This window comes from Carcharhinus amblyrhynchos, unplaced genomic scaffold (assembly GCF_965287045.1).
Source record: "Carcharhinus amblyrhynchos unplaced genomic scaffold, sCarAmb.v2.hapA scaffold_51, whole genome shotgun sequence".
In the NCBI taxonomy this organism is placed as follows: domain Eukaryota; kingdom Metazoa; phylum Chordata; class Chondrichthyes; order Carcharhiniformes; family Carcharhinidae; genus Carcharhinus; species Carcharhinus amblyrhynchos.
This window is the reverse complement of record NW_027649792.1, coordinates 331,849-471,954: the sequence shown is the minus strand read 5'-3', so window position 1 is coordinate 471,954 and position 140,106 is coordinate 331,849. Positions and strand designations below refer to the sequence as shown.

At 45.9% G+C, this 140,106-nt stretch overlaps 2 protein-coding genes across 2 annotated transcripts; both read left to right on the top strand.

The window, feature by feature from the left end:
- The first annotated feature begins 18,831 nt into the window (after positions 1-18,831).
- On the top strand, positions 18,832-72,377 carry LOC145337491 (putative G-protein coupled receptor 139). The gene is made up of 5 exons (XM_080182280.1): positions 18,832-19,012; positions 23,885-24,789; positions 32,845-32,895; positions 63,257-63,500; positions 72,262-72,377. Exons 1-5 carry the CDS (start codon positions 18,832-18,834, stop codon positions 72,375-72,377), a joined length of 1,497 nt encoding a protein of 498 aa, XP_080038406.1.
- A 29,029-nt stretch (positions 72,378-101,406) lies between these two features.
- Positions 101,407-121,294, top strand: LOC145337489 (uncharacterized). The gene is made up of 6 exons (XM_080182279.1): positions 101,407-101,530; positions 105,651-105,800; positions 108,337-108,432; positions 112,692-113,596; positions 120,161-120,211; positions 120,974-121,294. The coding sequence occupies exons 1-6, from the start codon at positions 101,407-101,409 to the stop codon at positions 121,292-121,294; spliced, it is 1,647 nt and encodes a 548-aa protein (XP_080038405.1).
- Positions 121,295-140,106: the final 18,812 nt, after the last annotated feature.

Below are 140,106 nucleotides of genomic sequence, written 5' to 3'. Positions count from 1 at the left end.
GCATGGACTATGCATGGATTATGCAAAGGATGAAACTGCCGAGGCAGCAATAACTACAGGATGGGTAGGAAACATGACAGACAGCTTGGAGAGCTGCAGACGTTGTTAAGGGCGGGACCTGGGATGTATAAAACTCTATTCTTACTTGTATTCGGTGAGAAGTCTGGTGACCGCTTTCGAAACCAGGCGTCTCCCAAAAGCTTTTGAAATAAACCTGCTTTACTTGGACTCATGACTAGTCTGAGATGTATTATTTACCTACAACAAATTGGTGCCAAAACCCAGGATCTGTTTATGGGTCTGGTTGAATGGCCATGACCAGAGAGCCGGGATAGATTACTGAACTTAATAGGATGGGTCAAATTACAGCCGCTGTTCATCTGTGATGAGAGAGTGAAAGACGCCTGGAGACATACGGAAAATGAGGCATCTGGATGGGAAAGGTAGGATTAGGGAACCGTGGATTACTAGAGATATAGAAGACCTGGTTAGGAAGAAACGAGAGGCGTATGTCAGGTCTAAGCAGCTGGGAACGGAGAGAGCGTTGGAGGAATACAGAGAGAGAAGGAGGGATCTCAAATGGGGAGTTAGGAGAGCAAAGAGAGGGCATGAGATGGCTTTGGCAGGTAGGGTTAAGGAGAATCCAAAGGCGTTTTACTCTTATCTTAAGAACAAAAGGGTGGTTAGGGGTAAAATCGGTCCTCTCAGGGACAAACATGGGGAATTGTGCTTAGAGGCAGAGGGAATGGGGGAGATCCTGAATGAATACTTTGCGTCAGTATTCACGAAGGAGAGGGGCTTGATGTCTAGTACGGTCATTGAGGGAGCGGTAGACCAATTGAAAGATCTATTGATTACGAGGGAAGAAGTGTTGGGGCTCTTAGAGGGCATTAAAACCGATAAATCTCCGGGGCCTGATTGCATTTATCCTCGGCTGCTAAGAGAGGCGAGGGATGAGATTGCTGGGCTTCTGACGTACATCTTTGTCTCTTCTTTGGACACAGGTGAGGTCCCAGAGGACTGGAGGATAGTGAACGTGGTACCGTTGTTTAAAAAAAGGAAGGAGGGATAGCCCGGGTGACTATAGACCGGTGAGCTTAACGTCAGTGGTAGGTAAGTTGATGGAGAGGATTCTTAGGGATAGGACATATGCGCACTTGGAGCGTTGCAATCTGATTAAGGATATGCAGCATGGCTTTGTCAAGGGGAAGTCTTGCCTTACGAATCTGGTAGAATTCTTTGAGGAGGTGACAAAAACGGTTGACGAAGGACGAGCCGTTGATGTTGTCTATATGGATTTCAGGAAGGCGTTTGATAAAGTCCCTCATGGTAGGTTGATACAGAAGATTAAAGCTCATGGGATATGTGGTCAGGTATCTAGATGGGTAGAGAACTGGCTTGCAAAGAGGCGTCAGACAGTAGTTGTGGAGGGGTCTTTTTCTCGCTGGAGGTCTGTCACTAGTGGTGTGCCGCAGGGCTCAGTACTGGGACCTCTTCTCTTTGTAGTGTATATAAATGATTTGGAAGAGGGAGTAGGTGGTGTGATCAGCAAATTTGCTGATGACACCAAGATGGCTGGATTGGCTGGCAGTGAGGACCAGTGCCTGGCAATACAGTGGGATATTGATAGGCTGTTTGATTGGGCAGATACGTGGCAAATGGAGTTTAATCCGGATAAATGTGAAGTGATGCATTTTGGCCAGAATAATGTAAGGGGAAGTTATATGATAAAGAGTAAGCCCGTAAGGAGTATAGAGTCGCAGCGAGACCTGGGGGTGAAAGTGCACAAGTCCTTGAAGGTGGCAGTGCAAGTGGAGAGTGTGGTGAAGAAAGCCGATGGTATGTTAGCCTTTATAGGAAGGAGTATAGAAAAGAAGAGCTGGAGTCTAATGTTGCAGTTGTACAGAACGTTGGTTCGGCCGCATTTGGAGCACTGCGTACAGTTCTGGTCGCCTTACTCTCGGAAGGACGTGGAGAGTCTGGAGAGAGTGCAGAGGAGGTTTACCAGGATATTGCCTGGTATGGAAGGACTAGGGTATGAGGAAAGATTGAAGAAATTGGGGCTCTTTTCCCTTGAAAGACGTCGACTGAGGGGGGATCTAATAGAGATATATAAGATTATGAAGGGTATAGATAGAGTAAACAGAGGAAAGCTATTTCCTATAATAGAGACATGTAGGACAAAGGGCCACGGACTGAAGGTGAGGGGGGAGAGGTGCAACACAGATATCAGAGAGAGGTTTTTCACACGGAGGGTAGTGGGGGTATGGAATGCTCTGCCAAGTAAGGTGGTGGAGGCAAACATGCTAGAGTCCTTCAAGAGTAACTTGGACAGGCACATGACTGAGTTGGAGATGGGTGGATATAGGAGAACCTTTTAAATAAGGGCCATTAGCATTGGGGCATCCCTGGTAATGTAAATGGGTATAGTATGATAATAATGTTTTTTTTTCTCTTTCATTCACAGGTTTTAAGTCAGTCCACATCGTGTCCAATGAGGGGCATAAAGGCGATGGGTCGTACTGAGGCTGCTCTTGGTTGTTCGAGATTGGCCTAGTGCTTCGTGTTGTTAGTGTGTGCCTAAACTGGACCAGATACTGGGCAAGATGACAGCTCAGTGACTATCGCTGATTGCTGTGCAGACACGTGGATTTGGGCAGTGTCTGTGGGAGTTTGCACATTCTCCCCGTGCTTGCGTGGGTTTTCTCCGGGTGCTCCGGTTTCCTCCCACACCCCAAAGATGTGCTGTTAGGCTGATTGGCAGGAACAAATTGTCCCTAAATCAGTTTCCCTCAATCTGGATGGCCATAAAACATTAGATAGGGGTCATGGGTAGAGAGGTGGACTGGTGGTGCTGAGATGGCGGCGCGGGCTCGTTGGGCCGAAGGGCCTGTTTCCCGGGCTGATTTCGTTCTTTTTTTTAGATAAAATACAGAGGCAGGTCCAGGTAACGTGTTGTACTTGCATGATGTGGGAGCTTGCGGTCCCATTTGTGTTTGCTTGTGTACACATCTGTAGGAAATGTTGGTTGCTCGAGGAAGACCAATTCAGATTTGATGAGGTGGAGTCTGAGCTTTGAACGCTGTGGCACACTAGGGAGCGGAGAGTTAGCGAGACATTGTGTTTCAGGAGGTGCTCACATCCCAAAGAATAACTACATCACATTTGGTGAGTGATCAGGGACAGGAGAGTGTGACTCCAAGCAAGTCTTGGTGACGAACCCAGGAGGTAGTGTTGAAGGAGCCTCAGCCCAGATGATGAACGAATGGTATTGTCACTCGACTATTAATCCAGAAAACTGTTTGGTTCACTAATGTCCTTTTAAGGAATGAGAGCTGGCGACCTTACCTGGTCTGGCCTACATGTGACACCAGAGCCACATCAATGTTGTTGACTCTCAATGCTCTCAAAGGGCAACTAGGGACATGCAATAAATGCTGGCCAGCCAGGGACACCCATGTCCTTCAAATGATGAAAGAAACAGATGTGTGACCTTTGCGGACGTGGATGAGGGCTGCAAGGAGGATGAGCAACTTAACCATAGCACTGTGGTTCAGGGAGCCATTCAAGAGGGAGGAGGAAAGGGAAAGGTTGTTGTAAATGGGGATAGTTCGACAGGAGGAATAGACACTTTCCTCTGTGGCCAGCGTGGAGAGTCCCCAAGGCTGTGTTGCCTGACTGGTGCCCCGGTTCAGGACATCGTCTCTGGGTTGCATGGAAAAATGGAGCTGGAGGGGATAGATTCAGTTGTTGTGGTGCACGTTTCTGAATCCTTAACAGATTAAATCTGAAATTGGAGTCACAATTATCGGACTTGGATGGATTGCGTGGATTTCCAGACATTCCTCTTTACTTCTTCCTCTTTATCCTGTGTCGGCACCACTGTACCGTGGGCAGTTTGCTCGTCAACCTTACAGCCCTCATTCTTGTCCGCACCGGGAGCAAGAACCTCAAACCTGTTGTGCAGTTTGAGAGGCCAAGGCCTTTGGGTACCCCCCTCCTTCCTCCCGACACCCCCTCCTTCCTATCACCCTTCCTCCCCACTCCCCCTCCTCCCTCCCCACTCCCCCTCCTTCCTCCCCACTTCCCGCTCCTTCCTCTCACCTTTCCTCCCCTCAGCAGCACCCTCTTGTTCCTGACCCTCAGAGTTAGCCAGTCTAGGGGGTGTGAGTCTGTCTTGTACCCCATTATCCAGGTTACACTCCCTCTCCCTGATGAGCCTCAGTGTCTGAAGCTCAGAGTTCAGATCGTCTACTTTGAGCTGGAGCTCTTCAAGCAACCAGCACTTACTGCAGACACGGTCACTGGGAAGGACCTTGGGGTCCACCAGCTCCCACATCATACAGAAACAGCACATCGCATGTCCCTCCATCACAGTCTCCCAGTGATTTCTAAACACAGTTCAGAATTAAGACTTACCTTGCCCGTTTCTCCCAAGTCCTGTGATCCAAAGCCCTTACAGCTCACTCTGCTGCCCGCTCCCGACGCTGCCCGCTGTCTACAGCAATGCTCCTTTTATACTTTGTGCGGTAAAAGAAATCCCTTCCCACAAAGCCCCGAGGCCCACTTCCTGTCTAACTTTTAAAGCAGAAATACAGTTAAAAAGCCCCCAAAAATCTTTACAAAGGTAATCGCTTACCTTTACTCTGTGCAACCTTCACTCCGCTCGCTCCAACGAATGAGTGGACAATTGATGTTTCCTCTGAGGTTGGGCCCTCGGGCCCGAGTCTCTCCTACTATTGGAAACATCTTCCCCACATCCACTCTATCCAGGCCTTTCGTTATTCTGTAAGTTTCATTGAAATCCCCCTCCTCATCCTTTCAAACTCCATCGAGTACAGACCCAAAGTCCTCAGACACTCCTCGTGCGTCAAGTCTTTTATTCACCAGGCCATTCTTGTGAACCTCCTCTGGACCCTCTCCAAGGCCAGCACATCCTTCCTTATATATGGGGCCGAAAAGGACCAAAAAAGAAAATTACAGCATAGGAACAGGCCCTTCGGCCCTCCAACCATTCACCTACTGTGCTACCCGACTTCACTAAAACCCCCCGCCGAACCAAAAGTACTGACAATATTCGGAATGTGGTCTGAGCAAAGATTTACAAAAACTCAGCAGTACACCCCTGCTGTTGTATTCTATCTCTCTCGGAATGAAGCCGAGCAGAGGGACTTTGTTATATCGAATGAATATTGAGAGAGTTATGGTTTGACCCTCCATTGTTTCCAAATTTCCCTGACCATCAACACCCCATCTCGGCTGTAAATATTCTACTTTGGGTATAAAAAGTGTTGGATTGAATGGGGTAAAGTGAAGCTGTTTGTTTCGTGACTGTAATTGATGTGAGTCTCCATGGAGCCGATTAGTCTGCCTGGAGGGTTTTCCCTCTTCTATTAATAAGGGATTCTGTTCAATGTGTTGTCTCATTGAGTCAGCGGGAGCGACAACTTCAAACTAACAGAGATCAGCGGCTGTGGAGAAAGGGAGAGGGAGAGGAGAGATCAGAATCTGGGAGCAGTGGATTGGAATCTCCCAGCGATGCATCTGAATCTGGGAACAATCAATTGGAATGTTACAACAATGGATCTGAATCTGGGAACAATCAATTGGAATGTTTCCACAATGGATCAGAATCTGGGAACAATGGATTTTGATGTTCCAACCAAGGACAGGAGTTTCTCATACTGGATTTCTTGGTTTACTGAAGATGGCTCATGGATATCATTATTTGTTCGGATTCGATATCTACTGCACGTGATTCAATGCTTTTACTATCCCCTCCTGGCTATTGTTGGTGTTCCGGGTAAGTCCCTGGCTGGAATTTTACCGGCCTGACTGCCAGGGATTCGGAGCAGGCGAGGGCCGGAGCGTGGGAGGGTCTGTTAAACACGGGAGGGATTTTGCAGCTTCAGGGAGAGTGAGGCTGTAAAGTCCGCTCCCCTGTGTCCAGTTTCTCTTGCTAGAAAGGCTGTTTAACTGTGTTGATTTCCCTGTCATTTACTGTACTCGGTTTTCTGCTCTTGTTTCTGTTGAATCTCTGTGTCCAGTTATTATTTCTTTCAGCCACTGACAATTGTCTCAGGGCCCATGGGCTGGGATGTCTTCTGTTTGCTGGGACTTTTCATTGACTATTTTCAGGCACTATTCCTTCATGAGTAAAAGATTGAGACAGAATCCATTTTACCTTCGACATATAACATATAGCAGTTCACTGCTTATCACCCACCCAGTCAGCAGGCTGCAGAATCCATTTTTATTGTTTACAGCAAGATCTCACTTGTGTATCTGAGTGGTGTATTTGCAACCACATAGGTTTGGTACATGGTTGGGAACACAGCTGCAAGTCATAGAAATCATAGAAACCCTACAGTACACAAAGAAGCCATTCGGCCAATCAAGTCTGCACCGACCACAATCCCACCCAGGCCCTACCCCCAAATCCCTCCATATTTTACCCACTAATCCTCTAACCTATGGTTCTATGGTCAATTTAGCATGGCCAATCAACCTAACCCGCACACCTTTGGACTGTGGGAGGAAACCGGAGCACCGGAAGCAACCCACGCAGACACTAGGAGAATGTGCAAACTCCACACAGACAGTGACCCGAGCCGGGAATCGAACCCAGGACCCTGGAGCTGTGAAGCAGCAATGCCAACCACTGTGCTACCGTGCCGCCCCAATCTGTCTGTCGAAATGAAGATTTTTATGGGGAACGGGCCGGGTGGGATTGTGGTTGGTGCCTGTGAAAGTTCTGCTCATACTTCACGCATTCATGTCTAGACCACCATGTACTCTACAAACAGCAAGGGACCCAGCATCGATCCATGTGTAATCCCACTGGACACAGGCTTGCAGTCACAAAAGCAACATTCAACCATCACCCTCTGCCTCCTGCCACTCAGCCGATATTGAATGTAATTTACCAAATTGCCCTCGATCCAATCGGCTGTTACTTTCCTGTTCAGTCTCCCATGAGGGAATTCTTCTCTGAAGTCCATTTAGACTACATCGATTGCACTTCCCTCATCTACTTTAGCAATCACCTCCTAAATATATTCAAGCAAATTGTAGACATGATCTCTACTTGACAAAGCCATGCTGACTATTATTCATCAACTCTTACCTCTCAAAGTGGAGATTAATTCTATCCCTCAGATTCATTTCCAATCATCATGATTTCCAATCATGGACATAGTGATGATGCCGTCTTGGGCGTGATCTTGGATGTCTCCAGGACACCTTGTAGGATGGCAGTAGAGCACAATGGTTAGCACAGCTGCCTCACAGCATCAGGGATCCCGGGATTCCATCATCACCAGTGATGATTTTTTGTTTACTTTGAAACCAGCTCCATTCTCACACATTGCCTGTTAGGATTTCTCCTGTTCCAAGAACGTGTCGTGTTTCTCTGGAAAGCATTCTTCACATTGAGGAGGTCCAGTTTCTCGCAGCTCCCCAGTGTCACATTGACCCTTGTAAATTTATCTCGATCACAGCAATCCTGTGCACGTCATCAATCTGCGTAAGTTCATTGGTAAGGCCAGGGCACATCGTGCTGATGTTCCAGCTTGAGATGTGAAAGACTGATTTGGTTTGGTTTGATTTGAATTGATTTGTCTTATTGTTGTCATATATATTAGTATACGGTGAAAAGGGTTGTTTGTTGAGTGTTCTACAGACAAAGGATAGAGAATAAGAGATTGTAGAATGTAATGCAGTTATAGCTAGGGTGGAGGAAAAGATCAACTTAATGCCATATTGGTCCATTCAAACGCCCGCTGGCAGCAAGAAGAAGCTGTTGTTGAGTCATCAGCATGGTGGCACCATGGTTAGCACTCCTGTTTCATGTCTCCAGGGACCTGAGTTTGATTCCTAGCTTGGATCAATGTCTGTGTGGAATTCTCTGTGTGAGTTTCCTCCGGATGCTCCGATTTCCACCCAGAGTCCAACATTTGGTTGATTGGCCATGCTAAATTACCAATTAGCGTCCCGTGATATGTATGTTACGGGGATTAGCAGGGTACATATGTGGGAGTTCGGGGATAGGGCCTGGCTAGGATTGTCGATGGATCAATGAACCCCTTCTGCATTGTAGTTTTTCTATGAGTTGGTTGGCATCCTTTTTTTAATCTCTAATGGAACTAGTGGGATGAGTATATATCCATGGTGCATTATTCCCTAACTATGTTTTTTTTTGTGCGGCAGCGAGAAACGTAGACAGAGTTGATGAGTGGGAGGTTGATTTGAGTGATGGACTGGTCTGCATTCACCAAGTTTGAAGTTTGTTGCAGTCTGGGACAGAGCATGAGCCACACCAAGCTACAATATTATCTATGATGCATCTGTAAAAGTGGGTGAGAGTCGTAGCTGACCTGCCAAATGTCCTTAGACCTCTGATAAAATAGAGGCGTTCATTGGCTTTCTTAACTATAGTGTCATCATGGAAGGGCACAAAAAGTTACTGGTGATCTGAACCCTAAAACCTGAAGCTCTAGACCATTTCAGCTTCAACCCATTGATGTAGATAGGGGCATGTACTCCATGATACCTCCTGAAGTCGATTTGCTTTGTTGACATTGAGGAAAAGATGATTGTGGTCGCAACAGTTCACCTGATTCTCCAACTCTTCCCTGTTCTCAGTCTCATCATTGTTTCGGATCCGACCCACTACGTTGGGGTCATCAGAAAACGTGCAAATTGCGTTAGAGTGGATCTTGGCCACACAGTCATCGGTGTGTAAAGAATACAGTAAGGGGCTGAGGACACAGTCTTGCGGGGCACCGCTGTTGAGGATGATTGTGGAAGAGGTGTTGTTGCCTCTCCTTATTTATTGCTGTTTGTGGGTTAGATGTTCAGGATCCAACTGCAGAGGGAGAAGCCGAGCCCCAGGCCATGGATTTGGACGTGAGTTTAGTGGGAAGAATGGTGTTGAACGTTGAGCTGCACTCGATAAACATGAGTCTGTGTTAGAGGGTTGACTGTTGGGCCAGGGAGATGGTGTGTGTGGACCTGTTGAGGAGGTAGATGAACTGTAGTGGATCAAGGCAATCTGGGAGGCTGGAATTGATTCGTGCCATGACGAACCTTTTGCTGTCTTTCATATTATTGGATATCATTCTCACTGGATGATTGTCATTGTGGCAGGCTGCTTGGTTTTTCTTTGGTAATGGCCTTTGTTGAGTTTTTATTACCAGGTGCACAGATTGTCAACCTTCCTGCCAAGAGAGGACTCACTGACCTTCACTGGTCCAGTAGACCACAGTGGGGCAGCAGCAAACCCACTGGGAATTATGGACGGTCACTATTCACTGAACACTGAACTTTTCTCAAACACTTGAAAGCAAACCCTGGCAGTTGTGTCCTGTGCCAACCGAGTGTGAAATTACCATTTCTTCCTGTGTTGTACTAATTTGGCAACAATGCTGTGGTCTCCTCTCCAGGGTACAGCCCAGGGTAAATACAATAGAGATTCTGTGCTGTCAAGGCATCGGGATCTCCCTCTGTAAACTGTTAGTATCAGTCAGAGGCAAGGGTGAACCAGCACTGTTTGGTACCAGTTCTGCTGCAGGTGTTGTCAGTAAGCTGTCTGACTGATTATCATCTACAGGGATTTCTGTCAGGGTTTACTCCCTCAGCCTTCTTACCCTCCAAATCCCCCACAAGGTAGAAGGGCTACTTACGTGTAGCTGAGTGAGGATCAGTGTTGTGAACTCCTCTGAAAACTGTCTCCCAAATGTATACCATTGTGTTGTCGCCATGGTGTAGCATGGCGACACTGTGGTTAGCGCTGCTGACTCACGGCATCCGGGACCTGGGTTCAATTCCTGGTTTGGGTCATTTATTGTGCAGAGTTTGGAGCTCCTCCCCGTGTCCGTATGGGTTTCTCCTGGATGCTCCTCTTTCCCCTTACACTCCAAAAGACGAGCTGGATTTTTAAAACAAAGTTATTTTGTATGTGAGGACATTGTTTTTATTTTCACCTACCCTCAGTCTAAATGGTCACATTCTCCCCTGAATGATGTCTAATTTTAATCTTAATCTTCCTTCCTAACAGTGAACATAATCACAATTGTGACACTGACAAACAGAAACTGTGGTCTGTCCAAATGTGTTACTAGTTACCTGGTGGCCATGTCGGTGGGGGATCTGCTGGTCGTTATCCTCGATATGACATTGAGACACATTCCCATTGTTTATTGGGAACAGTTTTATTTCCTGCTGTCGGTTCCTGTGTGTAACATCCACGCTGCCCTGCTTTACGCAGCCACTGACTGTTCTGTCTGGTTCACCGTCACTTTCACCTTTGATCGATTTGTGGCCATTTGCTGCCCCAAGCTGAAAAGTAAATATTGCAGCGAGAAATCGGCGGCTGTGGTTCTGGGAACAGTGACGGCGCTGAGCTGTTTAAAGAACATTTTCTGGTATTTTATGTTTTTAAATGGATATCAGCTGGTGAACGATCCCCGGTTTTGTGATGTCGCATGGGATGTTATGAAATCTGTGATCTGGAGTACAATCGAATTCCTTCACTTCATTTTAACCCCGTGTGTCCCATTCGTCCTGATTCTGCTGCTCAATGCTTTCACTGTCAGACACATTTTAGTGAGCAGCAGAGCCCGCAGGAGACTCCGGTGTCACAACAGTGGGGAGAATTCCAGAGACCCTGAGATGGAGAGTCGAAGGAAATCTATCATCTTACTGTTTGTTATCTCAGCCAATTTCATCCTGTTATGGTCAATATTATTGGTTTATTCAATATGGAATCGGATGGATTATTTGGGATATAAGTCGGTATTGTTAGATAATTTTGTTATGGAATTGGGTTTCATGCTACAACTCTTGAGTTGCTGTACAAACACTGCCTGCTGCAGTTGTAAATGCGTCTAGTTTGGGGGCGTTTAAGAGATCTCTGGATAGGTTTATGGACGAAAAGGGATTGGTATAGGCTAGTGGGTCATTGTTTTTGTAACTGGTCGGCGCAACATCGTGGGCCGAAGGGCCTGTTCTGCGCTGTAATGTTCTATGTTCTATGTTCTATTTATGCTGTGACACAGACTCATTTCAGACAGCAGCTAATAATTCTGCTCAAATATCCCTTTACTGCAATTACTCATCTCATGACAGCCTCAGAAGTAACTGCAACCACAAGATCCCTGACTCTTCCTATTGGACATTCAAACTCTAAACAACAAACAGCCTCACAAAGACAGAAAGAGTAACAGACAGAGAGAGAATGAGAGATAGAGGGCAGTGTAAGCAACAGTGAGAGTGATAGAGAGACACAGATAGGTAGAGGGAGGAAACGGCACAAAGACATGAAGAGAGACAGCATTTGAAATATTTTTGAACAGGTAGAGGGAAAGAAACAGACAGACAGAGAGAGGCAAACAGAGATAAAGGACAGAGACAGTGAGAGGTTCTCTCAGACCGAAAGAAACAGGGATAGAGGGGGAAATGGCAAGGGTGATTGACAGGGAATGAGAAAGTGAGACAGGACATACATGGGAAGATGTAATAAGGAAGGAAAAGGGCAACTAAGAGGTAACGGGAGACAGAAAGGAGGGCAGAGATAAATAGTCAGAGGAAGAGAGAAATAGAGAGCACGGGAACAAATGGAAAAGAATGAGACTGAAGACATACAATGGACATAACAAGAGCAAATGGCAGTGAAAGGCATAGAGAGAGAGAGAGATAAGAAAAGTGGGGCAGAGACAGAGAAGGAGAGGGACATGGAGACAGAGCGGGACAAGGAGAGTGAGATTAAAAGGAAGCAGGAGAGACAGAGGAAGAGGGTATAGAGGGAGAGAAAGAGGGAGAAGCAGAGAGACAATAAGAGACACAGAACAACATATATAGAGAGACAGAGAGATGCACAGGAAGACAGAAAGCGACAGAGAGATTTATTTAATGACTTTTATGATAACCATCAGTTGGACCCATTAGAACATAGAACAGAGGGATAGAACATAGAACAGTGCAGAACAGTCCCTACGGCCCACGATGTTGCGCCGACCAGTTAAAAAACAATGACCCTCTAACAAAAACCAAACCCTTTCCATCCATAAACCTATCCACGGATCTCTTAAACGCCCCCAAACTAGGCGCATTCACAACTGCAGCAGGCAGGGCATTCCAATCCCTCACCACCCTCTAAGTAAAGAACCTACCCCTGACATCCGTCCTATAACTACCACCCCTTAATTTAAAGCTATGCCCCCTCGTGCTAGCTTTCTCCATCCGAGGAAAAAGGCTATCACTGTCCACCCTATCCAAACCTCTGATCATCTTATCTGTTTCAATAAGGTCCCCTCTTAGCCGCCTTCTTTCTAACGAAAACAACCTCAAATCCCCCAGTCTCTCCTCATAGGACCTCCCTTCCATACCAGGCAACATCCTGGTAAACCTCCTCTGCACCCTCTCCAAAGCCTCCACATCCTTCCTATAATGTGGGGACCAGAACAGCACACAATACTCCAAGTGCGGACGCACCAGAGTTTTGTACAGTTGCAACATGACGCTGCGGCTCTTAAATTCAATCCCCCTACCAATAAACGCCAAGACACCGTATGCCTTCCTAACAACCCTATCTTCTTGATTCCCAACTTTCAGGGATCTATCTACACATACATCTAGATCCCTCTGTTCATCCACACTATTCAGAGTCCTACCGTTAGCCCTATACTCTACACATCCATTATTCCTGCCAAAGTGAATTACCTCACGCTTTTCCGCATTAAACTCCATCCTCCACCTCTCGGCCCAGCTCTGCAACTTGTCCAAGTCTCCCTGTAGACTAAGACACCCTTCCTCACTATCTACCACACCTCCGACTTTGGTGTCATCAGCAAATTTACTAATCCACCCAGCTGCACCCTCATCCAGATCATTTATAAAAATTACAAACAGCAGTGGCCCCAAAACAGATCCCTGAGGCACACCACTCGTAACGGAACTCCATGTTGAATACTTACCATCAACCACTACCCTCTGTCTCCTATCCGCCAGCCAATTCCTAATCCAATTTCCTAAATCACCCTCAATCCCATACATCTGCAATTTCTGCAGAAGGCTTCCATGGTGAACCTTATCAAACGCCTTACTAAAGTCCATATATACCACGTCAACTGCCTTACCCCCATCCACCTCTTTGGTCACTTTCTCAAAAAACTCAATAAGGTTCGTAAGGCACGACCTACCCTCCACAAAACCATGCTGACTATCTTTAATCATTTCATTACTCTCCAAATAACTATAAATCCTATCCCTAATAATTTTTTCTAAAACCTTGCCCACAACAGAAGTAAGACTGACCGGTCCATAATTCCCGGGGAAGTCTCTGTTCCCCTTCTTAAACAATGGGACAACATTCGCTAACCTCCAATCTTCTGGCACTATACCGGTGACCAACGAATATTGGAATATGAATTCCCTGATTGAGCCAGTTAATGATATCCAATCAGGGAGGTCTGCAGACTAATGGTGTATCTAGGTTACTGGAACTCAAGGTCTGTATACTCAGGATGTGGGTATGATGGACTGATAGTTTTATCACTCGACTATTAATACAGAAACTCAGCTAATGTTTTGGGCACACGGGTTCCAATCCCATCACGGCAGATGGTGGGATTAAAATAATTATATCTGGAATTCAGAATCCACTGGTGACCATAAAACTATTGTTGATTTTTGGGGAAAAAGAACACCTGGTTCACCAATGTCCCATGGAAGGAAATCTGTCACCCTTACATGATCAGGACACTTAACTGCCCTCTCAGCAAGGGCAACTGGGGATGAGCCCTCGGCAGTTACTCAGAGCTAGATGGGAAGGGGTTCAATGGCTTCAAACAGGTTCATGAGGACATGCACAAATATAAACTTCCGAACTGGGCCTGTTAAATCGGCCCACAGACTGCAAGCTACAAAGAGTGAAACTCTGAGAGTTGGGGTAAGTGTGGGAGTTTAGGGAAGTGGCTGGAGATGTATTGCTGATGTCATAGCGTCAGGAAAGATCCCGATATTTTTAATGCTCTGGGAACCTGGGCTCGAATCCCAACATGGCAGCTGGTTAGATTCGAACTCAATAAAAAATATCTGGAATTAAAAATCTGCTGATGACCATAAAATTATTGTTGATTGTTGAGAAAACTCACCTGGTTCACTCATATCATTTAGGGAAGGAAATCTGCCGTCCTTGCCTGGTCTGGCCTACATGTGGCTCCACAGTCACAGCAATGTGTTTAACTCCCAACCGCTCTCCAACATCAACTCGGGATGGGCAATAAATGCTGGCTATCCTGAGAACTCTGTTTCCCAAAAATGAATGAAAGAAATGCCCTTTTCCCATCCTTACAGATTCAAGCAGATTTAGATTTTTGCTGGTGAGATACTTTCTGTGACGTTTATTGAGAACATAGCTTAAAGTAGAAAATTACAACAAGATTAAAAACATATAAAAAGTAGATAAAATACAGAGGCAGGTCCAGGTAATGTGTTGTACTTGCATGATGTGGGAGCTTGCGGTCCCATTTGTGTTTGCTTGTGTGCACATCTGTAGGAAATGTTGGTTGCTCGAGGAAGACCAATTCAGATTTGATGAGGTGGAGTCTGAGCTTTGAACGCTGTGGCACACTAGGGAGCGGAGAGTTAGCGAGACACATCCCAAAGAATAACTACATCACATTTGGTGAGTGGTCAGGGACAGGAGAGTGTGACACCAAGCAAGTCTTGGTGACGAAGCCAGGAGGTAGTGTTGAAGGAGCCTCAGCCCTTGGGCTTGTCTCAGTGTAGATGATGAACGAATGGTATTGTCACTCGGCTATTAATCCAGAAAACTGTTTGGTTCACTAATGTCCTTTTAAGGAATGAGACCTGCCGACCTTACCTGGTCTGGCCTACATGTGACACCAGAGCCACATCAATGTTGTTGACTCTCAATGCCCTCAAAGGGCAACTAGGGACATGCAATAAATGCTGGCCAGCCAGGGACACCCATGTCCTTCAAATGATGAAAGAAACAGATGTGTGACTTTTGCGGACGTGGATGAGGGCTGCAAGGAGGATGAGCAACTTAACCATAGCACTGTGGTTCAAGGAGCCATTCAAGAGGGAGGAGGAAAGGGAAATGTTGTTGTAAATGGGGATAGTTCGACAGGAGGAATAGACACTTTCCTCTGTGGCCAGCATGGAGAGTCCCCAAGGCTGTGTTGCCTGACTGGTGCCCCGGTTCAGGACATCTTCTCTGTGTTGCTGGGAAAAATGGAGCTGGAGGGGATAGATTCAGTTGTTGTGGTGCACGTTTCTGAATCCTTAACAGATTAAATCTGAAATTGGAGTCACAATTATCGGACTTGGATGGATTCCGTGGATTTCCAGACATTCCTGTTTACTTCTTCCTCTTTGTCCTGTGTCTGCACCACTGTACCTTGGGCAGTTTGCTCGTCAACCTTACAGCCCTCGTTCTTGTCCACACTGGGAGCAAGAACCTCAAACCTGTTGTGCAGATTGAGAGGCCGAGGCCTTTGGGTACCCCCTCCTTCCTCCCCACTCCCCCCTCCTGTCTCTCACCCTTCCTCCACACTCCCCCCTCCTTTCTCTCCACTCCCCCCTCCTTCCTCTCAGCCTCCCTCTCCACCCCCCCTTTCTTCCTACCCACTCCCCCCTCCTTCCTACCCACTCCCCCCTCCTTCCTACCCACTCCCCCCTCCTTCCTCCCCACTCCCCCATCCTTCCTCTCCACTCCCCCTTCCTTCCTCTCACCCTTCCTCCCCATTCCCCCCTCCTTCCTACCCATTCCCCCCTCCTTCCTCCCCACTCCCCCCTCCTTCCTCCCCACTCCCCCCTCCTTCATCCCCATTCCCCCCTCCTTCCTCCCACCCTTCCTCCCCTCACCAGCACCCTCTTGTTCCTGACCCTCAGAGTTAGCCAGTCTAGGGGGTGTGAATCTCTCTTCTACCCCATTATCCAGGTTACACTCCCTCTCCCTGATGAGCCTCAGTGTCTGAAGCTCAGAGTTCAGCTGGTCTACTTTGAGCTGGAGATCTTCAAGCAACCAGCACTTACTGCAGACACGGTCACTGGGAAGGACCTTGGGGTCCACCAGCTCCCACATCACACAGAAACAACACATCACATATCCCTCCATCACAGTCTCCCAGTGATTTCTAAACACAGTTAAGAATTTAGACTAACCTTGCCCTTTTCTCCCAAGTCCTGTGATCCAAAGCCCTTACAGCTCACTCTGCTGCCCGCTCCCGACGCTGCCCGTTGTCTACAGCAATCCTCCTTTTACACTTTGCACGGTAAAAAAAATCCCTTCCCACAAAGCCCTGCGGCCCACTTCCTGCCTAACTTTTAACATGGTGTACATGGACTTCAGCAAGGCGTTTGATAAGGTCCCCCATGCAAGACTTCTTGAGAAGGTGAGAGGGCATGGGATCCAAGGGCCTTTGGCCTTGTGGATCCAGAACTGGCTTGCCTGCAGAAGGCAGAGAGTGGTTGTGGATGGGTCTTTTTCTGAATGGAGGTCAGTCACCAGTGGAGTGCCCCAGGGATCTGTTCTAGGACCCTTGCTGTTTGTCATTTTCATAAATGACCGAGATGAGGAAGTGGAGGGATGGGTAAGTAAGTTCACTGATGACACGAAGGTCGGTGGTGTTATGGATGGTCTGGACCGATGTCAAAAGTTGCAGCAGGACATAAATAGGATGCAGGACTGGGCGGAGAAGTGGCAGCTGGACTTCAATGCGGATAAATGCGTAGTCGCTCATTTTGGCAGAACCAACGGGATGAACGAGTACACTATCAAGGGCAGGAGTCTTAGTAGTGTTGAAGAGCAGAAGGATCTTGGGGTCCGGGTCCACAGGACTCTTAAATCGGCCTCGCAGGTGGGGGATGTGGTCAAGAAGGCGTATGGTGTACTGGCCTTCATTAATCGAGGGATTGAGTTTAGGAATCGGGAGGTAATGCTGCAACTTTATAAGACCCTTGTCAGACCTCACTTGGAGTACTGTGCGCAGTTCTGGTCGCCTCATTACAGGAAGGACGTTGAAGCTATTGAAAGGGTACAGAGGAGATTTACAAGGATGTTGCCTGGACTGGGAGGCATGCCTTATGAAGATAGGTTGAGGGAGCTGGGACTCTTTTCCCTGGAGAGACGAAGGTTGAGAGGCAACCTGATAGAAGTATATAAAATGTTGAGAGGAGTAGATAGGGTGGATTCTCAGAGGCTATTTCCCCGGGTTGAAATGGTCGCTACGAGAGGACACAGATTGAAGGTGCGGGGAGGCAAGTACAGAAGTGATGTTAGGGGTAAGGTTTTCACTCAGAGGGTGGTGAGTGAATGGAATCGGCTGCCGTCAGTGGTGGTGGAGACGAACTGGGGTCTTTTAAAAGACTTCTGGATGGGTATATGGGATTTAATGGGATTGGGGGTTATAGATAGGTCTATAGATTGGTAGGTGTTGATGTGATCGGCGCAACTCATGGGCCGAAGGGCCTGTTTGTGCTGTAGTGTTCTATGTTCTATGTTCTATGTAAAGCAGAATTACAGTTAAAAAGCCCGCAAAAATCTTTACAAAGGTGATCGCTTACCTTTACTCTGTGCAACCTTCACTCCGCTCGCTCCAACGAATGAGTGGACTATTGATGTTTCCTCTGAGGTTGGGCCCTCGGGCCCGAGTCTCTCCTACTATTGGAAACATCTTCCCCACATCCACTCTATCCAGGCCTTTCGTTATTCTGTAAGTTTCATTGATATCCCCCTCCTCATCCTTTCAAACTCCACCGAGTACAGACCCAAAGTCCTCAGACACTCCTCGTGTGTCAAGTCTTTTATTCACCAGACCATTCTTGTGAACCTCTTCTGGACCCTCTCCAAGGCCAGCACATCCTTCCTTAGATATGGGGCCGAAAAGGACCAAGAAAGAAAATTACAGCGTAGGAACAGGCCCGTCAGCCCTCCAACCTTGCACCTACCGTGCTACCCGACTTCACTAAAACCACCCCCCCGAACCAAAGTTGCTGACAATATTCGGAATGTGGTCTGAACAAAGATTTACAAAACCTCAGCAGTACACCCCTGCTGTTGTATTCTATCTCTCTCGAAATGAAGCCGAGCAGAGGGACTCTGTTATATCGAATGAATATTGAGAGAGTTATGGTTTGACCCTCCATTGTTTCCAAATTTCCCTGACCATCAACACCCCATCTCGGCTGTAAATATTCTACTTTGGGTATAAAAAGTGTTGGATTGAACGGGGTGAAGTGAAGCTGTTTGTTTAGTGACTGTAATTGATGTGAGTCTCCATGGATCCGATTAGTCTGCCTGGAGGGTTTCCCCCTTCTATTAATAAGGGATTCTGTTCAATGTGTTGTCTCATTGAGACAGCGGGAGCGACAACTCCAAACTAACAGAGATCAGCGGCTGTGGAGAGAGAGGGAGGGAGGGAGAGGAGAGATCAGAATCTGGGAGCAGTGGATTGGAATCTCCCAGCGATGCATCTGAATCTGGGAACAATCAATTGGAATGTTTCCACAATGGATCAGAATCTGGGAACAATCAATTGGAATGTTACAACAATGGATCAGAATCTGGGAACAATCAATTGGAATGTTACAACAATAGATCAGAATCTGGGAACGTTCAATTGGAATGTTACAACAATGGATCAGAATCTGGGAACGTTCAATTGGAATGTTACAACAATGGATCAGAATCTGGGAACAATCAATTGGAATGTTACAACAATGGATCAGAATCTGGGAACGTTCAATTGGAATGTTACAACAATGGATCAGAATCTGGGAACAATCAATTGGAATGTTTCCACAATGGATCAGAATCTGGGAACAATGGATTTTGATGTTCCAACCAAGGACAGGAGTTTATCATACTGGATTTCTTGGTTTACTGAAGATGGCTCATGGATAACATTATTTGGTCGGATTCGATATCTACTGTACGTGATTCAATGCTTTTACTATCCCCTCCTGGCTATTGTTGGTGTTCCGGGTAAGTCCCTGGCTGGAATTTTACCGGCCTGACCGCCAGGGATTCGGAGCAGGCGAGGGGCAGAGCGTGGGAGGGTCTCTTAAACACGGGAGGGATTTTGCAGCTTCGGGAAGAGTGAGGCTGTAAAGTCCTGTCCCCTGTGTCCAGTTTCTCTTGCTAGAAAGGCTGTTTAACTGTGTTGATTTCCCTGTCATTTACTGTACTCGGTTTTCTGCTCTTGTTTCTGTTGAATCTCTGTGTCCAGTTATTATTTCTTTCAGCCACTGACAATTGTCTCAGGGCCCATGGGCTGGGATGTCTTCTGTGTGCTGGGACTTTTCATAGACATGTGACATCAAACACTATTCCTTCATGAGTAAAAGATTGAGACAGAATCCATTTTACCTTCGACATATAACATATAGCAGTTCACTGCTTATCACCCACCCAGTCAGCAGGCTGAAGAATCCATTTTTATTGTTTATAGCAAGATCTCACTTGTGTATCTGAATTGTGTATTTGCAACCACATAGGTTTGGTACATGGTTGGGAACACAGCTGCAAGTCATAGAAATCATAGAAACCCTACAGTACACAAAGAAGCCATTCGGCCCATCAAGTCTGCACCGACCACAATCCTACCCAGGCCCTACCCCCATATCCCTCCATATTTTACCCACTAATCCTCTAACCTATGGTTCTACGGTCAATTTAGCATGGCCAATCAACCTAACCCGCACACCTTTGGACTGTGGGAGGAAACCGGAGCACCCAGAGGAAACTCACGCAGACACTAGGAGACACATGACGCTGCAGCTCCTAAATTCAATCCCCCTACCAATAAACGCCAAGACACCGTATGCCTTCTTAACAACCCTATCTACTTGATTCCCAACTTTCAGGGATCTATGTACACATACACCAAGATCCCTCTTTTCATCCACACTACTCTACTAGGCTTGTACTTGTTAGAGTTTAGAAGAATGAGGGGAGATCTCATTGAGGCATATAAGATGATGAATGGGATGGATAGGATAGAGGTGGAGAGACTCTTCCCACTCAGAAAGGACAGTAGGACTAGGGGGCACAGCCTCAAGATAAAGGGGGGGGGCGCGGTTTAGAACGGAGTTGAGGAGGAACTTCTTCACTCAAAGGGTGGTGAATCCCTGGAATTCTCTGCCCATTGAGGTGGTGGGGGCTGCCTCGCTAAATATTTTTAAGACGCGGGTTGATGGGTTTCTGATAAGCGAGGGGATTAAGGGTTATGGGGAGAGGGCGGGAATGTGGAACTGAGCCACGACAGATCAGCCATGATCTTATTGAATGGCGGGGCAGGCTCGAGGGGCTAGATGGCCTACTCCTGCTCCTGTTTCTTATGTTCTTATGAATGTGCAAACTCCACACAGACAGTGACCTGAGCCGGGAATCGAACCCAGGACCATGGAGCTATGAAGCAGCAATGCTGACCACTGTGCTACCGAGCCACACCCCCCCCACCCCGAAACCTGCCTGTCAAAATGAAGATTTCTATGGGGATCGGGCCGGGTGGGATTGTGGTCGGTGCCTGTGAAAGTTCTGCTCATACCTCACGCATTCATGCCTAGACCACCATGTACTCTACAAACAGCAAGGGACCCAGCATCAATCCATGTGTAATCCCACTGGACACAGGCTTGCAGTCACAAAAGCAACATTCAACCATCACCCTCTGCCTCCTGCTACTCAGCTGATTTTGAATGTAATTTACCAAATTGCCCTCGATCCAATCGGCTATTACTTTCCTGTTCAGTCTCCCATGAGGGAATTCTTCTCTGCAGTCCATTTAGACTACATCGACTGCACTTCCCTCATCTACTTATGCAATCACCTCCTAAATATATTCAAGCAAATTGTAGACATGATCTCTACTTGACAAAGCCATGCTGACTATTATTCATCAACCCTTACCTCTCAAAGTGGAGATTAATTCTATCCCTCAGATTCATTTCCAATCATCATGATTTCCAATCATGGACATAGTGATGATGCCGTCTTGGGCGTGATCTTGGATGTCTCCAGGACACCTTGTAGGATGGCAGTAGAGCACAATGGTTAGCACAGCTGCCTCACAGCATCAGGGATCCCGGGATTCCATCATCACCAGTGATGATTTTTTGTTTACTTTGAAACCAGCTCCATTCTCACACATTGCCTGTTGGGATTTCTCCTGTTCCAAGAACGTGTCGTGTTTCTCTGGAAAGCATTCACATTGAGGAGGTCCAGTTTCTCGCAGCTCCCCAGTGTCACATTGACCCTTGTAAATTTATCTCGATCACAGCAATCCTGTGCACGTCATCAATCTGCGTAAGTTCATTGGTAAGGCCAGGACACATCGTGCTGATGTTCCAGCTTGAGATGTGAAAGACTGATTTGGTTAGGTTTGATTTAAATTGATTTGTCTTATTGTTGTCATATATATTCGTATACGGTGAAAAGGATTGTTTGTTGAGTGTTCTACAGACAAAGGATAGAGAATAAGAGATTGCAGAATGTAATGCAGTTATAGCTAGGGTGGATGAAAAGATCAACTTAATGCCATATAGGTCCATTCAAACGCCTGCTGGCGGCAAGAAGAAGCTGTTGTTGAGTCATCAGCATGGTGGCACCATGGTTAGCACTCCTGTTTCATGTCTCCAGAGACCTGAGTTCGATTCCTACCTTGGATCAACATCTGTGTGGAATTTGCACATTCTCTGTGTGAGTTTCCTCCGGATGCTCCAATTTCCACCCATAGTCCGACATTTGGTTGATTGGCCATGCTAAATTACCAATTAGCATCCCGTGATACGTATGTTAGGGGGATTTGCAGGGGACACATGTGGGACTTCGGGGATTGGGCCTGACTAGGATTGTCGATGGATCAATTGCCCCCTTCTGCATTGTAGTTTTTCTCTGGATTGGTTGGCACATATCTTCACGCTTTTTTTTCTCAAATGGAACTAGTGGGACGAGTATGTATCAATGGTGCATTATTCCTTAATTATGCTGGCTATTTTTGCAAGGGAGCGAGAAGCTTAGACAGAGTTAATAAGTGGGAGGTTGATTTGAGTGATGGACTGGTCTGCATTCACCAAGTTTGAAGTTTGTTGCAGTCTGGGACAGAGCATGAGCCAAACCAAGCTACAATATTATCAATGATGCATCTGTAAAAGTGGGTGAGAGTCGTAGCTGACCTGCCAAATGTCCTTAGACCTCTGGGAAGATAGAGGCGTTTGTGGGCTTTCTTAACTGTAGTGTCATCATGGAAGGACACAAAAAGTTACTGATGTTCTGAACCCTAAAACCTGAAGCTCTAGACCATTTAAACTACAAACCATTGATGTAGATAGTGGCATGTACTCCATGATACCTCCTGAAGTCGATTTGCTTTGTTGACATTGAGGAAAAGATGATTGTGGTCGCAACAGTTCACCAGATTCCCCAAATCTTCCCTGTTCTCAGTCTCATCATTGTTTGGGATCCGACCCACTATGTTGGGGTCATCAGAAAAGGTGTAAATTGAGTTGGAGTGAAATTTGGCCACACAATCATCGGCGTATAAGGAATACAGTAAGGGGCTGAGGACACAGTCTTGCCGGGCACCGCTGTTGAGGATGATTGTGGAAGAGGTGTTGTTGCCTCTCCTTATTTCTTGCTGTTTGTGAGTTAGAAGTTCAGGATCCAACTGCAGAGGCAGAAGCCGAGTCCCAGGCCATGGATTTGGACGTGAGTTTAGTCGGAATAATGGTGTTGAACGTTGAGCTGTAGTCGATAAACATGAGTCTGTGTTACAGGGTTGACTGTCGGGACAGGGAGATGGCGTGTGTGGACCTGTTGAGGAGGTAGATGAACTGTAGTGGATCAAGGCAATCTAGGAGGCTGGAACTGATTCGTGCCATGACTAATCTATTGATGTCTTTCATATTATTGGATATCATTCCCACTGGATGATTGTCATTATGGCAGGCTTCGTGGTTTTTCTTTGGTAACGGCCTTTGTTGAGTTTTTCTTACCAGGTGCACAGATTGTCAACCCTCCTGCCAAGAGAGGACTCACTGACCTTCACTGGTCCAGTAGACCACAGTGGGGCAGCAGCAAACCCACTGGGACTTATGGACGGTCACTCTTCACTGAACACTGAAGTTTTCTCAAACACTTGAAAGCAAACCCTGGCAGTTGTGCCCTGTGCCAACCGGGTGTGAAATTACCATTTCTTCCTGTGTTGTACTAATTTGGCAACAATGCTGTGGTCTCCTCTCCAGGGTACAGCCCAGGGTAAATATAATAGAGATTCTGTGCTGTCAAGGCATCGGGATCTCCCCCTGTCAACTGTTAGTATGAGTCAGAGGCAAGGGTGAACCAGCACTGTTTGGTACCAGTTCTGCTGCAGGGGTTGTCAGTAAGCTGTCTGACTGATTACCATCTACAGGGATTTCTGTCAGGGTTTACTCCCTCAGCCTTCTTACCCTCCAAATACCCGACAAGGTAGAAGGGCTATTTATGTGTAGCTGAGTGAGGATCAGTGTTGTGAACTCCTCTGAAAACTCCCTCCCAAATGTATACCATTGTGTTGTCGCCATGGTGCAGCATGGTGACACTGTGGTTAGCACTGCTGACTCACAGCGTCCGGGACCTGGGTTCAATTCCTGGTTTGGGTCATTTATTGTGTGGAGTTTGGAGATTCTCCCTGTGTCTGTGTGGGTTTCTTCTGGATGCTCCTCTTTCCCCTTACACTCCAAAAGATGAGCTGGATTTTTAAAAAAAGTTATTTTGTATGTGTGGACATTGTTTTTATTTTCACCTATCCTCAGTCTAAATGGTCACATCTTCCCCTGAATGATGTCTAATTTTAATCTTAATCTTCCTTCCTAACAGTGAACATAATCACAATTGTGACACTGACAAACAGAAACTGTGGTCTGTCCAAATGTGTTACTAGTTACCTGGTGGCCATGTCGGTGGGGGATCTGCTGGTCGTTATCCTTGACCTTACATTGAGACACATTCCCATAGTTTATTGGGAACAGTTTTATTTCCTGGTGTCGGTTCCTGTGTGTAACATCCACGCCGTCCTGCTTTATGCAGCCACTGACTGTTCTGTCTGGTTCACCGTCACTTTCACCTTTGATCGATTTGTGGCCATTTGCTGCCCCAAACTGAAAAGTAAATATTGCACTGAGAAATCGGCGACTGTGGTTCTGGGAACAGTGACGGTGCTGAGCTGTTTAAAAAACATTTTCTGGTATTTTATGTTTTTAAATGGATATCGGATGGTGAACAATCCCTGGTTTTGTGATGTCTCATGGGATGTTGTGAAATCTCCGGTCTGGGGAATAATTGAGTTCCTCCACTTCATTTTAACACCGTGTGTCCCATTCGTCCTGATTCTGCTGCTGAATGCTTTCACTGTCAGACACATTTTAGTGAGCAGCAGAGCCCGCAGGAGACTCCGGTGTCACAACAGTGGGGAGAATTCCAGAGACCCAGAGATGGAGAGTCGAAGGAAATCCATCATTTTACTGTTTGTTATCTCAGCCAATTTCATGCTGTTATGGTCAATGTTAATGGTTTATTCAATATGGAGCCGGATGGAGTATTTGGGCTATAAGTCGGTATGGTTAGAAAGTTTTGTTCTGGAATTGGGTTTCATGCTGCAACTCTTGAGTTGTTGTACAAACACTGTCATTTACGCTGTGACACAGACTCTCTTCAGACAGCAGCTAATAATTCTGCTCAAATATCCCTTTACTGCAATTATTCATCTCATTACAGCCTCAGAAGTAAATGCAACTACAAGATCCCTGACTCTTCCTATTGGACATTCAAACTCTAAACAACAAACAGCCTCACAAAGACAGAAAGAGTAACAGATAGAGAGAGAGAGGGGCGGCAGTGAAAGCAAAAGTGAGAGCGATAGAGAGACAAAGATAGAGAGAGGGAGTAAAGGGCACAAAGCCATGAAGAGAGACAGCATTTGAAATAGTTTTGAACAGATAGAGGGAAAGAAACAGACAGACGGAGAGAGGCAAACAGAGATAAAGGACAGAGCGAGATAGATTCTCTCAGAGTGAAAGAAATAGGGATAGAGGGGGAAATGGCAAGGCTGATGGACAGGGAATGAGAAAAGGGGACAGGACATACATGGGAAGATGTAATATGGAAGGAAAATTGTTCTCTGGAGCAGTGTGCTGGTGGCTGGAGAGTGTAAACTGCGAGTGTTCTGTGTTTATTTTTAAATTACATTGCTGGGTTGTGGGTTTTTTCCCTTTGTGCTTTCCATAGAGGGTCCGAGGCGCAAGGGCTGTTGGGAAGGGAGTGAGGGAGTATAAAAACAAGGCCACAGTAGATAGCGGGCAGCGTTGGGAGTGGGCATCAGAGTGAGGTAGGTGCTGAGTGAGTACTGCAAGGGCTTTGGCTCACAGGGCTTAGGCGAGACAGGGTTAGGCAAGGTGAGTTACTGGTCAAGTTTTTCAAAGTGTGTCCACAGGTCTGAGGGTAGTCAAATAAATGGCAGGGACCATGGGGAGACGTGTCAGCTGTGTAAGGTGCAAGATGTGGGACTTCCTGGAGACACAGCATCTCCGGCGAGTCCACATCTGCACCAAATGTCTGGAGTTGCAGCGTTTGAGGGCCCGGGTTAGGCAACTGGAGCTGAGGCTGGAGGATTTATTTTTAGTGAGGGAGAATGAGGCATGAATGAATAGGAACCAGATTCAAGAGGGGATCTCAGAGTCAAGGAGGGGGGATGGGTGGGTTACAGTTAGGAAGGGGAAAAAGAAGAGGAGTAATGTTCCAAAGGCTACGCCAGGGGTAGTCTCTCAAGGTAGCAGGGGTAAGGCACCAACTGAGGTGGAAAGGGCACGAGGGGAAGGGGAAAATGCCTCAGAGGGAAGGAAGGGGGCTGGATGTGAGATAGTGGTGGGGGACGGGAGGGTTAGAGGAATTGATAGGCGGTTCTGTGGGCAAAAGTGGGACTCCAGGATGGCGGTCTGCCTCCCTGGAGCTGGGGTACAGGATGTGTCAGAGAGGGTAGAGGAGGTCTTGAAGGGCAAAGGGACCCAGGCGGATGTAATTATACATGTAGGAGAGAGGGACATAGGAAGGAAGAGTAGGGGGGAAATACGTAGGCAGTTCAGGGAGTTGGGGGCCAGGCTGAAGTGCAGGGCCTCCAGGGTGGCGATCTCTGGGCTGCTGCCAGTGCCCAGCAATAGCAGGGATAAAAATAATGAGATCCTGCAGCTGAATGTGTGGCTGAGGGATTGGTGCAGGACAGAGGGTTTTAGTTTTATTGACCATTGGGAAGTCTTTGCAAAGGAAGGGCACTTGTATAAGAGGGATAGGGAACACTTAAATGGGAAGGGGACACATATTTTAGCTGGGAGGTTGGCTGGAGTGTTTAGGCCGGGTTTAAACTAGTATGGAGGGGGGTGGGGAGGAGAGAGACAGCTCAGGCACTGGGAGTGAGTTGGATGTCATAGAACGTAGAACATAGAACATTACAGCGCAGAACAGGCCCATCGGCCCACGATGTTGCGCCGACCAGTTAAAAAACAATGACCCACTAACCTAAACCAATCCCTTTTTGTCCATAAACCTATCCACGGATCTCTTAAACGCCCCCAAACTAGGCGCATTTACAACCGCAGCAGGCAGGGCATTCCAATCCCTCACCACCCTCTGGGTAAAGAACCTACCCCTGACATCCATCCTATAACTACCCCCCCTTAATTTAAAGCCATGCCCCCTCGTGCTAGCTTTCTCCATCCGAGGAAAAAGGCTATCACTGTCCACCCTATCTAAACCTCTAATCATCTTATATGTTTCAATAAGATCCCCTCTTAGCCGCCATCTTTCCAGCGAAAACAACCCCAAATCCCTCAGTCTCTCCTCATAGGACCTCCCCTCCATACCAGGCAACATCCTGGTAAACCTCCTCTGCACCCTCTCCAAAGCCTCCACATCCTTCCTGTAATGTGGGGACCAGAACTGCACACAGTACTCCAAGTGCGGCCGCACCAGAGTTGTGTACAGTTGCAACATGATGCTGCGACTCGTAAATTCAATCCCCCTACCAATAAACGCCAAGACACCGTATGCCTTCTTAACAACCCTATCCACTTGATTCCCAACCTTCAGGGATCTATGTACACATACACCTAGATCCCTCTGTTCATCCACACTATTCAAAGTCCTCCCGTTAGCCCTATACTCGACACATCTGTTATTCCTACCAAAGTGAATTACCTCACACTTCTCCGCATTAAACTCCATCCGCCACCTCTCAGCCCAGCTCTGCAGCCTGTCCAAGTCTTCCTGCAAACTATGACATCCTTCCTCATAATCTACCACACCTCCGACTTTGGTGTCATCAGCAAATTTACTAATCCACTCAACTATACCCTCATCCAGATCATTAATAAAAACTACAAACAGCAGTGGCCCCAAAACAGATCCCTGAGGCGCACCACTCGTAACCGAACTCCATGACGAATATTTACCATCAACCACCACCCTCTGTCTCCTATCTGCTAGCCAATTCCTGATCCAATTTCCTAGATTACCCTCAATCCCATACATCTGCATTTTCTGCAGAAGCCTACCATGGTGAACCTTATCAAAAGCCTGACTAAAATCCATATATACCACATCAACTGCCTTACCCCCATCCACCTCTTTGGTCACTTTCTCAAAAAACTCAATAAGGTTACGAAGGCACGACCTACCCGCTACAAAACCATGCTGACTATCTCCAATCAATTCATTACTCTCCAAATAACTATAAATCCTATCCCTAAAAATTTTTTCTAAAACCTTGCCCACAACAGAAGTGAGACTCACCGGCCTATTAATCCCGGGGAAGTCTCTGTTCCCCTTCTTAAACAATGGGACAACATTCGCTAACCTCCAATCTTCCGGTACTATACCAGAGGCCAACGACGACCTGAAGATCAGAGCCAGAGGCTCTGCAATCACTTCTCTTGCCTCCCAGAGGATCCTAGGGTAGATCCCATCCGGACCAGGGGACTTATCTATTTTCAATCCCTCAAGAATATCCAGCACTTCCTCCTTATCAACTGTAATACTGTCTATTCTACTCCCCTGCAAACCAGTGTCCTCCTCAGCTATATTCTTGTCCCCCTGCGTGAACACCGAAGAGAAATATTGGTTCAATGCCTCTCCAATCTCTTCCGGTTCCACACATAACTTCCTCTGCTGTCTATAACTGGCCCTAATCTTGCCCTAACCAACCTTCTGTTCTTGACATACCTATAGAACGCCTTAGGATTCTCCTTAATCCTATCAGCCAAAGTCTTCTCATGTCCTCTTTTAGCCCTTCTTAACTCACTCTTCAACTCCCTCCTAGCCAATCTAAAGTTTTCTAGTGCACTACCCGAGCCCTCAAGTCTCATACGAACATAAGCCTCCTTTTTCTTTTTAACCAACGAATCAACTATTTTAGTGCACCATGGTTCCCTAGCCCTATCAATTCCTCCTTGCCTGACAGGGACATACCTATCACGGTAAGGGTAAGTCTAGTTGATAGGGAAATCCCCCAGGAGAAGGAGGATCCGAGAGGGACTGAGGGTCTTTGGTGCATCTGTTTTAATGAGAGGAGTGTAACGGGAAAGTCGGATGAACTTAGAGCCTTGATGTTCGCGAGGAATTTAGATGTGGTGGCAGTGACAGAGACGTGGTTAAAGGAGGGACATGACTGGCAGATAAATATTGCAGGGTATAAGTGCTTTAGGCGTGATAGGGGAGGGTTGAAAAGAGGAGGGGGAGTGGCACTCTTAGGGAATGGATCACAGCGGTGCAGAGGGAGGATAACATGGAGGGGTTGGAAATTGAGTCTTTGTGGGTGGAGTTGAGGAACAGGAAGGGGGCCATTACTATGCTAGGAGTGTACTATAGGCTGCCCGATCGCCCACGGGCAGTGGAAGAGGGTATATGTAGGGACATTTTGGATAAGTGTAGGAAGAATAGGGTTGTTGTAGTGGGAGATTTTAATCTCCCTGGGGTGGATTGGAAGGTGCCGAGAGCTGGGGGGGTCTGATGGGGAGGAATTTGTAAGGTGTGTATTGGAAGGATCCTTCCAACAGTATGTAGATAGCCCGACTAGAGAGGGGGCGATACTAGATTTAGTTCTGGGAAATGAGCCGGGTCAGGTGGTTGAGGTTGCGGTGGGTAAACATGTGGCTAATAGTGACCACAACTCCATCTACTTTAGGATATGAATGGAAAAAGATGAGAGCTGTCCTAAGGGGAGGGTGCTAAATTGGGGGAAGGCTAGATACAGCCGGATTAGGCAGGAGCTTAGGGATACAGACTGGGATAGGCTGTAGGAAGGCAAGACCACGTTAGGCATGTGGGAGTCTTTCAAGGGAAAACTGCAAAAGGTGCAGGAGAGACATGTGCCTGTTAGGAGAAAGGATGGGAAAGGTAGGATTAGGGGACCGTGGATTACTAGAGATATAGAAGACCTGGTTAGGAAGAAACGAGAGGCGTATGTCAGGTCTAAGCAGCAGGGAACGGAGAGAGCGTTGGAGGAATACAGAGAGAGTAGAAGGGATCTCAAACGCGGAGTTAGGAGAGCAAAGAGGGGGCATGAGATGGCTTTGGCAGGGAGGGTTAAGGAGAATCCAAAGGCGTTTTACTGTTATCTTAAGAACAAAAGGGTGGTTAGGGGTAAAATAGGTCCTCTCAGGGACAAACGTGGGGAATTGTGCTGAGAGGCAGAGGGAATAGGGGAGATCCTGAATGAATACTTTGCGTCGGTATTCATGAAGGAGAGGGGCTTGATGTCTAGTACGGGCAGTGAGGGAGCGGTAGACCAATTGAAAGATCTATTGATTACGAGGGAAGAAGTGTTAGGGCTTTTAGAGGGCATTAAAACTGATAAATCTCTGGTGCCTGATTGCATCTATCCTTGGCTGCTTAGAGAGGCGAGGGATGAGATTGCTGGGCCTCTGACGCAAATCTTTGTCTCTTCTTTGGACACAGGTGAGGTCCCAGAGGACTGGAGGATAGCAAACGTGGTACCGTTGTTTAAAAAGGGTAGGAGGGATAGCCCGGGTAACTATAGACCGGTGAGCTTAACATCAGTGGTAGGTAAGTTGATGGAGAGGATTCTTAGGGATAGGATGTATGCGCACCTGGAGCGTTGCGATCTGATTAACGATATGCAGCATGGCTTTGTCAAGGGGAAGTCTTGCCTTACGAATCTGGTAGAATTCTTTGAGGAGATGACAAAAACGGTTGACGAAGGATGAGCCGTTGATGTCGTCTATATGGATTTCAGTAAGGCGTTTGACAAAGTCCCTCATGGTAGGTTGATACAGAAGATTAAAGCTCATGGGATATGTAGTCAGGTATCTAGATGGGTAGAGAACTGGCTTGCAAAGAGGAGTCAGAGAGTAATTGTGGAGGGGTCTTTTTCTAGCTGGAGGTCTGTCACTAGTGGTGTGCCGCAGGGCTCGGTAATGGGACCTCTTCTCTTTGTAGTGCATATAAATGATTTGGAAGAGGGAGTAGGTGGTGTGATCAGCAAATTTGCTGATGACACCAAGATGGCTGGATTGGCGGGCAGTGAGGAGCAGTGTCTGGCAAGACAGCGGGGTATTGATAGGCTGGTTGATTGGGCCGATACGTGGCAAATGGAGTTTAATCTGGATAAATGTGAGGTGATGCATTTTGGCCGCAATAATGTAGGGGGGAGTTATATGATAAAGGGTAAGCCCGTAAGGAGCATAGAGTCACAGCGAGATCTGGGGGTGCAAGTGCACAAGTCTTTGAAGGTGGCAGTGCAAGTGGAGAGTGTGGTGAAGAAAGCCTATGGTATGTTAGCCTTTGTAGGAAGGGTTATAGAATGTAAGAGCTGGAGTCTAATGTTGCAGTTGTACAGAACATTGGTTCGGCCACATTTGGAGTACTGCGTACAGTTCTGGTTGTCTTACTACCGGAAGGACGTGGAGACTCTGGAGAGAGTACAGAGGAGGTTTACCAGGATGTTGCCTGGTATGGAAGGACTAGGGTATGAGGAAAGATTGAAGAAATTGTGGCTCTTTTCCCTTGAAAGACGCTGACTGAGGGGGGATCTAATAGAGGTATATAAGATTATGAAGGGTATAGATAGAGTAAACAGAGGTAAGCTATTTCCTATAATAGAGACACGTAGGACAAAGGGCCATGGACTTAAGGTGAGGGGGGAGCGGTACAACACAGATATTAGAGGGACGTTATTCACACAGAGGGTAGTGGGGGTATGGAATGCTCTGCCAAGTAAGGTGGTGGAGGCAAACATGCTAGAGTCCTCGAAGAGTAACTTAGACAGGCACATGACTGAGTTGGAGATGGGTGGATATAGGAGAACTTTTTAAATAAGGGTCATTAGCACTGGGGCGTCCCTGGCAATGTAAATGGGTATATTATGATAATAATGTTTTTTTTCTCTTTCATTCACAGATTTTAAGTTGGTCCACCTCGTGTCCATAGAGGGGCATACAGGCGATGGGTCGTACTGGGGCTGCTCTTGGTTGTTCAAGATTGGCCTAGTGCTTCATGTCGTTAGTGTGTGCCTAAACTGGACAAGATACTGGGCAAGACGACAGCTCAGTGACTATCACTGATTGCTGTGCAGACACATGGATTTGGGCCAGTGTCTGTGGGAGTTTGCGCATTCTCCCCGTGCTTGCGTGGGTTTGCTCGGGGTGCTCTGGTTTCCTCCCACACCCCATAGATGTGCTGTTAGGCTGATTGGCAGGAATAAATTGTCCCTAAATCAGTTTCCCTCAATCTGGATGGCCATAAAACGTTAGATAGGGGTCGTGGGTAGAGAGGGGGACTGGTGGTGTTGAGATGGCGGTGCGGGCTTGTTGGGCCGAAGGGCCTGTTTCCCGGGCTGATTTTGTTCTTTGTTCTTTCTTTCTTTAAAAGGGCAAGTAAGAGGGAACGGGAGACAGAAAGGAGGGCAGAGATAAATAGTCAGAGGAAGAGAGAAACAGACAGAGAGAGAGCACGGGAACAAATGGAAAAGAATGAGACTGAACACATACAATGGACACAACAAGAGCAAAAGGCAGAGCAAGGCATAGAGAGAGAGAGAGATCAGAAAAGTGGGACAGAGACAGAGAGGGAGAGCGACATGGAGACAGAGCGGGACAAGGAGAGTGAGATTAAAAGGGAGCAGGAGAGACAGAAGAAGAGGGTATAGAGGGAGAGAAAGAGGGAGAAGCAGAGAGACAATAAGAGGCACAGAACAACATATATAGAGAGACAGAGACAGAGAGATGCACAGGAAGACAGAAAGCGACAGAGAGATTTATTTAATGACTTTTATGATAACCATCAGTTGGACATATTGGAATATGAATTCCCTGACTGAGCCAATTAATGCTATCCAATCCGGGAGGTCTGCAGACGAATGGTGTATCTAGGTTACTGGAAATCAGGGTCTGTATACTCAGGATGTGGGTATGATGGACTGATGGTTTTATCACTAGACTATTAATACAGAAACTCAGCTAATGTTTTGGGCACACGGGTTCCAATCTCATCATGGCAGATGGTGGGATTAAAATAATTATATCTGGAATTCAGAATCTGCTGGTGACCAGAAAACTATTGTCGATTTTTGGGAAAAAAAAAACTGGTTCACCAATGTCCCAGGGAAGGAAATCTGTCGCCCTTACATGATCAGGACACTTCATTGCCCTCTCAGCAAGGGCAACTGGGGATGGGCAATAAATGCTGGCTGGCCAGAACACCCAAGTCTCAAGAATGAATAAACAATACTTTGACTGGGAAATTTTAAATAAGCTGTAAACTGTTTCTCGCAGCTGGATAAATACCCAATCCCACAGATTGAGGACGACAATTCAAAGCTGGCAGTAGGATTCTTGTTTCCAATTGTGAACTTATTGACCTGCACCTAAATTAACAGCTAGCTGAGGATTCCCAGCAATATTCAACAGCTCACACTCAGAAGGAGTTTAACATTTATGAAGTGTCAAATGTAGGTTTACACTAACACTGCAATTAAATTACTGTAAACATTGTCTAGTCATCACACTCTGATGCTTTTTTGGGTAAACTGAGGGAGAACTGAGCATGGGCAATGCACCTAAACAAGCAAGTCTCCCAGACTGTGGGAGGAAACTGCAGCAACCAGAGGAAACCCATGCTGATACAGCGAGAATGTGCAGACTCCGCAAAGACAATGACCCAAGCCAGGAATTGAACCCAGGTCTCTGGCGTTGTGAGGCAGCCGTGCTAACCACTGTGACGCCTTATCTATGGTGATAGTTTGGACAAGGAAATTCCAGAAGTACCTGCGTGATGGTGCAGCCCATAACATTGGCCCAAATCCAGCTGTGGGTTTTATGAGTGTCTGCCAACTAGTATCAGTTGGAACACCCTCCAGGAGGCCGAAACATTCAGGCAGATGCCTTGAGTTGACTACGATTAACAGACAGTTGTACCCCCGATGGAAGAGATGGTAACCGTGACCCTTTTTTTGAAATTCTCTGAATGGCTGCCAATTATATTTGGCTGTGGATGCAAAATTGCCCAGTCCTCAATAATTGGAAGCAGCTAGTGCTGATGTGGGTGTCCAAACGGCCGTTCCAGACTGAATTGTACACATATTGTAGTGGCAGAGAGCAGCTAACTGCGGAAGGTGGCACACTGCCATGGATTTCAAGAGTGTCGTCCTGAGCCAGGTTCACTATCCCATCCTGGCTGAAACTTACCATGGCCACCCAGGAGTGACAAACTTAAAATCCTCTCAGTTGCCGTGTCTGGTGGCCAGGTATGGATACAGATATTTGCAGAGGTGGGTCAGTATTGGTGATATCAACAAGGGGAACGATAACCAGTCACTACTCTTTGCACTTGCAAATAGCCAGGACGGCCACAGACGCGGCTGTACGTGGAAAGTGCCAGTCCGTTCATGGAGTCAACGTTCCTGCTAATGGGAGGTGCAGATTCAGAAAGGGTCCCGGAACTGGATGAGTTAATCAAAGAAGAAAGAAGTCTCACAACGCCAGCTTATAGTCCAACAAGTTTATTTGTAGCAAACACCACAAGCTTTTGGAACAGGCTGTCCATTCGTCAAGTGAGTGGGAGTTCTGAGCAGGAGGAACCGAATGGAGAATTGAAACTTCAGAAAAGGTTTCCAAGGTAGTCAGCCCTCGGCGGTTACTCAGACCTAGATGGGAAGGGGTTCAATGGCTTCAAACAGGTTCATGCAGGAATATAAACTTCCAAACTGGGCCTGTTAAATCTGCCCACAGAGTGCAAGCTACAAAGAGTGAAACTCTGAGAGTTGGGGTAAGTATGGGAGTTTAGGGAAGTGGCTGGAGATGTATTGCTCTGTCTTGTGTCGCATACTGCCTTACCATCAGGTCCAGTGTGAGCAGGTGTCGGCCAGACATTAAATGTTCAGAAAATGTTGTGGGACCAATGGAAGCAGCTGATTGGTGAGTCAGTCCTCGGAAGGAACACTGAGGGAATTTTCTGAGCAGCTCCCTGCTGATGTCATAGCATCAGGAAAGATCCCGATATTTTTAATGCATTGGGAACCTAGGCTTGAATGTCAACATGGTAGCTGGTGGAATTCATACTCAATAAAAAATATCTGGAATGAAAAATCTGCTGATGAACATAAAATTATTGCTGATTGTTGCGAAAACTCACCTGGTTCACTCATATCATTTAGGGAAGGAAATCTGCCGTCCTTGCCTGGTCTGGCCTACATGTGGCTCCACAGTCACAGCAATGTGTTTAACTCCCAACCGCTCTCCAACATCAACTCGGGATGGGCAATAAATGCTGGCTATCCTGAGAACTCTGTTTCCCAAAAATGAATGAAAGAAATGTCCTTTTCCCATCCTTACAGATTCAAGCAGATTTTGATTTTTGCTGGTGGGATACTTTCTGTGACGTTTATTGAGAACATAGCTTAAAGTAGAAAATTACAACAAGATTAAAAACATATAAAAAGTAGATAAAATACAGAGGCAGGTCCAGGTAATGTGCTGTACTTGCATGATGTGGGAGCTCGCGGTCCCATTTGTGTTTGCTTGTGTACACATCTGTAGGAAATGTTGGTTGCTCGAGGAAGACCAATTCAGATTTGATGAGGTGGAGTCTGAGCTTTGAACGCTGTGGCACACTAGGGAGCAGAGAGTTAGCGAGACACTGTGTTTCAGGCGGTGCTCACATCCCAAAGAATAACTACATCACATTTGGTGAGTGATCAGGGACAGAGAGTGTGACTCCAAGCAAGTCTTGGTGACGAACCCAGGACGTTGTGTTGAAGGACCCTTGGGCTTGTCTCAGTGTAGATGATGAACGAATGGTATTGTCACTCGACTATTAATCCAGAAAACTGTTTGGATCACTAATGTCCTTTTAAGGAATGAGACCTGCCGACCTTATCTGGTCTGGCCTACATGTGACACCAGAGCCACATCAATGGTGTTGACTCTCAATGCCCTCAAAGGGCAACTAGGGACATGCAATAAATGCTGGCCAGCCAGGGACACCAATGTCCTTCAAATGATGAAAGAAATGGATGTGTGACCTTTGCGGACGTGGATGAGGGCTGCAAGGAGGATGAGCAACTTAACCATAGCACTGTGGTTCAGGGAGCCATTCAAGAGGGAGGAGGAAAGGGAAATGTTGTTGTAAATGGGGATAGTTTGACAGGAGGAATAGACACTTTCCCCTGTGGCCAGCATGGAGAGTCCCCAAGGCTGTGTTGCCTGACTGGTGCCCCGGTTCAGGACATCTTCTCTGGGTTGCTGGGAAAAATGGAGCTGGAGGGGATAGATTCAGTTGTTGTGGTGCACGTTTCTGAATCCTTAACAGATTAAATCTGAAATTGGAGTCACAATTATCGGACTTGGATGGATTCTGTGGATTTCCAGAGTTAAGGATGGTAACTACATCCCGGGATAGAGTGGAACAGCCCGGAGAGACCCTCTAACATTTGGAATTGGATGATTGGAAGGTCACAGACAGGTGAAACTCAACACTGAGCCGTGGGATTTTGAGAATTGTGTTTTAGATGTCAGTAACTTTGGTGTGTAACACAGCCTCTAATATTACAAATTAATAAATGTAATCAGCATTATCCATTCTTTGAAAGACAGCAACTCAATCTCAGTAATAAATATGTTCCACAACCTCAATCAAAGTTGCCACGAGTTTGCTGATTTGAAGAAACTCAAAGATGAGCGATTTTGCAAAGGCAGTACCCCAGAGGGGATTCCACAGGGTAGATGTGAAAGTCTTTGGGAATGTATCACCATGCAGATAAAACAGAGAGTACCTGCAGAGTGAAGGAGCACATTACTTCACGCTGAAAATGTATCTGGAATTTCAAATGGTGAAGAAAATATACCACCTGGAGTTATTGGGATTCATGGGAAGTGTAGTTGTCAAAATCTATGTGTCAGCTGCTCTATGCTGTTACTCAGTGACTGATCTACATGTCACGATTTTGCAGAGATACGTTCAGTAATATGATATACTGTTCCCTGTGAACATAACATCAGTATTGGTGAAGTTGCTAGAGCCTGTTTTCAAGGATATCATAACTCAGCACTTGGTAGGCAGCGGTAAAGTCAGACAAAGTCAGCATGGATATACAGAGGTGAAATCTTGTTTGAAGAATCTATTGGAATTCTTGGAGGATGTGACTAGTAGAGTTCAGTGAGGAGAACCAGTGCTTTATTTAGACATTCAGGAGTCTTTCAGTAAGGTCTGATGTAACAGACTGCGATGTTGAGTATGCGTTGCAGACAATGCCTTGATTTGGATAGAGAGCTGGCTAACAGAGAGGAAACAACGTGTTGGTAGAAATGAGTCTTTGTCTGACTGGTAGACAGTGTGGTACTGCAGGGATCTGTGCTAGAACCCAAACTGTTCACATTATATATGAATGTTTTGGCATAGGGAATTAAATGTATTGTGTCCAAATTCACAGATGATGCAAAGTCAGGTGGGAGGGTAAGCTGTGAGAACCATGCAGGCATGTTTCAATATAACAGGCTGTGTGTGTGGGCATATGCATGGCAGTTGCCGTTTAATGTGGATAAATGTGAGGTTTTCCACTTTGTTAGCAATAATAAGAAGACATAAATGTAGCTGTGGAGAACACTGGGTTACAGGGTTGTAAACGGGATAGTATTGCAGTTGATAAGGAGGATGTGCTAGATATTCTTGAGGGCTTGAAAATAGATAAGTCCCCTGGGCCGGACGGGATTTACCCTAGAATTCTCTGGGAGGCAAGAGAGGCGATTGCAGAGCCTCTGGCTCTGATCTTCAGGTGGCCATTGGTCACATGTGTCCCCCTCTCACACTCTCCCCAAGGTGCTGCCTCTCTGTCCCGGTGTCCCAGTGTCCCCCTCTCACACTCTCCCCAGGGTGCTGCTTCTCTATCCCACTGTCCCCCTCTCACGTCTCCTCAAGGTGCTGCCTTCTCTGTCCCGGTGTCTCAGTGCCCCCCTTTCACACTCTCCTCAAGGGGCTGACTGCCAGTCCCAGTTTCCCAGTGGCCCAGTGCCCCCATCTCACACTCTCCTAAGGTGCTGCTGACTCTGTTTAGGTGTCCCGGTGACTTTCTCCCACTGTCTCCCCAACTCACTCTTGCCTCCCAACAACCTCTCAGTCGAAAATGCTGAGAAAGCTGCACGTGAAGCCTCTTGATAAAATTGTTCTGCGCATAACACTGAAAGAATGATTTGTGTAAAGCCTCATGCTCAGATTGTTCTAAAAATAACACTGAGAGATAGATCTATCCGAAGCCTCAGATTGTACTGTGCATAACACTAAGAGTTAGTTCTATCTGAAGCCTCTTGTTCAGACTGTGCAGTACATAACACTGAGAGATGGATCTATCTGAATTCTCTTGCTCGGATTGATCTGCACTGAGAGATTGATTTATGTGATTTTGATTTACAAATGTTATTTCATACATAAGCTGTACACAAGATCGACAACAGCCTGGGTTTAGCAGTCTATATCAGACCTGAGTAATGTTAACATCATCCAGAACTAACAACCATGATGACAATAAGCTACAGGAGCAGAATGATGCTATTCAGCCCATTGAGTTCCTCATCACAGTTTTGAAATAGGAAGTCTCATGCCACCAGGTTAAGGTCCAAGACGTTCATTTGGAATCTCGTGCTTTTAGAACAATGCTTCTTCATCAGGGCAATTGGCGTTGTGAGATGTCCTACCATGTCCACCACAGTCCAATGCTGGCATCTCCACATCACAGTTCTAAAGGGCTGTCAATTTCCTCTGAGGATGTTCCCTTGGCCCTCATCTCTCGTAGTAATGGAAACATCTTTCTCATGTCCACTCTATTCAGGCCTTTAATTATTCTGCCTGTTTCAATGAGCTCCCCCTCCTCGCCCTTCTAATCTCCATTGAGTACAGACCCAGAGTCCTCAGACGCTCCTCAAGCGTTAAGTCTTTCATTCCCCAGATCATTCTCGAGAACCTCCTCTGGATCAGCCGAAGGCCAGCACATCCTTCCTTAGATGTGAAGTCCAAAATGACTCATAATAACCTAAATGTGGTCTGACCAGTGTCGTATAAAACCTCAGTAGTACACCCCTGCTTTTCTATTCTAGTCCTCTGGAAATGAATGGCAGCAGAGGGACCCCTGTTATATCGAATGAATATTGGAAGATTTACAGTCTGACCCTCCATTATTTCCAACTTTCCATTCCTCCCTGACCCTCAACACCCCACCTAGGCTGCAAAGTTTCTACTTTGGGTGTTAAAAACTGTTGGTTTGAAAGGGGTTAAGTGAAGCTGTTTGTTTAGTGACTGTAATTAAAGTGAGTCTCCCTGGATTGGATTAGTGTGCCTGGCGGTTTTCCCTCCCCTATTAATAAGGGATTCCGTTCAATGCGTTGTCCCACTGAGCCAGCAGGGAGCGGCAACTCCGACACAAACAGAGATCAGCGGCTGTAGAGAAACAGAGGGAGGGCGAGGAGATCAGAATCTGGGAGGAATGGATTGGAGCCTTCCAATAGTGGAAGAGAATATGGGAACAATGGATTGGAATCTTCCAACAATGGATCAGAATGTGGAAACACTCGACTGGAATGTTACAACAATGGATCAGAATGTGAGGACAATGGATTGGAATGTTCCAACCAAGGACAGGAGTTTATTCACTTGGATTTCTCTGTTGACTGCAGATGATTGGAAGTTAAGTTTGGCTATTTGGATTCAGTATCTACTGTATGCAATTCAATGCATTTACTATCCCCTTCTGGCGATTGTTGGTGCTCCGGGTAAGTCCTTGGCTTGAATTGTATCGACCCGGTCACCACGGGGATCGGAGCAGGCGAGGGGCGGAACATGGGGTGTTCTGTTGACGTCGGTTGGGATTTTGCAGCTTCGGGAAGAGTGAGGCTGTAAAGTCCCGCTCTCTATGTCCAGTTCCTAATTCCAGAAAGGCTGTTTTGATATTCTCATCATTTACTGTACTCGGTTTGCTGCTCTTGCTGTTTTTGTTGAATCTCTGTATCCAGTTATCATTTCTTTCAGCCACTGACAATTGTCTCAGGACCCATGGGCTGGGATGTCTTCTGTGTGTTGTGACTTTCCACAGACATGTGACACACAACATGATTCCATTGTGAACAAAAGGTTGAGGCAGAATCTGTTTTAGCCTCTGTATGTAACAGCAGTTCACTGCTAATCATCCACCCAGTTACAATGTTGTAGACTCCATTTTAATGATGATATGTGCAAAGCATGAACTCACAGAGAAACCACATGTTTTGTAAAGTTTAATGTATATTCAGCAGTGACACGAGCAGGTTTACATTAACCTTGTGGTGAAGTTATTGTGAAATTCCCCCAGTCCCCACACTCCAGCATCTGTACCGGTGCACTGAAGGGAAAATTAGCATGGCCAATGCACAATCCAGAACAGTTTTCAGAGTTTGGGAGGAAACTGAAGATCCCAGAGGAAACCAATGCAGACACAGGGAACATATGCTTTATCCGCACAGATAGTGGCCAAGCTGGCAACCAAACCCGAGTCTCATGGCACTGTGAGGCAGCAGTGCTAACCACTGTGCCACCACAAACTCTCTTACAGTCAGAGGAACACAAACACACAGACACACCCAAGAGCAGATATATAAATACACACACGTGCTGATGGAAGCAATCAGATTTAAGCACTTACTCCCACTCACACACAAATTCAAGAATAACCAAAATTGCTGTAACATCCAGAGCAACGGGCACTAAGGAACATTCATACAATACTCTCTTGCTCACACATACACACACACACACACACACGCACATTGGTACAGACAATATAGACACACACACACACACATGCACATTGGTACAGGCAATATAGACACACACACACACACACACACACACACACAGGATTGGGGAGGAGGGGTGGTTTCCAACTACTCCCTGCCCATTAATGGTGGAGTGAGCAAGTAAAACTTTGTAGCAGCCGAGAACTCAGGTCCACACCGAATTTCTAGCTTCTTGCGACCTCACCGGCAATGGATCTGCGGCGGATTCCGTCTCCCACCCATTTCTGGCAAGAGGCTGAATAAATTATTGAATTTTTTTTTGAAACAAACTTAAATAAAATTAGCAAGCCCGGGATGCAAGTGTGCGGCACACTTGCCTTTGCAGCCTCACCAGGAGAGGGTGCGTCTGGTGAGGAAAACAGCTGGCCCACATGTAAAAGCACAAGTGGTGATGATCTCGTTGGTAGAACCAAACGCCATTCAGGACAGCGTCGAGGGCAAAGGTAGGTGCCCCTTGCACAGTGCCCATCTGGCACTACCCACCAAGAGGGCGGGGCCTAAGATGGTGAGGTCTACAAGGACGGGACCGAAAGATAGTGGGGCCATGGCTGGCAGGGGTGGAACCAGAGGGAGGGGCGGGGCCTGAAGGCGGTTGGACCTTTGGGGGCGGTGGGGGGCGGGACGATCCAGTAGGGAGGGTGGCCCAATCCCACTGTGCATGCGATTGGTGATGTAGGGACCGTAGCCCTTTTGCCACTGAGCACGTGATTCTTGGGGTGTAGTGGGTCCTGCTGACACACTGCACGCGGTTGGTGAGGTAGGTCAGTCTTTGTGGCCACGCGGCACAGAGCTTTTGGGGGTAGGATGTCCACTCTGCATGTGATCTTTGGCTGAGGGGGGATGGGGGGGAGGGAACTGCTGCCTCTTTGCATGCAATTGGTGTGGGGGCAGAGGGATGATTGGTCCGAGTGGTGGTGGCAGGATGGGTGTTAGATTTGTTCGGGGGCTGCTCACGTAGAGCTATGGGCCTCGGATTATCTGGGGGTAGCTACTGTGTTGAAATTGGCTGCAGCAGCAGAGGGCTGACACATGTCTCTCTCAGACCAGGCAGCTCACTGCTGGCTGCAAATTACGCATGTGCAACCATGTAGATTTGGTGTGTGTTCGGTATCCCACCAAGATCTGTGAGAGCTCCAACTGATGGGGCCACTGCTTAGAGGGTTGTCCAACAGTCATCGAGTTTTAACAGCGCAAAATGAGGCCCTTCAGCCCCTTATTTCTGCACTGGTCATCAAACACCTATCCAACCGATCCCCATTTTCCAGCACTCGATCCACACCCTTGAGTGCTATGGTGTTTGAATTGTTGGTCTAAATGCCTCTTGTGGTTGTTCCCGCTTCTATCACCCTTTCAATCCGTGAGCTGCAGATACCAGCACCCTGTGGATGGAAACATTTTTCCTCCAATCCACACAGAAATCTGCCCTTTAACTTGAATCCACACTCCTCTGGTTAGTGACACCTCGAGGAAAGTGAATAAGTTTCTTCCTATTTCTGTCCACCTGATTTTGTACATATCACTCAAGCACTCCCACGATCAGGCACTACACCCCCACTGGGAAGCAGTCCCACAGTCAGGCCACTCCCCCTCCAGCCTTCTTTGCTCTGAGATATAAAAGAACCCAGACTCACCAGCCTCTCTGCATAGCTGAAACTCTCCAGACCAGGCAGCATCCTGGTGAATGTCCTCTCCACCGTCTCCAGTGCAATTACATCCTTCCTGTAGTGTGATGACCAGAGCAGCACACAGTACTCTTGCTCTGGTCTAACCAGCATTTTATACACTTTCATCATAACCTCCCAGCTCTTATATTCCATACTGTGGCTGCTGAAGACAAGTATGCTACATGTCATCTTAACTAGCTCATCTATCTGTCTTGCTGCCTTCAGGGATTCAGGTATGTGCACCCCACATTCATTCTGGTTCTCCGCACTTCCTCACACTCTACCGTTCATTGTCCAATTCCTTGCCCTGTTAATCCTCCCAAAAACATCATCTCACATTTTTCAGGTTTAAATTCCATTTGCCCACCTGACCAGCCTGTCCTTTTCCTTGGCACAATGGGAGGCGCTGCGGAATTTTTCAAAAGCTTTTCTGAAGTCCATGTCCATCGATCACACTTCTCTCATCTACTCATTCAGTCATCTCCTCAATCCATTCAAGCAAATTGTTAGACATGATCTCCCCCTGACAAAGCCATGCTGACTATTGTTCGTCAATCCTTATATCTCGAAGTGGAGATTAATTCTGTCCCTCAGATTTTTTTCCAATCATTTCCCAACCAAGGATATGGTGATGCCGGTGTCCTGGGCGTGATCTTGGATATCTTCAGGGCACCTTGTATAAATGGTAGCATGGCACAATGGTTAGCACTGCTACCTCACAGCATCAGGGAGCCAGTTCAATATCTGGGATTCCACCATCACTAGTGAATTCTTTTTAACATTGAAACCCACTCCATTCTCACATATGGAGTTTAAAAACAGCGAGGTTATGTTGCAGCTGTATAAGGTGCTGGTGGGGTCACGCCTGGAATATTGTATACAGTTTTGATCTCCTTTCTTGAGAAAGGATATGCTGGCACTGAAGGAGGAGGTTCACTAGGTTGATTCCGAAGTTGAGGGGGTTGGCATATGGGGAGAATCTGAGTCGACTGGAGAAATATTATTGGAATTCAGAAGAAAGAGCAGAGATTATAGAAACATGTAAGATTATGAAGGGAATAGATAAGATAGAAGCAGGGAAGTTGTTTCCACTGACAGGTGAAACCAGAACTCAGGAGAATGGCCTCAAAATAAGGGGAGCAGATTTAGGATTGAGTTGAGGAGGAATGTCTTCACACAAAGAATCTGTGGAACTTACTGCCCAGTGAAGCAGTTGAGGCTACCTCATTGAATGTTTTAAAGACAAGGATAGATACATTTTTGAAGAGTAAGGGGATTAAGGTTATGGTGAGCGGAGTCCACAAAGAGATCAGCCATGATCTTATTGAATGGTGGAGCAGGCTTGAGGAGTCAATGGCCTACTCCTGCTCCTGGTTCTCATGTTCTTATGTTGCCTGTTGAGATTTCTCCTATTACAAGGACGTATTGCGTTTCTCTGGAGAGGACCCACATTGAGCGAGTCCAGTTTCTCACGGCTCCCCAAAATCCACATTAAGCGTGTAAATTCATTCCCGATCACAGCAATCCTGTGCACATTACCAACATGCATAAATTAATTGGTAAAGCCAGGGCACATTGTGCTGATGTTCCAGCTTGAGATGTGGAAGACTGATTTGATTTGATTTGATTTATTTCTTTCACATACACCCCCACATCCCCACACATTTTACCCACTAATCCCTCTAACCTAAGCATCCCAGGACACTAAGGGACAATTTTAGCACGGCCAATCAACCTAACCCGCACATGTTTGGAGGGAAACCGGAGCACCCGGAGGAAACCCATGCTGACATGAGGAGAATGTGCAAAATCCACACAGACAGTATACAGTGAAAAGTATTACATGAGTGCCATACAAAAAAAAGAATATTGAACATAGAGAAGGAGAGAGTGCAAAGTCATGTTGCAGTCACAGCTAGTGCATAGAAATAGATGATCTTAATGCGATGTAAGTCCATTCAAATATCTGATGGCAACAGAGAAGAAGCTGTTCTTGAGTCGGCAGCACAATGACACAATGATTAGCATTGTTGTCTCATAGGGACCTGAGTTTAATTCCCAGCTTGGATCACTGCCTGTATGGAATTTGCACATTTTCTGTGTCTGCGTGGGATGCTCCGGTTTCCACGCGCAGTCCAGCAATGTGCAGGTTAGGTTGATTGGCCATGTTAAATTGCCCAATAGGGTCCCAGGGTATGTAGGTTAGAGGTATTAGCAGGGTACATGTGTGGGACTTCGGGGATAGGACCTGGCTTGGATTGTTGTCGGTGCAGACTCAATGGGCTGAATGGCCTCCTTCTGCACTGTTGCATTTCCATGATTCGATGAGTCTGTTGTTTTATGTGTTTTTTTATCTTTTTTTCTGCTAGAGCAATGTGGAAGAGTTTATGTCCTTAATTAAGCTGGCTCCTCTCCCGAGCTGTAATCCATAACATGAGTCTGTGTTCTAGGGTTGACTGCAGGGCCAGGGAGATGGCGTCTGTGGACCTGTTGTGGAGGTGGACGAACTGGAGCAGTTCCAGGCAATCTGGGAGGCCAGAATTGATTCAAGGCATAACTATCCTTTTGATGCATTTCATAGTATTGGATATCAGTGTCACCAGACGATAGTCATTAGGACAGGTCACTTGACTTTTCTTTGGTACTGGCCTTTATCACAGAATCATAGAACCCTACAGTGCAGAAAGAGGCCCTTCGGCCCATCGAGTCTGCACCGACCACAATCCCACCCAGACCCCAACCGCACATCCCCACACATTTTATCCGCTAATCCCTCTAACCTAAGCATCCCAGGACACTAAGGGACAATTTAGCACGGCCAATCAACCTAACCCGCACATCTTTGGACTGTGGGAGGAAACCGGAGCACCTGGGGGAAATCCATGCTGATATGAGGAGAATGTGCAAACTCCACATAGACAGTGACCCAAGCCGGGAATCGAACCCAGGACCCTGGAGCTGTGAAGCAGCAGTGCTAACCACTGTGCTACCATGTCTGCCCTTTATTTGAGTATTTTCTTACCTGGTACATAGATGAGAAACTTTCCTGCCGAGAGAGCACTCACTGAGCTTCACTGTTCCAGTAGACCAAGGTGGGACAGCAGCAAATGCACTGGGCACTGTTCACTGAACCCTGGAGGTTTGAAAGCAATCCCTTGTAGTTGCGTTCTGTGCCATTCTAGTGTGAGATTAAAGTTTCTCCCAGTGTTAGGCGAATGGTGGCCACAATGCTGTAGTCTCCTCTTCTGGGTACAGCTCTGTGTATCAATGAGATTCTGATCTGTTGAGGTATCCGGATCTCTCTCTGTCCATTATTAGTATTGCCCAGAGGAAAGGGTGAAACCAGCACTGTTTGATACCAGCTCTGCTGTAGGGGTTAAGCTGTCTGAGAGATGACAGATTGCAATCTATCGGACTCCACTCCAGATTTTCTGTCATGTTAACCTCCTCATTCTCCTTATCTCCAAATCTCCCATATGACATGATAGGGTGGATTCTCGGAGGCTATTTCCCAGGGCTGAAATGGTCACTACAAGAGGACACAGATTTAAGGTGCAGGGAAGCAAGTACAGAGGAGATGTTAGGGGTAAGTTTTTCACTCAGAGGGTGGTGAGTGAGTGGAATCGGCTGCCGTTGGTGGTGGTGGAGGCGAACTCACTGGGGCCTTTTAAAAGACTTCTGGATGAGGATATGGGACCTAATGGGATTGGGGGTTATAGATAGGTCTATGGCTTAGTAGGTATACAAGTGATCGGCACAACTAGTGGGCTGAAGGGCCTGTTTGTGCTGTAGTGTTCTATGTTCTATATCTATTTACCTGCAGCTGAGGGAGTGTCAATGTTGAGGACTCCCCGGAAAGTTCTCCCAAATGTATACCATTGTGTGACCACCATGGTGGGACAGTGGTTAAGGACTGCTGACTCACAGTGTCAGGAACCTGGGTTCAGTTCCAGATTGGGCCACTATCTGTGCAGAGTTTGGACCTGCTCCCCATGTCTGTGTGGGTTTCTGCCGGATTCTCCTTTTTCCCTCTCACATTCCAAAAGATGCACTGGATTAAAAAAAAGATTTAAATGATTCTGTGCATGTGTACATTTTTTTTTATTTTAACCCAACCTCAGTCTAAATGGTAACTTCTTCCCCTGAATCATGTCTAATTTTATTCTTTATTTCCCTTCCTGACAGTGAACATAATCACAATTGTGACACTGACAAGCAGAAACTGTGGTCTGTCCAAATGTGTCACTCGTTACCTGGTGGCCATGTCAGTGGGGGATCTGCTGGTCGTTATCCTCGACCTGATATTGAGACACATTCCCATTGTTTATCCGGAACAGTTTGATTTCCTGCTGTCACTCCCCGTGTGTAACATCCACGCCGTCCTGCTTTACGCAGCCACTGATTGTTCTGTCTGGTTCACCGTCACTTTCACCTTTGATCGATTTGTGGCCATTTGCTGCCCCAAGCTGAAAAGTAAATATTGTAGTGAGAAAACGGCAGCTGTAGTTCTGGGAACGGTGACAGTGCTGAGCTGTTTAAAGAACATTTTCTGGTATTTTATGTTATTGAATAGATATCAGGGGGTGAACGACGCTTGGTTTTGTAAATCCTCATGGAGTGTCGTGAAATCTCTAATCTGGGGGGCAATCGAGTTCCTCCACCATGTCCTAAACCCGTGTGTCCCATTTGTCGCAATCCTGCTGCTTAACGTTCTTACCATTAGACATATTTTGGTGAGCAGCAGAGCCCGCAGGAGACTCTGGGCTCACAACAATGGGGAAAAGGCCAGAGACCCAGAGATGGAGAGTCGAAGGAAATCCATCATTTTATTGTTTGTTATCTCAGCCAATTTCATCCTCTTGTGGTCAATAGTAATGCTTTATTCAATATGGATTCGGATGTATATATGGGCTTTGTATTGGTATGGTTAGATTATAATGTTATGGAAATGGGCTTCATGCTGCAGCTCCTGAGTTGCTGTACAAACACTGTCATCTATGCCATTACACAGACTCACTTCAGACAGCAGCTGAAAAATGTGCTGAAATCTCCACTTACTAGAATTCTTCAGTTCATTGCACCCTGATGAAAGAACACTTACGACAATCGCCAAGTAAGGATGTTCCCTTCTTGTCGGGGAACTTTTTGGCAGTCAAGGTCATCAGCCTCCGATGTTTGGATAAGCATTTTCCAAGGTGAACTTCAAGACATGCGACAATGCAGAATTTCCAAGCAGAAACTGATAGCAAAATTCCACGAGCATGAGGACAGCCTCAACCAGGGTCTTAAGTTCATGTCACATTGCATGTAACTCCCATGATTGGGCCTGGGCTTGCAAAATCCTTACTGCCCTGGTTTGTGACAATTCACACCTCTTTATCCTGTGGCTATCCCTCTCTTCACTCGCATTGTTGATACTGTATATGCTTGATTAGCTAAAAGTGTTGCATTCCAACCATTATCTTGTTTTTGGGTCTTTGGCTATCAAGGGCACATTGGTGAAACCGACCCATCCACTCACCTGATGAAGGGGAAGTGCTCAGAAAGCTTGTGATTCCAAATGGATCTGTTGTATTTTAACCTGGTTTTGTGAGACTTCTTATTGTGCCGACCCCGGTCCAACACCGGCATCTCAACATCATTGAGGCTCATATCATGGAGACAGGCTCTTTGGCCCAACGTGTCCCTGTCACCATTTTTTTGTTGAAGGAAAGGCAGAGGAAGAATACAATGGAAAAGGAGACAGAGAGATAGAGTCAGAAGCAGAGAGAAGCAGAGATACAGAGCGGGTGTGAATGGCAGAAATTGAGATAGAACGAGCACAGTGGTCACAGCAAGAGCGAAAGATAGAATGGGGCAGAGAAAGGGATAGAGGCATTCAGATAAAGAAATAAAGTGTGACAGAGAGAGGGAGAGGGAAATGGAGACAGAGTGGGAGAAGGAGCTTGAGACTGAGACGGGGTAGGAGAGAGAGAGAGAGAGGGGGGAAAAGGGGAGATCAAGGGAGTCAGAGGAAAAGACAGAAAGAGACTGAGACAGACATAGAGTGGGAGACAGAGAGAGAAATGCAGAGAAAGACAGAGAAAGAAAGGAAATGATTTAATGAATTTTACAAGGTCCATGTGATAGACCTATTAAAATGAGTTTGTTGATTGGGGCAGTTAACTCTGTCAAATCCAGGAGCCCTACAGATGTGAAGAATGTGGAATGTCTGGGTTACTGGGACTCAGAATGTGTAGACTCAGGGTGTAGATGCGATTGACTGGTGGATTTATCACCAGACTATTAATCCAGAAACTCAGAGATTAATAAATAAATGAATTAATAATATTAATATTATTTATTAGTAAATGAACTTTGGAGACCCGGGTTCAAATGTTATCACGGCAGATGATGGTACTTGAATAAAGAAAATCTGGAATCCAGAATCCGCTGTTGACAATGAAACCATTGTCAATTTTCAGAGAAACCCATCCGGTTCACTCATGTCCCAGGGAAGGAAATCAGTCATCCTGATATCGTCTGGCCGAAATATGACTCCAGGGCCAAGGAAATGTGGTTGACTCTTAACCACCACATGCCCCCTGTCCCCCAAGCCACTTTGTTCAAGGGCAACTAATGATGAGCAATAAATGCTGGCCAGCCAGTGATACCCATGTCCCAAGTATGAATAAAAAATAATTTGTACTGGGAAATTTTAATCCTACAAATGGTAATCTATTTCTCACAGTTGGATAAATACCCAATCTCTTGGATCGAGGATTTACACACAACATTGTCAGGAAATTCTTGTTTCCAATTAGGGATTGGTTCATGTGTACTTACACTTACAGCTGGGTGAGGATTCCCAGAGATATTCAGCATGTCATATTAAGGATGGCCTTCACCAATGCACTAAATAGCAACTTGGGGAAATGTCAGCCTGCTCAAACTTCTAACGAATGATGGAGAACTATGAGGTCCACCTCAGGTTGCTATTTATCTGGATGGCATGCTCGTAACAGAAAAATGAAAGAAACACCGGAAAAACATTGCACAAGTTCTAAGCCGATTTTCCAAGCTCGAAGAAACCCAAAGAAGTCAAACTTGAATATTGCAGACCACAAAGTGACTTGTCTCTTCAGACTGTGGGGCAAGTTGGGAGTGATCCATGTCCATCCAACTGCTAAGATCATTTCAGGGGTTGGTCGGCCACCATGGGAAGTTTATACCCAACCTTGCCTCCAACCTGGCTCCATTACACCAGCTACTCAAAAAAAGGATCAGCCTTAGGGGAGGGCATCCAGTCAATTCTTGGCTTTCGATAGAATGAAGCAACAGCTTTACTCATCAAAAGCTGTAGTCTGTTATGATCCCAGGAAGGAACGACTGAGATGCATCGGTGTATGGAATTGAGTGTTATTGACCTCATGGTGGCTAGAAATGTATGGCCAATTCCAAATGTTTTCATGATCTTGGCTATCATGGAACTCAAATACAAACATTGGGAAAAAATAATGTTGAAGTTAATTTATTAGTGGCACATTTGGCTAACATTAACACAGCAATGAAGTTAGTATGAAAATCCCCCACGCCTGTTTGGGTACACTAAGAGAGAATTTAGCATGGACAATGCACCTAACCCAGCATGCCTGTGGGAGGAACCTGGAGCACCCCGAGGAAATCTATGCAGACACGAGGAGAATTTGCAGACTCCACGCAGACAGTGACCCAAGATGGGAATCGAACCTGGGTCACAGGCGCTGGGGCAGATAAATGCCACAGCAATGAGGTTGACTCTCAACTGGTGAATAGGGATGGAGGTAAGTGAGGCCCAATTCCCACAAATTCATGAAAAATCCTTTCCCATCATTACACATTCAAAACTGATTGAGATTTTTCACGGTGGAATATTATCTGTGAGGTTTCAAGAGAGATTTTCTTGAAGAAGAAAATTAGCAAATGAAAAAAAATGACATAACATCGACTCCACAGTCAGGTGTCAGAGAACAGAACACTTTATTCCAACTGTTCACACAACACTCCAAATATTGGCCATTCTGGGAGGATCCCAACAGCTCAGCACACACTTGAGCTCACGTGGTCCATTCCCTTAAAGGAATGTCCGAACATATATAATACTCTCCCAGTAAGTAACAGCAACTCCCATCCCCAACCTCCGTATAGTAACAGCATTTGAAACCATTTATGAACACTTTTACATGTTTCTCCATTTACTTCATACAGATGGGGCAGAATCCACAGCATATTTACAATATAATACAGCTCATAGTTCACTCCTCATGCTTACGTCCATCTTACCAGGGCTTAGGGGGGATGACAATCCCTTGGGGGTTGATACCTGGGGACTGTCATTCATCAGCGCACTGGCCCAATAGACCAATATCCCATTTCAATCCCAGATAGCCTCTTTCACTATCCATATGCCACCAATTTTGGTGTCATCCCCAAACTTCCTAATGATGCCTCCTAACTTCCCATCCTAATCATTCGTATCAATAAGAAATTGTCAACATTGATCCTTGAGGCACACCATTCGTTACAGGCCAACAGATTGGAAAACAATCCACTACAACCACCCGCTGTCATCAAGCCAAATTGGTATCCATGAGCTAGCTCACCCTGGATCCCGTGAAATTTAACCTTATGCAACAACTTACCACATGGTTCCTTTTCAAAGGCCTCGCTAAAGTCCAACGTCGGCTGCACTGCCCTCATCTACTTGGTCGGTTACTCTGCTCTGGGAGCAGAGTTTGAATGTTTTTAAGAAGGGGGTTTAAATATTATACAGTGTTGGTAAGAATGTGGGATTGACTTTACAATCAGATCTTGAGCGTTTTGAGTAGCACAGCAGGCTTGAGAGGCTGAATGGCCGATTCCAGCTTGTAAGATGTATGTTTGTACACGGTACAAGGGACCCTCAATTTTCCAGGTGTCCAGATCACCAACAACCTGTCCTGAACTCTCCACACCGACACTGTTTTTAAGAAATTCACCAATGCCTCAACTTCCTCAGGAGATTAAGGAAATCTATCATGATCGCTATGACTCTCGCCAACTTTTACAGATTCAAAATAAAAAATCATCCTTTCTGGTTGTATCACAACTTGGTATGGCTCCTGCGCTGTCCAAGACTGCAATTCACAGCAAAAGGTGGTGAATGCATCCCAGTCCATCGCACAATCCAACCTCCCATCCATTGATTCTGTCTATAGTTCCCGCTGTTTTGGAAAAACAGTCAGCATAATCAAGGACCGCAACTACATCGGACATTCTCTCTTCCAACTGCTTCCATTGGGAAAAAGATACAAAAGTCTGGGGCTATGTACCAAATGACTCAAGAACATCATCCAAAGATGTGCGGGTTAGGTTGATTGGCCATGCTCAGAAATGGTCCCTTAGTGTCCTGGGATGCGAAGGTTAGAGGGATTAGTGTGTATAATATGTAGGGATATGGGGGTAGGGCCTGGGTGGGATTGTGTTCGGTGTGGGCTCGATGGGCCGAAGAGCCTCTTTCTGCACTGTAGTGTTCTATGATTCTATGATTCTATGATCGTGGATCCATGATGTTCTTGAGTTGGTTGGTACATGTCCCTACCATATATTGTATTGATCTTTCTCTCCATCGTAGCTATGACTAGAATGCTACATTCTGCACTTCCCAACCCTCATATAAAAATAAATTACTGTGGATTCTGGAATCTGAAATCAATCAACTTTGACAGAGGATCATCTGGACTTGAAATGTCAGCTTTTTTCTCTCTGCACAGATACTTTTGAATTCTACACCCTGTCCTTTCCTTCCCTCTGAATGGCATGCCTAGGATTGTGTTCGGTGCAGACTCGATGGGCTGAAGGGCCTCTTTCTGCACTGTAGGGTTCTATGATCTATGAAAATGCCTCATCACAGAATCCTAACAGTGCATAAAGAACCAGTGAGAGCGGAAATGTTCAAAGGCGACTTGAGATGTAAGATCTTTTACGATGTGGAGATGCTGGCGTTGGACTGAGTAATCACAATAAGAAGTCTCTCAACACCAGGTTAAAGTCCGACAGGTTTATTTGGTAGCACAAGCCACAAGCATTTGTAGCACTGCCCCTTCATCAGGTGAGTGGGAGTTCTGTTCACAAACAGGGCACATACAGACACAAACTCAATTTACAAGGTAATAGTTGGAATGCGAGTCTTTACAGGTAATCAAGTCTTAAATGTACAGACAATGTGAGTGGAAAGGGAACTAAGCACAGGTTAAAGAGTTGTATATTGCCTCCAGCCAGGACAGTTCATGAGATTTTACAAGACAAGGCAAGATAATGTGAAATGAACCTAAGGTCCCGATTGAGGCTGTCCTCGTGTGCGGAACTTGGCTATCAGTTTCTGCTCAGTGACTGCATTGTCGTGTGTTGTGAAGGCTGCCTTGGAGAACGTTTACCCAAGATCAGAGGCGGAATGCCCGTGACTGCTGAAGTGTTTCCGAACAGGAAGAGAACATTCCTGCCTGGTGATTGTCGAGCGGTGTTCACTCATTCGTTGTCGTAGCTTGTGCATGGTCTCCCCAATGTATCATGCCTCAGGACATCCTTTCCTGCAGCATATCAGGTAGACAACATTGGCCGAGTTGCAAAAGTATGTACTGTGTATCTGATGGATGGTGTTCTCACGTGAGATGATCTGGCACGTCTTGTAAAGGTTGATGTGGCAGGTTGTGTTGTGTCATGGTCACTGTTCTTCTGAAGGCTCGGTCGTTTGCTGTGGGCAATAGTCTGTTTGAAGTTGTGCTATTGTTTGAAGGCAAGAAGTAGGGGTGTGGGGACGGCCTTGGTGAGATGTTCATTGATAACATGTTGAAGGCTCTGGAGCAGATGTTGTATCTTCTCCACTCTGGGGAAGTAATGGACGAAGAAGAGTACCCTGTCTGCCGTGTCCCATGTTTGTCTTCTTAGGAGGTCGGAGGTCAAATCAACAGACTGATCAAGACCTTTGATCCGGACCTTTAAAGCATCCTCCTTGCTCTCGTCCCACGTACTCCCCGTGTTGGAGATCTCTACTGCCTACCGAAGATACACAAGGCCAACACACCCGGCCTTCTCATCATATCGGGTAATGGGACCCTTTGTAAGAACCTCTCTGGCTACATTGCGGGCATCCTGAAACCCATTGTGCAAATAACCCCCAGCTTTTGTCATGATACTACAGACTTCCAACAGAAACTAGCACACATGGAGCAGTTGAACAAGGAGCACTCCTCGTCACAATGGGTGTCTCGGTCCTGTAGACCAGCATCCCCCACGATGATGGCATTGCTGCAACTGCCTCAAAACTCGAACACAGAAAACTACTCATCTCCAGATGCAATTTTACAACTCATCCGCTTCATCCTGGACCACAACATCTTCATCTTCAACAACCAGTTCTTCATCCAGACATACGGAACAGCCATGGGGACCAAATTCGCACCTCAATATGCCAACATCTTAATGCACAGGTTCGAACAAAACCTCTTCACTGCACAGGAACCTTCAATCAGTGCTATACACTATATATTGATATCATTTTCCTTCTTTGGACTCATGGCGAACAATCACTGAAACAACTATATGACGACATCAACAAGTGGACAGAGTACCCTTCGTCGTCCAGTACTTTCCCGGAGGGGAGAGGCTACAACATCTTCTCCGGAGCCTTCAACATGTCATCGATGAAGACGAACATCTCGCCAAGGCCATCCCCACATCCCCACTTCTTGCCTTTAAACAACCGCACAACCTCAAACAGACCACTGTCCGCAACAAACTACCCAGCCTTCAGGAGAACAGTGACCACAACACCACACAACCCTGCCACAACAACTTCTGTGAGACATGACAGATCATCAACACGGATGCCATCATCGCACGTGAGAACACCATCCATCAGGTACACGGTACATAGTCTTGCGACTTGGCCAATGTTGCCTACCTGATACGCTGCAGATGCGGTGAATGAATGAACAGCGCACGACGATCACCAGGCAGAAGTGTCCTTTTCCTGTTGTGGAACGCTTCAGCAGTCATGGGCATTCGGCCTCTGACCTTCGGGTAAGCATTCTCCAAGGCAGCCTTCATCACACATGACAATGCAGAACCGCTCAGCACAAACTGATAGTTCTGCACACATGAGGACAGCCTCAACCAGGTTCGTGTGATCGTGTCACAGTATCTGTAACCCCCACGACTTGTCCGGGCTTGAAAAAATCTCAGTAACTGCCCTGGCTGGAGACAATACACATCTCTTTATCTGTGCTTAACCCTCTCTCCACTCACATTGTCTGTACCTTTAAGACTTGATTACCTGTAAAGACTCGCCTTCCAAACTTCATTTTGTAAATTGAGTTTGTGAACAGGACTCCCACTCACCTGATGAAGGGGCAGTGCTCCGAAAGCTTAGGGCTTGTGCTACCAAGTAAACTTGTTGGACTTTAATCTGGTGTTGTGAGACTTCTTACTAAGATCTTTTACACAGAGAGTGGTAGGGGTCTGGAACGTCCTGCCAGGGGTGGTTGTGGAGGCTGAAAAGATAGGGGCGTTTAAGGGGTTTTGACATAAGCACATGAATATTCAAGGACCAAAGGGATATGAGACCAGGAGAGGCAGAAGGGATTTGTTTAATTTGGCATCACATTCGTCCCAACATCGCTGACGAGAGGACCTGTTCCTATGCTGTACTGTTCTATGTTCTATGGCAGCCGAGATTACATCAAGAAACTCAGTAGTACTCAGTGAGTGGTTTGGATTTGGGATGTACCTCCAATTGTATGGAGGATAGAAATTCTGTAATATCCTTTGAGAGGGTATAATGTTTTACCCTTGGGCTCAATGCCTCACATGGAATGTATATTGTAAAATCAAGAATACTCCAATTGCACTGAGGGAACTCAAAGTGGGACATACAGTTTGGGAAGAGTGAATTTTACCCTAATCGTTGTATCCAATGTGAATAGTGAAGACAGTGAAGAATGCAGTATTTTCCCTATTTTACCATGTTCTACATGCTATGTTCTAGTAGGAATATGTGCTACTTCAATGGCTAAGGATTTCCCTGATGTAGAACGAGTCACTGGGCATGGTTTACAACAGGTGGTTAAAGCATAACTATTGGAATTGGCAAAAACACTGCAGCTGAGGTAACCTGAAGGGGTGAGGAGTGCGGAGATAATTACAGTGATGCATGAGCATTTAAATTGGCCAGAAACACATTTGCGATCATTTTAAATGCCTGGAATTCAATTACAAATGAAAAGGTTTGAACTGCAAGGAGAAAAGACAGGGAATGAACAAACAGCAAGAGAAAGGGAAAGAAGAGAGAGTATTTAAACTTTGGAAACTGGAACTGAAAAGTGAATGTCTGCTATAGTGGTGGAGGTCAAGGTAAAAGTTGGGATCAGCGATGAGGACAGTGAGGAAGGGCAAACCCATCATATATATAATCCTTGTGGGGATCTGATCAAATCTGATCAAGCATTGTCAAGATCTGATGAGAAGGATGCAGAAGCCTTTTTCCATTTCATTTGAGAAAGTAGCTAAACAAATAAAATGGCCACATTCTGTGTGCTTATTGTTGATTCAAAAGAATAACTATAAGGTTCGTGGTGGGAGATACAGGAGGGATGTCCGAGGTAGATTCTTTACTAAAGAGTGGTTGGGGCGTGGAATAGACTGCCTGCTGTGATAGTGGAGTCAGACACTTTAGGAACTTTCAAGCAGTTATTGGATAGGCACATGGAGCGCTCCAGAATGATAGGGAGTGGGATAGCTTGATCTTGGGATTGGACATAGCTCGGCACAACACTGAGGGCTGAAGGGCCTGTACTGCGCTGTAATGTTCTATGCCTCTATGTTCTGAGAAGTGAGTCAGAGAGATAGTGAGGGTTGTTGTGATACAATCAGAGGAGATAAATGGGGGTTATGATGAGGTGGAAATGCCATCATAAGTGCACATGAAATGGCATCAGATGCCGATAGAAAACAGTTTAGAAATCTGAGGAAGGAACCTGGCCAAACATGCACAGAAGTTGAAAGGATCAAACAAGGTACATTTGACAGTTGAAATAGACCAGACATATGAAGCTCTTAGTGAAATGGTTACCTTGCTGGAGTTTAGAAATTCACTTCCCCAGGAATGCGAACTCCTGCGGGAGAGCTGAAGCTTCAAACTGTGAGATTAGCAGCAGAAAAGGCAAATGATTCTGAGCTATTTCATCAATCAAAGTTTGGCTTCCAATTATCAATCTCAGTCTGAGAGGGATAGAAACTAGGGAAAAGAGAGATTCTCAGGCAGTAAGGGCAATGAAGATCTGATTGAAGGTGATTAAAAATAATTTCCCACTGATTAAATTGGAAAGCCATGAGGGTAACAGAGAAATAAAATGGCCTCAGATGATTTGGCAGCAATAAAGTTGGATCCATCAATTCGCAGTGTTGGTCGCTTAAGGGAAGCACGAGGAAGACAGACACAGTCAAACACAAGAATCCACTGAGGTTTGTTGAGCTGACAGAGGAAACCACAACTGAAGCTGAAAAGATGCAAATGAATGATCAGCGTGTCAGAGGTTGTAGAGAAATTACTTAAATATTTTACTTGATGCGGACTACCCTCAGATTTAGAGTCAGATCAAGGATCAAATTTTACTTCAAGGTTATTCAGGGAAGTTCTTGATCGTTCAGGAGTAAAGCAATTTTACTCGACTGTGTACCATCACAGGACAGCGGCAGGGAACTTTAAAGACCGTATTGAGGGCCGATAGTCAGGATTATCTGGATGTCTGGGATAAAGGAAATCCATTTGTAATCTTTTGCAATGAGGTTTGCACCTAACTGGGAGGGAGAGGAGAGATCAGAATCAGGGAACAATTGATTGGAACAATGCAACAATGGATCCCCTTACTTGAGAAAGATATTCTGGCACTGGAGGGGGTGCAGAGGAGATTCATGAGTTTAATTTCAGAGTTGAGAGTGTTGAGTTATGAGGAGAGAATTGAGTAGCCTGGAATTATACTCAATAGATTTCAGAAGAATGAACGGAGGCCTAATAGAAGCATATAAGACTATGAAGGGAATAGATACAATAGAAGAGGGAAGTTGTTTCACTGGCAGGTGAAACGAGAACTAGAGGACATGGCCTCAGCATAACGGGGAGCAGATTGATGACTGAGTTGAGGAGGAACTTCTTCACCCAAAATGTTGTGAATCTGGAGAATTTCCTGCCCAGGGAAGCAGTTGGGGCTATCTCATTGGAAGTTTTTATGGTATGGATAGATGCATTTTTGGACAACAGATGGATTGAGTATGATGGGAAGCATGTGGGTTAAGTGGAGGTCAGTCCATGAAAAGATCAGCCATGATCTTATTGAATGTCAGAGCAGGTTTGAGGAGCCAGATGGCCTACTCCTGCTCCTAGTTCTTTGTTCTTATGTTCATATCAGAATTTGGGGACAATAAGTTGGAATGTTACAATGATGAATCAGAATCTTGGATAAATGGATTGGGATGTTACATTAATGGATCAGCATCAACAGACAATCAATTGGAATATTCCAACAATGGAACAGAATCTGGGCACGATGGATTGGAAAGTTCCAGCACAAATGCCAGGCAGTGACCATCATCAATATGAAACACGTGAACAGCCGCTCCTTGACATTCAATGGTGTTACCATCACTCAATCCACCACCGTCAATATTCTGGGAGTTTCCACTGAACATAAACTGAACTGGAATCATCCTATAAACACAATGGCTACACGGGCAGAGTAGATGCTAGGAATACTTCGGCAAGTAGCTTAACTCCTGATTCCTCAAAGCCTGTCCACCATTTACAATCACAAGTTGTGTGTGTGATGGAATACTCCGTAACTTGCATGGATGGGTGCAGCTCAAGAACAAAAGACCATAAGAAATAGGAGCAGGAGTGGGCCATCTCGCCCTTCGAGCCTGCCCCACCATTCAATAAGATCATGGCAGATCTGAAGTGGATCAGTTCCACTTTCCTGCTTTCTCCCCATAACCCTTAAATCCCTTGCCTACCAAAAACCTGTCTATCCGTGTCTGAAATATGTTTAGCGAGGTAGCCTCCACCACTTCAACAGGCAGAGAATTCCAGAGATTCACCACCCTTTCGGTGAAGAAGTTCCTCCTCAGCTCCGTTCTAAACTGCGCCGCCCCCCCCCCCCCCCAGCTTATCTTGAGGCTGTGCCCTCTAGTCCTGCTGTCCTTTCTGAGCGGGAAGAATCTCTCTACCTCTACCCTATCCATCCCCTTCATTATCTTATACGTCTCTATAAGATCTCTCTTCATATTCTAACCCCCTCATCTCCGGTATCAGCCTAGTGAACCTCCTCTGTACTCCCTCCAAGGCCAAAATATCCTTGTGCAAGTGCGGTGACCAAAACTGCCCACAGAACTCCAGCTGCGGCCTCACCAGTGCCCTGTACAGTTGCAGCAAGACCTCCCTGCTTTTATATTCTATCCCCCTCGCTATAAAGGCCTGCATCCCATTCGCCTTCTTGATCACCTGCTGCACCTGCAAACTGAGTTTTTGCGACTCTGCCCCTAAGGGGACCGAGTTTTCCTCTAACCACCCTTTTGTTCCTGACATAGGAGTAAAATGCCTTTGGATTTTCCTTAATCCTGTCTACCAAGACCATTTCATGCCCCCTTTTCGCCCTTCTAACTCCCCGTTTGAGTTCCCTCCTACTCTCTCTGTATTCCTCCAATGCTCTCTCCGTTGCCAGTTGTTTGGACCTAACATACGCCTCTCTTTTCTCTTTTCTGCTACGCTTATCTGCTATGATAAACCTCAGATTAAACTAAGTCTGCAAACTGTGAGAGGAATAACCATCCACTTTTCTTCACTTATTACTGCATTCGCTACAAGTGGGCAGCACTGTGGCACAGTGGTCGGTGCTGCTGCCTCACAGTGCCATGGGCCTGGGTTTGATTCTGGCCTTGGTTGCACGTCTGTGGAGTCTGCACATCCTCCTTATGTCTTCATGGGTTTCCTTTGGATGCTCCAGTTTCCTCCCACATTCCAAAGATTTGCAGGTTATGTGGATTAGCCAGGCGAAATTGGCCCTTAGTGTCCCAAATTTTCCAATTTCCTGAGCAAACATGCACCTTTACCTTGTTGCTTCTTATTTTCGATGCTCCAATCTCTTCCCCTCTAACCGTGTACCACGATTCCCAATGTCCTGGAAAGTTTTTTTTTCATTATCGCCAGGGTAATAAATCAAGGCTGACTCAGAACAAAAAGGCTTTATTGTCAATAAACAACTAACTACTAATCAAATGGTCAGACAGAGTGGCTCTGCAACTGTACACTACTGAACTGTATACTACTGAACTGTACACTACTAAACTTACACTACTGTACTGTACACTACTCCTTCCCGGCTTCAACTGCCAATCCTCACCCGGCTCACCATATTTGCCCTCACATTCTATTAGCTCAGCTTTCTACTTTGACACTCCATTGGGCCAGGCCTGAACATGTGGCCTCTAGAAAATGACCCTTAAATGGGCCACATTACCACTGTTGGCAAGTCACGCGCCACCTTGACTTGGAAATATATCGGCTGTTCCTTCTCTGTCACTGGTTCCAAATCCCAGGACTCCTTCCTTAACAGTGCTGTGGTTGCACTTACACTGAACAGCAGTGGTGGTTCAAGAGGGGAGCTCATCACTCCCTTCTTAAGGGCAGCTATGGATCCACAATAAATGCTGGGATGAGCCACCGATACGCACATCCCGTGAAATTATTGTTGAAAGAAGTGGGAAGATTAAAAGTTTATGACCAGTGCCTCCACCAGTTCCTGTTCTCAATGAACCTCCACCATTATCCAGAGTGGGTACATGTTCTATTCCATTGTGATATGAAAGGTGTTGGTTTGAACGGGGTTAACTGATGCTGTTTGTTTAGTGACTGTAATTAATGTGAGCCTCTGTGGGTCTGTTCAGCGTCACTGGGGAGTTTTTCCTCTTTTATTAATAAGGGATTCCGTTCAATGTGCTGTCTTGTTGAGACAGCGAGAGCGACAACTCCGACACGAACAGAGATCGGCGGCTGTGGAGAGGCAGGCGGAGGGAGAGGAGAGATCAGAATCTGGGAGCAATGGATTGGGAAGCTCCAACAATGGATGTGAATCTGGGAACAATAAACTGCAATGTTCCAATAATGGATCCGAATCTGAGAACAATAGACCGGGATGTTCCAATAATGTATCGGAATCTGGGGACAATAGACTGTAAAGTTCCAATAACGGATCAGAGTTTGGGAACAACAGATTGGAATGTTCCAACACTGGACAGGAATTTTGCTGAGGGCCTGTTTCTTCTTTCTGAAGATTGGATTGTTTGGTCACCATTAGCAATTCGCATCCAATTTGTTCTCTGGGTAATTCAGGGGGTTTACTATCCAATCCTGGCTATTGTTGGTGTCCCTGGTAAGTTTCTGCGTCCACTTATTCTATATGTCATCTATTACTCTCCTTCTTATTTCAGTTTTGGGAGCATGGAATCCATTGAATTCAGTTTCACACTTAATCTCTGCTCCCTGTCTATTTAGTCCATTCCTGTACCTGAGGCTGGTCCACACTGATTACACCCTCCACTGTTCTCGGTGCAGACTTGATTGGCTGACGAGCCTCTTTCTCCACTGTAGGGGTTCTGTATAGACAGTTCAACCCTGGGAAAGCAATTCTAACTGTCAACCCTATCTATGCCTCTCATCAGTTGATAGACTTCTATCAGGCCTCCCCTCAGCCTCCACCACGCCAGAGAAATCAACCCTAGTTTGTCCAGCCTCTCCTTATAGCTCAGACCCTCTAATCCAGACAGCATCCTGGTAAACCTCTCCTGCACCTCTCCAAAGCCCCCACACCCTTCCTGTAAAGTGGCGACCAGAATTGAAGGCTTTTCTTAACCAATCCGTCTCTAATGGTTCTCGACCCGTCTGATAGTGGAAATATTCTGGGTGGGTTTTTCTGGCTTACCCCAAGACTGGAAAATCCCAACTGAGATCAACGGACCTTTGCATGGTCTGTGTCCAGTCCACTTACGATTCCCATGATGGACGGGACGGGAAAATCCACCCCCCCCACCCCCATGTCACTATTTAATTTATTTAAACCCTTTAAAATATCTGAGACCTACATCAAACCTCCTTATATCCTTCTCTGCTCTATGGAGAACGAAACCAGATTCTCTAGTCTAACCAGGTCACTGTATAATCCGTTCTCCTTGAACAATTGTAGGAAAACTCTTTTGTACCCTCCCTAAAGTCTCTCCATCCTTCTCAAAGTGTGCAGCTCAGTATCGGACACAGTATTCCATGTGGGATCAAAGTCGACTTTTACTGATGTTTACCACAACTTTCTTTTGAATAGATCGATTGCCGTCACGTATATTAGTATACGGTGAAAGGTATTGTTTCTTGCACCAGACAGACACAGCTTATCGTTCACGGATAAGTAAAGTGTGGAATGCGGAATCGAGAAGTGTCTGTACGGAGAGAAAAGTGCTGACGTTTTGAGATCAGATGATCCTTTGTCAAAGCTGATTGGTTTCAGATTCCAGCATCACAGTAATTTGCTTTTATAAAGGGAGTGCAGAATGTAGTGTTTGGACAAAGGTCAACTTAATACATGGTAGACTCTTGAGTCGATTGGTATGTGACCCCAGAATGTTGATTTTTTTTCCTGATGGAAAAAAAGTGCAAGAGTGTATGTCCGGGGTGCATGAGGTCCTTGATTACGCTGGCTGCTTTTCTGAGGCAACAGGAAGTGCAGTAGAGTCAATAGACAGAAAGCTAATTTGTGTGATGGACTCGGCTACATTCATCAATTTTGTGTTTACTTGCAATCTTGGATACACCAAGAGCCATGCCAAGCTGTGATACCATCAGAAAGGGTGCTTTCTATGCTGCAAAAGTAGGTGAGAGTGGTACGTGCCCAATTTCATTAACTTCCTGAGAAAGCATGGAATTTTTGAGCTTTCTGAACGAAAGCGTAGGTGTGGAGGGACCAGGAAATGCTGTTGGTGATCTGGACACCTAGAAACTTGAAGATTTCTTGTACTGTGTACACACATTCATATTACAAGCAGGGGTTGGCCATTCAGCACATCGTGCCTCTCTGCTATTGAAAAGATTCATGACTGATCTGATTGTAAAGTCAACACCACATTTCTGCCAACCCCTGGGAATCTTTCAACCCCATCCTTCAAAATATTCAGAGACTCTGTTCCCACCATTTTGAAGGTGTAACCAAGAAAATTGATGAGGATACTGCAGTTGACGTTGGATCTTTGCAACGCCTTTGACAGGATACCAAAAGATAGTTCATTGAATAAGGTTAAACCTCATGGAATCAAGGGTGAGGTAGCCAGTTGGATGCAAAATTGTCTTGATGACAGAAAAGAGAGAGTGGTTGTATACAGTTCTATGAAGTAAATGGCAGAACCCTTAAGAGTATTGATAGGCAAAGGGACTTGGATACACAGGTCACTGGAGGTGGAGAAGGTAGTCAAGAAGACATTCGGCATGCTTGCTTTCATCAGCTGGGGTATTGAGTTTAAAAATTGGCAAGTCACGTTGCAGCTTTATCAAACCTCAGTAAGGCCGCACTTGGAATATAGTGTTCAATGCTGGTCGCCACACTATCAGAAGGATGTGGAGGCTTTGGAGAGGGTACAGGAAAGATTTACCCGGATGCTGCCTGGTATTGAGGGCATCAGCTATGAGGAGAGGTTGGAGAAACTTGTTTGTTCTCACTGGAGCGATGGAAGTTGAGGGGTGACCTGATAGAAGTCTGCAAGATTGAGAGGCATGGAATGAATGGATAGTCAGAAGCCTTTGCCCAGGGTAGAAGAGTCAATTACTAGGGGGAACATGTTTAAGGTGCGAGGGGCAAGGTTTAAAGAAGATGTACAAGGCTGATTTTTTTACACGGAAGGTGGTGGGTGCCTGTCACTCTCTGCTGGGAGAGGTCGTGGAAGCAGATACAATAGAGACTTTTAAGGGGCATCTTGACAAATACATGAATGGAATGGGAATAGAGGGATATGGTTCCTGGAAGGGTGGGGGTTTTAGTTAAGTCAGGTAGCATGGTCGGTGCAGGCTTGGAGGGCTGAAGGGCCTGCTCCTGTGCTATAATTTTCTTTGTTCTTTGTTGTAGAAGTGGCTTTTCAAACTGATGGCCTGTGACGAGCGATGTGCCTCAGGGATTAGCGCTGGGACCACCGTTACTTGTATGAATAATTTGGATGAGATTTTAAGAGGCATGGTTAGGAAGTTTGCAGGTGAGATCAAGAATGGTGGCACAGTGCACGGTGAAGATGGTTACCTAGAATTGCAATGGGATCGTGATAAATTGGCCCAGGAGGCCAATGAACTTCAGATGGAGTTTAATTTGGATCAATGTAAGATGGAATCGGGACGGTTAATGGTCGGGCATTGGGGATAGTTATAGAGCAACTAGATCTAGGTGTATGGTTCATAGCTTCTTGAAAGTGGAGTCACAGTTGGACAGAATGGTGAAGAAGATATTCGGCATGCTTGGTTTCTTTGGTCAGAACATTGAATACAGGAATTGGGACGTCCTGTTGAACTTGCACAAGATATCGGTAAGGCCAGACTTGGAATACTTTGTACAGTTCTGGTCACCATATTATAGAAAGAAGAACAAAGAACAAAGAACAGTACAGCACAGGAAACAGGCCCTTCGGCCCTCCAAGCCTGTGCCGCTCATTGGTCCAACTAGACCATTCGTTTGTATCCTTCCATTCCCAGGCTGCTCACGTGACTATCCAGCTAATTCTTCAATGATGCCAGCGTGTCTGCCTCCACCACCCTACTGGCACCGCATTCCAGGCCCCCACCACCCTCTGCGTAAAAAACGTCCCTGTGATATCGGAGTTATACCTCGCCCCTCTCACCTTCAGCCTGTGACCCCCTCGTGATCGTCACCTCCGACCTGGGAAAAAGCTTCCCACTGTTCACCCTATCTATACCCTGCATAATTTTGTACACCTCTATTAGGTCTCCCCTCATTCTGTGTCTTTCCAGGGAGAACAACCCCAGCCTACCCAGTCTCTCCTCATAGTTAAGACCCTCCATACCAGGCAACATCCTGGTAAACCTTCTCTGCACTGTCTCTAAAGTCTCCCTGTCCTTCTGGTAGTGCGGCGACCAGAATTGGATGCAGTCCTCCAAATGTGGCCTAACCAGCGTTCTATACAGCTGCAACATCAGACTCCAGCTTTTATACTCTACACCCCGTCCTATAAAGGCAAGCATGCCATATGCCTTCTTCACCACCTTCTCCACCTGTGCTGCCACCTTCAGGTATTTGTGGCTTGCACACCTAGGTCCCTCTGTGTTTCTATACTCAGAAAGGGTAGCATTAAATACAAGAGTGCATAACGCATTTATTAGGAGTTATAAAAAGAGGCTGGATAGACTGGGGCTTTTTTTCCCTGGAGCATAGGAGGCTTATGGGTGATCTGACACAAGAGGACATCGAGTTAAGGTGAGGGGGAGAGATGCAAATGGGTCCAGAGAAGTAATTGTTTAATTCCGAGGGTGATGAGTGACTGAAACGAGCTGCCAGAGGCAGTAGTAGGGGTGGATACACTTTGTCTTTTGAAACACGTTTAGACAGTTACATCGGTAAGATGGGTATGGAGGGAACTGGGCCAAATGTGGGCATTTGGAGCTCCATGAAACCACCTTTTGAGGAAGAGAGCTCCAGAGAATCACCACCCTCCAATAGAAACAAATGTTCTCTTTATCTGTTTGTTAAATGTGTGACAACTTATTCTTAAACAGTGACCCCGGGTTCTTGATTCTCCCAGAAGAAGAAACATCCTCTCCTCGCCCACCCTGTCCATGTCCCTCAGGAAGTTCAATGTTTCAATCAGAACCCCATTTTCTTTCTTCTCAAAAGATTAACAGCAATAGAGTAGGAAATACCTCACATTACTCCCCTGCCTGTGATAAACCAATCATCTGTGCATTCTTCCTGTCACCCCAGTTTCCCTGATTCACCCGCTCTCCCTGTTCCATTTCGCCCACGCCTCTGATAGAGAACCCAATGAATTGGTGTGTTGACAATAATCTCTCCTTCAATGTCAGTGAAATGAAGGAGGTACTCACAGATTCAGCATGCATAGTGGAGGACATGTCCCTGTTTACAACAATCGGGATGAAGTGGGAATTGTTGAGGGCTTCAAGTTTCTTGGCGTGCAGATCGCCAACAATCTGTCCTGGTCCCTCTATGTATGGTATGTTTTGTCTGTATAGTGTTACGAAGGGCAGATTGATCTCCTTATTTAGAACAAACACTCAACCTCTCAAGGAGAAGTACGCCTCTTCATAATCTGCTAAAAAAGTGTAAGGGAAGGGGGATTATCTGCACCTTAACAGCTTTTAGTGATCAAACCAAAATAACTATCTGAGGCTCTCTCTCTAAAAAAAGTAACTCTTTATTTAACTAACTAACAGTAAACAGGTTAACTAAACCATTAACTGTCTATTTTTTAACACTAAGGGCAGAAGAATCAAAACCATCTTTTACACAGCCAATTTTACAACTTTTAGCATGTTTAGTTTTTAAAATAATTTTACAAAAACTCGCTTCGTAACCTTAAGAAAAAAAATGAACCATCATCATGAAAAGATGTCTTCATTTCTTCCCCTCCTTTAAACTCACGGCAAAGCATTCACAATAACATTTTCATGACCCACAACATGTACAACCTATGAATTAAAAGCTTGTAACATAAGGCACCATAAGGCTGGTATTTTTGTCCTTGAATTTTTACAGAATTGTCAAAGGATTGGGATTGAACCTGGTGCATTGTTTGTAAGGTTAATAATAAATAGTTGGAAGTACATTACTAAAATCAATAATTCCTTTCCAATTGTGGAATATTTTGACTGCCGGTGGTCAGGATTTTTTTTGAAAATCAACTGATCGCCCATTCAATTTCACATTCATCCTCCTGCAACAACACAGCTCCAACACCTACACCACTGGAGGCGATGGCAGCTTTAAAGGTTTTCAAAAAGTTCGCTGTAGCAAAAGCAGATTCGGTGGTTAACACTGCTTTCAAATTTTCAACAGCCTCCCCCCATGGCTCTGGCCACCAAAATTTCATGTTCCTTTTTGACAAGTCCATCAACGGTGTCAAAAACCTGCTAAAGTTGGCATGATTTTTCTGTCGAATTCATTAAATCCCAAAAATGCCTTCTTCCACTTCTTTCTTCGATGATGGTCTTGGAAATTCCTTGATGGCCTTCACCTTCACATTTCTCAGTGTCATCCGCCCGTATCTGATGTTGTGCCTTGAAATTGTCACTTCCGCCTTCACAAAAGTCTGTTTTTGCCAAGTTTATGATCAACCTTGCCTTCCATAATCACTTATGATTATATTGATCTCATAGTGGTCTATAAAATAATGAGGGGCATAGACCAGCTAGATAGTCATTATATTTTCCCAAAGGCAGGGGAGTCAAAAACTAGAGGGCAAAGGTTTAAGGTGAGAGGGGAAAGATACAAAAGGGTCCAGAGGGGCATTTTTCACACAGAGGGAGGTGAGTTTTTGGAATAAGCTGCCAGAAGTAGCAGTAGAGGTGGGTACAATTTTGTCTTTTAAAAAGAGTTGAGAGTTTATATGGGTAAGGTGGGGCATGTGTCAAACGTGGGCAATTAGGACTAACCTAGTGGTAAAAACAAAGGGGCAGCATGAACAACTTAAGCCGAAGGGCCTGTTTCCATGCTGTAAGAACATAAGAACATAAGAAATAGGAGCAGGAGTAGGCCAGCTAGCCCTTCGAGCCTGCCCCGCCATTCAATAAGATCATGGCTGATCTGTCGTGGCTCAGTTCCACTTTCCCGCCCTCTCCCCATAACCCTTAATCCCCTCTCTTATCAAGAACCCATCGATGACTGTATGACCCAACTGTACTTGACTCTTTCTCTGATTCACCTCAGATCTTGGCAACTTCCATTACAATTTCAGCTTTCCTTTTATCCCTAGTGAAACCCAATTTTATCTTGTTTGCCAATTCTACAAGTGTCACATTTTTCAGTCTTTCTAAACTTCATTGGCAAATTTGGGAAGCATTTTTGATCCCCAAAGCCTCTTTAGTAACGTGAAGAGCCACTTGTCTTTTGATTAAACCAGCTTGTTGTCCTTAACGGATCTTCCATTTCTCACTTAAAGTTTATTCAAAGATCTAGGACTCTGCAAATTCCTGGCCCTGAGCCCCCAGGTCTGTTACAAAGGGAAGGTTGATCTCCTCTCTGAGAGCTAACACTCAAAGAGAAGTCTCTCACTTAATAATCTGTTAAGAAGTGACTGGGAAGGGGCATTATCTGCACTTCAACAGCTATTGTTGGTTAAATCAAAATAACTACCCGAGACTCTCCAAAAAAACAAGTAACTTGTTATTTATTTAACTAACAGTAAACAGGTTAACTAAACCATAAACAAGCTGAATGAAATGCTATTCTAATGGAAACCTGTTCAGATAATTACAATTACAACTTAATAACAAAATAATAGAATTTTTAGTCACACTCAAAATGCAATCAGGTCATGTCCTCAGTGGTCTGCTTTCTTCTTTATCATTTGCCTCCCTTGCTTCTGTTGGTACCTTTATGGTTGAGATGAGGTTTTCTTTTAAGACATAAATGTACTTTTACACTGACAGAGAGAGTTGCACTCTGTGCGTCTCCCTCTCTTGCTGAGATCTGTGGCAGTCATTGACAGGCAGTCTCTGCAGCTGGGAGTTGGATTTATACCACGAATGACATCCCAAAACCCGCCACAGTAGAGTTGGTTTACAGGTTATCAAAGTACCAAATTTAAATCCTATAGGTTGCTCCTATTCAAATCCTATTTTAAATTAATTGGTTAAAATTCAATAACATGTTATGATCCAAAGCTTAAAGGCTGTTACCAAAGCAGCCCTGTTGTTTTTGTCTCTGAAATGTTCTTTCACTTTGGGGCTCTCTGTGTACACATGCATCTCTTTTTGAACTCTAAGTGTGAAAAAAACATCTTTTAAGTAGACAACTTCACAACTCTTAACATTTTTACAATTGCTTTACAATTCTCCAAACACTAACTTCACAACAATAGCATACATGAAACAATACGTTTCATTTTCTACTAATACATGTTACAATAATAAATCAAATCATAGACTCCAATTTCTCCTTACTCCTCAACCCAGCTTTTGTTGTCCATTTTTTTCATTTATTGAACTGCATTACATCCCTTCCCAGCTGGCATTTCAGTTTCATTGATTCTCGGTATATTCGTAGGATGCAGTTACATTTTGGAAAATATCAGTAAAACTAAATTCAAACTAACAATGTGTTCCCCAGCTTGATATATAAATTGATTGTTTATTACCCTTCCTGACAGTCAATGTAATCACAATTGTGACCCTGAAGAGCAGAAACTGTGGTCTGTCCAAGTGTGTCACCCATTACCTGGCGGCCATGTCGGTGGGGGATCTACTGGTCATTATCTTTGACCTGATCTTGAGACACATTCCAATTGTTTATCGAGATCAGTTTGAATTCCTGTGGGCCATCCCCATTTGTAACATCCACGCCGTCCTGCTTTACGCAGCCACTGACTGTTCTGTCTGGTTCACCGTCACTTTCACCTTTGATCGATTTGTGGCCATTTGCTGCCCCAAGCTGAAAATTAAATATTTCAGTGAGAAAACGGCAGCTGTGGCTTTGGGAACAGTGACAGTGCTGAGCTGTTTAAAGAACATTTTCTGGTATTTTATGCTAAATGGTCGGTATTGGCTGTGGAATGACCCCTGGTTTTGTGATGCCGCTCTGGAAGTCCAGTTGTCTTCGGTTTGGATAACCATTGAGTTCCTCCACCAAGTGCTAACACCTTGTGTCCCATTTGTTCTGATCCTGCTGCTCAATGCTGTCACGGTCAGACAGATTTTAGTGAGCAGCAGAGCCCGCAGGAGACTCCGTGCTCACAGCAGTGGGGAGAGTTCCAATGACCCAGAGATGGAGAGTCGAAGGAAATCGATCATTTTACTATTTGTTATCACCAGCAATTTCATCCTGTTATGGTCACTGTCAATGTTTTATTCTATATGGAGCAGGATGTATGGTTTAGGTTATGACTCCATATGGTTAGATCGTTTTGTTCTAGAATTGGGCTTCATGATGCAGCTCCTGAGCTGCTGCACAAATACTGCAATTTATGCTGTGACACAAACTCAGTTCAGAAAGCAACTGCAGGATGTCTTGAAGTCTCTCTTGATTCCAATGTTTCCTTTCATTAACCCAAGGGGAGAGCTGAAACACTAAGAGTTTCAGAATGCTCCCTTTTTCATGCTTCAGACAGCAGATGGAGAATGAGCTGATGTATTTATTTTAGACCTTTACATCTGATGTTTTGACCATCTGTAGTTTTAGATATTTATGCTAGTTATTTAATTAATAAAACTGAACTGAATCACCAAGAGTTTCTGGAATTACAAGAATGACACCAATTGGGAAATGTGTCCCCATGACAAAATGTGGGGTGCCACGGTGGCACAGTGGTTAGCCCTGTTGTCTCACAGTGCCATGAACCCAGGTTCAGTTCCTGACTCAGGTCAATGACTGTACGGAGTCTGCACATTCTCCCCATGTCTGCATAGATTTCCTACAGCTGCTCCTGTTTCCTCCCACTGTCCAAAATTTTTGCTAGCTAGATGGATTAGGTGTTAAATTCTACCTGAGCAGACATCAGAGTGTGGCAACAACAGTATTTGTACACTAGCTTCATTGCAGTGTTAATGTAAGCCTACTTGTGATACTGATAAATAAACATTAATCCTTCCACTGGTTAGACCATCTTCCCTCATTCTTCCGAGACACTGAAAGGGCAGACATTCTTCCCTCCAGCAATACTAACCTTCCACTGTTAGGGCCATCCTTCACATCATGCCACATGTTCACCCTGATCTGACAGAAATCTGACTGCGATATACAGAGGTCAAATGGTGGGGCTATCACTAAGAAGCTGAGGTCACCTCTGGGGACCCAGGTTCGAATCCCAGCATAGCAGACGTGGAATTTGAATCAATTTATATAATCCTGGAATTAAGATTCTACTGATGACCATTATCAGTTGTCGGGGAGACACATGGTTCACTAATATCCCTTTCGGGAAGGACCTTTGCCGTTCTTACCTGGTCAGGCTAAAGTGTAACTCCAGAGTCACAGCAATGTGGTTGACTCTTCAGCGCCTTCTGAAATGATGTATTAACAAGCCACTCAATTCACAGACAACTCGGGATTGGGACTAAATGCTGGCCCAGCCAGCGATGCCCATGCCTCGCGAATGGATACAAAAAATACAGAGAGCAAGTATTGTCACAGAGATGGCCAGGGGATTGGAGTAAGAAGTCTCAGAACACCAGGTTAAAGTCTAACAGGTTTATTTGGTGGCAAAAGCCATTAGCTTTCGGAGTGATGCTTCTTCACCAGGTAAGTGGGAGTTCTGTTCACTAACTGGGCGTATAAAGACAGCAGAGCATTGGAGACAGAGATTTTTTACCAACTCAGCATGGGTAGGGTTGAAATGGAAATGAACTGAAATCCTAAGAGAGGAAAGAGAGAGGGGAAGAGAGAGATTGGAGAGAGATTAGGTGTGAGTGTGTGTGAGAGAGAGAGAGAGAGAGACAAGGAGAGGGGTAGAAAGAGAGAGAAATAAATGGGGAATGAAACTGAGACAGAGAGAAATAAAACAGAGAATCAGGGAGACAGTGAGAGAAAAGGGCGGTGGTGGTGGATGGAGAGGGAAAGAGAATGCGGTGGGGGGGGCGGCGGGGAGGGACAAAAACCAAAGAGAGAGCGAGAAAGAATGAGATGCAGAGGTGTTGAGATGTGAGATTGAGGACACTGGGAAGTAATTAAAGGGGCAGAGATAGAGTGAGATAGAGAGGGAAAATGAGAGAGAGCGAGGGCAAAATACAGACGTAGAGGCTGAGGTTTAGACTAAGAAATAGATAGTGATAGAATGGGAGAGAGAGGTGAAGTAACATGAAAAGTAAAGTTTATTTATTAGTCACAAGTAAGGCTGACATTAACAGTGCAATTAAGTTACTTTGAAATTCCCCTAGTCACCACAGCCCGTTTCCTGTTTGAGGCCAATACGTCTAATGAACACATCTTTCAGGGAGATGCAGACAAAGAGATACAGAGCCAGAGAGAGAGGGACAGAGACATCAAGGTACTTAGCAAATGACACAGCCAGAGAACCATTAACAAAGGGACTCAGAGAGAGTGACAGACACAGCGAGAGTGACAGAGATCAAAATAGACAGAGGAAGAGACAGGAGGAAGGAGGACATTGACACAAGTATATACAGAGAGGGAAAGAGAAGGAAACAAATCAACATGGTCTGACGTTAGTCTACCTTTAAGATTTGTTTTAAATCATGTTCTCGACAGTTATAAGCATACCTTTTGAGATTTTTGTTTTTTTCTCAGTGTTGCTGGGCCATCTGCTCAATGTCCATTTATTGCCACTTCAATGGCTTAAATGAGGATTTGTTTATTTTTACTGTGGGATCTTTTATGTCCTTGCATTGTGAGAGGGAACTTCGATTGACAAAATAAAATCAGGTGGTTCCTCCCAGGAAATATGTAAGGATTCATTTCAATGTTAGTTCTGAAGCAGGTGGATATAAACCTGGAAAGCAGAGTTCCTCTCTCTCTCTCTCTCCCATGTTTCTGGAAATTCTGCTGTTAGATATAAGTAAGGTGCCTGACCCCTCCTGAGAAGAAAATCTGTCGCTCATTGTTCATTTGACTAGAGTCTCCGCGGTTGCAAAACTCTTCCGACTCCGAGTTTGTCTGTGTGTGCCGCAAGAGAACTGCAACAATAAAGCAAAGGTCTAAATCCCAATATCGTGTGGGCATTATTTTTTTGCTGTGCTAAACCTGTGGAAAGTGTTTTTTTCCAGGATTTGTTTCGTTGGAATGTTGTTTGGATGTTAAAGTTCATGCAATATCATGTTTAATTTTTGTTTGTAACCAGTGAAATGTGTTGCTAATTTTCTTTCTACACGTAAATTAAATAAACTGTATATCAAATAAACTTTGTTTGATGAGAGCTCATTCATAGATTAATTGGATCATAGTTGAAGTGAAGCATCTCATGCTTACCAAAGCAAAACGCATCATCCAGGCAGACTTCATGAAACACTTTGGAGCTTTCGACCTGAATTATAAAAATGAAAACATGACAGAGGCATAATCAATAGCAGACAGATACACAGTATGACACAGAGACAGAGAGCAACTGAGACAGAGAGCCAAGAGAGACCGTGAAAGTGAGGGAGGGGAGACGTCAAAAGAGGGGACAGAGAGAGAGAAGGCAGAGAGAGGAGACAGAGAGAGAGAGAAAGGAAACAGAGACGGGGAGACAGAGAGAGAGGAGACAGAGAGAGGAGAGTGAGAGAGAGAGGAGACAGACAGAGAGAGAGGAGACAGAGAGAGAGGGGGGGAGACAGAGAGAGAGAAGACAGAGAGAGGAGACAGACAGAGAGAGAAAGGAGACAGAGACAGAGGTGACAGAGAGAGAGGAGACAGAGAGAGGAGAGAGAGCGAGGAGACAGACAGAGAGAGAGGACAGAGAGAGAGGAGACAGAGAGAGTGGTGGGGGGGAGACAGAGAGAGGAGCCAGAGAGAGTGGAAACAGAGAGAGGGAGAGAGAGGACGTAGACAAAGGAGACAGAGAGAGAAGATGGGGTGAGTTGGGGGGGGGGGAGGGACAGAGAAAAAGGAGAAACAGGGGAAACAAAGAGAGAGGAGACAGAGAGAGAGAAAGACCAAAAACAAAGCCAAAGTAACAGGGCCTGAGAAAGAGAGAGAGACAGAGGGTAGAACAAAGTGACTGAGAAAGAGAAAGAAAGAGCGCAAAAGAAAATGAGAGAGGATATGGTGAGAATGTCACACCTAATGACAGTGACAGAGAAAGACAGAGAGAGAGGACAGAGAGTGAGACAGTGTGTGAAAGAGAGAGAGGGAGAGGGTGAGAGAGGCATAGAGACAGAGAGATAGAGACGTACAGTGGCAAAAAGAGAGAGGGAGAGAGTGACAGAGATTGAGACAGAGAGAGATAAATATGGAGCGAGTGATGATCTTTGCGCCTGTTTGCAGAGGTCATTGCGGCTCACTCTAGAGGCCGAGGATAAGGATGTGGGTCCTTGGGCAGTGCCAGACTGGCAGTGCCACCTTGGCACCTGGGCAATGCCGACTGGGGGGACGAGGCTAAAAGGGGTCGGGCAAGAGGGGGAGGTGCTAATGACGGTTGGGACTAATGGGAGTTGGGCTAATGCTGGGGAGGGGTTAATGTAGGCGAGCAATTCATTGGCAGAGGTGGTCCACTTCTACTCTTCAGCAATCGTGGTGGGGAGTGGGGTGGGGGGGGGGGTGGGGTAGAGAGAGAGGGCCCACTGCCACTCTGCAGTGATCGTGAGGGAGCGGGGAGGGAGAGAGGGCCCACTGCCACTCAGCAGTGATGGGGGGGTAGGGAGGGGGGAGGGGTAGAGGGAGAGGGGTTTGCTGCCACTCTGCAGCGATCACTGGGGGGAGAGAAGGAGGGGAGTCGGCTGCCACTCTGCAGTAACCGGTGGGGGGAGGGCAGCGGGGCCATGATCGTTGGGATCAGTCTGGACAGCAGGGGTTGTTGGGGGGGGGGCTATATTTTGGGCCATGGACCCCCCACAATTGCAGGGGTGGGGGCGGGGCAGGTAGCTGCTTCAGGCAGCCTGCAGTTAGCCGGGGCCTGAGATCTCTCCCTTTTCTGTCAGTCCCCCCCACCGCACCCCTCCCCCCCCCCACCCCCACCCCCACCCCCACCCTGGCTACTGCCAATGCGCATGTGCAGCTTCAGGGGCCTTGCACATGCACACTGCCTCCCTCTGCAGGCTGTCAGGGATGCTACGCCCCATCCACTGGCTTCTGCAACAGACTTGCTCAGAATTTTTCAGGTAGTGTTGGGGAGGCGGAGGGGGGGAACGGGGTGCGGGTTTGTGCTAAAAACATTCCCAATAGAAGGATCCGAAACTCTCCCACTTTCAAGTCCGCCCAGCACACTTCAAAAACAAATGGCAAAATCGCCCCCCTGAGAATCGTTCTCGACTGGGGTTCATGAACAAAAAGGCATCAATCTTTCAACTGTTGATGATCAAAGGGAGTTGGCTTTCAGTCCTCCAAACATGAAAGGAGGATGACATTTCCAGTTTGATATGGAGCTTTGGTGAAATTATACCTGGAATACCATGTCCAGTCTTCATGCCTTTGGAAATACGTCCTTTGTTGGTGGTACGTGGTGAAAGATTGTGAAATTGGCTGCACTGAAGTGAATCTTCCCCCTTGATCAGAGGCTGAATAAATTGGGCCTCAGCTGCTCTGGAATTAAATAGTGACAAGGACGATGCCATTGACATATGTAGGCTTCAGAATGGATTTGACCTGGTTTGAATTATTGTTGTCACGTGTATTGGGATACAATGAAAAGCACTGTTGCTTGCGTTCTATACAGGCAGAGCATACTGTTCATAGAGTAGATAGCGGAGAAAGAAAGGAAAGGGTGCAGAATATACTGCTACAGTCACAGCTCGGGTGTAGAGAAAGATCAGCTTAATATAGAATCCGTACAGTACAGATGGAGGCCATTCGGCCCAACAAACCTGCACCACAGTTCCAACAGGCCCTATCCCCACAACCCCATGTACTTACTCTGCTAATCCCCTGACCCTAAGGAACAATGTAGCATGGGCAACCCACCTAAACTGCACATCAGTGGACAGTAAGGTGCATTTTAGAATGACCAATCAACCTAACTTACATATCTTTGGATGCTAAGGGGCAATTTAGCATGGCCAATCCACCTAACCTGTACGTCTTTGGACACTAAGGGGCAATTAACTTGGCCAATCCACCTAACCTGCACATCTTTGGACACTAAGGGGCAATTTAGCATGGCCAATCCACCTAACCTGCACATCTTTGGGCACTAATGAGCAATTTAGCATAACCAATCCACCTAACCTGCACATCTTTAGACACTAAATGGCTATTTAGCGTGGTCAATCCACCTAACATGCACATCTTTGGAGTGTGAGAGGAAACCAGATCACCCGGCGGAAACCCATGCAGTCACGGAGAGAACATACAAACTCCACACAGACTCCAAAGCCGGAATTAAATCCGCGTCCCTGGCACAATGAGATCAGCAGTGCTAATAAAAATAGCACTTGCCCATCGCCTCCCTCTGACGTAGATTGTTCGTTGGATAAAAAGGAAGCCTCTTCACGTGAAAGGTGCAATCACAAATTAACATGCAGTGTCAGAGTACGGCCCCACGGAGCTTCCCCTTCGAGACAAATGAAAACATTGCACATTCCAGCAAAATGAAAATACAAGCTCTAGATTAATTTGGTTGTTTCAGTGACTGTAACTAATATAAAACAGATCAAGACATTTAATTGTCTCCGTGGAGGGATGAAACACCATATAAATATATCGAGCATACAATGCAGTGTGGAACGTCTTATAAACATGCATGTAACACCAAGGGGGCTTGCGTTCGCCCTTTATTATCCCATCCTTGCTGCTGTCGGCATTCCAGGTAGTAGACTTCAGTTCATCACTGGCGATGGGTCTCTTTGTTTAGCCTCACAACTTGGCTGATAGCATTGCTGACTTTTAACTTTTTACCATTTGCCTCTTAGCACAACTTTGATTCGACTTGATTTATTATTGTCACATTTATTGGGGTATGGTGAAAAGTATTGTTTCTTGCGCACTATACAGACAAAGCATACCATTCATAGAGTACATAGGAGAGATGGATTTGATTTGATTTATTATTGTCACATGTATTAGTGTGCATGAAAGGTATTGTTTATTGCACACTATACAGACATAGAGTACATAGGGAAGAAGGATTTGATTTATTACTGTCACATGTATTGGGATACAGTGAAAAGTATTGTTTCTTGCGCACTATACAGACAAAGCATACCATTCATAGAGTACATAGGGAGAGATGGATTTGATTTGATTTATTATTGTCACATGTATTAGTGTGCATGAAAAGTATTGTTTATTGCACTCCACACAGACATAGAGTACATAGGGGAGAAGGATTTGATTTATTACTGTCACATGTATTGGAAGACAGTGAAAAATATTTTTCTTGCATGCTACACAAAGCATACCATTCATAGTGTCCATACAGGAGAAGGATTTGATTTGATTTGGTTTCTTATTGTCACATGTATTGGGATACAGTGAAAAGTATTGTTTCTTGCGCACCATACAGACAAAGCATAACATTCATAGAGTCCATAGAGGAGAAGGATTTGATTTGATTTATTATTGTCGCATGTATTGGGATCGTGAAAAGTATTGTTTCTTGCACGCTATGCAGACCATTCATAGAATACATGTGGACACAGAATATAGTGTTACAGTCATAGCTAGGCTGTGGAGAAAAATCAACTTAATGCATGATAAGTCCAATCAAAATCTGACAGCAGCAGGGAAGAAGCTGTGCTTGCGTCGGTTGGCACGTGACGCCAGAATCTTGCATCTTTTTCCTGATGGAAGAAGGTGGAAGAGAGAATGTATGGGGTGCTTAATTATGCTGGCTGTATTCCCCGAGGCAGCGGAAAGTGCAGACGGAGTCAATGAATGGGAGGCTAGTTTGAGTGATCTGAGCAGTTGTAGTTTCCTGCGGTCTTGGACAGAGGAGGAGCCGTACCAAGCAGTGGTACTAACCAGAAGGAATACTTTCTATGGTCTGCAAACATTGGTGACACTCTTGGTGAATATGCCAAATTTCCTTAGCTTCATCAGAAATCAGGGGCGTTGGTGGGCTTTCTTAACTACAGCGTTGGCTTAGAGGACCTAGCATAGATTGTTGGTGATTTGAACACCTTGAAGCTTGAAGCTCTCAGCTATTCCCACTTCACCCCCTTTGATATAGATAGAAAAGCAGAAATGTGATAAATACCATATCCTACTGATTCCATGGCATCATTGCAGAATGTTGTCATCTTGCTATTTGTAGATGCCTTTTTAAACCCATGCATTTTCCTGCTAGACCCCCAATACTAAGGGGCAATTTAGCATGGCCAATCCACCTAACCTGCACGTCTTTGGATCCTAAGGGACAACTTGGCATGGCCAATCCATCTAACCGACACCCATTTGGACACTAAGGTTAATTCAGCATCACCAATTGAGATAACCTACACATCTTTGGAATGTGGGAGGGAACTGGAGCGCCCGGAGAAAACCGATACGTTGGCAGGATTCAAAGACAGGTCCCAGAAAATTAGTTTAGTTTATGGGTTAATAGTATAACAGTAATACAACAAGGCCATTGACTCCCCCTATTTTCATTAAGTTGTTCATTTAATAGTCACCAGGTTTGTATTATTTATAAAAATGTTTCATTGTATTACTAACACGGTTCCCTTCAGTATCCCTTTGGTATGATATAACGTCACAGCATTTAACTAATCAAGAAAACATCGCTCAAAAATATCCCACATCGAACGTAATGGCTGACTTGATTAAAGGGGCAATATTGGGCATTAACATGTTTGCAAGTTGATGTACAATTGCCAAAATAGAATGCAAGTAGTTATTTTTAATATTGCAACTGTATTTCCCCAAAATACTCTCAATCTCGATCTCTAACCCTGATTACAGCCTGACCTTATTAGGGCGGGGGCAGTAGGTAAGCTGAATAGCTGAGGTTTTTTGTCCCCAGGGTAGGGGGAGTCCAAAACTAGAGGGCGCAGGTTTAAAGTTGGGGGGGGTGGGGTGCAGGGAACCAAAGGATAATTTTTTTCACACACAGGGTGTTGGGCGTATGGAATGTGCTGCCTGTGGCGGTGGTAGAGGCAGATATTATTTCAACATTTAAAAGACATTTGGACAGGGGCGTGGATGGGAAAGGTTTCTAGGGATATGGGCCAAATGCAGGTGAATGGGGCTAGTTCAGTTTAGGAAACGTAGTCAGTACGGGCGAGTTGGCTGGTCAGCCTGTTCCTGCTCTGCAAATCTCTCCGACTCTATATTTTGTTTTGTGATCGTACATTTGGTCAGTCCTATTTGAAACAATGAAACGGTGTTCAAAATACAAAGTTTGATGTCAGATCCAAGTCTGTAAATTCCATAATGAAAGATTTTACTGTGAGTTGGGGCAATAATACTTTTTTTTAAATTCATTTGTGGGACATGGGAGTTGCTGGCTGGCCAGCATTTACTGCCCATCGCTAGTTGCCCTTGAACTGAATGTCTCGCTCAGAAGGCAGTTGAGAGTCAACCAAGTTGCTGTGCCTCTGGAATCACACATAGGCCAGGCTGGGTAAGGAGGCAGATTCCTTTCCCTAAAGAGCAAGGAGTATGTAGATAATCCAACTGAGGAATGGGCCACACTGGACCTGGTATTGGGGAATGAGCCCAGCCAGATGGTCAATGTTTCAGTAGGGGAGCAGTTCGGGAACAGTGACCACAATTCAGAAAGCTTTAAGGTACTGATGGATTAAGATAAGTGCAGTCCTCAAGTTAAGGTGCTAAATTGAGGGAAGGCTAATTACGACAATATTAGGAAGGAACTGAAGAATGTAGATTGGGGGCAGATGTTTGAGGGCAAATCAACAACTGGCATGTGGGAGGCTTTCAAGTGTAAGTTGATGGGGATTCAGAGCCTGCACATTCCTGTCAGGGTGAAGGATAAGTGTGGCAAGTTTTGGGAACCATGGAACCATGGCTGATATTGTGAGCCTAGTCAAAGAGAAACAGGAAATGTTTTTCAAAGCTAGGAGGGTGGGAACATACGAAGCAAATGTGGCACTGTGAGGCAGCAGTGCTAAACACTGTGCTGCCGGTGCCAATTGTTTGAAGGAAGACAGTGGATTATGAAGCACTCACTCTTTGACAACATGATTACAGCAGGCTTGGAGGGCCTGTTCCTGCTGTTCTTTGATCGTGGGAAGTGTCTACTTAAACTGGCAAACCCACCCATCCTTTCAATACAGATTTCTGCTGGAGGAAACAACTTTGTGTGATGGCAAAATCCGTCTACAGAACTGCCGCATCAATTCTCAAATAAGGACATAAGAATAAATACCAGCGGTTTGTGGTGGGGGAGGGGTGAGGGGGGTGGGGGGAGGGAGGGCACATTGCTCAGCAGCAACTCAACCTGGAGGGGAGGGGAGGTGATTAAAAAGGAGTTGAAAGGCGGTGGTGGATGGGGGGGAAGGTGGGGGGGGTGGAGAGGGGGTGTTGGGTGGGGGTTGGGGGGGTGGGAGTGGGCAATGGGGGACACCCCCACATAAGGTCCAAAGACTACAATCCTAACTTGATTTAGAGCATTAGCTCTGCCCCGATGATATGTGAGGCAGCACAGTGCTTCGCTCCTCTGCCTCAGGGATCTGGGTTCCAGTGACTGTTTGTGTGGAGTTTGTATGTTCTCCCTACCCATTCCCGTGTCCATGGGGGCTTCCTCCGGGTGCTCCGGTTTCCTCCCATAAGAACATAAGAAATAGGAGCAGGAGTAGGCCATCTAGCCCTTCGAGCCTGCCCCGCCATTCAATAAGATCATGGCTGAACTGAAGTGGATCAGTTCCACTTTCCCGCTTTCTCCCCAAAACCCTTAATTCCCTTGTCTGTCAAAAACCTATCTGCCCGTGACTTAAATATATTTAGCGAGGTAGCCTCCACCACTTCAGCACGCAGAGAATTCCAGAGATTCACCACCCTTTGAGTGAAGAAATTCCTCCTCAACTCTGATCTAAACTGCACCCCCTTATCTTGAGGCTGTGCCCTCTAGTCCTGCTGTCCTTTCTAAGCAGGAAGAATCTCTCTACCTCTACCCTATCCATCCCCTTCATTATCTTATACGTCTCTATAAGATCCCCCCTCATCCTTCTAAACTCCAACGAGTACAGACACAGTCTATTTAGTCTCTCTTCATTGGCCAACCCCCTCATCTCTGGTATCAGCCTAGTGAACCTCCTCTGCACTCCCTCCTAGGCCAAAATATCCTTCCGCAAGTGCGGCATACAGAACGGCACACAGTACTCCAGCTGCGGCCTCACCAGTGCCCCGTACGGTTGCAGCAAGACCTCCCTGCTTTTATATTCTATCCCCCTCGCTATAAAGGCCAACATCCCATTCGCCTTTTTGATCACCTGCTGCACCTGCAAACTGGGTTTTTGCGACTCATGCACAAGGACCCCCAGGTCCCTCTGCACCGTAGCATGCTGCAGCTTTCCACCTTTTAAATAGTAATCCCTCCGACTATTATTTCTGCCAAAGTGGATAACCTCACACTTGCGAACATTGTACTCCATCTGCCAGGTCCTCGCCCACTCGCTCAGCCTATCCAGATCCCTCTGCAGACTTTCCACACTCTCCCCGCAATTTGCTTTTCCACTCATCTTCGTGTCATCAGCAAATTTTGTTACCCTACACTCAGCTCCCTCCTCCAGATTGTCTATATAAATGGTAAATAGCTGAGGCCCCAGCACCGATCCCTGCGGCACTCCACTAGTCACCAACTGCCAACCAGAACAGCACCCATTGATACTAATTCTCTGCTTCCTATTAGACAACCAATCCTCTATCCATGCTAACACCTTACCCTCAATTCCATGCACCCTAACCTTCTGTAGCAACCTTTTGTGAGGCACCTTATCAAACACCTTTTGGAAATTTAAAAACATCACATCCACCAGTTCCCCTCTGTCTACTGCAGTAGTCACATCCTCATAGAAATCCAATAAATTCGTCAAACACGACTTCCCCATAACGAATCCGTGCTGCGTCTGCTTGATCAAACCATTCTTTTCTAGGCGCCTCGCTATTTCTTCTTTGATGACGGATTCTCGCATTTGTCCAACTACAGACGATAAACTAACCGGCCTACAATTCCCTGCCTTTTGTCTGCTATCTTTTTTAAACAGCGGCGTAACATTAGCCGTTTTCCAATATTCAGGCACTTACCCGGAGTCCAGCGAATTTTGATAAATAATTACTAAGGCATCCACTATCACCTCTGCCATTTCTTTCAGAACCCTGGGATGCATTCCATCCGGTCCTGGGGACTTGTCCACCTTCAGTCCCATTAGTCGATCTAGCCCTACCTCTCTAGTGATAGTAATCGCATTTAGGCCCTCACCTCCTACCATCCTTCTATCTTTAATATCCGGCAAACTATTCGTGTCCTCCTCCATGAAGACTGAGGCAAAAAACTTATTCAAACCTCTGCCGTTTCCTCATCGCCCACCGCTAAATCCCACCTCTCATCCTCCAAGGGTCCAAGATTCACTCTAGCCAGCCTCTTCTTCTTCACATATTTGTAAAAACTTTTACTGTCCTTTTTTATATTTAGCACTAGTTTAGATTCATACTCTACCTTTCCTTTCTTTATCACCTTCTTAGTCATTCTTCGTTGATTTTTAAATCTTTCCTAATCTTCCAATCGCCCACTATTTTTAGCCACTCAGGACACATCAGCTTTTAATTTAATACTCTTCTTTATTTCCTTCAATAACCACAGCTGGTTAAACCTTCTCCTACAGTCCTTCTTTACCATCGGAATATATTTCTGCTGAGTACCGAGAAAGACCTCCTTAAAAATCCTCCACTGTTCCTCAGCAGTCCTACCAACAAATCTGTGCCCCCAATCTACATTCACCAATTCCACTCTCATCCTATCGTACTCCCCTCTGTTCAAACAGAGGACACAGGTTCGGGACCCTACTTTCTCATCCTCCATCTGCATCAGAAATTCAACCATACAATGATCACTCGTCCCAAGAGAATCCCTCACAACAAGATCCCTAATTCTACCTGCCTCGTTACACAACACCAGATCTAAGATAGCTCGCTCCCTCGTAGGTTCCATCACACATTGTTCAAGGAAACTATCCCGACAGCATTCCAAGAACTCTTCCTCAAGCCCACCGCGTCCGACTTGGGTCAACCAATCAATATGCAGATTAAAATCCCCCACAATTATCGCCGTGCTGTTTCTGCACGCATCAATTATTTGCTTGTTTCTAGCCCACCTCACCTCAAAGTTTTCATTTGGGGGCCTATAGACCACACCCACCAGCGTCTTCCTCCCCTTACTATTCCTTATCTCCACCCACAACAATTTCATGTTCTGCTCTTTGGAGCCTATATCTTCCCTGATATTATCCTTAATCAGCAGAGCTACCCCACCCCCTTTTTCCTCCCGTCTACCCTTCCTAAACACTTGATACCCCTGGACATTCAGCTTCCAGTCCCTATCACCCTGCAACCACGTTTCCGTAATGGCCACCAGATCATATCCATTTGTGCTGATCTGCGCCACCGGCTCATTCACTTTGTTCCGAATGCTTTGTGCATTCAGGTAAAGTGTCTTTATCCCAGCCTTTATCTGTACCCTACTTGAAGGACGCTACCAACCTTTCTCATGCCCCCTACTCCCTTTATTATTGGGACATCCTCAAAATTTTCCCGTGCTTGTACTCTCTCTTTTACTTTAGATATTGTAATTTCTCCCACCCCTGCCCCCCCCCACCCCCCCTCCCCTGCCCGCCCCCCCCCCCCCCCCCCCCCGCCACCACCAATTAGTTTAAACAGTCCTAGTTATACGATTCGCCAGGATTCTGGTCCCAGCACGTTTCAGACTAAGACCATCCCATCTGAACAGGTCCCACCTGCCCCAATACTGGTGCCAATGCCCCATAAATTCAAACCCATTCCTCCCACACCAATCCCTGAGCCACCCATTCATCTCTTTAATCCTATTTACCCTATGCCCATCTGCATGTGGTTCAGGTAGTAATCCAGAGATAACCACCTTGTCGGTTCTGCTTTTTAATTTGATTCCCAGCTTTGAGTACTCCCTCTGCAGATCCTTAGTTCCCAATTTTCCTATGTCGTTGGTACCCACATGAACCACAACGACTGGATTCTCACCCTCCCACTCCAAGTTCCTCTGCAGCCCAGATGATACATCCTGGACCCAAGCACCAGGCAGACAGCATACCCTTCTGTATTCTTTATCTTTGTGACAAAGGGCAGTGTCTATGCCCCTAACTACACTATCCCCAATTACCACTACATTCCTTTTTACTTCTCCCTCTTTGTCCTGTGTCTGCACCACTGTACCTTGGGCAGTTTGCTCGTCCACCTTGCAGCCCTCATTCTTGTCCACACTGGGAGCAAGAACCTCAAACCTGTTGTGCAGATTGAGAGGCCGAGGCCTTTGGGTCCCCCCCTCCTTTCTCCCCTCTCCCCCCTCCTTCCTCTCACCCTCCCTCCCCTCAGCAGCACCCTATTGTTCCTGACCCTCAGAGTTAGCCAGTCTAGGGGGTGTGAATCTCAATTGTACCCCATTATCCAGTTTACACTCCCTCTCGCTGATGAGCCTCAGTGTCTGAAGCTCAGAGTTCAGCTCGTCTACTTTGAGCTGGAGCTCTTCGAGAAACCATCACTTACTGTAGACACCGTCACTGGGAAGGACCTTGGGGTCCACCAGTTCCCACATCATACAGAAACAGCACATCACATGTCCCTCCATCACAGTCTCCTAGTGAATTCTAAGCACAGTTAAGAATTTAAACGTACCTTGCCCTTTTCTCCCAAGTCCTGTGATCCAAAGGGATTGGTTTAGGTTAGAGGGTCATTGTTTTTTAACTGGTCGGCGCAACATCGTGGGCCGAAGGGCCTGTTCTGCGCTGTAATGTTCTATGTTCGATGTTCTAAAGCCCTTAAAGCTCACTCTGCTGCCCGCTCCCGACGCTGCCCGCTGTCTAGAGCAATCCTCCTTTTATATTTCGCGCGGTACTAAAAATCCCTTCCCACAAAGCCCCACGGCCCACTTCCTGTCTAACTTTTAAAGCAGAATTACAGTTAAAAAGCCCCCGAAAATCTTTACAAAGGTAATCGTTTACCTTTACTCTATGCAACCATCACTCTGCTCGCTCCACCGAATGAGTGGACTGTTGTTAAACATAGAACATAGAACATAGAACACTACAGCACAAACAGGCCCTTCGGCCCACAAGTTGCGCCGACCACATCACCTACCAACCTACAGACCTATCTATAACCCTCAATCTCATTAAACCCCATATACTCATCCAGAAGTCTTTTAAAAGACCCCAGCGAGTTCGCCTCCACCACCACTGACGGCAGCCGATTCCATTCACTCACCACCCTCTGAGTGAAAAACTTACCCCTAACATCACTTCTGAACCTCCCTCCCCGCACCTTAAATCTGTGTCCTCTCGTAGCGACCATTTCAAACCGGGGAAATAGCCTCTGAGAGTCCACCCTATCTATTCCTCTCAACATTTTGTAAACTTCTATCAGGTCGCCTCTCAACCTTCGTCTCTCCAGGGAAAAGAGTCCCAGCTCCCTCAACCTAACTTCATAAGGCATGCCTCCCAGTCCAGGCAACATCCTTGTAAATCTCCTCTGCACCCTTTCAATAGCTTCTACATCTTTCCTATAGTGAGGCGACCAGAACTGCGCACAATACTCCAAATGAGGCCTGACAAGGGTCTTATAAAGTTCCAGCATTACCTCCCGACTCCTAAACTCAATCCCTCGATTAATGAAGGCCAGTACACCATACGCCTTCTTGACCACCTCCTCCACCTGCGAGGCCGATTTAAGAGTCCTGTGGACCCGGACCCCAAGATCCTTCTGCTCCTCAACACTACTCAGACTTCTGCCCTTAATAGTGTACTCGTTCATCCCGTTGGTTCTGCCAAAATGGACGACAACACATTTATCCGCGTTGAAGTCCATCTGCCACTTCTCCGCCCAGTCCTGCATCCTATCTATGTCCTGCTGCAACTTTTGCCATCCTTCCAGATCATCCACAACACCACCGACCTTCGTGTCATCAGCGAACTTACTTACCCATCCCTCCACTTCCTCATCCAGGTCATTTATGAAAATGACAAACAACAAGGGTCCCAGAACAGATCCTTGAGGCACTCCGCTGGTGACTGACCTCCATTCAGAAAAAGCCCCATCCACAACCACTCTCTGCCTTCTGCAGGCAAGCCAGTTCTGGATCCACAAGGCCAAAGGCCCTTGGATCCCATGCCCTCTCACCTTCTCAAGAAGTCTTGCATGGGGGACCTTATCAAACGCCTTGCTGAAGTCCATGTACACTACGTCCACGGCACTTCCTTCGTCAATGTGTTCAGTCACATTATCGAAGAACTCAACTAGGCTTGTAAGGCACGACCTGCCCTTGACAAATCCATGCTGACTATTCCTGATCATGTCAAACCTCTCCAAATGTTCGTAAATCTTGTCCCTCAGAAGCCTCTCCATCAGCTTACCAACCACTGAGGTCAGACTCACCGGTCGGTAATTTCCCGGGCTATCTCTGTTCCCTTTCTTAAAAATAGGAACTACATCCGCAATCCTCCAATCCTCTGGAACCTCTCCCGTCTCCATTGACGACGCAAAGATCATCGCCAGGGGCTCTGCAATCTCTTCCCTCGCCTCCCACAGTATCCTGGGGTACATCCCATCTGGTCCCGGCGACTTATCTACCTTGATAGAATTCAAAAGTTCCAACACATCCTCCTCCTTAATATTCACGTACTCAATCCTTTCCATCTGCTGCAAATCCATAACAAAATCTCCCAGATCGGCTTCCACCGTGAATACTGAGGCGAAGTACTCGTTAAGCACCTCCGCCATTTCTTCTGGTTCCACACAAACCTTTCCCCCCTCACCTTTTATCGGTCCTATCCCTTCTCTTCTTATCCTTTTACCTTTCACATATTGTTGTTTCCTCTGAGGTTGTGCCCTCGGGCCTGAGTCTCTCCTACTATTGGAAACATCTTCCCCACATCCACTCTATCCAGGCCTTTCGTTATTCTGTAAGTTTCATTGATATCCCCCTCCTCATCCTTTCAAACTCCATCAAGTACAGACCCAAAGTCCTCAGGCACTCCTCGTGCGTCAAGTCTTTTATTCACCAGACCATTCTTGTGAACCTCCTCTGGACCCTCTCCAAGGCCAGCACATCCTTCCTTAGATATGGGGCCGAAAAGGACCAAGAAAGAAAATTACAGCGTAGGAACAGGCCCTTTGGCCCTCCAACCTTGCACCTACCGTGCTACCCGACTTCACTAAACCGCCCCCCCGAACCAAAAGTACTGACAATATTCGGAATGTGGTCTGAACAAAGTCTTATAAAACCTCAGCAGTACACCCCTGCTGTTGTATTCTATCTCTCTCGAAATGAAGCCGAGCAGAGGGACTCTGCTATACCGAATGAATATTGAGAGAGTTATGGTTTGACCCTCCATTGTTTCCAAATTTCCCTGACCATCAACACCCCATCTAGGCTATAAATATTCTACTTTGGGTGTAAAAAGTGTTGGATTGAATGGGGTGAAGTGAAGCTGTTTGTTTAGTGACTGTAATTGATGTGAGTCTCCATGGATCCGATTAGTCTGCCTGGAGGGTTTTCCCTCTTCTATTAATAAGGGATTCTGTTCAATGTGTTGCCCCATTGAGACAGCGGGAGCGACAACTCCAAACTAACAGAGATCAGCAGCTGTGGAGAGAGAGGGAGGGAGAGGAGAGATCAGAATCTGGGAGCAGTGGATTGGAATCTCCCAGCGATGCATCTGAATCTGGGAACAATCAATTGGAATGTTACAACAATGGATCAGAATCTGGGAAGAATGGATTTTGATGTTCCAACCAAGGACAGGAGTTTATCATACTGGATTTCTTGGTTTACTGAAGATGGCTCATGGATAACATTATTTGGTTGGATTAGATATCTACTGCACGTGATTCAATGCTTTTACTATCCCCTCCTGGCTATTGTTGGTGTTCCGGGTAAGTCCCTGGCTGGAATTTTACCGGCCTGACTGCCAGGGAATTGGAGCAGGCGAGGGGCGGGAGCATGGGAGGGTCTGTTAAACACGGGAGGGATTTTGCAGCTTCGGGGAGAGTGAGGCTGTAAAGTCCCGTCCCCTGTGTCCAGTTTGTCTTGCTAGAAAGGCTGTTTAACTGTGTTGATTTCCCTGTCATTTACTGTACTCAGTTTGCTGCTCTTGTTTCTGTTGAATCTCTGTGTCCAGTTATTATTTCTTTCAGCCACTGACAATTGTCTCAGGGCCCATGGGCTGGGATGTCTTCTGTGTGCTGGGAGGTTTCATAGACATGTGACATCAAACACTATTCCTTCATGAGTAAAAGATTGAGACAGAATCCATTTTACCTTCGACATATAACATATAGCAGTTCACTGCTTATCACCCACCCAGTCAGCAGGCTGCAGAATCCATTTTTATTGTTTACAGCAAGATCTCACTTGTGTATCTGAATTGTGTATTTGCAACCACATAGGTTTGGTACATGGTTGGGACCACAGCTGCAAGTCATAGAAATCATAGAAACCCTACAGTACACAAAGAAGCCATTCTGCCCATCAAGTCTGCACCGACCACAATCCCACCCAGGCCCTACCCCCATATCCCTCCATATTTTACCCACTAATCCTCTAACCTATGGTTCTACGGTCAATTTAGCTTGGCCAATCAACCCAAACTGCACACCTTTGGACTGTGGGAGGAAACCGGAGCACCCGGAGGAAACCCACGCAGACACTAGGAGAATGTGCAAACTCCACACAGACAGTGACCGGAGCTGGGAATCGAACCCAGGACCCTGGAGCTGTGAAGCAACAATGCTAACCACTGTGCTACCGTGCCGCCCCAATCTGTCTGTCTAAATGAAGATTTTTATGGGGATAGGGCTGGGTGGGATTGTGGTCGGTGCCTGTGAAAGTTCTGCTCATACCTCACGCATTCATGTCTAGACCACCAATGTACAATACAAACAGCAAGGGACCCAACATCGATCCATGTGTAATCTCACTGGACACAGGCTTGCAGTCACAAAAGCAACATTCAACCATCACCCTCAGCCTCCTGCTACTCAGCTGATTTTGAACGTAATTTACCAAATTCCCCTCGATCCAATTGGATATTACTTTCTGGTTCAGTCTCCCACGAGGGAATTCTTCTCTGAAGTCCATTTAGACTACATCGACTGCACTTCCCTCATCTACTTAAGCAATCACCTCCTAAATATATTCAAGCAAATTGTAGACATGATCTCTACTTGACAAAGCCTATTATTCATCAACCCTTCTCTCTCAAAGTGGAGATTAATTCTATCCCTCAGATTGATTTCCAATCATCATGATTTCCAATCATGGACCTAGTGATGATGCCATCTTGGGCGTGATCTTGGGTGTCTCCAGGACACCTTGTAGGATGGCAGTAGAGCACAATGGTTAGCACAGCTGCCTCACAGCATCAGGGATCCCGGGATTCCATCATCACCAGTGATGATTTTTTGTTTACTTTGAAACCAGCTCCATTCTCCCACATTGCCTGTTGGGATTTCTCCTGTTACAAGAATGTGTCGTGTTTCTCTGGAAAGCATTCACATTGAGGAGGTCCAGTTTCTCGCAGCTCCCCAATGTCACATTGACCCTTGTAAATTTATCTCAATCACAGCAATCCTGTGCACGTCATCAATCTGCGTAAGTTCATTGGTAAGGCCAGGACACATCGTGCTGATGCTCCAGCTTGATATGTGAAAGACTGATTTGGTTTGGTTTGATTTGAATTGATTTATCTCATTGTTGTCATATATATTAGTATACGGTGAAAAGGATTGTTGAGTGTTCTACAGACAAAGGATAGAGGATAAGAGAGTGAAGAATGTACATAAGAACATAAGAACATAAGAAATAGAAGCAGGAGTAGGCCCTCCAGCCCTTCGAGCCTGCCCTGCCATTCAATAAGATCATGGCTGATCTGTCGTGTCTCAGTTCCACATTCCCGCCCTCTCCCCATAACCCTTAATCCCCTCGCTTATCAAAAACCCATCAACCCGCGTCTTAAAAATATTTAGCGAGGCAGCCTCCACCACCTCAACGGGCAGAGAATTCCAGAGATTCACCACCCTTTGAGTGAAGAAGTTCCTCCTCAACTCCGTTCTAAACCGCACCCCCCTTTATCTTGAGGCTGTGCCCCCTAGTCCTACTGTCCTTTCTGAGCGGGAAGAGCGTCTCCACCTCTATCCTATCCATCCCAATCATCATCTTATACGTCTCAATGAGATCGCCCCTCATTCTTCTAAACTCTAACGAGTACAAGCCTAGTTTATTCAGCCTCTCCTCACAGCTCAACCCCCTAGCTAGAATGGATGTAAAGATCAACTTGATGCCATATAGGTCCGTTCAAACGCCTGCTGGCAGCAAGAAGAAGCTGTTGTTGAGTCATCAGCATGGTGGCACCATGGTTAGCACTCCTGTTTCATGTCTCCACGGACCTGAGTTTGATTCCTAGCTTGGATCAACGTCTGTGTGGAATTTGCACATTCTCTGTGTGAATTTCCTCCGGATGTTCCGATTTCCATCCATAGTCCAACATTTGGTTGATTGGCCATGCTAACTTACCAATTAGCGTCCCGTGATACGCATGTTAGGGGGATTAGCAGGGTACACATGTGGGACTTCGGGGATAGGGCCTGGCTAGGATTGTCAATGGATCATTTGCCCCCTTCGACAGTGTAGTTTTTCTATGGATTGGTTGGCACATATCTTCTTGCTCTTCTTTCTCGAATGGAACTAGTGGGACGAGTATATGTCAATGGTGCATTATTCCTTAATTATGCTGGCTGTTTTTGCGAGGCAGCGAGAAGCTTAGAGAGAGTTGATGAGTTGGAGATTGATTTGAGTGATGGACTGGTCTGCATTCACCAAGTTTGAAGTTTGTTGCGGTCTGGGACAGATCATGAGCCACACCAAGCTACAATATTATCTATGATGCATCTGTAAAAGTGGGTGAGAGTCGTAGCTGACCTGCCAAATGTCCTTAGACCTCTGAGAAAATAGAGGCATTCGTGGGCTTTCTTAACTATAGTGTCATCATGGAAGGACACAAAAAGTTACTGGTGATCTGAACCCTGAAACCTGAAGCTCTAGACCGTTTCAGCTTCATCCCATTGATGTAGATAGGGGCATGTACTCCATGATACCTCCTGAAGTCGATTTGCTTAGTTGACATTGAGGAAAAGATGATTGTGGTCGCAACAGTTCACCAGATTCTCCAACTCTTCCCTGTTCTCAGTCCCATCATTGTTTTGGATCCGACCCACTACATTGGGGTCATCAGAAAACTTGTAAATTGAGTTTGAGTGGAACTTGGCCACACAGTCATCGGCGTATAAGGAATACAGTAAGGGGGTGAGGACACAGTCTTGCCGGGCACCGCTGTTGAGGATGATTGTGTAAGAGGTGTTGTTGCCTCTCCTTATTTATTGCTGTTTGTGAGTTAGAAGTTCAGGATCCAACTGCAGAGGCAGAAGCCAAGTCCCAGGCCACGGATTTAGATGTGAGTTTAGTAGGAATAATGGTGTTGAAGGTTGAGCTGTAGTCGATAAACATGAGTCTGTGTTACAGGGTTGACTGTTGGGCCAGGGAGATGGCGTGTGTGGACCTGATGAGGAGGTAGATGAACTGTAGTGGATCAAGGCAATCTGGGAGGCTGGAATTGATATGTGCTATGACTAACCTTTCGATGTCTTTCATATTATTGGATATCATTCTCACTGGATGATTGTCATTATGGCAGGCTGCTTGGTTTTTCTTTGGTAATGGCCTTTGTTGAGCTTTTCTTACCAGGTGCACAGATTGTCAACCTTCCTGCCAAGAGAGGACTCACTGACCTTCACTGGTCCAGTAGACCACAGTGGGGCAGCAGCAAACCCACTGGGAATTATGGACGGTCACTATTCACTGAGCACTGAAGTTTTCTCAAACACTTGAAAGCAAACCCTGGCAGTTGTGCCCTGTGCCAACCGGGTGTGAAATTACCATTTCTTCCTGTGTTGTACTAATTTGGCAACAATGCTGTGGTCTCTCTCCAGGGTACAGCCCAAGGTAAATACAATAGAGATTCTGTGCTGTCAAGGCATCGGGATGTCCCTCTGTCAACTGTTAGTATGAGCCAGAGGCAAGGGTGCACAAGCACTGTTTGGTACCAGTTCTGCTGCAGGGGTGGTCAGTGAGCTGTCTGAGAGATGACTGATTATCATCTACAGTGATTTCTGTCAGGGTTTACTCCCTCAGCCTTCTACCCTCCAAATCCCCCACAAGGTAGAAGGACTATTTCCATGTAGCTGAGTGAGGATCAGTGTTGTGAACTCCTCTGAAAACTCCCTCCCAAATGTATACTATTGTGTTGTCGCCATGGTGTAGCATGGCGACACTGTAGTTAGCACTGCTGTCAAGTGTGAGGTGGTCCACTTTGGCAGGAAGGATGGTAGGAAGGACTATTACTTACGTGGCGAAAAACTGCAGCAGGCGACGGTGCAGAGGGACCTCGGGGTCCTTGTGCATGAGTCGCAAAAACCCAGCTTGCAGGAGCAGCAGGTGGTCAGGAAGGCGAATGGGATGCTGGCCTTCATAGCGAGGGGGATTGAATATAAAAGTAGGGAGGTCTTGCTGCAGCTGTATAGGGCATTGGTGAGGCCGCAGCTGGAGTACTGTGTGCAGTTTTGGGCGCCGCACCTGCGCAAGGATATTTTGGCCCTGGAGGGAGTGCAGAGGAGGTTTACTAGGCTGATACCGGAGTTGAGGGGATTGAGCTATGAGGAGAGGCTGAATAAACTAGGCTTGTACTCATTAGAGTTTAGAAGAATGAGGGGAGATCTCATTGAGACGTATAAGATGATGAATGGGATGGATAGGATAGAGGTGGAGAGACTCTTCCCGCTCAAAAAAGACAGTAGGACTAGGGGGCACAGCCTCAAGATAAAGGGGAGGCGGTTTAGAAAGGAGTTGAGGAGGAACTTCTTCACTCAAAGGGTGGTGAATCTCTGGAATTCTCTGCCCGTTGAAGTGGTGGAGGCTGCCTCGCGAAATATTTTTAAGAAGCGGGTTGATGGGTTCTTGATAAGAGAGGGGATTAAGGGTTATGGGGAGAGGGCGGGAAAGTGGAACTGAGCCACAACAGATCAGCCATGATCTTATTGAATGGCGGGGCAGGCTCGAAGGGCTAGATGGCCTACTCCTGCTCCTATTTCTTATGTTCTTATGTTCTTATGACCTGGGTTCAATTCCTCATTTGGGTCATTTATTGTGTGGAGTTTGGAGCTTCTCCCCATGTCTGTGTGGGTTTCTTCTGGATGCTCCTCTTTCCCCTTCGACTCCAAAAGACGAGCTGGATTTTTTAAAAAAAGTTATTTTGTATGTGTGGACATTGTTTTTATTTTCACCTATCCTCAGTCTAAATTGTCACATCTTCCCCTGAATGATGTCTAATTTTAATCTTAATCTTCCTTCCTAACAGTGAACATAATCACAATTGTGACACTGACAAACAGAGATTGTGGTCTGTCCAAATGTGTTACTAGTTACCTGGTGGCCATGTCGATGGGGGATCTGCTGGTCGTTATCCTTGACCTTACATTGAGACACATTCCCATTGTTTATTGGGAACAGTTTTATTTCCTGGTGTTGGTTCCTGTGTGTAATATCCACGCTGCCCTGCTTTACGCAGCCACTGACTGTTCTGTCTGGTTCACCGTCACTTTCACCTTTGATCGATTTGTGGCCATTTGCTGCCCCAAGCTGAAAAGTAAATATTGCAGCGAGAAATCGGCGGCTGTGATTCTGGGAACAGTTACGGCACTGAGCTGTTTAAAGAACATTTTCTGGTATTTTATGTTTTTAAATGGATATCATCTGATGAATGATCCCTGGTTTTGTGATGTCGCATGGGATGATATGAAATCTGTGATCTGGAGTACAATCGAGTTCCTCCACTTCATTTTAACCCCGTGTGTCCCATTCGTCCTGATTCTGCTGCTGAATGCTTTCACTGTCCGACACATTTTAGTGAGCAGCAGAGCCCGCAGGAGACTTCGGTGTCACAACAGTGGGGAGAATTCCAGCGACCCAGAGATGGAGAGTCGAAGGAAATCCATCATTTTACTGTTTGTTATCTCAGCCAATTTCATTCTGTTATGGTCAATATTAATGGTTTATTCAATATGGAATCGGATGGATTATTTGGGATATAAGTCGGTAGTGATAGATTATTTTGTTCTGGAATTGGGTTTCATGTTGCAACTCTTGAGTTGCTGTACAAACACTGCCATTTATGCTGTGACACAGACTCATTTCAGACAGCAGCTAATAATTCTGCTCAAACATCCCTTTACTGCAATTATTCATCTCATTACAGCCTCAGAAGTAACTGCAACCACAAGATCCCTGACTCTTCCTATTGGACATTCAAACTCTAAACAACAAACAGCCTCACAAAGACAGAAAGAGTAACAGATAGAGATAGAGAGAGAGAGAGAGAGAGAGCAGTGAAAGCAACAGTGAGAGTGATAGAGAGACAAAGATAGGTAGAGGGAGGAAAGGGCACAAAGACATGAAGAGAGACAGCATTTGAAACAGTTTTCAACAGGTAGAGGGAAACAAACAGACAGACACAGAAAGACAAACAGAGATAAAGGACAGAGAGAGTGAGAGGTTCTCTCAGACCGAAAGAAACAGGGATAGAGGGGGAAATGGCAGGGCTGATGGACAGGGAATGAGAAAGGGAGACAGGACATACATGGGAAGATGTAATATGGAAGGAAAAGGGCAATGAAGAGGGAACAGGAGACATAAAGGAAGGCAGAGATAAATAGTCAGAGAAGAGTGAAACAGAGAGAACGGGAACAAATGGAAAAGAATGAGACCTATCACATACAATGGACACAACAAGAGCAAATGGCAGTGAAAGGCATCGAGAGAGAGAGAGAGAGAGATAAGAAAAGTGGGACAGAGACAGAGAGGGAGAGGGACATGGAGACAGAGCGGGGCAAGGAGAGTGAGATTAAAAGGGAGCAGGAGAGACAAAAGAAGAGGGTATAGAGGGAGAGAAAGAGGGAGATGCAGAGAGGCAATAAGAGACACAGAACAACATGCAGAGAGAGACAGAGACAGAGAGACACAGAGAGATGCACAGGAAGACAGAAAGCGACAGAGAGATTTATTTCGTGACTTAAATGATAACCATCAGTTGGACCTATTGGAATATGAATTCCCTGATTGAGCCAGTTAATGCTATCTAATCAGGGAGGTCTGCAGACTGATGGTGTATCGAGGTTACTGGAACTCAGGGTCTGTATACTCAGGATGTGGGTATCATAGAACATAGAACATAGAACACTACAGCACAAACAGGCCCTTCAGCCCACGAGTTGCGCCGCTCACATCAATACCTACCAATCCATAGACCTATCTATAACCCCCAATCCCATTAAATTCCATATACTCATCCAGGAGTGTTTTAAAAGACCCCAGTGAGTTCGCCTCCACCATCACTGACGGCAGCCGATTTCATTCACTCACCACCCTCTGAGTGAAAAACTTACCCCTAACATCACTTCTGTACTTGCCTCCCCGCACCTTAAATCTGTGTTCTCTCGTAGCGACCATTTCAACCCGGGGAAATAGCCTCTGAGAATCCACCCTATCTATTCCTCTCAACATTTTATAAACCTCTATCAGGTCGCCTCTCAACCTTCGTCTCTCCAGGGAGAAGAGTCCCAGCTCCCTCAGCCTATCTTCATAAGGCATGCCTCCCAATCCAGGCAACATCCTTGTAAATCTCCTCTGTACCCTTTCAATAGCTTCTACGTCTTTCCCATAGTGAGGCGGCCAGAACTGCGCACAGTACTCCAAGTGAGGCCTGACAAGGGTCTTATAAAGTTGGACTGATAGTTTTATCACGAGAATATTAATACAGAAACTCAGCTAACGTTTTGGGCACACGGGTTCCAATCTCATCACGGCGGATGGTGGGATTAAAATAATTATATCTGGAGTTCAGAAAACATAAGAACATAAGAACATAAGAAATAGGAGCAGGAGTAGGCCATCTAGCCTTTCGAGCCTGCCCCGCCATTCAATAAGATCATGGCTGATCTGTCGTGGCTCAGTTCCACATTCCCGCCCTCTCCCCCTAACCTTTAATCCCCTCGCTTATCAAAAACCCATCAACCCGCGTCTTAAAAATATTTAGCGAGGCAGCCTCCACCAATTCAACGGGCAGAGAATTCCAGAGATTCACCACCCTTTGAGTGAAGAAGTTCCTCCTCAACTCCGTTCCAAACCACCCCCCCCTCTATCTTGAGGCTGTGCCCCCTAGTCCTACTGTCCTTTCTGAGCGGGAAGAGTCTCTCCACCTCTATCCTATCCATCCCATTCATCATCTTATATGTTTCAATGAGATCTCCCCTCATTCTTCTAAATTCTAACGAGTACAAGGCTAGTTTATTCAGCCTCTCCTCATAGTTCAACCCCCTCAACTCCGGTATCAGCCTAGTAAACCTCCTCTGCACTCCCTCCAAGGCCAAAATATCCTTGTGTAAGTACGGCGCACATGCCCCTCCATTATTCACAGTAGTAGCATTGAAAATTTCCACACGAACTTACCTGGTCCTTTTTCTCCCAAGCCCTTTTGATCCAAAGCCCTAATAGCTCACTCTGCTTCCCACTCACTCCGCTGTCTGCTCCGACGTTGCCCGCTGTCTACACCAGGTGTCCTTTTAAACCTGGCGCTGTTTTAAAGCCTGCTCCCCCTCAACTCCCTGCAATCCACGCCCTTAGAATTCTTAAAGCGGTAAATACAAAAAGCCCGCAAAAATGCTTTGAAATGATTTAAACAGTTCCACAAGGTAAGTTCTTGCTACAAAAGTGCTTTAAACTTATTTAAACAGGTTTTATCCGGTTAACCAATTTCCCAGGGAAGGAAATCTGTCGCCCTTACATGATCAGGACACTTAATTGCCCTCTCAGCAAGGGAAACTGGGGATGAGCCCTCGGCAGTTACTCAGACCGAGATGGGAAGGGGTGCAATGGCTTCAAACAGGTTCATGCACAAATATAAACTTCCGAACTGGGCCTGTTAAATCTGCCCACAGAGTGCAAGCTACAAAGAGTGAAACTCTGAGAGTTGGGGTAAGTGTGGGAGTTTAGGGAAGTGGCTGGAGATGTATTGCTCTGTCTTGTGTCACTTACTGCCTTACCATCAGGTACAGTGTGAGCAGGTGTCGGCCAGACATTAAATGTTCAGAAAATGTTGTGGGACCAATGGAAGCAGCTGATTGGTGAGTCAGTCCTCGGAAGGAACACTGAGGGGATTTTCTGAGCAGCTCCTTGCTGATGTCATAGCATCAGGAAAGATCCCGATATTTTTATTGCTCTGGGAACCTGGGCTCGAATCCCAACATGGCAGCTGGTGGAATTCGAACTCAATAAAAAATATCTGGAATTAAAAAACTGCTGATGACCAGAAAATTATTGCTGATTGTTGAGAAAACTCACCTGGTTGACACATATCATTTAGGGAAGGAAATCTGCCGTCCTTGCCTGGTCTGGCCTACATGTGACTCCACAGTCACAACAATGGGTTTAACTCCCAACCGCTCTCCAACATCAACTCGGGATGGGCAATAAATGCTGGCTATCCTGAGAACTCTGTTTCCCAAAAATGAATGAAAGAAATGCCCTTTTCCCATCCTTACAGATTCAAGCAGATTTAGATTTTTGCTGGTGGGATACTTTCTGTGACGTTTATTGAGAACATAGCTTAAAGTAGAAAATTACAACAAGATTAAAAACATATAAAAAGTAGATAAAATACAGAGGCAGGTCCAGGTAATGTGTTGTACTTGCATGATGTGGGAGCTTGCGGTCTCATTTGTGTTTGCTTGTGTACACATCTGGAGGAAATGTTGGTTGCTCGAGGAAGACCAATTCAGATTTGATGAGGTGGAGTCTGAGCTTTGAACGCTGTGGCACACTAGGGAGCGGAGAGTTAGCGAGACACTGTGTTTCAGGAGGTGCTCACATCCCAAAGAATAACTACATCACATTTGGTGAGTGATCAGGGACAGGAGAGTGTGACTCCAAGCAAGTCTTGGTGAGGAACCCAGGAGGTAGTGTTGAAGGAGCCTCAGCCCTTGGGCTTGTCTCAGTGTAGATGATGAACGAATGGTATTGTCACTCGACTATTAATCCAGAAAACTGTTTGGTTCACTAATGTCCTTTTAAGGAATGAGACCTGCCGACCTTATCTGGTCTGGCCTACATGTGACACCAGTGCCACATCAATGGTGTTGACTCTCAATGCCCCCAAAGGGCAACGAGGGACATGCAACAAATGCTGGCCAGCCAGGGACACCCATGTCATTCAAATGATGAAAGAAACAGATGTGTGACCTTTGCGGATGTGGATGAGGGCTGCAAGGAGGATGAGCAACTTCACCATAGCACTGTGGTTCAGGGAGCCATTCAAGAGGGAGGAGGAAAGGGAAATGTTGTTATAAATGGGGATAGTTCGACAGGAGGAATAGACACTTTCCTCTGTGGCCAGCATGGAGAGTCCCCAAGGCTGTGTTGCCTGACTGGTGCCCCGGTTCAGGACATCTTCTCTGGGTTGCTGGGAAAAATGGAGCTGGAGGGGATAGATTCAGTTGTTGTGGTGCACGTTTCTGAATCCTTAACAGATTAAATCTGAAATTGGAGTCACAATTATAGGACTTGGATGGATTCCGTGGATTTCCAGAGTTAAGGATGGTAACTACATCCCGGGATAGAGTGGAACAGCCTGGAGAGACCCTCTAACATTTGGAATTGGATGATTGGAAGGTCACAGACAGGTGAAAGACAACACTGAGCCGTGGGATTTTGAGAATTGTGTTTTAGATGTCAGTAACTTTGGTGTGTAACACAGCCTCTAATATTACAAATTAATAAATGTAATCAGCATTATCCGTTCTTTGAAAGACAGCAACTCAATCTCAGTAATAAATATGTTCCACAACCTCAATCAAAGATGCCACGTGTTTGCTGATTTGAAGAAACTCGAAGATGAGCGATTTTGCGAAGTCAGTGTCCCAGAGGGGATACCACAGGGTAGATGTGAAAGTCTTTGGGAATGTATCACCATGCAGATAAAACAGAGAGTACCTGCAGAGTGAAGGAGCACATTACTTCACGCTGAAAATGTATCTGGAATTTCAAATGGTGAAGAAAATATACCACCTGGAGTTATTGGGATTCATGGGAAGTGTAGTTGTCAAAATCTATGTGTCAGCTGCTCTATGCTGTTACTCAGTGACTGATCTACATTTCACGATTTTGCAGACATACGTTCAGTAATATGATATTCTGTTCCCTGTGAACGTAACATCAGTATTGGTGAAGTTGCTAGAGCCTGTTTTCAAGGATATCATAACTCAGCACTTGGAAGGCAGTGGTAAAGTCAGACAAAGTCAGCATGGATATACAGAGGTGAAATCTTGTTTGAAGAATCTATTGGAATTCTTGGAGGATGTGACTAGTAGAGTTCGGTGAGGAGAATCAGTGCTTTATCTAGACATTCAGGAGTCTTTCAACAAGGTCTGATGTAACAGACTGCGATGTTGAGTATGCGTTGCAGATAATGCCTTGATTTGGATAGAGAGCTGGCTAACAGAGAGGAAACAACGTGTTGGTAGAAATGAGTCTTTGTCTGACTGGTAGACAGTGTGGTACTGCAGGGATCTGTGCTAGAACCCAAACTGTTCACATTATATATGAATGTTTTGGGATAGGGAATTAAATGTATTGTGTCCAAATTCACAGATGATGCAAAGTCAGGTGGGAGGGTAAGCTGTGAGAACCATGCAGGCATGTTTCAATATAACAGGCTGTGTGTGTGGGCAGATGCATGGCAGTTGCCGTGTAATGTGGATAAATGTGAGGTTTTCCACTTTGTTAGCAATAATAAGAAGACAGTTTGTTATCTGAATGAACTTAAATTGAGAGGGGCGAACAATCAGTGAGAACTTGGTATCTATGTGCATCGTCATTGAAAGTAAGTGCGCAGGTATAACAGGCAGTAAACAAGGCAAATGATATCTCGGCTTTCATAGCAACCTGATTTGAGTACATGAATCAATACGTTTTACTCCAATTGAACAGGACATTTGCGAGGCCACACCTGGAATATTCTTTGTAGTTTTGGTGTCATTTGAGGAGGAATATATATCTGCTGTAGAGGCTGCACAGTGATTGTTTACCATTCTTATTCCTGGGATGGTGGATCTGTGATGAGAAGAGAGACTAAGCCACTTAGAATTCTATTCATTGGAAATTAGAAGGGTGAGATGGAACCTCATTGAAACTTAGAAAATTCTAATATGTTTAGACAGGGCAGATTCAGAAAGAATGTTCACGATGGTGACGGAGTTGAGCACTAGTGCCATAGTTTTAAAATAAAGGGTCAATATTTTAGAAATGAGGTGAGATGTAATTTGTTCACTCAGATAATCTATGGACTTCATTACCACAGAAAATAATTGAGGCTGAAACCTTTGGAGATTTCAGGAAGAATTTATACATAGCAGTTGGGGCTGAAGTGATCAAGGGATATGGAGGAAGTGGGGGGCGGAATCATGATGTTAAAGTTTATGATCAGCCACGATCATAATGAATGCCTTGTTTCCTCCATATCACCACTTTGTGTAGTGTTCTCACCATCCTGAATAGTGTAGCCACACACAGATCAGTCTGGTTCACTGTCAGTTTCTCCTTTAACCAATGTATAGCTGAAAAACATATATTGCACTGGGAAAACTGAGGTGGCCATTCTGGGAACATCCAGCATCCTGCTCTGTTTTAAAAACATCTCCATGTACTTTGCCCTGGAAACTGAAGAGATAATTATCAATTTACAGTGGTTCTGTACTTTTATACCAAGGCATCACACAGACCCGAATGGGTGGGATTTGACTGGCTTGATATGATTTTTACGCTATTGATCCAATTTGTTTAAATCATTCTGTTGATTAATGCCCTGACTGTTAGACATATTTTAATGATGAATGGAGTCCAGGAGAGTGGTCAGAATAAGGGGGTGGAGGAATGAATCGCAGGAGCTCAGAGATGGAGAGCAGAAAGAAATCTGTGATTTTACTCCTGTCATAATATGACATTCATTCCCCTATGGTCACTGTATGTTATCGATTTCTTATACTATAACATAACAGGAACTGTTCACAATTCCTGAATATTCCTGAATATACATTTTCACAAGTTGGATACGTGGTTCAGAATTTGAGTTATTGCACACACATTTTTATTTATGGAGTGACTCAGTCCAAGTACAGGAAGCAGGTCAAGGGAATGGTGAATTATCCCCGAGCAACAACTCTTCAATTACTGAACAAATAAAACAACTTCCATCAACTCTCTGCCAAGCAGCCTCCCTCAAACCTATTATTTAGTACCTGACTTACAACAGGGCTGGTCATTTATTGAGCTGCCTCCAGTTAAACATTACCAGCACAGACAAATTGCAGTCTGACTAACTGATGAAAGTTTTAACCAATTTTGAAGTTAAACCACTGACTGACTGGTTTAAGTTTAAGTTCATTTCAGTCGCATCACAAATAGGCTTATATTAACACTACAATGAAATTACTGCGAAAATCCCCTAGTCGCCACACTCTGATGGCCTGTTCGGGTTTACTGAGGGATAATTTAGCATGACCAATGCCCCAAACCAGCATGTTTCCCAGACAATGGCACGAGTCTATCAGTGTCCTCCACCTATTTGAAGCCACAACCTAATTAAAGGGCAGAGCAAGTTAGAGGGGGTGGAATGATCTCTTTGGTTCTAGAATGTTTTCTTTTAAGTCTGCTCTGTAACTTTGACAGATGTTCAACTTCAGGACTTCAGCTGAGCTCTGCGACAGTCAAGCGAATAAAGTGATGATCTACTGCTTTGTCACTGGGGACTCTGCAGAGGAGAGGATCACACATATGTCAGCATGGTGACACAATGGCTCGCGCTGCTATCTCATAACACCGGAGACCTGGGATAAATTGGGTCAGCTTGGGTCACTGTCTGTGTGGACTTTGCACATTCTCCTTGTGTTTGCATGGGTTTCTTTCGGATGTTCCAGATTCCTCCCAATGGGAGAGATAGGTTGAATGGGCTCGATCAATTGTCCGTTGGTCAGAGTGGTTAGCAGGGTAAATATATATGGATTGACAGGAATTTGGCCTGGGTGGGAAACTTTGGGTGCGGGCCCAATGGCCGAATGGCCTCCTTCTGCATTCAAGGGATTCTATGAAGTGGAAAATGATGTACACTCACTTGTTGGTCTGGCCGAGCCTGGGCTCCAAGACTGGCAGCATGATCAAGCAGGAGCTGGATAATATTTTGAAGTGTGGCACAGGGCAGCCCCTGAAAGGGGACATTGAAAGTAAACAAATCAAGCTTATTTACCATTGCCACAGCAGGCTTACATCGACACTACAATGAGTAACTGTAAAAATCCGTTAGTTGCCACATTCCAGCTCCTGTTTGAGAACACCAAGGGAGAATTTAGCATGGAAAAAAAAACACCAAACCAGCATGCCTTTCAATTCAGGGAGCGAACTGGAACACCCAGTGGATACACATGCAGGCACAGGAGTAAACGTGCAAACTCCGCATAGACAGTGGTCCAAGGTGGAATTGGAATGCCGGTCCCTGGCGTTGTGTGGCAGCATTGTGACCTAGTGTGGATCTGTGCCACCCCTACACTTATGGGATTCACTTCTGGGGGAGGGGGAAGTGAATTTACAGTCACTATTGCAGTCAAGGCGTCACAATCTTACATGGTGGAAACACGGGAGGAATTAGTATGGCGCAAACCAAGTTCTCGCAGTCCCACAAGAAGGTTTGGGATCCCAGCTGTCAATTTGAAAGCGTTCCTAACAGTGCCAGTGGAGGCATCTGAAGAGAGAGGCCTGGAATTAACAGATCCTCCAATCATCAAGGGTACAGGGAACTCAACATCGATGACTGACGATGTGGGGAAGAAGAGCAGATGTGGGGGGTTCATCAAGAGCACACGCACCAGAGAGGGTCATAAAAAGTCCCCAGGAATCAACACCCAAGGGATTGTCATTCCGCCCCCTCCCCACCCCCCGATCAGGCCTTTGTAAGATGGACATAAGGGTGAAGTTTCAACTATGGGTTGTACCATATTGAAAATATGCTGTGGATTCTGTTCCAAGCCTGTGTGAAATAAATGGAGAAAAATGTACAATTTGTTTGTAAATAGTCCCAAATGTTGTTGCTGTATTGGGGGGTGAAGTAGGGAATGGGTTAATGAGCTTTGTAACACTTAGAGGTTTGCCAAAAAAAAGGCTTGCAAGACTTGTTTTTGTATCCCTGTAACCTTGTATGCCAGATGATGTATTATTTGTGCAGCTTGTAACTTTGTACGCTGGATAAACAAAGCATAGGTATCGCGATGCAGGTAACAGCTAATCACAACAGAGGAACAGAGCAGAGACAGTTGCCGCCGACACATACTACGCATGGACTATGCATGGATTATGCAAAGGATGAAACTGCCGAGGCAGCAATAACTACAGGATGGGTAGGAAACATGACAGACAGCTTGGAGAGCTGCAGACGTTGTTAAGGGCGGGACCTGGGATGTATAAAACTCTATTCTTACTTGTATTCGGTGAGAAGTCTGGTGACCGCTTTCGAAACCAGGCGTCTCCCAAAAGCTTTTGAAATAAACCTGCTTTACTTTGACTCATGACTAGTCTGAGATGTATTATTTACCTACAACAAATTGGTGCCAAAACCCAGGATCTGTTTCTGGGTCTGGTTGAATGGTCATGACCAGAGAGCCGGGATAGATTACTGAACTTAATCGGATGGGTCAAATTACAGTCGCTGTTCATCTGTGATGAGAGAGTGAAAGATGCCTGGAGACATACGGAAAATGAGGCATCTGGATGGGAAAGGTAGGATTAGGGAACCGTGGATTACTAGAGATATAGAAGACCTGGTTAGGAAGAAACGAGAGGCGTATGTCAGGTCTAAGCAGCTGGGAACGGAGAGAGCGTTGGAGGAATACAGAGAGAGTAGGAGGGATCTCAAATGGGGAGTTAGGAGAGCAAAGAGAGGGCATGAGATGGCTTTGGCAGGTAGGGTTAAGGAGAATCCAAAGGCGTTTTACTCTTATCTTAAGAACAAAAGGGTGGTTAGGGGTAAAATCGGTCCTCTCAGGGACAAACATGGGGAATTGTGCTTCGAGGCAGAGGGAATGGGGGAGATCCTGAATGAATACTTTGCGTCGGTATTCACGAAGGAGAGGGGCTTGATGTCTAGTGCGGTCATTGAGGGAGCGGTAGACCAATTGAAAGATCTATTGATTACGAGGGAAGAAGTGTTGGGGCTCTTAGAGGGCATTAAAACCGATTAATCTCCGGGGCCTGATTGCATTTATCCTAGGCTGCTAAGAGAGGCGAGGGATGAGATTGCTGGGCCTCTGACGTACATCTTTGTCTCTTCTTTGGACACAGGTGAGGTCCCAGAGGACTGGAGGATAGTGAACGTGGTACTGTTGTTTAAAAAAGGTAGGAGGGATAGCCCGGGTAACTATAGACCGGTGAGCTTAACGTCAGTGGTAGTAAGTTGATGGAGAGGATTCTTAGGGATAGGACGTATGTGCACTTGGAGCATTGCGATCTGATTAAGGATACGCAGCATGGCTTTGTCAAGGGGAAGTCTTGCCTTACGAATCTGGTAGAATTCTTTGAGGAAGTGACAAAAACAGTTGACGAAGGACGAGCCGTTGACGTCGTCTATATGGATTTCAGTAAGGCGTTTGACAAAGTCCCTCATGGTAGGTTGGTACAGAAGATTAAAGCTCATGGGATATGTGGTCAGGTATCTAGATGGGTAGAGAACTGGCTTGCAAACAGGAGTCAGAGAGTAGTTGTGGAGGGGTCTTTTTCTAGCTGGAGGTCTGTCACTAGTGGTGTGCCGCAGGGCTCAGTACTGGGACCTCTTCTCTTTGTAGTGTATATAAATGATTTGGAAGAGGGAGTAGGTGGTGTGATCAGCAAATTTGCTGATGACACCAAGATGGCTGGATTGGCGGGCAGTGAGGAGCAGTGTCTGGCAATACAGCAGGATATTGATAGGCTGTTTGATTGGGCAGATACGTGGCAAATGGAGTTTAATCCGGATAAATGTGAGGTGATGCATTTTGGCCAGAATTATGTAAGGGGAAGTTATATGACAAAGAGTAAGCCCGTAAGGAGTATAGAGTCGCAGCGAGACCTGGGGGTGCAAGTGCACAAGTCTTTGAAGGTGGCAGTGCAAGTGGAGAGTGTGGTGAAGAAAGCCGATGGTATGTTAGCCTTTATAGGAAGGAGTATAGAATATAAGAGCTGGAGTCTAATGTTGCAGTTGTACAGAACGTTGGTTCGGCCGCATTTGGAGCACTGCGTACAGTTCTGGTCGCCTTACTCTCGGAAGGACGTGGAGAGTCTGGAGAGAGTGCAGAGGAGGTTTACCAGGATATTGCCTGGTATGGAAGGACTGGGGTATGAGGAAAGATTGAAGAAATTGGGGCTCTTTTCCCTTGAAAGACGTCGACTGAGGGGGGATCTAATAGAGGTATATAAGATTATGAAGGGTATAGATAGAGTAAACAGAGGTAAGCTATTTCCTATAATAGAGACATGTAGGACAAAGGGCCACGGACTGAAGGTGAGGGGGGAGAGGTGCAAAACAGATATCAGAGAGAGGTTTTTCACACGGAGGGTAGTGGGGGTATGGAATGCTCTGCCAAGTAAGGTGGTGGAGGCAAACATGCTAGAGTCCTTTAAGAGTAACTTGGACAGGCACATGACTGAGTTGGAGATGGGTGGATATAGGAGAACCTTTTAAATAAGGGCCATTAGCATTGGGGCATCCCTGGTAATGTAAATGGGTATAGTATGATAATAATGTTTTTTTTTCTCTTTCATTCACAGGTTTTAAGTCAGTCCACATCGTGTCCAATGAGGGGCATAAAGGCGATGGGTCGTACTGAGGCTGCTCTTGGTTGTTCGAGATTGGCCTAGTGCTTCGTGTTGTTAGTGTGTGCCTAAACTGGACCAGATACTGGGCAAGATGACAGCTCAGTGACTATCGCTGATTGCTGTGCAGACACGTGGATTTGGGCCAGTGTCTGTGGGAGTTTGCACATTCTCCCCGTGCTTGCGTGGGTTTTCTCCGGGTGCTCCGGTTTCCTCCCACACCCCAAAGATGTGCTGTTAGGCTGATTGGCAGGAATAAATTGTCCCTAAATCAGTTTCTCTCAATCTGGATGGCCATAAAACATTAGATAGGGGTCATGGGTAGAGAGGGGGACTGGTGGTGCTGAGATGGCGGCGCGGGCTCGTTGGGCCGAAGGGCCTGTTTCCCGGGCTGATTTTATTCTTTTTTTTAGATAAAATACAGAGGCAGGTCCAGGTAATGTGTTGTACTTGCATGATGTGGGAGCTTGCGGTCCCATTTGTGTTTGTTTGTGTACACATCTGTAGGAAATGTTGGTTGCTCGAGGAAGACCAATTCAGATTTGATGAGGTGGAGTCTGAGCTTTGAACGCTGTGGCACACTCGGGAGCGGAGAGTTAGCGAGACACTGTGTTTCAGGAGGTGCTCACATCCCAAAGAATAACTACATCACATTTGGTGAGTGATCAGGGACAGGATAGTGTGACCCCAAGCAAGTCTTGGTGACGAACCCAGGAGGTAGTGTTGAAGGAGCCTCAGCCCTTGGGCTTGTCTCAGTGTAGATGATGAACGAATGGTATTGTCACTCGACTATTAATCCAGAAAACTGTTTGGTTCACTAATGTCCTTTTAAGGAATGAGACCTGCCGACCTTATCTGGTCTGGCCTACATGTGACACCACGGCCACATCAATGGTGTTGACTCTCAATGCCCTCAAAGGGCAACTAGGGACATGCAATAAATGCTGGCCAGCCAGGGACACCCATGTCCTTCAAATGATTAAAGAAACAGATGTGTGACCTGTGCGGACGTGGATGAGGGCTGCAAGGAGGATGAGCAACTTAACCATAGCACTGTGGTTCAGGGAGCCATTCAAGAGGGAGGAGGAAAGGGAAATGTTGTTGTAAATGGGGATAGTTCGACAGGAGGAATAGACACTTTCCTCTGTGGCCAGCATGGAGAGTCCCCAAGTCTGTGTTGCCTGACTGGTGCCCCGGTTCAGGACATCCTCTCTGGGTTGCTGGGAAAAATGGATCTGGAGGGGATAGATTCAGTTGTTGTGGCGCACGTTTCTGAATTCTTAACAGATTAAATCTGAAATTGGAATCGCAATTATGGGACTTGGGTGGATTCCGTGGATTTCCAGACATTCCTCTTTACTTCTTCCTCTTTGTCCTGTTTCTGCACCGCTGTACCTTGGGCAGTTTGCTCGTCAACCTTACAGCCCTCATTCTTGTCCACACTGGGAGCAAGGTCCTCAAACCTGTTGTGCAGATTGAGAGGCCGAGGCCTTTGGGTACCCCCCCCTTTCCTCCCCACACCCCCCCTTCCTCCCCACTCCCCCCTCCTTCCTCTCACCCTTCCTCCCCACTCCCCCCTCCTTCCTACCCACTCCCCCCTCCTTCCTCCCCACTCCCCCCTCCTTCCTCTCACCCTTCCTCCCCTCAGCAGCACCCTCTTGTTCCTGACCCTCAGAGTTAGCCAGTCTAGGGGGTGTGAATCTCTCTTGTACCCCTTTATCCAGGTTACTCTCCCTCTCCCTGATGAGCCTCAGTGTCTGGAGCTCAGAGTTCAGCTCGTCTACTTTGAGCTGGAGCTCTTCAAGCAACCAGGACTTACTGCAGACACGGTCACTGGGAAAGACCTTGGGGTTCACCAGCTCCCACATCATACAGAAACAGCACATCACATGTCCCTTCGTCACAGTCTCCTCGTGATTTCTAAACACAGTTAAGAATTTAGACTTACCTTGCCCTTTTCTCCCAAGTCCTGTGATCCAAAGCCCTTTCAGCTCACTCTGCTGCCCGCTCCCGACGCTGCCCGCTGTCTACAGCAATCCTCCTTTTATACTTTGTGCGGTAAAAAAATCCCTTCCCACAAAGCCCTGCGGCCCACTTCCTGTCTAACTTTTAAAGCAGAATTACAGTTAAAAAGCCCGCAAAAATCTTTACAAAGGTAATCGCTGACCTTTACTCTGTGCAACCTTCACTCCGCTCGCTCCAACGAATGAGTGGACGATTGATGTTTCCTCTGAGGTTGTGCCCTCGGGCCCGAGTCTCTCCAACTATTGGAAACATCTTCCCCACATCCACTCTATCCAGGCCTTTCGTTATTCTGTAAGTTTCATTGATATCCCCCCTCCTCATCCTTTCAAACTCCATCAAGTACAGACCCAAAGTCCTCAGACACTCCTCATGCGTCAAGTCTTTTATTCACCAGGCCATTCTTGTGAACCTCCTCTGGACCCTCTCCAAGGCCAGCACATCCTTCCTTAGATATGGGGCCGAAAAGGACCAAGAAAGAAAATTACAGCGTAGGAACAGGACCTTCGGCCCTCCAACCTTGCACCTACCGTGCTACCCGACTTCACTAAAACCACCCCCGAACCAAAAGTGCTGACAATATTCGGAATGTTGTCTGAACAAAGATTTACAAAACCTCAGCAGTACACCCCTGCTGTTGTATTCTATCTCTCTCGAAATGAAGCCGAGCAGAGGGACTCTGTTATATCGAATGAATATTGAGAGAGTTATGGTTTGACCCTTCATTGTTTCCAAATTTCCCTGACCATCAACACCCCATCTAGGCTGTAAATATTCTACTTTGGGTATAAAAAGTGTTGGATTGAACGGGGTGAAGTGAAGCTGTTTGTTTAGTGACTGTAATTGATGTGAGTCTCCATGGATCCGATTAGTCTGCCTGGAGGGTTTTCCCTCTTCTATTAATAAGGGATTCTGTTCAATGTGTTGTCTCATTGAGACAGCGGGAGCGACAACTCCAAACTAACAGAGATCAGCAGCTGTGGAGAGAGAGGGAGGGAGAAGAGAGATCAGAATCTGGGAGCAGTGGATTGGAATCTCCCAGCGATGCATCAGAATCTGGGAACAATCAATTGGAATGTTACAACAATGGATCAGAATCTGGGAACAATGGATTTTGATGTTCCAACCAAGGACAGGAGTTTCTCATACTGGATTTCTTGGTTTACTGAAGATGGCTTACGGATAACATTATTTGGTCGGATTCGATATCTACTGCACGTGATTCAATGCTTTTACTATCCCCTCCTCGCTATTGTTGGTGTTCCGGGTAAGTCCCTGGCTGGAATTTTACCGGCCTGACCGCCAAGGATTCAGAGCAGGCGAGGGACAGAGCATGGGAGGGTCTGTTAAACACGGGAGGGATTTTGCAGCTTCGGGGAGAGTGAGGATGTAAAGTCCCCTCCCCTGTGTCCAGTTTCTCTTGCTAGAAAGGCTGTTTAACTGTGTTGATTTCCCTGTCATTTACTGTACTCGGTTTGCTGCTCTTGTTTCTGTTGAATCTCTGTGTCCAGTTATTATTTCTTTCAGCCACTGACAATTGTCTCAGGGTCCATGGGCTGGGATGTCTTCTGTGTGCTGGGACTTTTCATAGACATGTGACATCAGACACTATTCCTTCATGAGTAAAAGATTGAGACAGAATCCATTTTACCTTCGACATATAACATATAGCAGTTCACTGCTTATCACCCACCCAGTCAGCAGGCTGCAGAATCCATTTTTATTGTTTACAGCAAGATCTCACTTGTGTATCTGAATTGTGTATTTGCAACCACATAGGTTTGGTACATGGTTGGGAACACAGCTGCAAGTCATAGAAATCATAGAAACCCTACAGTACACAAAGAAATCATTCGGCCCATCAAGTCTGCACCGACCACAATCCCACCCAGGCCCTACCCCCATATCCCTCCATATTTTACCCACTAATCCTCTAACCTATGGTTCTACGGTCAATTTAGCATGGCTAATCAACCTAACCCGCACTCCTTTGGACTGTGGGAGGAAACCGGAGCATCCGGAGGAAACCCACGCAGACACCAGGAGAACGTGCAAAGTCCTCACAGACAACGACCTGAGCCGGGAATCGAGCCCAGGACCCTGGAGCTGTGAAGCAGCAATGCTAACCACTGTGCTACCGTGCCGCCCCAATCTGTCTGTCTAAATGAAGACTTTTATGGGGATCGGGCCGGGTGGGATTGTGGTCGGTGCCTGTGAAAGTTCTGCTCATATCTCACGCATTCATGTCTCGACCACCAATGTACACTACAAACAGCAAGGGATCCAGCATCGATCCATGTGTAATCCCACTGGACACAGGCTTGCAGTCACAAAAGCAACATTCAACCATCACCCTCTGCCTCCTGCCACTCAGCCGATTTTGAATGTAATTTACCAAATTGCCCTCGATCCAATCGGCTATTACTTTCCTGTTCAGTCTCCCATAAGGGAATTCTTCTCTGAAGTCCATTTACACGACATCGACTGCACTTCCCTCATCTATTTATGCAGTCACCTCCTAAATATATTCAAACAAATTGTAGACATGATCTCTACTTGACAAAGCCATGCTGACTATTATTCATCAACCCTTACCTCTCAAAGTGGAGATTAATTCTATCCCTCAGATTGATTTCCAATCATCATGATTTCCAATCATGGACATAGTGATGATGCCGTGTTGGGCGTGACCTTGGATGTCTCCAGGACACCTTGTAGGATGGCAGTAGAGCACAATGTTTAGCACAGCTGCCTCACAGCATCAGGGATCCCGGGATTCCATCATCACCGGTGATGATTTTTTGTTTACTTTGAAACCAGCTCCATTCTCACACATTGCCTGTTGGGATTTCTCCTGTTACAAGAACGTGTCGTGTTTCTCTGGAAAGCATTCACTTTGAGCAGGTCCAGTTTCTCGCAGCTCCTCAGTGTCACATTGACCCTTGTAAATTTATCTCGATCACAGCAATCCTGTGCACGTCATCAATCTGCGTAAGTTCATTGGTAAGGCCAGGGCACATCGTGCTGATGTTCCAGCTTGAGATGTGAAAGACTGATTTGGTTTGGTTTGATTTGAATTGATTTGTCTTATTGTTGTCATATATATTAGTATACAGTGAAAAGGATTGTTTGTTGAGTGTTCTACAGACAGAGGATAGAGAATAAGAGAGTGCAGAATATAATGCAGTTATAGCTTGGGTGGATGAAAAGATCAACTTAATGCCATATAGGTCCATTCAAACGCCTGCTGGCAGCAAGAAGAAGCTGTTGTTGAGTCATCAGCATGGTGGCACCATGGTTAGCACTCCTGTTTCATGTGTCCAAGGACATGAGTTCAATTCCTAGCTTGGATCAATGTCTGTGTGGAATTCTCTGTGTCAGTTTCCTCCGGATGCTCCGACTTCCACCCATAGTCCAACATTTGGTTGATTGGCCATGCTAAATTATCAATTATCGTCCCGTGATACGTATGTTAGGGGGATTAGCAGGGTACACATGTGGGACTTCGGGGATAGGATCTGGCTGGGATTGTCGATGGATCAATGGCCCCCTTCTGCACTGTAGTTTTTCTATGAGTTGGTTGGCATGCTTGTTTTAATCTCTAATGGAACTAGTGGGATGAGTATATATCCATGGTGCATTATTCCCTAATTATGCTGGCTGATTTTGCGAGGCATCGAGAAGCTTAGACAGAGTTGATGAGTGGGAGATTGATTTGAGTGATAGACTGGTCTGCATTCACCAAGTTTGAAGTTTGTTGCAGTCTGGGACAGAGCATGAGCCACACCAAGCTACAATATTATCTATGATGCATCTGTAAAAGTGGGTGAGAGTCGTAGCTGACCTGCCAAATGTCCTTAGACCTCTGAGAAAATAGAGGCGTTCATTGGCTTTCTTAACTATAGTGTCATCATGGAAGGGCACAAAAAGTTACTGGTGATCTGAACCCTAAAACCTGAAGCTCTAGACCATTTCAACTTCAACCCATTGATGTAGATAGGGGCATGTACTCCATGATACCTCCTGAAGTCAATTTGCTTTGTTGACATTGAGGAAAAGATGATTGTGGTCGCAACAGTTCACCTGATTCTCCAACTCTTCCCTGTTCTCAGTCTCATCATTGTTTGGGATCTGACACACTACGTTGGGGTCATCAGAAAACGTGCAAATTGCGTTGGAGTGGAACTTGGCCGCACAGTCATCGGCATATAAGGAATACCGTAAGGGGCTGAGGACACAGTCTTGCCGGGCACCGCTGTTGAAGATGATTGTGGAAGAGGTGTTGTTGCCTCTCCTTATTTATTGCTGTTTGTGAGTTAGAAGTTCAGGATCCAACTGCAGAGGGAGAAGCCGAGTCCCAGGCCATGGATTTGGACGTGAGTTTAGTGGGAATAATGGTGTTGAAGGTTGAGCTGCACTCGATAAACATGAGTCTGTGTTACAGGGTTGACTGTTGGGCCAGGGAGATGGCGTGTGTGGACCTGTTGAGGAGGTAGATGAACTGTAGTGGATCAAGGCAATCTGGGAGGCTGGAATTGATTCGTGCCATGACGAACCTTTCGATGTCTTTCATATTATTGGATATCATTCTCACTGGATGATTGTCATTGTGGCAGGCTGCTTGGTTTTTCTTTGGTAATGGCCTTTGTTGAGTTTTTATTACCAGGTGCACAGATTGTCAACCTTCCTGCCAAGAGAGGACTCACTGACCTTCACTGGTCCAGTAGACCACAGTGGGGCAGCAGCAAACCCACTGGGAATTATGGACGGTCACTATTCACTGAACACTGAAGTTTTCTCAAACACTTGAAAGCAAACCCTGGCAGTTGTGTCCTGTGCCAACCGGGTGTGAAATTACCATTTCTTCCTGTGTTGTACTAATTTGGCAACAATGCTGTGGTCTCCTCTCCAGGGTACAGCCCAGGGTAAATGCAATAGAGATTCTGTGCTGTCAAGGCATTGGGACCTCCCTCTGTCAACTGTTAGTATGAGTCAGAGGCAAGGGTGAACCAACACTGTTTGGTACCAGTTCTGCTGCAGGGGTTGTCAGTAAGCTGTCTGACTGATTATCATCTACAGGGATTTCTGTCAGGGTTTACTCCCTCAGCCTTCTTACCCTCCAAATTCCCCCACAAGGTAGAAGGGCTATTTACGTGTTGCTGAGTGAGGATCAGTGTTGTGAACTCCTCTGAAAACTCTCTCCCAAATGTATACCATTGCGTTGTCGCCATGGTGCAGCATGGTGACACTGTGGTTAGCACTGCTGACTCACAGTGTCCGGGACTTGGGTTCAATTCCTGGTTTGGGTCATTTATTGTGTGGAGTTTGGAGATTCTCCCTGTGTCTGTGTGGGTTTCTTCTGGATGCTCCTCTTTCCCCTTACACTCCAAAAGACGAGCTGGATTTTTAAAAAAAGTTATTTTGTATGTGTGGACATTGTTTTTATTTTCACCTATCCTCAGTCTAAATGGTCACATCTTCCTCTGAATGATGTCTAATTTTAATCTTAATCTTCCTTCCTAACAGTGAACATAATCACAATTGTGACACTGACAAACAGAAACTGTGGTCTGTCCAAATGTGTTACTAGTTACCTGGTGGCCATGTCGGTGGGGGATCTGCTGGTCGTTATCCTTGACCTTACATTGAGACACATTCCCATAGTTTATTGGGAACAGTTTTATTTCCTGGTGTTGGTTCCTGTGTGTAATATCCACGCCGTCCTGCTTTATGCAGCCACTGACTGTTCTGTCTGGTTCACCGTCACTTTCACCTTTGATCGATTTGTGGCCATTTGCTGCCCCAAGCTGAAAAGTAAATATTGCACTGAGAAATCAGCGTCTGTGGTTCTGGGAACAGTGACGGTGCTGAGCTGTTTAAAGAACATTTTCTGGTATTTTATGTTTTTAAATGGATATCGGCTGGTGAACAATCCCTGGTTTTGTGATGTCTCATGGGATGTTGTGAAATCTCTGGTCTGGGGAATAATTGAGTTCCTCCACTTCATTTTAACACCGTGTGTCCCATTCGTCCTGATTCTGCTGCTGAATGCTTTCACTGTCAGACACATTTTAGTGAGCAGCAGAGCCCGCAGGAGACTCCGGTGTCACAACAGTGGTGAGAATTCCAGAGACCCAGAGATGGAGAGTCGAAGGAAATCCATCATTTTACTGTTTGTTATCTCAGCCAATTTCATGCTGTTATGGTCAATGTTAATGGTTTATTCAATATGGAGTCGGATGGAGTATTTGGGCTATAAGTCGGTATGGTTAGAAAGTTTTGTTCTGGAATTGGGTTTCATGCTGCAACTCTTGAGTTGTTGTACAAACACTGTCATTTACGCTGTGACACAGACTCTCTTCAGACAGCAGCTAATAATTCTGCTCAAATATCCCTTTACTGCAATTATTCATCTCATTACAGCCTCAGAAGTAAATGCAACTACAAGATCCCTGACTCTTCCTATTGGACATTCAAACTCTAAACAACAAACAGCCTCACAAAGACAGAAAGGGTAACAGATAGAGAGAGAGAGGGGTGGCAGTGAAAGCAAAAATGAGAGTGATAGAGAGACAAAGATAGATAGAGGGAGGAAAGGGCACAAAGCCATGAAGAGAGACAGCATTTGAAATAGTTTTGAACAGATAGAGGGAAAGAAACAGACAGACAGAGAGAGACAAACAGAGATAAAGGACAGAGAGAGAGAGATTCTCTCAGAGTGAAAGAAATAGGGATAGAGGGGGAAATGGCAAGGCTGATGGACAGGGAATGAGAAAAGGGGACAGGACATACATGGGAAGATGTAATATGGAAGGAAAATTGTTCTCTGGAGCAGTGTGCTGGTGGCTGGGGAGTGTAAACTGTGAGTGTTCTGTGTTTATTTTTAAATTACATTGCTGGGTTGTGGGTTTTTTCCCTTTGTGCTTTCCATAGAGGGTCCGAGGCGCAAGGGCTGTTGGGAAGGGAGTGAGGGAGTATAAAAACAAGGCCACAGTAGATAGCGGGCAGCGTTGGGAGTGGGCATCAGAGTGAGGTGGGTGCTGAGTGAGTACTGCAAGGGCTTTGGCTCGCAGGGCTTAGGCGAGACAGGGTTAGGCAAGGTGAGTTACTGGTCAAGTTTTTCAAAGTGTGTCCACAGGTCTGAGGGTAGTCAAATAAATGGCAGGGACCATGGGGAGACGTGTCAGCTGTGTAAGGTGCAAGATGTGGGAGTTCCTGGAGACGCAGCATCTCCGGAGAGTCCACATCTGCACCAAATGTCTGGAGTTGCAGTGTTTGAGGGCCCGGGTTAGGCAACTGGAGCTGAGGCTGGAGGATTTATTTTTAGTGAGGGGAGAATGAGGCATGAATGAATAGGAACCAGATTCAAGAGGGGATCTCAGAGTCAAGGAGGGGGGATGGGTGGGTTACAGTTAGGAAGGGGAAAAAGAAGAGGAGTAATGTTCCAAAGGCTACGCCAGGGGTAGTCTCTCAAGGTAGCAGGGGTAAGGCACCAACTGAGGTGGAAAGGGCACGAGGGGAAGAGGAAAATGCCTCAGAGGGAAGGAAGGGGGCTGGATGTGAGATAGTGGTGGGGGACTGGAGGGTTTGAGGAATTGATAGGCGGTTCTGTGGGCAAAAGCGAGACTCCAGGATGGTGGTCTGCCTCCCTGGAGCTGGGGTACAGGATGTGTCAGAGAGGGTAGAGGAAGTCTTGAAGGGCAAAGGGACCCAGGCGGATGTAATTATACATGTAGGAGAGAGGGACATAGGAAGGAAGAGTAGGGGGGAAATACATACGCAGTTCAGGGAGTTGGGGGCCAGGCTGAAGTGTAGGGCCTCCAGGGTGGCGATCTCTGGGCTCCTGCCAGTGCCCAGCAATAGCAGGGATAAAAATAAAGAGATCCTGCAGCTGAATGCGTGGCTGAGGGATTGGTGCAGGACAGAGGGGTTTAGTTTTATTGACCATTGGGAAGTCTTTGCAAAAGAAGGGCACTTGTATAAGAGGAATAGGGAACACTTAAGTGGGAAGGGGACGCATATTTTAGCTGGGAGGTTGGCTGGAGTGTTTAGGCAGGGTTTAAACTAGTATGGAGGGGGGGTGGGGAGGACGGAGACAGCTCAGGCTCTGGGAGTGAGTTGGATGTCAGGGTAAGTCTAGTTGATAGGGAAATCCCCCAGGAGAAGGAGGATCCGAGAGTGACTGAGGGTCTTTGGTGCACCTGTTTTAATGAGAGGAGTGTAACGGGAAAGTCGGATGAACTTAAAGCCTTGATGTTCGCGAGGAATTTAGATGTGGTGGCAGTGACAGAGACGTGGTTAAAGGAGGGGCAGGACTGGCAGATAAATATTGCAGGGTATAAGTGTTTTAGGTGTGATAGGGGAGGGTTGAAAAGAGGAGGGGGAGTGGCACTCTTAGGGAATGGATCACAGCGGTGCAGAGGGAGGATAACATGGAGGGGTTGGAAATTGGGTCTCTGTGGGTGGAGTTGAGGAACAGGAAGGGGGCCATTACTATGCTAGGAGTGTACTATAGGCCACCCGATAGCCCACGGGCAGTGGTAGAGGGTATATGTAGGGACATTTTGGATAAGTGTAGGAAGAATAGGGTTGTTGCAGTGGGAGATTTTAATCTCCCTGGGGTGGATTGGAAGGTGCCGAGAGCAGGGGGGTCTGATGGGGAGGAATTTGTAAGATGTGTATTGGAAGGATCCTTGCAACAGTATGTAGATAGCCCGACTAGAGAGGGGGCGATACTGGATTTAGTTCTGGGAAATGAGCCGGGTCAGGTGGTTGAGGTTGCGGTAGGTAAACATGTGGCTAATAGTGACCACAACTCCGTCTACTTTAGGATATGAATGGAAAAAGATGAGAGCTGTCCTAAGGGGAGGGTGCTAAATTGGGGGAAGGCTAGATACAGCCGGATTAGGCAGGAGCTTAGGGATACAGACTGGGATAGGCTGTAGGAAGGCGAGACCACGTTAGGCATGTGGGAGTCTTTCAAGGGAAAACTGCAAAAGGTGCAGGAGAGACATGTGCCGGTTAGGAGAAATGATGGGAAAGGTAGGATTAGGGGACCGTGGATTACTAGAGATATAGAAGACCTGGTTAGGAAGAAACAAGAGGCATATGTCAGGTCTAAGCAGCTGGGAACGGAGAGAGCGTTGGAGGAATACAGAGAGAGCAGGAGGGATCTCAAACGGGGAGTTAGGAGAGCAAAGACGGGGCATGAGATGGCTTTGGCAGGTAGGGTTAAGGAGAACCCAAAGGCGTTTTAGTGTTATCTTAAGAACAAAAGGGTGGTTAGGGGTAAAATCGGTCCCCTCAGGGACAAACGTGGGGAATTGTGCTTAGAGGCAGAGGGAATAGGGGAGATCCTGAATGAATACTTTGCGTCAGTATTCACGAAGGAGAGGGGCTTGATGTCTGGTACAGTCATTGAGGGAGCGGTAGACCGATTGAAAGATCTATTGATTACGAGGGAAGAAGTGTCAGGGCTTTTAGAGGGCATTAAAACTGATAAATCTCTGGGGCCTGATTGCATTTATGCTAGGCTGCTTAGAGAGACGAGGGATGAGATTGCTGGGCCTCTGACGCAAATTTTTGTCTCTTCTTTGGACACAGGTGAGGTCCCAGAGGACTGGAGGATAGCGAACGTGGTACCGTTGTTTAAAAAGGGTAGGAGGCATACCTGGGTAACTATAGACCGGTGAGCTTAACGTCAGTGGTAGTAAGTTGATGGAGAGGATTCTTAGGGATAGGATGTATGCGCACTTGGAGCGTTGCGATCTGATTAAGGATACGCAGCATGGTTTTGTCAAGGGGAAGTCTTGCCTTAGGAATCTGGTAGAATTCTTTGAGGAGGTGACAAAAACGGTTGATGTCGCCTATATGGATTTCAGTAAGGCGTTTGACAAAGTCCCTCATGGTAGGCTGATACAGAAGATTAAAGCTCATGGGATATGTAGTCAGGTATCTAGATGGGTAGAGAACAGGCTTGCAAAGAGGAGTCAGAGAGTAATTGTGGAGGGGTCTTTTTCTAGCTGGAGGTCTGTCACTAGTGGTGTGCCGCAGGGCTCGGTAATGGGACCTCTTCTCTTTGTAGTGTATATAAATGATTTGGAAGAGGGAGTAGGTGGTGTGATCAGCAAATTTGCTGATGACACCAAGATGGCTGGATTGGCAGGCAGTGAGGAGCAGTGTCTGGCAATACAGCGGGATATTGATAGGCTGGTTGATTGGGCAGATACGTGGCAAATAGAGTTTAGTCTGGATAAATGTGAGGTGATGCATTTTGGCCGCAATAAGGTAGGGGGGAGTTATATGATAAAGAGTAAGCCCGTAAGGAGCATAGAGTCACAGCGAGATGTGGGGGTGCAAGTGCACAGGTCTTTGAAGGTGGCAGTGCAAGTGGAGAGTGTGGTGAAGAAAGCCTATGGTATGTTAGCCTTTATAGAACATAGAACATTACAGCGCAGAACAGGGCCTTCGGCCCACGATGTTGCGCCGACCAGTTTTTTTAAAAAAAAACCACTGACCCACTAATCTAAACCAATCCCTTTTCGTCCATAAACCTATCCACAGATCTCTTAAACGCCCCCAAACTAGGCGCATTTACAACCGCAGCAGGCAGGGCATTCCAATCCCTCACCACCCTCTGGGTAAAGAACCTACCCCTGACATCCGTCCTATAACTACCACCCCTTAATTTAAAGCCATGCCCCCTCGTGCTAGCATTCTCCATCCGAGGAAAAAGGCTATCACTATCCACCCTATCTAAACCTCTAATCATCTTATATGTTTCAATAAGGTCCCCTCTTAGCCTCCTTCTTTCCAGCGAAAACAACCCCAAATCCCTCAGTCTCTCCTCATATGACCTCCCCTCCATACCAGGCAACATCCTGGTAAACCTCCTCTGCACCCTCTCCAAAGCCTCCACATCCTTCCTGTAATGTGTGGACCTGAACTGCACACAGTACTCCAAGTGCGGCCGCATATATATATATATATATATATATATATGTATATATATATAAAGGAAGGGGTATAGAATATAAGAGCTGGAGTCCAATGTTGCAGTTGTACAGAACATTGGTTCGGCCACATTTGGAGCACTGCGTCCAGTTCTGGTTGTCTTACTACCGGAAGGACGTGGAGACTCTGGAGAGAGTGCAGAGGAGGTTTACCAGGATGTTGCCTGGTATGGAAGGACTAGGGTATGAGGAAAGATTGAAGAAATTGGGGCTCTTTTCCCTTGAAACACGCTGACTGAGGGGGGATCTAATAGAGGTATATAAGATTATGAAGGGTATAGATAGAGTAAACAGAGGTAAGCTATTTCCTATAATAGAGACACGTAGGACAAAGGGCCATGGACTTAAGTTAAGGGGGGAGCGGTACAACACAGATATTAGAGGGACGTTATTCACACAGAGCGTAGTGGGGGTATGGAATGCTCTGCCAAGTAAGGTGGTGGAGGCAAACACGCTAGAGTCCTTTAAGAGCAACTTAGACAGGCACATGACTGAGTTGGAGATGGTTGGATATAGGAGAACATTTTAAATAAGGGTCATTAGCATTGGGGCGTCCCTGGCAATGTAAATGGGTATATTATGATAATAATGTTTTTTTTCTCTTTCATTCACAGATTTTAAGTCGGTCCACCTCGTGTCCATAGAGGGGCATACAGGCGATGGGTCGTACTGGGGCTGCTCTTGGTTGTTCGAGATTGGCCTAGTGCTTCATGTCGTTAGTGTGTGCCTAAACTGGACAAGATACTCGGCAAGACAACAGCTCAGTGACTATCGCTGATTGCTGTGCAGACACATGGATTTGGGCCGGTGTCTGTGGGAGTTTGCGCATTCTCCCCGTGCTTGCGTGGGTTTTCTCCGGGTGCTCCGGTTTCCTCCCACACCCCAAAGATGTGCTGTTAGGCTGATTGGCAGGAATAAATTGTCCCTAAATCAGTTTCCCTCAATCTGGATGGCCATAAAACATTAGATAGGGGTCATGGGTAGAGAGGTGGACTGGTGGTGTTGAGATGGCGGCGCAGGCTCGTTGGGCCGAAGGGCCTGTTTCCCGGGCTGATTTTGTTCTTTGTTCTTTCTTTCTTTAAAAGGGCAACTAAGAGGGAACGGGAGACAGAAAGGAGGGCAGAGATAAATAGTCAGAGGAAGAGAGAAACAGACAGAGAGAGAGCACGGGAACAAATGGAAAAGAATGAGACTGAACACATGCAATGGACACAACAAGAGCAAAAGGCAGAGCAAGGCATAGAGAGAGAGATAAGAAAAGTGGGACAGAGACAGAGAGGGAGAGGGACATGGAGACAGAGCGGGACAAGGAGAGTGAGATTAAAAGGGAGCAAGAGAGACAGAAGAAGAGGGTATAGAGGGAGAGAAAGAGGGAGAAGCAGAGAGACAATCAGAGGCACAGGACAACATATAGAGAGAGACAGAGACAGAGAGATGCACAGGAAGACAGAAAGCGACAGAGAGATTTATTTAATGACTTTTATGATAACCATCAGTTGGACATATTGGAATATGAATTCCCTGACTGAGCCAATTAATGCTATCCAATCCGGGAGGTCTGCAGACTAATGGTGTATCTAGGTTACTGGAAATCAGGGTCTGTATACTCAGGATGTGGGTATGATGGACTGATGGTTTTATCACTAGACTATTAATACAGAAACTCAGCTAATGTTTTGGGCGCACGGGTTCCAATCTCATCATGGCAGATGGTGGGATTAAAATAATTATATCTGGAATTCAGAATCTGCTGGTGACCATAAAACTATTGTCGATTTTTGGGAAAAAAAAACCTGGTTCACCAATGTCCCAGGGAAGGAAATCTGTCGCCCTTACATGATCAGGACACTTCATTGCCCTCTCAGCAAGGGCAACTGGGGATGGGCAATAAATGCTGGCTGGCCAGAACACCCAAGTCTCAAGAATGAATAAACAATACTTTGACTGGGAAATTTTAAATAAGCTGTAAACTGTTTCTCACAGCTGGATAAATACCCAATCCCAAAGGTTGAGGATGACAATTCAAAGCTGGCAGTAGGATTCTTGTTTCCAATTGTGAACTTATTGACCTGCACCTAAATTAACAGCTAGCTGAGGATTCCCAGCGATATTCAACAGCTCACACTCAGAAGGAGTTTAACATTTATAAAGTGTCAAATGTAGGTTTACATTAACACCGCAAATAAATTACTGTAAACATTGTCTAGTCATCACACTCTGATGCTTTTTTGGGTAAACTGAGGGAGAACTGAGCATGGGCAATGCACCTAAACAAGCAAGTCTCCCAGACTGTGGGAGGAAACTGCAGCAACCAGAGGAAACCCATGCTGATACAGCGAGAATGTGCAGACTCCGCAAAGACAATGACCCAAGCCAGGAATTGAACCCAGGTCTCTGGCATTGTGAGGCAGCCGTGCTAACCACTGTGACGCCTTATCTACGGTGATAGTTTGGACAAGGAAATTCCAGAAGTACCTGCGTGATGGTGCAGCCCATAACATTGGCCCAAATCCAGCTGTGGGCTTTATGAGTGTCTGCCAACTATTATCAGTTGGAACACCCTCCAGGAGGTCAAACCATTCAGGCAGATGCCTTGAGTTGACTACGATTAACAGACAGTTGTACCCCCGATGGAAGAGATGGTAACCATGACCCTTTTTTCGAAATTCTCTGAATGGCTGCCAATTATATTCGGCTGTGGATGCAAAATTACCCAGTCCTCAATAATTGGAAGCAGCTAGTGCTGATGCGGGTGTCCAAACGGCCGTTCCAGACTGAATTGTACACATATTGTAGTGGCAGAGAGCAGCTAACTGCGGAAGGTGGCACACTGCCATGGATTTCAAGAGTGTCGTCCTGAGCCAGGTTCACTATCCCATCCTGGCTGAAACTTACCACGGCCACCCAGGAGTGACAAACTTAAAATCCTCTCAGTTGCCATGTCTGGTGGCCAGGTATGGATACAGATATTTGCGGACGTGGGTCAGTATTGGTGATATCAACAAGGGGAACGATAACCAGTCACTACTCTTTGCACTTGCAAATAGCCAGGACGGCCACAGACGCGGCTGTACGTGGAAAGTGCCAGTCCGTTCATGGAGTCAACGTTCCTGCTAATGGGAGGTGCAGATTCAGAATGGGTCCCGTAACTGGATGAGTTAATCAAAGAAGAAAGAAGTCTCACAACGCCAGCTTAAAGTCCAACAAGTTTATTTGCAGCAAACGCCACAAGCTTTTGGAACAGGCTGTCCATTCGTCAAGTGAGTGGGAGTTCTGAGCAGGAGGAACCGAATGGAGAATTGAAACTTCAGAAAAGGTTTCCAAGATAGTCAGCCCTCGGCGGTTACTCAGACCGAGATGGGAAGGGGTTCAATGGCTTCAAACAGGTTCATGCACGAATATAAACTTCCAAACTGGGCCTGTTAAATCTGCCCACAGAGTGCAAGCTACAAAGAGTGAAACTCTGAGAGTTGGGGTAAGTGTGGGAGTTTAGGGAAGTGGCTGGAGATGTATTGCTCTGTCTTGTGTCGCTTACTGCCTTACCATCAGGTCCAGTGTGAGCAGGTGTCAGCCAGACATTAAATGTTCAGAAAATGTTGTGGGACCAATGGAAGCAGCTGATTGGTGAGTCAGTCCTCGGAAGGAACACTGAGGGAATTTTCTGAGCAGCTCCTTGCTGATGTCATAGCATCAGGAAAGATCCCGATACTTTTAATGCTCTGGGAACCTGGGCTCGAATCCCAACATGGCAGCTGGTGGAATTCGAACTCAATAAAAAATATCTGGAATGAAAAATCTGCTGATGACCATAAAATTATTGCTGATTGTTGCGAAAACTCACCTGGTTCACTCATATCATTTAGGGAAGGAAATCTGCCGTCCTTGCCTGGTCTGGCCTACATGTGGCTCCACAGTCACAGCAATGTGTTTAACTCCCAACCGCTCTCCAACATCAACTCGGGATGGGCAATAAATGCTGGCTATCCTGAGAACTCTGTTTCCCAAAAATGAATGAAAGAAATGTCCTTTTCCCATCCTTACAGATTCAAGCAGATTTTGATTTTTGCTGGTGGGATACTTTCTGTGACGTTTATTGAGAACATAGCTTAAAGTAGAAAATTACAACAAGATTAAAAACATATAAAAAGTAGATAAAATACAGAGGCAGGTCCAGGTAATGTGCTGTACTTGCATGATGTGGGAGCTCGCGGTCCCATTTGTGTTTGCTTGTGTACACATCTGTAGGAAATGTTGGTTGCTCGAGGAAGACCAATTCAGATTTGATGAGGTGGAGTCTGAGCTTTGAACGCTGTGGCACACTAGGGAGCAGAGAGTTAGCGAGACACTGTGTTTCAGGCGGTGCTCACATCCCAAAGAATAACTACATCACATTTGGTGAGTGATCAGGGACAGAGAGTGTGACTCCAAGCAAGTCTTGGTGACGAACCCAGGACGTTGTGTTGAAGGACCCTTGGGCTTGTCTCAGTGTAGATGATGAACGAATGGTATTGTCACTCGACTATTAATCCAGAAAACTGTTTGGATCACTAATGTCCTTTTAAGGAATGAGACCTGCCGACCTTATCTGGTCTGGCCTACATGTGACACCAGAGCCACATCAATGGTGTTGACTCTCAATGCCCTCAAAGGGCAACTAGGGACATGCAATAAATGCTGGCCAGCCAGGGACACCAATGTCCTTCAAATGATGAAAGAAATGGATGTGTGACCTTTGCGGACGTGGATGAGGGCTGCAAGGAGGATGAGCAACTTAACCATAGCACTGTGGTTCAGGGAGCCATTCAAGAGGGAGGAGGAAAGGGAAATGTTGTTGTAAATGGGGATAGTTTGACAGGAGGAATAGACACTTTCCCCTGTGGCCAGCATGGAGAGTCCCCAAGGCTGTGTTGCCTGACTGGTGCCCCGGTTCAGGACATCTTCTCTGGGTTGCTGGGAAAAATGGAGCTGGAGGGGATAGATTCAGTTGTTGTGGTGCACGTTTCTGAATCCTTAACAGATTAAATCTGAAATTGGAGTCACAATTATCGGACTTGGATGGATTCTGTGGATTTCCAGAGTTAAGGATGGTAACTACATCCCGGGATAGAGTGGAACAGCCCGGAGAGACCCTCTAACATTTGGAATTGGATGATTGGAAGGTCACAGACAGGTGAAACTCAACACTGAGCCGTGGGATTTTGAGAATTGTGTTTTAGATGTCAGTAACTTTGGTGTGTAACACAGCCTCTAATATTACAAATTAATAAATGTAATCAGCATTATCCATTCTTTGAAAGACAGCAACTCAATCTCAGTAATAAATATGTTCCACAACCTCAATCAAAGTTGCCACGAGTTTGCTGATTTGAAGAAACTCAAAGATGAGCGATTTTGCAAAGGCAGTACCCCAGAGGGGATTCCACAGGGTAGATGTGAAAGTCTTTGGGAATGTATCACCATGCAGATAAAACAGAGAGTACCTGCAGAGTGAAGGAGCACATTACTTCACGCTGAAAATGTATCTGGAATTTCAAATGGTGAAGAAAATATACCACCTGGAGTTATTGGGATTCATGGGAAGTGTAGTTGTCAAAATCTATGTGTCAGCTGCTCTATGCTGTTACTCAGTGACTGATCTACATGTCACGATTTTGCAGAGATACGTTCAGTAATATGATATACTGTTCCCTGTGAACATAACATCAGTATTGGTGAAGTTGCTAGAGCCTGTTTTCAAGGATATCATAACTCAGCACTTGGTAGGCAGCGGTAAAGTCAGACAAAGTCAGCATGGATATACAGAGGTGAAATCTTGTTTGAAGAATCTATTGGAATTCTTGGAGGATGTGACTAGTAGAGTTCAGTGAGGAGAACCAGTGCTTTATTTAGACATTCAGGAGTCTTTCAGTAAGGTCTGATGTAACAGACTGCGATGTTGAGTATGCGTTGCAGACAATGCCTTGATTTGGATAGAGAGCTGGCTAACAGAGAGGAAACAACGTGTGGGTAGAAATGAGTCTTTGTCTGACTGGTAGACAGTGTGGTACTGCAGGGATCTGTGCTAGAACCCAAACTGTTCACATTATATATGAATGTTTTGGCATAGGGAATTAAATGTATTGTGTCCAAATTCACAGATGATGCAAAGTCAGGTGGGAGGGTAAGCTGTGAGAACCATGCAGGCATGTTTCAATATAACAGGCTGTGTGTGTGGGCATATGCATGGCAGTTGCCGTTTAATGTGGATAAATGTGAGGTTTTCCACTTTGTTAGCAATAATAAGAAGACATAAATGTAGCTGTGGAGAACACTGGGTTACAGGGTTGTAAACGGGATAGTATTGCAGTTGATAAGGAGGATGTGCTAGATATTCTTGAGGGCTTGAAAATAGATAAGTCCCCTGGGCCGGACGGGATTTACCCTAGAATTCTCTGGGAGGCAAGAGAGGCGATTGCAGAGCCTCTGGCTCTGATCTTCAGGTGGCCATTGGTCACATGTGTCCCCCTCTCACACTCTCCCCAAGGTGCTGCCTCTCTGTCCCGGTGTCCCAGTGTCCCCCTCTCACACTCTCCCCAAGGTGCTGCTTCTCTGTCCCACTGTCCCCCTCTCACATCTCCTCAAGGTGCTGCCTTCTCTGTCCCGGTGTCTCAGTGCCCCCCTTTCACACTCTCCTCAAGGGGCTGACTGCCAGTCCCAGTTTCCCAGTGGCCCAGTGCCCCCATCTCACACTCTCCTCAGGTGCTGCTGACTCTGTTTAGGTGTCCCGGTGACTTTCTCCCACTGTCTCCCCAACTCACTCTTGCCTCCCAACAACCTCTCAGTAGAAAATGCTGAGAAAGCTGCATGTGAAGCCTCTTGATAAAATTGTTCTGTACGTAACACTGAAAGAATGATTTGTGTAAAGCCTCATGCTCAGATTGTTCTAAAAATAACACTGAGAGATAGATCTATCTGAAGCCTCAGATTGTACTGTACATAACACTAAGAGTTAGTTCTATCTGAAGCCTCTTGTTCAGACTGTACAGTACATAACACTGAGAGATGGATCTATCTGAATTCTCTTGCTCGGATTGATCTGCACTGAGAGATTGATTTATGTGATTTTGATTTACAAAGGTTGTTTCATACATAAGCTGTACACAAGATCGACAACAGCCTGGGTTTAGCAGTCTATATCAGACCTGAGTAATGTTAACCTCATCCAGAACTAACAACCATGATGACAATAAGCTACAGGAGCAGAATGATGCTGTTTGGCCCATTGAGTTCCTCGTCACAGTTTTGAAATAGGAAGTCTCACGCCACCAGGTTAAGGTCCAAGATGTTCATTTGGAATCTCGTGCTTTTAGAACACTGCTTCTTCATCAGGGCAATTGGTGTTGTGAGACATCCTACCATGTCCACCACAGTCCAATGCTGGCATCTCCACATCACAGTTCTAAAGGGCTGTCAATTTCCTCTGAGGATGTTCCCTCGGCCCTCATCTCACGTAGTAATGGAAACATCTTTCCCATGTCCACTCTATTCAGGCCTTTAATTATTCTGCCTGTTTGAATGAGCTCCCCCTCCTCGCTCTTCTAATCTCCATTGAGTACAGACCCAGAGTCCTCAGACGCTCCTCATGCGTTAAGTCTTTCATTCCCCAGATCATTCTCGAGAACCTCCTCTGGATCAGCCGAAGGCCAGCACATCCTTCCTTAGATGTGAAGTCCAAAATGATTCATAATAACCTCAATGTGGTCTGACCAGTGTCGTATAAAACCTCAGTAGTACACCCCTGCTTTTCTATTCTAGTCCTCTGGAAATGAATGCCAGCAGAGGGACCTCTGTTATATCGAATGAATATTGGAAGATTTACAGTCTGACCCTCCATTATTTCCAACTTTCCATTCCTCCCTGACCCTCAACACCCCACCTAGGCTGCAAAGTTTCTACTTTGGGTGTTAAAAACTGTTGGTTTGAAAGGGGTTAAGTGAAGCTGTTTGTTTAGTGACTGTAATTAAAGTGAGTCTCCCTGGATTGGATTAGTGTGCCTGGAGGTTTTCCCTCTTCTATTAATAAGGGATTCCGTTCAATGCGTTGTCCCACTGAGCCAGCAGGGAGCGGCAACTCCGACACAAACAGAGATCAGCGGCTGTAGAGAAACAGAGGGAGGGCGAGGAGATCAGAATCTGGGAGGAATGGATTGGAACCTTCCAATAATGGAAGAGAATATGGGAACAATGGATTGGAATCTTCCAACAATGGATCAGAATGTGGAAACACTCGACTGGAATGTTACAACAATGGATCAGAATGTGAGGACAATGGATTGGAATGTTCCAACCAAGGACAGGAGTTTATTCACTTGGATTTCTCTGTTGACTGCAGATGATTGGAAGTTAAGTTTGGCTATTTGGATTCAGTATCTACTGTATGCAATTCAATGCATTTACTATCCCCTTCTGGCGATTGTTGGTGTTCCGGGTAAGTCCTTGGCTTGAATTGTATCGACCCGGTCACCACGGGGATCGGAGCAGGCGAGGGGCGGAACATGGGGTGTTCTGTTGACGTCGGTTGGGATTTTGCAGCTTCGGGAAGAGTGAGGCTGTAAAGTCCCGCTCTCTATGTCCAGTTCCTAATTCCAGAAAGGCTGTTTTGATATTCTTGTCATTTACTGTACTCGGTTTGCTGCTCTTGCTGTTTTTGTTGAATCTCTGTATCCAGTTATCATTTCTTTCAGCCACTGACAATTGTCTCAGGACCCATGGGCTGGGATGTCTTCTGTGTGTTGTGACTTTCCACAGACATGTGACACACAACATGATTCCATTGTGAACAAAAGGTTGAGGCAGAATCTGTTTTAGCCTCTGTATGTAACAGCAGTTCACTGCTAATCATCCACCCAGTTACAATGTTGTAGACTCCATTTTAATGATGATATGTGCAAAGCATGAACTCACAGAGAAACCACATGTTTTGTAAAGTTTAATGTATATTCAGCAGTGACACGAGCAGGTTTACATTAACCTTGTAGTGAAGTTATTGTGAAATTCCCCTAGTCCCCACACTCCAGCATCTGTACCGGTGCACTGAAGGGAAAATTAGCATGGCCAATGCACACCTCCAGAACAGTTTTCAGAGTTTGGGAGGAAACTGAAGATCCCAGAGGAAACCAATGCAGACACAGGGAACATATGCTTTATCCGCACAGATAGTGGCCAAGCTGGCAACCAAACCCGAGTCTCATGGCACTGTGAGGCAGCAGTGCTAACCACTGTGCCACCACAAACTCTCTTACAGTCAGAGGAACACAAACACACAGACACACCCAAGAGCAGATATATAAATACACACACGTGCTGATGGAAGCAATCAGATTTAAGCACTTACTCCCACTCACACACAAATTCAAGAATAACCAAAATTGCTGTAACATCCAGAGCAACGGACAGTAAGGAACATTCATACAATACTCTCTTGCTCACACACACACACACACACACACACACACATACACACACACACACACACACAGACACACGCACATTGGTACAGACAATATAGACACACACACACACACATGCACATTGGTACAGGCAATATAGACACACACACACACACACACACACACACAGGAGTGGGGAGGAGGGGTGGTTTCCAATTACTCCCTGCCCATTAATGGTGGAGTGAGCAAGTAAAACTTTGTAGCAGCCGAGAACTCAGGTCCACACCGAATTTCTAGCTTCTTGCGACCTCACCGGCAATGGATCTGCGGCGGATTCCGTCTCCCACCCATTTCTGGCAAGAGGCTGAATAAATTGTTGAATTTTTTTTTGAAACAAACTTAAATAAAATTAGCGAGCCTGGGATGCAAGTGTGTGGCACACTTGCCTTTGCAGCCTCATCAGGAGAGGGTGCGTCTGGTGAGGAAAACAGCTGGCCCACATGTAAAAGCACAAGTGGTGATGATCTCGTTGGTCGAACCAAACGCCATTCAGGACAGCGTCGAGGGCAAAGGTAGGTGCCCCTTGCACAGTGCCCATCTGGCACTACCCACCAAGAGGGCGGGGCCTAAGATGGTGAGGTCTACAAGGACGGGACCGAAAGATAGTGGGGCCATGGCTGGCAGGGGTGGAACCAGAGGGAGGGGCGGGGCCTGAAGGTGGTTGGACCTTGGGGGGCGGGGGGGCGGGACGATCCAGTAGGGAGGGTGGCCCAATCCCACTGTGCATGCGATTGGTGATGTAGGGACCGTAGCCCTTTTGCCACTGAGCACGTGATTCTTGGGGTGTAGCAGGTCCTGCTGACACACTGCACGCAGTTGGTGAGGTAGGTCAGTCTTTGTGGCCACTCGGCACAGAGCTTTTGGGGGTAGGATGTCCACTCTGCATGTGATCTTTGGCTGAGGGGGGATGGAGGGGGGAGCTGCTGCCTCTTTGCATGCAATTGGTGTGGGGGCAGAGGGATGATTGGTCCGAGTGGTGGTGGCAGGATGGGTGTTAGATTTGTTCGGGGGCTGCTCACGTAGAGCTATGGGCCTCGGATTATCTGGGGTAGCTACTGTGTTGAAATTAGCTGCAGCAGCAGAGGGCTGACAGATGTCTCTCTCAGACCAGGCAGCTCACTGCTGGCTGCAAATTACGCATGTGCAACCACGTAGGTTTGGTGTGTGTTCGGTATCCCACCAAGATCTGTGAGAGCTCCAACTGATGGGGCCACTGCTTAGAGGGTTGTCCAACAGTCATCGAGTTTTAACAGCGTGAAATGAGGCCCTTCAGCCCCTTATTTCTGCACTGGTCATCAAACACCTATCCAACCGATCCCCATTTTCCAGCACTCGATCCACACCCTTGAGTGCTCTAGTGTTTGAATTGCTGGTCTAAATGCCTCTTGTGGTTGTTCCCGCTTCTACCACCCTTTCAGTCCGTGAGCTGCAGATACCAGCACCCTGTGGATGGAAACATTTTTCCCCCAATCCACACAGAAATCTGCCCTTTAACTTGAATCCACACTCCTCTGGTTAGTGACACCTCGAGGAAAGTGAATAAGTTTCTTCTTATTTCTGTCCAACTGATTTTGTACATATCACTCAAGCACTCCCACGATCAGGCACTGCACCCCCACTGGGAAGCAGTCCCACAGTCAGGCCGCTCCCCCTCCAGCCTTCTTTGCTCTGAGATATAAAAGAACCCAGACTCACCAGCCTCTCTGCATAGCTGAAACTCTCCAGCCCAGGCAGCAACCTGGTGAATGTCCTCTCCACCGTCTCCAATGCAATTACATCCCTCCTGTAGTGTGATGACCAGAGCAGCACACAGTACTCTTGCTCTGGTCTAACCAGCATTTTATACACTTTCATCATAACCTCCCAGCTCTTATATTCCATACTGTGGCTGCTAAAGACAAGTATGCTACATGTCATCTTAACTAACTCATCTATCTGTCTTGCTGCCTTCAGGGATTCAGGTATGTGCACCCCACATTCATTCTGGTTCTCCGCACTTCCTCACACTCTACCGTTCATTGTCCAATTCCTTGCCTTGTTAATCCTCCCAAAAACATCATCTCACATTTTTCAGGTTTAAATTCCATTTGCCCACCAGACCAGCCTGTCCTTTTCCTTGGCACAGTGGTCGGCGCTGCTGCTCCACAGTGCCAGGGCTTCGTGTTCGATTCCTGGCTTGTGTCACTGTCTGTGTGGAGTTTGCACATTCCCCCCTCCCCCCCCGTGTCTGTGTGGGTTTCCTCCAAGTCTCCAGTTTCCTCCCACATTCAAAGGATGTGTGGGTTAAGTGGATTGGCAAGGATAAATAGCCCTTAGTATCAGGGAGACTCGCTAGTTTAAATGCATGGGGGTTTGTGAATAGGGCCTCGGTGGGATTGTGGTTGGTGTTGACTTGATGGGCCAAATGGCCCCCTTCTGCACTGTAGGATTGTATGATTCCTGCAATCTAAGGCTTTCCTCCTTAATATTTACCACACCACCAATTTTTGTACCATCTGTGAACTTACTGATCATACTTCACACATTCATGTCAAGATCATCAATATGCACTACAAACAGCAAAGGACCCAGCATCGATCTCTATGGAACCCCACTGGGCACAGACTTGCAGTCACAAAAGCAACCTTTGACCATCACCCTCATTCCTGCCACTCAGCCAATTTTGAATGTAATTTACCAAATTGCCCTGGATTCCATTGGCTATCACTTTCTTGCCCATTCCTCCATGCGGAATTTTTCAAAAGCTTTTCTGAAGTCCATGTCCATCGATCACACTTCTCTCATCTACTCATTCAGTCATCTCCTCAATACATTCAAGCAAATTGTTAGACATGATCTCCCCCTGACAAAGCCATGCTGACTATTGTTCGTCAATCCTTACATCTCGAAGTGGAGATTAATTCTGTCCCTCAGCTTTTTTTCCAATCATTTCCCAACCACGGATATGGTGATGCCGGTGTCCTGGGCTTGATCCTGGATATCTTCAGGGCACCTTGTATGAATGGTAGCATGGCACAATGGTTAGCACTGCTGCCTCACAGCATCAGGGAGCCAGTTCAATATCTGGGATTCCACCATCACTAGTGAATTCTTTTTAACATTGAAACCCAGTCCATTCTCACATATGGAGTTTAAAAACAGCGAGGTTATGTTGCAGCTGTATAAGGTGCTGGTGGGGTCACGCCTGGAATATTGTATACAGTTTTGATCTCCTTTCTTGAGAAAGGATATGCTGGCACTGAAGGAGGAGGTTCACTAGGTTGATTCCGAAGTTGAGGGGGTTGGCATATGGGGAGAATCTGAGTCGACTGGAGAAATATTATTGGAATTCAGAAGAAAGAGGAGAGATTATAGAAACATGTAAGATTATGAAGGGAATAGATAAGATAGAAGCAGGGAAGTTGTTTCCACTGACAGGTGAAACCAGAACTCAGGAGAATGGCCTCAAAGTAAAGGGAGCAGATTTAGGATTGAGTTGAGGCGGAACTTCTTCACACAAAGAATCTGTGGAACTGACTGCCCAGTGAAGCAGTTGAGGCTACCTCATTGAATGTTTTAAAGACAAGGATAAATACATTTTTGAACAGTAAGGGGATTAAGGTTATGGTGAGCGGAGTCCACAAAGAGATCAGCCATGATCTTATTGAACGGTGGAGCAGGCTTGAGGAGTCAATGGCCTACTCCTGCTCTTAGTTCTCGTGTTCTTATGTTGCCTGTTGAGATTTCTCCTATTACAAGGACGTATTGTGTTTCTCTGGAGAGGATCCACATTGAGCAAGTCCAGTTTCTCACGGCTCCCCAAAATCCACATTAAGCGTGTAAATTCATTCTCGATCACAGCAGCCCTGTGCATATCGCCAACCTGCATAAATTAATTGGTAAAGCCAGGGCACATTGTGCTGATGTTCCAGCTTGAGATGTGGAAGACTGATTTGATTTGATTTGATTTATTTCTTTCACATACACCCCCGCATCCCCACACATTTTACCCGCTAATCCCTCTAACCTAAGCATCCCAGGACACTAAGGGACAATTTTAGCATGGCCAATCAACCTAACCTGCACATGTTTGGACTGTGGGAGCAAACCGGAGCACCCGGAGGAAACCCACGCAGACACGAGGAGAATGTGCAAACTCCACACAGACAGTGTACAGTGAAAAGTATTACATGAGTGCCATACAAAAAAAAAGAATATTGTACATAGAGAAGGAGAGAGTGCAAAATACCATGTTGCAGTCATAGCTTGTGTATAGAAATAGATGATCTTAATGCGATGTAAGTCCATTCAAATATCTGATGGCAACAGAGAAGAAACTGTTCTTGAGTCGGCAGCATAATGACACAATGATTAGCATTGTTGTCTCATAGGGACCTGAGTTTAATTCCCAGCTTGGATCACTGCCAGTATGGAATTTGCACATTTTCTGTGTCTGCGTGGGATGCTCCGGTTTCCACGCGCAGTCCAACTATGTGCAGGTTAGGTTGATTGGCCATGTTAAATTGCCCAATAGGGTCCCAGGATATGTATGTTAGAGGTATTAGCAGGGTACATGTGTGGGACTTTGGGGATAGGAACTGGCTTGGATTGTTGTAGGTGCAGACTCGATGGGCTGAATGGCCTCCTTCTGCACTGTAGCATTTCCATGATTTGACGAGTCCGTTTTTTTTATCTTTTTTTCTGCTAGAGCAATGTGGAAGAGTTTATGTCCTTAATTAAGCTGGCTGCTCTCCCGAGCTGTTATCCATAACATGAGTCTGTGTTCTAGGGTTGACTGCAGGGCCAGGGAGATGGTGACTGTGGACCTGTTGTGGAGGTGGACGAACTGGAGCAGTTCCAGGCAATCTGGGAGGCCAGAATTGATTCAAGGCATAACTATCTTTTTGATGCATTTCATAGTATTGGATATCAGTGTCACCAGACGATAGTCATTAGGACAGGTCACTTGACTTTTCTTTGGTACCGGCCTTTATCATAGAATCATAGAATCCTACAGTGCAGAAAGAGGCCCTTCGGCCCATCGAGTCTGCACCGACCACAATCCCACCCAGACCCCAACCGCACATCCCCACACATTTTACCCGCTAATCCCTCTAACCTAAGCATCCCAGGACACTAAGGGACAATTTAGCACGGCCAATCAACCTAACCCGCACATCTTTGGACTGTGGGAGGAAACCGGAGCACCCAGGGGAAATCCATGCTGACATGAGGAGAATGTGCAAAATCCACATAGACAGTGACCCAAGCCAGGAATCGCACCCAGGACCCTGGAGCTGTGAAGCAGCAGTGCGAACCACTGTGCTACCATGTCTGCCCTTTATTTGAGTATTTTCTTACCTGGTACATAGATTAGAAACTTTCCTGCTGAGAGAGCACTCACTGAGCTTCACTGCTCCAGTAGACCAAGGTGGGACAGCAGCAAATGCACTGGGTACTGTTCACTGAACCCTGGAGGTTTGAAAGCAATCCCTTGTAGTTGCGTTATGTGCCATTCTAGTGTGAGATTAAAGTTTCTCCCAGTGTTAGGCGAATGGTGGCCACAATGCTGTAGTCTCCTCTTCTGGGTACAGCTCTGTGTATCAATGAGATTCTGACCTGTTGAGGTATCCGGATCTCTCTCTGTCAATTATTAGTATTGCCCAGAGGAAAGGGTGAAACCAGTACTGTTTGGTACCAGCTCTGCTGTAGGGGTTAAGCTGTCTGAGAGATGACACATTGCCATCTATCGGACTCCACTCCAGATTTTCTGTCATGTTAATCCCTTCATTCTCCTTATCTCCAAATCCCCCATATGATATGATAGGGTGGATTCTCAGAGGCTATTTCCCAGGGCTGAAATGGTTGCTACAAGAGGACACAGATTTAAGGTGCAGGGAAGCAAGTACAGAGGAGATGTTAGGGGTAAGTTTTTCACTCAGAGGGTGGTGAGTGAGTGGAATCGGCTGCCATCGGTGGTGGTGGAGGCAAACTCACTGGGGCCTTTTAAAAGACTTCTGGATGAGGATATGGGATCTAATGGGATTGGGGGTTATAGATAGGTCTATGGCTTAGTAGGTATACAAGTGATCGGCACAACTAGTGGGCCAAAGGGCCTGTTTGTGCTGTAGTGTTCTATGTTCTATATCTATTTACCTGCAGCTGAGGGAGTGTCAATGTTGAGGACTCCCCGGAAAGTTCTCCCATTGTGTGACCACCATGGTGGGACAGTGGTTAAGCACTGCTGACTCACAGTGTCAGGAACCTGGGTTCAGTTCCAGATTGGGCCACTATCTGTGCAGAGTTTGGACCTTCTCCCCATGTCTGTGTGGGTTTCTGCCGGATTCTCCTTTTTCCCTCTCACATTCCAAAAGATGCACTGGATTAAAAAAAGATTTAAATGATTCTGTGCATGTGTACATTTTTTTTTATTTTAACCCAACCTCAGTCTAAATGGTAACTTCTTCCCCTGAATCATGTCTAATTTTATTCTTTATTTCCCTTCCTGACAGTGAACATAATCACAATTGTGACCCTGACGAGCAGAAACTGTGGTCTGTCCAAATGTGTCACTCGTTACCTGGTGGCCATGTCAGTGGGGGATCTGCTGGTCGTTATCCTCGACCTGATATTGAGACACATTCCCATTGTTTATCCGGAACAGTTTGATTTCCTGCTGTCACTCCCCGTGTGTAACATCCACGCTGTCCTGCTTTACGCAGCCACTGACTGTTCTGTCTGGTTCACCGTCACTTTCACCTTTGATCGATTTGTGGCCATTTGCTGCCCCAAACTGAAAAGTAAATATTGTAGTGAGAAAACGGCAGCTGTAGTTCTGGGAACGGTGACAGTGCTGAGCTGTTTAAAGAACATTTTCTGGTATTTTATGTTATTAAATAGATATCGGTGGGTGAACGACCCCTGGTTTTGTGAATCCTCATGGAGTGTCGTGAAATCTCTAATCTGGGGGGCAATCGAGTTCCTCCACCATGTCCTAAACCCGTGTGTCCCATTTGTCGCAATCCTGCTGCTTAACGTTCTTACCATTAGACATATTTTGGTGAGCAGCAGAGCCCGCAGGAGACTCTGGGCTCACAACAATGGGGAAAAGGCCAGAGACCCAGAGATGGAGAGTCGAAGGAAATCCATCATTTTATTGTTTGTTATCTCAGCCAATTTCATCCTCTTGTGGTCAATAGCAATGCTTTATTCAATATGGATTCGGATGTATTATATGGGCTTTGTATTGGTATGGTTAGATTCTAATGTTATGGAAATGGGCTTCATGCTGCAGCTCCTGAGTTGCTGTACAAACACTGTCATCTATGCCATTACACAGACTCACTTCAGACAGCAGCTGAAAAATGTGCTGAAATCTCCCCTTACTAGAATTCTTCAGTTCATTGCACCCTGATGAAAGAACACCTACGACAATCGCCAAGTAAGGATGTTCCCTTCTTGTCGGGGAGCTTTTTGGCAGTCAAGGTCATCAGCCTCCGATCTTTGGATAAGCATTTTCCAAGGTGAACTTCAAGACATGCGACAATGCAGAATTTCTGAGCAGAAACTGATAGCAAAATTCCACGAGCATGAGGACAGCCTCAACCAGGGTCTTAAGTTCATGTCACATTGCATGTAACTCCCATGATTGGGCCCGGGCTTGCAAGATCCTTACTGTCCTGGTTTGTGACAATTCACACCTCTTTATCCTGTGGCTATCCCTCTCTTCACTTGCATTGTCGATACTGTATATGCTTGATTAGCTAAAAAGTGTTGCATTCCAACCATTATCTTGTTTTTGGGTCTTTGGCTATAAAGGGCACATTGGTGAAACCGACCCATCCACTCACCTGATGAAGGGGAAGTGCTCAGAAAACTTGTGATTCCAAATGGATCTGTTGTATTTTAACCTGGTTTTGTGAGACTTCTTATTGTGCTGACCCCGGTCCAACACCGGCATCTCAACATCATTGAGGCTCATATCATGGAGACAGGCTCTTTGGCCCAACATGTCCCTGTCACCCTTTTTTTGTTGAAGGAAAGGCAGAGGAAGAATACAATGGAAAAGGAGACAGAGAGATAGAGTCAGAAGCAGAGAGAAGCAGAGATACAGAGCGGGTGTGAATGGCAGAAATTGAGATAGAACGAGCACAGTGGTCACAGCAAGAGCAAAAGATAGAATGGGGCAGAGAAAGGGATAGAGGCATTCAGATAAAGAAATAAAGTGTGACAGAGAGAGCGAGAGGGAAATGGAGACAGAGTGGGAGAAGGAGCTTGAGACTGAGAGGTGGTAGGAGAGAGGGGGGGGGCAAAAGGGGAGATCAAGGGAGTCAGAGGAAAAGACAGAAAGACAGAAAGAGACTGAGACAGACATAGAGTGGGAGACAGAGAGAGAAATGCAGAGAAAGACAGAGAAAGAAAGAAAATGATTTAATGAATTTAACAAGGTCCATGTGATGGACCTATTAGAATGAGCTTGTTGATTGGGGCAGTTAACTCTGTCAAATCCAGGAGCCCTACAGATGTGAAGAATGTGGAATGTCTGGGTTACTGGGACTCAGAATGTGTAGACTCAGGGTGTAGATGCGATTGACTGGTGGATTTATCACCAGACTATTAATCCAGAAACTCAGAGATTAATAAATAAATGAATTAATGATATTAATATTATTTATTAGTAAATGAACTTTGGAGACCCGGGTTCAAATGTTGTCATGGCAGATGATGGTACTTGAATAAAGAAAATCTGGAATCCAGAATCCGCTGTTGACAATGAAACCATTGTCAATTTTCAGAGAAACCCATCCGGTTCACTCATGTCCCAGGGAAGGAAATCAGTCATCCTGATATCGTCTGGCCGAAATATGACTCCAGGGCCAAGGAAATGTGGTTGACTCTTAACCACCGCATGCCCCCTTTCCCGCAAGCCACTTTGTTCAAGGGCAACTAATGATGAGCAATAAATGCTGGCCAGCCAGTGATACCCATGTCCCAAGTATGAATAAAAAATAATTTGTACTGGGAAATTTTAATCCTACAAATGGTAATCTATTTCTCACAGTTGGATAAATACCCAATCTCTTGGATCGAGGATTTACACACAACATTGTCAGGAAATTCTTGTTTCCAATTAGGGATTGGTTCATGTGTACTTACACTTACAGCTGGGTGAGGATTCCCAGAGATATTCAACATGTCATATCAAGGATGGCCTTCACCAATGCACTAAATAGCAACTTGGGGAAACGTCAGCCTGCTCAAACTTCTAACGAATGATGGAGAACTATGAGGTCCACCTCAGGTTGCTATTTATCTGGATGGCATGCTCATAACAGAAAAATGAAAGAAACACCGGAAAAACATTGCACAAGTTCTAAGCCGATTTTCCAAGCTAGAAGGAACCCAAAGAAGTCAAAAATGAATATTGCAGACCACAAAGTGACTTGTCTCTTCAGACTGCGGGCGAAGTTGGAAGTGATCCATGTCCATCCAAATGCTAAGATCATTTCAGGGGTTGGTAGGCCACCATGGGAAGTTTATACCCAACCTCGCCTCCAACCTGGCTCCATTACACCAGCTACTCAAAAAAAGGATCAGCCTTAGGGGAGGGCATCCAGTCAATTCTTGGCTTTCGATAGAATGAAACAACAGCTTTACTCATCAAAAGCTGGAGTCTGTTATGATCCCAGGAAAGAACTACTGAGATGCATCGGTGTATGGAATTGGGTGTTATTGACCTCATGGTGGCTGGAAATGGATGGCCAATTCCAAATGTTTTCATGATCTTGGCTATCATGGAACACAAATACAATCATTGGGAAAAAATAATGTTGAAGTTAATTTATTAGTGGCACATTTGGCTGACATTAACACAGCAATGAAGTTAGTATGAAAATCCCCCACGCCTGTTTGGGTACACTGAGAGAGAATTTAGCATGGACAATGCACCTAACCCAGCATGCCTGTGGGAGGAAACTGGAGCATCCAGAGGAAATCTATGCAGACACGAGGAGAATTTGCAGACTCCACGCAGACAGTGACCCAAGATGGGAATCGAACCTGGGTCACAGGCGCTGGGGCAGATAAATGCCACAGCAATGAGGTTGACTCTCAACTGGCGAATAGGGATGGAGGTAAGTGCTGGTCAGCAGTAAGGCCCAATTCCCACAAATTCATGAAAAATCCTTTCCCATCATTACACATTCAAAACTGATTGAGATTTTTCACGGTGGAATATTATCTGTGAGGTTTCAAGAGAAATTTTCTTGAAGAAGAAAATTAGCAAATGAAAATAATGACATAACATCGACTCCACAGTCAGGTGTCAGAGAACACAACACTTTATTCCAACTGTTCACACAACACTCCAAATATTGGCCATTCTGGAAGGATCCCAACAGCTCAGCACACACTTGAGCTCACGTGGTCCACTCCCTTAAAGGAATGTCCGAACATATATAATACTCTCCCAGTAAATAACAGCAACTCCCACCCCCAACCACCATACAGTAACAGCATTTGAAACCATTTATGAACACTTTTACATGTTTCTCCATTTACTTCATACCGATGGGGCAGAATCCACAGCATATTTACAATATAATACAGCTCATAGTTCACTCCTCATGCTTACGTCCATCTTACCGGGGCTTAGGGGGGATGACAATCCCTTGGGGGTTGATACCTGGCGACTGCCATTCATCAGCGCACTGGCCCAATAGACCAATATCCCATTTCAATCCCAGATAGCCTCTTTCACTATCCATATACAACCAATTTTGTTGTCATCCTCAAACTTCCTAATCATGCCTCCTAACTTCCCATCCTTATCATTCATATCATTAAGAAATTGTCAACATTGATCCTTGAGGCACACCATTCGTTACAGGCCAACAGATTGGAAAACAATCCACTGCAACCACCCGCTGTCATCTGTCATCAAGCCAAATTGGTATCCCATGAGCTGGCTCACCCTGGATCCCGTGAGATTTAACCTTATGCAACAACTTGCCGCATGGTTCCTTTTCAAAGGCCTCGCTAAAGTCCAACATCGGCTGCACTGCCCTCATCTACTTGGTCGGTTACTCTGCTCTGGGAGCAGAGTTTGAATGTTTTTAAGAAGGGGGTTTAAATATTATAAGGTGTTGGTAAGAATGTGGGATTGACTTTACAATCAGATCTTGAGCGTTTTGAGTAGCACAGCAGGCTTGAGAGGCTGAATGGCCGATTCCAGCTTGTAATATGTATGTTTGTACACGGTACAAGAGACCCTCAATTTTCCAGGTGTCCAGATCACCAACAACCTGTCCTGAACTCTCCACACCGACACTGTTTTTAAGAAATTCACCAATGCCTCTACTTCCTGAGGAGATTAAGGAAATCTATCATGATCGCTATGACTCTTGCCAACTTTTACAGATTCAAAATAAAAAAAACAACCTTTCTGGTTGTATCACAACTTGGTATGGCTCCTGTGCTGTCCAAGAATGCAATTAATGGCAAAAGGTGGTGAATGCATCCCAGTCCATCGCACAATCCAACCTCCCATCCGTTGATTCTGTGTATAGTTCCCGCTGCTTTGGAAAAACAGTCAGCATATTCAAGGACCGCAACTACATCGGACATTCTCTCTTCCAACTGCTTCCATCGGGAAAAAGATACAAAAGTCTGGGGCTATGTACCAACTGACTCAAGAACATCATCCAAAGATGTGCGGGTTAGGTTGATTGGCCATGCTAAGAAATGGTCCCTTAGTGTCCTGGGATGCGAAGGTTAGAGGGATGAGTGTGTATAATATGTAGGGATATGGGGGTAGGGCCTGGGTTGAATTGTGTTCGGCTCGATGGGCCGAAGAGCCTCTTTCTGCACTGTAGTGTTCTATGATTCTATGATTCTATGATTGTGGATCCATGATAAGAACATAAGAACATAAGAAATAGGAGCAGGAGTAGGCCATCTAGCCCTTCGAGCCTGCCCTGCCATTCAATAAGATCATGGCTGATCTGTCGTGGCTCAGTTCCACATTCCCGCCCTCTCCCCATAACCCTTAATCCCCTCGCTTATCTTGATCTTATCTTATGTTCTTGAGTTGGTTGGTACATGGCCCTACCATATATTATATTGATCTTTCTCTCCATCGTAGCTATGACTGGAACGTTACATTCTGCACTTCCCAACCTTCATATAAAAACAAATTACTGTGGATTCTGGAATCTAAAATCTTTGACAAAGGATCATCTGGACTTGAAATGTCAGCTCTTTTCTCTCTGCACAGATACTTTTGAATTCTGCACCCCGTCCTTTCCTTCTCTCTGAATGGCATGCCGAGGTGGGATAGTGTTCGGTGCAGACTCGATGGGCTGAAGGGCCTCTTTCTGCACTGTAGGGTTCTATGATCTATGAAAATGCCTCATCACAGAATCCTAACAGTGCATAAAGAACCAGTGAGAGCGGAAATGTTCAA

Excerpts from the sequence above, each read along its gene's own strand:
- LOC145337491 (XM_080182280.1), top strand. The coding sequence starts at position 18,832 with ATGGATCAGAATCTGGGAACAATGGATTTTGATGTTCCAACCAAGGAC. Across the intron at positions 24,790-32,844 it reads ATCTCATTACAGCCTCAGAA|CTGGATAAATACCCAATCCC; the intron begins GTAAATGCAACT and ends TGTTTCTCGCAG. Across the intron at positions 63,501-72,261 it reads GGAGTTTAATTTGGATCAAT|TTGAAGTGAAGCATCTCATG; the intron begins GTAAGATGGAAT and ends ATTGGATCATAG.
- LOC145337489 (XM_080182279.1), top strand. The coding sequence starts at position 101,407 with ATGATGTACACTCACTTGTTGGTCTGGCCGAGCCTGGGCTCCAAGACT. Across the intron at positions 108,433-112,691 it reads CGCTATTGTTGGTGTTCCGG|TGAACATAATCACAATTGTG; the intron begins GTAAGTCCCTGG and ends CCTTCCTAACAG. Across the intron at positions 113,597-120,160 it reads ATCTCATTACAGCCTCAGAA|CTGGATAAATACCCAATCCC; the intron begins GTAAATGCAACT and ends TGTTTCTCACAG.